The sequence below is a fragment of the Loxodonta africana genome, chromosome 2, assembly GCF_030014295.1.
Source record: "Loxodonta africana isolate mLoxAfr1 chromosome 2, mLoxAfr1.hap2, whole genome shotgun sequence".
NCBI classification, from domain to species: Eukaryota; Metazoa; Chordata; class Mammalia; order Proboscidea; family Elephantidae; genus Loxodonta; species Loxodonta africana.
This window is the reverse complement of record NC_087343.1, coordinates 74,922,059-75,066,237: the sequence shown is the minus strand read 5'-3', so window position 1 is coordinate 75,066,237 and position 144,179 is coordinate 74,922,059. Positions and strand designations below refer to the sequence as shown.

Here is a 144,179-nt window from a genome sequence, read left to right as displayed (position 1 = left end):
AGTAAGCAGACTATGGCTTATTTAAAAGGTAAAAACATCAAAAAGTTTAGTAAAGCAAAAAAAAGTTTTATTTGGCATATACTCAAAAAGGCAAAAGTGGGAAATAGACAAGCATGCTGCCAGAGCCATGTCTGTTCGATTCAGAGGGACGTTACAGGTTCATCAGTACATATTAACATTACAAACGGTAAAACCATTGAAGGCTTCACCTTTTCAAAGATTGACTAAAAACTATGATCCGACATTCTGAATTGCCTTTCTTAACAATTATTGGCACAGGTTTTCAGTAAGGAGGGTTCTCATTGGACCAACAAATCTTACTATTCACTAAATACTAATTAAAAAAAAAAGATAAGAGTGGAAAGTATGTGGTTCTTTTATACCGTGTTTTATGATTTGTTTATGTGAAAGGATCCCTAAAAGATTTTTTCCACAATTGTCCTCGTTATTGTCTTTATACCTCAGGGCCCAGTTGATGTGTCCCTGTGAGTCCAGCTCCAGCTAGTCACATTTTAGGACAGGGAATAATGGCTCTGATATTATCTCCAAATCAGGCACTGTCTGCTTACATTTGTGGATCCTGGAAACATTCCCTTGGGAAACAGAACCTAGTAAAAGACTGGATAAGGGTTAAGACTACTGTGGTTTGGGAAATGTGGTCTCACAGACCAGAGAAACTTGTATGTTACATACCATTCCTGTTGTCGATGTCTCTCCTTCACAAACAAACTTCTCCAAAGAGAAGGCAATTGTAGAGCCTAAGTGAAGAATGCAGGCTCTAGGATCAACCTCTCAGAGCAGGAATCCTGGCTCCGCTAGCTGTGTGTCCGAACAAATTCTTTAACCTCTTTGTTCCTCAGTTTCCTCACCTGTAAAATAGGTATGATAATGAGAGCACCCACCTCATAAATTTGTGAAATTTTAAAGATTTAATCAATGCAAAATGCTTAACATACGGTAAGCATTCAGCAAATTTTAGCTTCTATTGCCCGTCTGGAAACCCTGGTGGCATAGTGGTTAAGAGTTCAAAAGGTCTATAGTTCAAATCTACTAGGCGCTCCTTGGAAACCCTATAAGGCAGTTCTACTCTGTCCTATAGGTTTGCTATGAGTTGGAATCGACTCTACAGCAACAGGTTTGGTGTTTTGGTTTTGGTTTATTGTCCCTCTAGCATGCAAGTGGAAACCCTGGTGGTGTAGTGGTTAAGAGCTATGGCTGCTAACCAAAAGGTCGGCAGTTCGAATCCACCAGGTGCTCCTTGGGTACCACATGGGGCAGTTCTATAGTCGTATGGGGTCACTATGAATTGGAATCGACTCGACAGCAAAGTGTTTGGTTTTTTGGTTTAGCCTGCAAACTCCTTAAGAAAAGAAATCTAGCATTTCCAGTTCAGAGTCTGTCATGTTGCCAGGTGAAAACCCCAGGTTTTGCTCGGCATGACTTGTTACAGCCAATAAACAAGAGGCTGAGGTGGGAGATCAGAAAGACCCCTTTATTTCATTGTATAAGGAAAGAAGCAATCAAGGCCGCCGCCTCCATGAGTGTTCACAGGCAGCTTGGTGAGGTGGGCTTTTACAGAGAGTAGGCACTCAGAGCTTGGCGATGATTATGCATTTTCTTTAGACAAGGGTTTGATCCCTCAGGATGGAGGAAAGGATGAATTTTTCTTTATTAGGATGTTAAATCTCCATCCAGAAGAGGGTTGAGGCTATCTATGGCCTGTTCTGTGGTTATCCTGTCAAAGACAATTTCAGGAGAAAGGGCAGCTTATTTTGCTCAGTGTAGGAGGATAAGTCAGAGCAGGTGTCTCTTAGAAGGGTTGGGCTCTGAGGCTGCCTGCCTCAGTCACAGAAAACCCTTCCATAAATATTGCTAAATGAGCAAATGAAAGTGTCTTCACTATTTCCGCAGTCTCACCACCCAACTTATTTGCTTAATTGCACAAGTAGTACATACACACCCATTCCTTTCTAATTCAAACAATTCAGAAAATGCAAAGATCTCACTGGAGCCCTGCCAATCCCATTTCCCTAAAGAAGTTTGAGGAAAGTTAAGGACTGAGTTCCTTTCACTGGATAAACTGACCCTAGAGAAAAAAGCTCCTCCTCCCAGAGCAAGAATGTTGATCCCTCCACTCCTTTTTCTTTAGGCCAAGTTGTACTCCAACTCCTTCTCCCTCTTTACCCCAACCCAGTCTTCCCAGTCTCCCACAGCCCCCAAGGAAAACAGCTCTGCAGGCATATGTCCGGATCTGCCTGTCTCCCTCCTACTTAGGCCAGTAGCTTCTAAGAGTCTTTATTTTTCCTGGGGGTGGGTGTGGGGGTGTGTCCTACTGGAATGGCCCTCAGGGCATCAAATGCAGAAATTAGCACTCTAGGATATAATCTGCCACGAAAGCCGAGAAAACAACCAGAACTAGGACATAAAAAAAAAAAAAGTTTGGCAGTTCTTAAGAAACACATACATGCAGCTCTACTTATGGTCCCAGCATCCTTTCTATCACCAAGGCCATGTTTTCCAACTACCAATCGTTCTTTGTTTCCAACTTTTGCATTCCCATTATCAGTAATTATCAGTGCATCCTGATTGCATGTTCAATCAATTTCAGGCTGCAGAAGCTGGTAAAAATCTTCGATTTCTTCATCTTTGGCCCTAGTGGTTGGTGCATAAATTTGAATAATACTCATATTAACTGCTCTTCCTTGTAGATGTATGGATATTATCCTATCACTGACAGCATTGTACTTCAGGATAGATCTTGAAATGTTCTTTTTGATGATGAATGGAATGGCAATCCTCTTGAAGTTGTCATTCCCAGCATAGTAGACCATATGATTGTCCAATTCAAAATGGCCAATACCAGTCCTTTCAGCTCACTAACACCTAGGATATAGATGTTTATGTGTTCCATTTCATTTTTGACGATTTCCTATTTTCCTAGATTCGTACTTCACACATTCCACATTCCTATTATTAATGGATGTTTGTAGCTGTTCCTTCTCATTTTGAGTCGTGCCATATCAGCAAATGAAGGTCCCCAAAGCCTAACTCAACCCACATCATTAAAGTCAACTCTACTTTGAGGCGGCAGCTCTTTCCCAGTCATCTTTTGAGTGCCTTCCGACCTGAGGGGCTCATCTTCCAGCACTATATCAGACAGTGTTCTGCTGCTATTCATAAGGTTTTCACTGGCTAATGCTTTTCAGAAGTAGATTGCCGAGTCCTTCTTCCTAGTCTGTCTTAGTCTGGAAGCTCAGCTGAAACCTGTCCACCATGAGTGACCCTGCTGGCATCTGAATACTGATGGCATAGGTTCCAGCATCATAGCAACATGCAAGCTCCCACAGTACGACAAACTGACAACAAAAACCAGTGGCCCCATAAGTGGTACAACTGCAGATCAAAAACATTTCCCTATTCATTTACTGCTGTTAAAAAAAAATACATTTCAATTCCACTTGCATATGTAACATATATAGCAGCCACATTATCCAAACATTCCAAATGCACACTGGGCACAAACAAGGTTTGACATAGTTATAAGAAGGCCAGATGAACAACAGTATCCCTGATTTTATTCCAGGATATTATACTAGAAACATTGGCAACCAGAAGCAAACTTGCTTTGTTTCTGAAATCTCATCCCACTTCTGAGCTTGGTCATACGTACATTTCACTAGAAATGAACACTTCGAAATTATGTCTCTGGTTTGTACGGACACCTCTGAAGGGGAAACATGGCCGGTGACAGTGATGTTGCTGTTGTTAGGTGTCTTTGAGTCACTTCCAACTCACAGTGACTCTACATACAACAGAACAAAATACTGGCTGGTCCTGTGCCATCCTCAATGGTCTTTGCTATGTTTGAACCCATTGTTGCAGCCACTGCATCAATTCATCTCATTGAAGGTCTTCCTCTTTTTCAATGACCCTCACTTTACCAAACATGATGTCCTTCTCCAGGGACTGGTTAAATTACATGAGACAAAGTCTCACCATCCTGGCTTCCAAGGAGCACTCTGTCTGCACTTCTTCCAAGACAGACTTGTTTGTTTTTCTGACAGTCCAGGGTATATTCAATATTCTTCACCAACACCATAATAATAATAAAAATAATAATAGAATGCATCAATTCTTACTTGGTCTTCCTTATACATTGTCCAACTTTTGCATGCATGCAAGGTGATTGAAAATACCGTACTTGAGTCAGGTGCACCTTAGTCCTCAAAGTGACATCTTTGCTTTGAACACTTTAAAGAGGTCTTTTGCAGTAATTTGCTCAATGCAATACATTTGATTTCTTGATTGCCTCTTCCATTGGTGTTAATTGTGGATCCCTGTAAAACGAAATCCTTGACAACTTCAAACTTTTCTCTGTGTACCATAATGTTTCTTATTAGCCAGTTGTAAGAATTTTTGTTTTCTTTATGTTGAGGTGCAATCCATACTGAAGGCTGTAGTCTTTTATCTTCAACAGTAAGTGCTTCAAGTCCTCTTCACTTTCAGCAAGGAGGTTTGTGTTATTCACATAATGCAGGGTGTTAAAGAGTCTTCTTCCAGTCCTGAGACAGGTTTTCCTTCATGTAGTCCAGTTTCTCAGATTATTTGCTCAACACACAGACTGAATAAGTATGGTGAAAGAATACAACCCTGACACACACTTTTCCTGACTTTAAGCCACGCAATATTCCCTTATTCTGTTTGAACGACTGCATCTTGATCTCTGTACAGGTTACTCATGAGCACAATTAAATGTTCGGGAATTCTCATTCTTCACAATGTTATCCATAATTTGTTATGATCCACACAGTTGAATGCCGTTGCATAGTCAATAAAACACAGGTAAACATTTTTCTGGTATTCTCTGCTTTCAGTCAAGATCCATCTGACATCAGCAATGATGTTCCACGTGCTCTTCTGAATCCGGCTTGAATTTCTGGCAGCTCTCTGTTGATGTACTGCTGCAACTGCTTTTGAATAATCTTCAGCAAAATTTTATTTTGTGTGATATTGATATTTTTAGATAATTTCTACATTCTGTTGGATCATCATTCTTTGAAATATGCATAAATATGGATCTCTTCTGGTCAGTTGGCCAGGTAGTTGTCTTCCAAATTTCTTGGCATACATGAATGAACACCTCCAGTGCTGCATCCATTCACTGAAACAAGCATTAAAAAAAACAAAAAACCCATAACAAAGTTTATTAAGAAGATGTTCTGCGTCCCACTTTCGTGAGTGGCATCTGGGATCTTAAAAGCTAGTAAGCGGCCATCTAAGATACATCAATTAGTCCCAACCTACCTGGAGCAAAGGAGAATGAGGAACACCAAAGACACAAGAAAAATATGAGTCCAAGAGACAGAAAGGGCCTCACAAACCAGAGATTCCATCAGCCTGAGACCAGAAGAACTAGGTGGTGCCCAGCTACCACCAACAACCACCCTGAGAGGGAACACAGCAGAGAGTCCCTGATGGAGTGGGAGAAAAGTGGGATGTAGAACTCAAATCCTAGTAAAAAGACCGGACTTAATGGTCTGACTGAGACTGGAGGGACCCCAGAAGACATGGCACCCCAGATCTTCTGTTAGCTAAACTAACAGAACCAACTAAACTAAGACAACTCCCGAAGCCAACTCTTCAGACATAGACTGAACTATAAGATATTAAATGATACATGTGAAGAGTGTGCTTCTTAGCTCAAGTAGATACATGAAACTAAATGGGCAGCTCCTGTCCAAAGGCGAGATGAGAAGGCAGAAAGAGACAGGAGCTGGTGGAATGGACACGGGACATACAGGGTGGAAAGAAGGAGTGTACTATCACATTATAGGGAGAGCAACTAGGATCCCATAACAATGTGTGTAAATTTTTGTATAAGAAACTAACCTGAACTGTAAACTTTCATTTAAAGCACAACAAAAAAAAATTAAAAATTATAATTAAAAAAAAAGATTATAGCCTTGAAAACCTTATGGGGCAGTTCTACTCTGTCCTATTAGGTTGTTATGAGTTGGAATCGACTTGACGGCAATGGGTTTGGTTTCTTGTTTTTGGTTGTTCTTTTTGAGTGTTAAATAAATGATTGTGTACTTCTGAGTTTAAATTAAAATAAACATTGATTCTGACTCTTGATGACTCCAATGTGTCCGAGTAGAACTGTGCTCCATAGAGTTATGAATGGCTGGTTTTTTGGAAGTAGATAGCTGAGGCTTTCTTCTGAGGCATCTCTGGGTGGACTCAAACCTCCAGTCTTTCAGTTTGCAGCCAAGCTCATTAACCAGTTGCATCATCTAGGGACTCCTATCATTCCTTACCTTATTAGTAATTCTTTTGTACTATTTTAGAATATGTTTTACTGGTTTTATTTCTTAGGTCTTCGATGGCACTGGGTTTTTTTGATAACTATTTTATCCAATTTTGGTTATTCTTGGCCTGCTTTGTCTTGCCTCAGTGTTTTGTCCTGTTTGTTCGTTTATTCATTTTCATATTTTTCCTAGCTTTTACTTATTTTAACTATTATTTTTTCTTGTAACATGTTGTTTTATTTAATTTTTTCTGTTTTTTTAACTATTTATTATACCAAAATTGTTCTTGTTGTCAGTATTTAGGGGCTTACACTAAGATTTTTACTCAAGAATGTGAAAAGGAAGAAAATAGAATTGCCCTCTCAGGCCGTTGCCCCAAAAAGATTAAGAACCACTACATTAAGAAATAGAATGGTTCCAAGAGCAGAAAAATTTACTCATCAGGATACAGATTGAATTGGCACATTAAAAGTCCTAATGGGTGGGGTAGGACTGGTTCGGGAGAGGGGAGTGAGTCAGCCAGGGGAGCATAGAAAGAAGTGAGGCACAGAGGCAAATATTGATAATGCCCACCTTAACTGCCCAAGGCAGAAAGTATGTTGGAGACGCACAAAATTACAACTTAGGTGCACAATTATAATCTTAAAATTTTGCCTAAAACAAATCCCTCACCCCTTGAACAATGAGAAAAAATTAACTTTATTTAGTCCGATAAGACTTAACACTTTGATCCAATAATTAAAACAGCTCTTTGAGGTCATGCACAGAATTTAGAGAAATAAATACACAGTCTCTCTCATTTCTCAGTCCCTCTCACCTTCTCTCGGAGATGGTATTTAAGTGTCTAGGGGCAGGGGAACTATTAAAACCTCATGGCTGTGAAGCGAAGGGGCTCTTGGACACTATTATGGATTGAATTGTTTCCCCTCCAAAAAATATGTATTGGAATCCTAACCCCTATATCTGTGGATGCAATCCCATTTTAGAATAGGGTTTTCTTTGTTATGTTAATTGACCATATCAGTGTTGGGTGTGTCCTAAATCTAATCACTCCTTAATTATAAACAGCAGCATAGACACAGAGACAAGCAAGCCCAAAAAGGGTAAGACAGATGCCACGTGAAGATCTCCAAGGAACTGAGGAATGCTGGAAGAGACAAGGATCTTCCCCTAGAGTTGACAGAGCCTTCCCCCATAGAAATCCCGGTGGTATAGTGGTTAAGAGCTATGGCTGCTAACCAAAAAGATGGCACTTTGAATCCACCAGGTGCTCCTTAGAAACTCTGTGGGGCGGTTCTACTCTGTCTGAGTCAGACTTGACAGCAGTGGGTTTGGTTCCCCCCCACCCACCCCATAGATGATGCCCTGAATTCAAACTTTTGGCCTGACAAACTGTGAGAAAATAAATCTCTGTTCTTTAAACCACCAACGTGTGATAATCCTGTTATAGCAGCACTAGGAAGCTAAGACAGACCCCTAATATCTTCCAGTCCACTCTCGTCCTGTTTATGAGAAGAGGTCGCTCAACATCTGTTGGGGAATGGCAATCCAGTCTTATTTCTAAATTCTCTGCTGGCTTCTACTGCTGATATCTATGCAGACATGCTCAATATCTATTTGTCTAATGTTCAGGCAAAGCCTGGAACCCTATCCTATAAACTCTTACATTGTTGTGTGCCCTCGAGTTGGTTCTGACTCATAGTAGCCCCATGTGACACAGTAGAACTGCCCCATAGGGTTTTCTATGCTGTAATCCTCACAGAGGAGCCCTGATGGCACAATGAATAAGCGGTAGGCTGCTAAATAAAAAATTGTCCATTTGAGAACCCACAGGAGGAAGACCAGGCAGTCTGTTTCCATAAAAACTTAACTCCTAAGATATCCATTGAGGCAATTCTACTCTGTCCTATAGAGTGGCTGAGTCAGAATACACTCCATGGGAAAGGCTTTGGTTTCTTCCGCTGTAGAAGACCTCTTTAAAGTATTAAAACACAAAGATGTCACTGTAAAGACTAAGGTGCTCCTATGGTCTGACTGTGACTAGAGGAATCCCGGCGGTCATGGTCCCCAAACCTTCTGTTGGCACAGAACAGGAACCATCCCTGAAGACAACTCATCAGACATGAAAGGGACTGGACAGTGGGTAGGAGAGAGATGCTGATGAAGAGTGAGCTAATTATATCAGGTGGACACTTGAGATTGTGTTGGCATCTCCTGTCTGGAGGGGGGATGGGAGGATAGAGAGAGTTGGAAGCTGGCAAAATTGTCACGAAAGGAGAGAGTGGAAGGGCTGACTCATTAGGGGGAGAGCAAGTGGGAGTATGGAGTAAGATGTATATAAACTTATATGTGACAGACTGACTTGATTTGTAAACGTTCACTTGAAGCTTAAAAAAAAAAAAAAAGACTAAGGTGCTCCTGACCCAAGCCATGGTATTTTTCAATCACCTCATATGCAGGCAAAAGCTGGACAATGAATAGGGAAGACCAAAGAAGAATTGATGCCTTTGAATTATGGTGTTGGCAAAGAGTTCTGAATGTACCATGGTCTGCCAGATGAACAAATATGGCTTGGAAGAAATATAGCTAGAATGCTCCTTAGAAGCAAGGACAGTGAGGCTTCATCTCATATACTTTGGACATATTATCTGGAGGGACCAGCCCCTGGAGAAGAACATCATGCTTGGTAAAGTAGAGGGTCAGCAAAAAAGAGGAAGACCCTCAACAAGATGGGTTGACACTGTGGATGCAACAATGGGCTCGAATATAGCAACAATTGTGAGGATGGTGCAGGATAAGGAAGTGTTTCATTCTGTTGTACATGTTGCCGGAGTCTCTACACCTTTAATTGAAGGAGGTTCTTGCCTCTCACTGGTCAAGAATGAACAGGTAAGGCATGGAGAATTTTTCACATGAGCAAAGCTTTATTAAAGAGGCTTGCAAGTGGAGACAAGAAGGACCTAGGCAAGGCTTACCCCCGTCTCTCAGAACAAAGGATTTGCATGGGTTTTTAAAGGGTTTTGAGGGGTTGGGGGAGATTTATGTTTATTCCTAGGTATAGGCAGGGTTTTCTGGCAAGTGGCCCATCTGGGCTGGGATATGTTGACTAAGGTGCCCATGCACCAGCTTTCTAAGATGGCTTTAAGACGGCTCCTGTCCCGGAGGCTTCTGGGGTTCTTAGCAGGACTTATTACGGGTGTCACACCTGTGCAGTCCCTCCTGTGGTGCTGGTTTTACTCCTGTCTCAGGTACTTGCATCAGGCAGAAGTCACCAGTTGGATGTGGATGTCTGCACATGCTCCAGGGACCAGATTGGGTCGGTCCTTCTGAAAAACATCTTACAAGGGAGTAAATTGTTTGTTCTTTCCTTATCACACATTCCAGGATATGTGTTTTATGTCATTAGCCAAACACATAGTATTGTAAGTAAGTTGCCAGTTGCAGGTGTTGCAGGGCTCCTTCCCTAGGGGTTCAGTCCCTGTTTCTTCCCTATCTCACCTCACATAGGGTCACTATGAGTTGGAACCAACTCGATAATACCTAACAACAACAATCTTTATGGAAGCAGATCGCCAGGTCTTTCTTCTGAAGAGCCACTGTGTGGGTTCTAACAGCCAACCCATAGGTTAGCAGCTGAGAGCACTTAACCATTGTACCACCAGGGTGCCTATAAACTCTATAAACCTCCTAAACTCTACCTTCCCCTTGATGTCTGCTGAAGCAATGCATTAAATCCAAAGTCCAAGGTGTTCTGGTTACTACTGCTGCATAACAAATTACGTTAAAACTTAGTGGCTTAAAACAAGAACTTTTATTTTGCTCATGGATTCTGTGGGTCTAGAATTTGATCAGGCCCCAGCAAGGATGGCTTGTCTTTGCTCCATGGTATCCAGAGCCTCATAATGATAACATTTGACAGCTGGGGTGACTCAGTGGCTGAGGCTGGAATCATCTGGAGGTGTCTTCACATATATGTCTGGGGTAAGGTTGATGCTAGCTACAGGCTGGGACCTCAGCTGTGACTGTCAACCGAAGCACCTACATATAACCTATATGAACAAGGATTCCTTACAGAATGGTGGCTTCAGAGTAGCCCAGCTTCTTACATGGTGACTCAGGACTCCAGAAGCAAGTGTACCAGCAAACAAGGTGGAAACTGCTTCACCGTTATGACCTTACCTAGGTTATCGCACAGCATCTGTGGTACTCTATTGGATTCAAGTGGAAGGGACATAAAAACCCTACCTTTCAATGGGAGGAGTGTCAAAGTCACGTACAGAAGAGCTTGCGCTGCCATTTTTTGAGAAAATGATCTGCCTCACTGGGCAAGTGTAATCATATTTGTACATCTGGCTTGATCTGCCTAATCTAATCAATCCTATATGATTTTTTAAAAACAATAAATGGGTTTAATTTTCCTAGAACTGAAATCATTTATGGTTCTCAGAGCTAATTTTTTCCAAAGCTACAATCAACAATTTTTCACAGAGCCCAAGGGAGAGGGGCAAGGGCAAAAGAGACAAGACACAGAAGAGAGGCATAGAGAGAGGTAGCAGTTGGGAGAGGGCAGAGAGGGCACTGACAGGGTCAATATGAGTCAGAATTGACCTGAGAGCAATAGGTTTGGTTTTGGTCCTCTCCAAAATCAAAAACCAAACCCTTTGGTCCTCTCAGTAGGTTACAGATCAGATGTGGTGACAGCACTGAGGGGACCAGGTAGGGGTATGTGGATGGGAAATGACACAGTAAGGAACATCAAAGCTCCCACTAGAAAAAGAAAGCCATCAAGCCCCAAACAGAAGGGGAGCCTTCCAGTGTACCTCAGAAATGTGGGCAACAGTAGGGGGGATAGGAGCAGAGTGGGGGCACATGAAACAGTAGAGTTTTTTGTTTTGTTTTTCTTTGATTAAGAACATTTCTCTAAAAATATGCCTTTTCTTTTATGACTGGGTGATATATATAACTGTAGGCTGACCTTGAGTACTGTGGAGAGAGGGAAAAGGACAGCTGCTTGTCTTCCTAGGGTGGGGTGTCTTCCTGCTCCCAGAGATCTAAAGGGGGAAGATGCTTTTACCATTCCCACCAAAGCTGGGTGAAGTCAACCCTTCAGATTCAGGTTCTTGGCCCAAACAACTTGGAAGCCCCCAAATCTTCTGATGATAAACTACAACTCCCATAATTCCCAGGGTCAGCAAAAGGAAAAACGGGCATTGCTGAATGGAAGGAAGCCCCTCCCCCACAGACTGTCCCACTTTCCCCGAATCTAGGCAGCTGGGATAAACCAAAAACCCACTGCCATCGAGTTGATTCTGACTCATAGTGACCCTATAGGACAGAGTACAACTGCCCCTTTAGAGTTTCCAAGGAGCACCTGGTGGATTCGAACTGCCAACCTTTTGGTTAGCAGCCGTAGTACTTAACCACTACACCACCAGGGTTTCTGGCAGCTGGGATAATAGGTGTGAAATAAGGGTGACAGGATCTCAAGAAGATGTCAGTCTTCCTCCCCCAACTCCCTTCATAATTTGAGGATTGCCCTACCCAGCCCTCCGCTCCCAAACCCTTCCACCAAAAATAAAAGAGTTGCTGTCCTGTCCATTCCAACTCATGCCAACCTGATGCGCATCAGAGTAGAAATGTGTTCCATCAGGTTTTCAATAGCTGATTTTTCAGAAGCAGATCATCAGGGCTTTCTTCTGAGGTACCTCTGGGTGGACTTGAACCTTCAACCTTTCAGTTAGCAGCAGAGCAAGTTAACCATTTCCACCATCCAGGGACTCCCCTCAAAGCCCATCCTTCTGTTCATCTTCCATCCCTCCCTCTCCTACCCCCAACCCCAGCCCAGAGGCCCAGAATGCCTAGGAGAGGGATTAAAAAAAAAAAAAAAAAACATTGCCTTAGTGTCCTTTCCAACTCATAGCAACTCTATAGGACAGAGTAGAACTGCCCTACAGAGTTTCTAAGAAGTGGCTGTGGATTTGAACTGCCAACGTTTTGGTTAGCAGCTGAGCTCTTAACCACTGAGCCACCAGAGGGATAGGGGGTGTCAAAAGGTGTAAACCGCTGGTCCAGGTCCCAACAGAAAGCCCTAGGAAACAGCTCCAGGCAGGGAGGGATACAACGGCCTCATCCCAGGGAGCAGAGGACTCAGATCACAGATCCCTGACTCAGATCACAGGGGTGTGGGGATATGGAGGTGAAGGCCAGGAGGCCTACCTCATTCAGGTCAATCTCCAGCCGTCGCGGGGGAGAGAGAGTGGAAGAGAGGAGCAGAGTGGGGTGGTGAAGGGGTTCTAGTTTGCAGTCATGGCCAGTTTCCCCAGTAACCCCTACGCTGCACAATTATGGGGTGGAGCCTCTCTTGAAACATGGGTGGCTATAGGCTCTCAAGATCTTTGATGCTTGAGGCCTCAGCATCTTCCTTAGCAGCCTTTTTTTCCCTCTCTTCCTCTTCCTTTGCCTCCTCTTCCTAAGGAACCCTGGACTCCCCTGGAGAGGAGCTGTTCTGCGCCTTTACCGGGAGAGACCTCTCACTCACCAAGATGGCCGCCTCCTTCTCCTCAGGTCCTTAGCCTCCTTGGGATGTTTTGGGGAGCGCCTTTCCGTTCTTCTCCTTGATTTGTTCTTGGAGGACCAGCTTCCCGTTCCCATTACTACTACTCTCAACATTGCTCTTCTTTTCGCCATCACCGTCTGTGGCCTGGGCTCCAGCTCGGGCTCCTCTTCTCCGCTCTGTTTCTGGGAGGATTAGTAGCCAGAAGCCTTGACGGTTGGGTTGTTCTCTATCTCCCAGAGCCCTTGCTGAACTGTTCCCTCTTGTGCTTAACAAACTTCTGCTTGGACTCCTCCTAAGAGAAGAGGTCTTTGGGGCTAGGAATGCTATCTGGTCTTTTCTTTTTGAGTTAAAATTTTGTTCTACATTTTTCTCCAGCTCTGTCTGGGACCCTCTGTTGTGATCTCTGTCAGAGCAGTCAATGGTGGTAGCTGGGCACCATCTAGTTGTATTGGACTCAGTCTGGTGGAGACCGTGGTAGATGTGGTCCATTAGCCATTTGGACTAATCTTTCCCTTGTATCTTTAGTTTTCTTCATTATTCCTTGCTCCCAAAGGAGTGAGACCAGTGGAGTATCCTAGGTGTCCACTCACAGGCTTTTAAGACCCCAGTCACCACTCATAAAAGTAGAATGTAGAACATTTTCTTTATAAACTGTATTATGCCACTTGAGGTAGGTGTTCCCCGAGACCGTGGTCCCCACAGCCCTCAGCCCAGCAATTCGGTCCCTCAGGGAGTTTGGATGTGTCTATGGAGCTACCACGACCTTACCTTGTATAGGTTGTGCTGGCTTCCCTGGTAATGTGTACCGTGTTACCCTTCACCAAAGTTACCACTTAATCTATTGTCTATTAAGTATTTTTCCAACCCCACTGCTCCCTTCCCTCGTAACCATCAAAGATTGTTTCTTTTTGTATGTAAGCCTTTTCATGAGTTTTTACAGTAGTGGTCTCTACAATATTTGTCCCTTTGTGAATGACTCATCTCACTCAGCATAATGCCTTCCAGATTCCTCCATGTTATGAGCTGCTTCACAGATTCCTTGTTATTCTTTATTGATGCATAATACTCCGTTGTGTGTATGTGCCACAGTGTGTTTATCCATTCATCTGTTGATGGGCGTCTAGGTTATTTCCATCTTTTGACTTTTTTACTCTTATCACAGGTATTTACTCAAGAAAAATAAAAGTGAGGCAGACAGCTTCAGATCCCATCCCTTCTGAGAGACACCTGCTCTGGATTATCCTGCTAAACTGAGCAAAATAGGCTGTACATTCTTCTGAAATTGTCCTTAACAAGACAACCACAGAATGGGCCATAGATGGCCTCAACCTGCCTCTAGGTGGAGACTTAACATGCTAATGAAGGAAAATCACCTCTTCATCCCAGAGAATCAAACCCTTGTCTTGAGAAAATGCATAGTCATTCCCAAGCTCTGAGTGCCTGCATGAAGGTCAATCCTTAACATTCATGAAGAATTTTCATTTCCTTATCTGCTCTCTGTAAAAGCCCATCTCCCCAAGCTGCCTGCCAGCAGTCATGGAGGCAGCAGTCCTGATTGCTTCTTTCCTTGTACAAAGAAATAAAGGCTTCTTTCTGATCTCCTACCTCAGCCTCTTATTTAATGGCTGTAACAAGTCATGCCAAGCAAAACTGGGGTTTTCACCTGGCAACAATAGTGTATATTCATACAAAGATTTGTATAGAAATATTTATAAAGCTTTATTTGTAATAAACAAAAACTAAACAGCCAAATGTCCACCAGGAGGTGAATGGATTAACAAGCCATAGTAGTATATTCATACAGTGGCATACTGCTTAACTATAAAAAGAAATTACATATAAGCCAATCTCAAAAGATTGCTATGTCAGGTGTCTCCAAACCACCCTCAGGTTTGGTGATTCTCTGGAAGTACTCACAGAACTGAGAACAGCTCTTATGCCCACAGTTTTTACTTATTACAGTGAAAGGATACAGATTAAAATTGGCACAGGGATCTGTGAAAATGGCTAATTGATCTCAAGTTTCCTATTAAACAGATTGACACCCTAGTAAAGTGCTGCATGGTATTTATAAGTCTAGGTGCAATGCAGAACCATCCTAGGTCTGCTGTACAAAAACCAAACTCAAGTCTCCGTAGTGGAGATTCACAGCCTCTCACCCAGTTACCAGAATAAATCAGTTTATAGACCCAGAGCCCCTTGACTGAGGCAGTGTCTGCAGCCTTCTGAAGGAGGCTGAGATTGCAGCCTCCTGTGTGTCCTATAAATCTTCCCCCAAGCTTTCCCCAGAGGAATCTATGAACATTTCCCAGGGAAACTGTGCTGGGAAAGAGAAATGACCAGATTTGGCGGGGGGGCTGGTGGGGGGCAGGTATTAGATACTGGCTCTGGAAGGCTTCTTAGAGTGAAGGTTAATGGACTTTGGGTGATAGGCAGATTCTTGGCCTGAGTCCTTCTCGCTGGAACGTGTCCTGTAGTTATTTCCTCAGTTCCAAAATGCATGCAGAAGTAGGATATAGCAGAATACTCACACTGTTTCCTTGACCCATGTGATGAAAGGAGGGCCAAGTGGAAGCCTTGAAACTTTCCTCACCCTCTTCTCCACCAAGACAGTACATCAGTCCTGGTGATTCCTACTACATCCCCATTTAACTCATTAGTTTGGCCAGTTGAAAAAGCCAAATGGGTCTTGGACAGTGATTCCCATTGTTTTTTGTTGCACTTTGGAACCACCTGGAGATTAAAAAGTAATAATAATACTGGCTTCTACCCTCAGGCATTGTGATTCCTGTAGGTTAACAATGCCTGCTCTATTTAAAATGAAACCAAGAGAGATTTACGGGAAGGAAAAACAACTTGAATTAAGGAGGCACTGAGTCGCACAGTGAGAAATTCAGCACACTCCCAGGTGTTACAGGCAGCCAGGCAAGATTTATACCGTTAAACCAGGAACTAATAACATAATATTCTGATTGGCTTTTCAGTGATTTGTAAAAGTGAAAGGCAGGTTAACAAAAGTCGGGGCTTTACAGTGATTGGTTTAAAGAGTCTTTGTTGACTAGTTATTACTTGGTGGTTTGTGTGCTTTGTTGGTTAGTTACTGCATGGTGACTGTAAGGAGTTTCTTGATTGGTCTGATGCTGTTTGCATCAATGCTCCTTGAGAACAAACTGACGTTAGCATTAAGGCTCCTTGGGAACTAACTGATAACAGCCTTAATTTGATTACAAGGAAAAACATTCCCATAGATACAAAATGAAGTCTCTACAATATTAGCTATTGCTAAGGCAAAAACAAAGGTTCAAAATGGGGTCAGGCCCAAGCTTGAATTTAGCCTTTTCAGATGTGACAGACACCTCTGGTTTAAAAGCCCCTACACAAGTTTAATGGTATGGGATATGACTGGGGCATAGAGATTTTTTTTTTTTAATTGTGCTTTAGGCGAGAATTTACAAAGCAAATTAGTTTCTCATTAAATGATTAATACACAAATTGTTTCGTGACATTGGTTGCCAACCCTGCAATTTGTCTACCCTTCTCTACCCCCAGTTCCCTGTTTCCATTCGTCCAGTTTTCCTGACCCTTCCTGCCTTCTCGTCTTTGCTTTTGGGCTAGTGTGCCCATTTAGTCTCCCATACAGGATTGATCTACGAAGCATGTTCTTCATGTGTGCTTTTATTGGCCTTATAGACCTGCCTAATCTTTGGCTGAAGGGTGAACCTAGGGAGAGACTTTAGTACTGAGTTAAAAGAGTATCTGGGGCCATACTCTTGGGGTTTCTCTGGTATGTCAGACCAGCAAGTCTGATCTTTTTTGTGTGTTTGTCATTTGAATTTTGTTCTATACTTTTCTCCCATTCTGTCCAGGACCTGCTATTGTGATCCCTGTCAGAGCAGTCAGTGGTGGTAGCTGGGCACCATCTAGTTGCTCTGGGTTCAGTCTGGCAGAAGTCATAGAGATTTTTTTAAAGCTTCCCTGGTGAGTCAATTGTGCAGTAAAGTTTGGGAACCATGGGTCTTGGGGGATAACAGTAAGTTACCACAAACTTAAAAGACAGTGATGCCAATCACAGCTGCAGTTCTGGGGTTGTGTGTTTACTACATCAAATCAACACAGCTCTGGGCACCTGGAATAACATTGACCTGGAAAATGCTACTTTTTCATTCCCACCTGTAAGGAATATTAGAAGTGCTTGCATTTTCATATGGCTGGGAAAACTGACCTTTATTTTCTTGCCATACAGTTATGTCAGTGCTCCTACCTTACTTTATAATATGCTCTGGAGGGACCTTTTTTTTTTTTCTGACAAAACATTATAATCAACCAATATATGGGTGTCTTAGTTTCTTAGTGCAGCTGTGACAGAAATACCGCAAGTGGATGGTTGTGATGGTTACGGTTGTGTGTCAGCTTGGCTGGGCCATGATTCTCAGTGGTTTGGCAGTTATGTAACAATGTATTCATCTTCCATGATATGATCCGATATGATCAGCCAATCAGCTGTAAGGGAAGTTTCCTCGAGGGTGTGGCCTGCATCCAATATATATATGGACATTCTGGTAAAGCTTACTAGCTTGTTCCGGAACCTACATCTGGCTCATCATAACCTGACCTCCAGTTCTTGGGATTTGAGCCAGCAACCTCCTATATTGCCTGCCGATCTTGGGATTCATCAGCCTCTGCAGCCTGTGAGCCAGTGGCCTGCCATCTGACCTGCCAATCATGGATTCATCATTCCCTGCAGCTACATGAATCAGGACAAGCCTCCAGCCTGATGCCAGATCCATGGGCTTGGGACTTGCCAGACTGTACAATGATACGAGCCATTTTCTTGCTGTAAATCTCTTTCTCATATGTATATAAAACCAAAACCAAACCCATTGCCATCGAGTTGATTCTGACTCATAGTGAACCTATTGGACAGGGTAGAACTGCTCCATAGGGTTTCCAAGGAACAGGTGGTGGATTCAAACTGCCGACCTTTTGGTTTGCAGCTGAGCTCTTAACCCCTGAGCCACCAGGGCTCCATATATAAATATATTGGTCATTACTCACAAAGGTTGGCTAGGCTACAGTCGCTGCTGACTGCCCACTCTGCCAGCAGCTGAGACCAACACTGAGTCCCCGATATGGCACCATTCCTCAAGGTGATCAGTCAGCAACCTGGTGGCAGGTTGATTACACTGGACCACTTCCATCATGGAAAGGGCAGCATTTTGTTTTTACTGGAATAGGCACTTACTTTGGATACAATTTTCCTTCCCTGCATGCAATGCTTCTGCCAAAACTACCATCTATGGATGTGCAGAATGCCTTATTCACCATCATGGTATCCCACACAGCATCACTTCACATCAAGGGACTCACATCACAGCAAATGAAGTGTGACAGTGGACCAATGCTCATGGAATTCATTGGTTGGTCTCACCATGTTCCCCATCATCCCGAAGCAGCTGGCTTGATAGAAAGATGGAATGGCTTTCTAAAGACATAATTACATTCCCAGCTAGGTGGCAATACCTTGCAAGGTTGGGGCAACGTTATGCTCTAACCCAGTGTTCAATACTTGGTGCTGTTTCTTCCATAGCCAGTATTCATGGGTCCAGGAATCAAAGGGTAGAAATGGGAGATGCACCACTCATTATTATCCCTGGTGACTCACTAGCAAAATCTTTGCTTCCTATTCCCACAACCCTATGTTCTATGGGTCTAGAGGTCTTAGTTCCAAAGGGAGGAATGCTCCCATCTGGAGACACATTACTGATTACATAGAACTGAAAGCTAAGAATGCCACCTTGCCACTTTTGCCTCCTTATGCTTCCGGATCAACAAAGAAGGGAGTTATCATACTGACTGGTGTGACTGATCCTAATTACCAAGAGTAAATTGGATTGATATTACATAATGGAGGTATGTCTAGAATACAGGAGACCCCTTAGGGCATCTCTTAGTACTACCATGCCATTGTTTAAGTCAATGGAAAACTACAGCAGCCCAATTCCAACATGACTACTAACGGCCTAGGCCCTTCAGAAATAAAGGTTTGGGTCACATCACCAGGCAGAGAACCACAACCAGCTGAGGTGCTTGCTGAGGGCAAAGGGAATATAGAATGGGTGGTGGTTTTAAGTACCAGCTATGACTAAGTGACAACTTGCAGAAATTAGAACTGTAATTGTTATGAGTATTTCTTCCTTGTATATGCACATCAAACATTTTTGTTTTCTTCACTTATAAAATATAAGATGTAAATGGGCTAGTGCATTTATGGTTTAAGGAGATGTGTACAGATACCAAGTTGACAAGGGGTGGACTCTGATGGTTAAGGTTGTGTGTCAACTTGGGTGGGCCATGATTCTCTGTGGTTTGGCAGTTATGTAATGATGTATTCCATGATGAGATCAGCTATGAGAAGCCAATAATTTGAAAGGGAGTTCCCTTGGAGGAGTGGCCTGCCTCTAGTATATAAATGGATGTTTCCAGCAAGGTTTTTGCTCCAGATCCTGCATCCAGCTTGTCATCATCTGGCCTCTGGATCTTGGGACTTGAGCTAGCAGCTTACCTACCTATCCTGGGATTCGTCAGCCTCTGCAGCCTGTGAGCCAGGATCCTGCCATCTTACCCACCGACCTTGGGATTTGTTGTCTCCACAGTCTGTGAGCCAGTGGCCTACCATCTGACCTGCCAATCTTGGGTTTGTCAGTCCCTGCAGCTACGTGAGTCAGAAGAAACCTCCAGCCTGACACCTGACTCACCAACTTAAATAACCTAAAAATAACCACTTTTTAAGGCTTTTTGGACTATTTCACCTAATGTCCCTAAACACAACCAGACAAAACAAGGTAGCCCATATATGTAGCTTGTTGATTGTCTGACAAAAACTCAGAGTTTTTTCTATCTGAAGAAATGGCTAGACTACCAGTAATGATTCCACAGATACCTCTCTAAGCTTAATTTTTTGGTCAAGATTTCACCAATATCCAGCTTCATTAAGTCTTGGTTTATACTGGAGTACAGTTTCCCATTTGTCTGCTCTACAGAGAAAACAAAGTGGGACGAAAAAAGAGTAAAAGAAATTGAGTTCTTATATCTAAAAATTCATTATACAAAGAGTATACAAAAAAGTAAGCAGCTTGTCACATCTCCCAAATGGGCAAGAGTCTATTCTTTACTTATGCAAGATTTAAAAAAAAAAAAAACCTCCAGAGCAATCATATAATAGAAGAAACGAAACTACGAATAAAGATGAATTCTTCCAGTTATGCTACATTTTTACAGAAGGAAGAAAGTAGTCAGCCCTTTGTATTCACGGGTTCCACGTCCACAGGTTCAACCAACCACGAATTGAAAACACTCAGGAAAAGTTCCAGAAAGCAAAACTTAGTCAGCCACCAAGCACTACACTGAATCCACATGAAGTGACATGTAGTCATATCCTGCTATAGCCTCCTACCATTTCACAGATCCTCAGTCTCTCTCCAGCACTTGTTGAGCATTGTTCGCTTCATCTCATCTATTCACTACTTGTGTTTTGTGTACCCTAGGCATGAGTGAGCTGAAATAGACTGATATTGGCCATTTTATAAAGGACAATCATATGATCTACTAAGCCAGGAACAAGTTGAAGAGGAATGTCACTGCATTTATCGTCAAAGAGAACATTTCAAGGTCTATCCTGAAATACAACACTGTCAGTGATAGGATAATATCCATACACCTACAAGGAAGACCAGTTAATATGACTACTATTCGAATTTACACATCAGCCACTAAGGCCAAAGATGAAGAAATTGAAGATTTTTACCAACTTCTGCAGTATGAAATTGATCAAACATGCAATCTGGGTGCATTGATAATTACTGATGATTGGAATGCTAAAGTTGAAAAAAAGATCGGTAGTTGGAAAATATGGCCTTGGTGATATAAACTATGCTGGAGATTGCATGACAGGATTTTGCATGACCAATAACTTCCTCCTTGCAGATACCTTTTTTTGCCAACATAAACGGCAACTCCACACGTGGACCTCGCCAGATGGAATACACAAGAATTCAATTGACTGTATCTGTGGAAAGAGACAATGGAAAAGCTCAATATCATCAGTCAGAACAAGGCCACGGGCCCACTGCAGAACAGATCATCAATTGCTTATATGCAAGTTCAAGTTGAAGCTGAAGAAAATTAGAACAAGTCCACAAGAGTCAAAGTACAACCTTGAGTATATCCCACCTGAATTTAGACACTGTCTCAAGAATAGATTTGACGCGCTGAACATTAATGGCTGAAGACCAGACGAGTTGTGGAATGACATCAAGGACATCATACATGAAGAAAGCAGGGGACATTAAAAAGACAGGAGAGAAAAGACCAAATGGATGTGAGAAGAGACTCTGAAACTCTCAATGTCAAGTAGCTAAAGCTACTGGAAGAAATGATGAAGTAAAAGAGCTGAACAGATTTCAAAAGTCAGCTCAAGAAGACAAAGTAGTATAATGACATGTGCAAAGACCTGGAGTTAGAAACCCAAAAAGGGATGGACATACTCGGCATTTCTCAAGCTGAAAGAACTGAAGAAATAATTCAAGCCTTGAGTTGCAGTATCAAAGGATTCTACAGGGAAAATATTAAATGATACAGGATACATCAAAAACAGATGGAAGCAATACAAAGAGTCACTATACCAAAAAGAATTAGTCAACGTTCAACCATTTCAGGAGGTAGCATACGTTCAGGAACCGCTGGTACTGAAGGAAGAGGTCCAAGCTGCATTGAAGGCACTGGTGAAAAACAAGGCTCCAGGAATTGACAGAATGCTGATTGAGATGTTTCAACAAACAGATGCAGCACTGGAAACGCTCACTCAATGCCAAGAAATTTGGAAGACAGCAACCTGGCCAATCGACTGGAAGAGATCCATATTTGTGCCTATTCCAAAGACTAGAGATCTATCCAAATGCAGAATTTATCTAACAGTATCATCAATAGCACACACAAGTAAAATTTTGCTGAAGATCATTCAAAAGTAGCTGCAGCAGTACATCAACAGGGAACTGCCAGAAATTTAAACTGGATTCAGAAGAGGGCACGGAGCCAGGGATATCATTGTTGTCAGATAGATGCTGGCTGAAAGCAGAGAATACCAGAAAGATATTTTCCATTGACTGTGCAAAAGCATTCAACTGTGTGGATCATAACAAATTATGGATAATGTTGTGAAGAATGGGAATTCCAGAACACTTAATTGTACTCATGAGTAACCTGTACAGAGATCAAGAAGTAGCCGTTCAAACAGAACAAGGGGATAGTACACGGTTTAAAGTCAGGAAAGGTGTGCATCGGGTCCTATCACCGTATCTATTCAATCTGTATGCAGAGGAAACAATCCCAGAAGCTGAATTATATGAACAGAGCAACAGGATTGGAGGAAGGCTCATTAACAACCTATGATATGCAGATGGCACAATCTTGCTTGCTGAAAGTGAAGACATCGTGAAGCACTTACTAATGAAGATCAAAGACCACAGCCTTCAGTATGGATTACACTTCAACATAAAACAAACAAAAATCCCCACAAATAGACCAAAAAACATCATGATGATAAATGGAGAAAAGATTGAGATTGTCAAGGATTTTATTTTACTTGGATCCAAGATCAACACCCACGGAAGCAGCAGTCAAGGAATCAGACGATGCATTGCGTCAAGCAAATCTGCTGTGAAAGAGTTAAAAAGCAAAGATGTCAACTTGAAGACTTAAGTGCACCTGACCCAGGGTGTTTTTCAATCACCTCATATGCATGTGAAAGCTGGACAATGAATAAGACTGAAGAATTGACGCCTTTGACTTATGGTGTTGGTGAAGAATATTGAATACGCCATGGAGTGACAAAAGAACAAACAAATCTTGTCTTGGAAGAAGTACAGACAAAATGCTCCTTAGACGCAAGGATGGCAAGACTTCGTCTCACATACTTTGGACATGTTATCAGGAGGGATCAGTCCCTGAAGAAGGACATCATGCTTGGTAGAGGGTCAGCAAAAAAAGAATATCCTCAATGAGATGGATTGATACAGTAGCTGTAACAACAGCACAGCAACGATTTTGAGGATGGTGTAGGGATTGGGCAGTGTTTTGTTCTGTTGAACATAAAATTGCTACAGGTTGGAACTGACTCAAGGGCACCTAACAACGCCACCAAGGGATGACTGGCTACCTGTGTAAAGCGCTACAGCTTCAAGAACTTAAAGATCACAAGAGAATCAGCCGAGGCTGCATAAGCATTCCCAGAAGAGCTCAAGACACTCATAGACAGACTACCTTTCAGAGGAAGTCTTCAATTGTGATAAAAACAACTATTTACATAGCACTTACATTGTATTAGGTAGTATAACTAATCTGGAGATGATTTAAAGTATATGGGAGGATGTGCATGGGTTACTTGTAAATACTATGCCATTTTATATAAGACTTGAGCACTCGAAGATTCTGGTATCCTCAGGGCGTCCTCAAATCAATCCCTCCTGGACAGGAAGGGACAACTATGAACTGTAGTTGAAAGAGAATAACCAGTTTTGGTTAAATGTACATAAATATCTTTATTTAGTCTTTTGAAAAGTAAGAAAATGACTATAGAAATTGTATAAAATAACTTTTATTTACATAATTCATACATCGTAACTGCTTTCTTTGGAACAAGAAAACTTACAAATTACAGATATTGCTTTATTGTCAAGACTTCTTCAAGCAAAATACTATACGTGGGCACTCCTATTTGAAACAACATGGTGGCAAACAGTGTATATTAATATTCTTATCTGTGCCTCAATCATTTACCAACAATTAGGCTTTTAAACCATTATGTTGATCACTTGCTAAGACGTTAAATGTTCAGGAGTAAAAGTCAAGAAAAGATAAAGACCTTTAATCATATCTCTTTTAAGGTTTATAAGATACAAATTCTCTGCAACATCTTTATATGAATCAGACTTAACATAGGTGTGAAAAGTCTTTCCACCTTGTAAGATAAATACATTGATTAAGTTTCTCTTTTTGCAAGATTAGTTTTAAGGATATAACAGTAGGATAATTTAGCTGGCTGACTTGATTCTCTAACACAATGTCCAAAGATAAAATCATTCTTTATACAATAAGCAAGTGACAGGTATTAACAAAGTTAAAAAAATAAATATTACACAAGGGATAAAACAATAGTTTAATTGTGGCAATTTAATATTCGAACACTAATTAAGAGAAAGCAGCTTTTTTCAGAATGAGACTTTCTTTTTTAATTACAAAAACAGAGTATTAAAATAGCAATGTGAGTTACTACCATGATTTTTTGGAACTTGTTAATCACATGAAATAAATGCCTATAGAGAATTTCCACTCAAATTTATAGATCCTCTTTTGTGACCAAAAAATTAAACCGTAAATTTCACTAGAAGACAATGAATAAGAAATGCTCTAACAGCAATAATTTCAATAAATAAGCATTACTCTCGTAACTTGCTGAGCCATATCCTATTTTCCTAATGAGCCTGAAACCTGGCTACCTTTTTGTAATATACGAACATAATTATCTAGGCTTTAAAATTTTTCCAGATGAAATGCTAATCATTTCATAATAGAATCAACACAACTGAGGCACAACTTATGACTTCAAAGACAAATAACTCATAGGCTTCGCCAACATAAAGTAAGAAAATTGCTGTCTAATGCAGGTGCCAGCAAACTAGGGATCAATTCCAGGCAGGCCATTTGTTTCCGTATTGTCTATTGATGCTTTCGCACTACAATGGAAGGGATGAGTAGTTGCCACAAATACTATTTGGCACAGAAGCCAAAAATATTTCCCAGAAAAAGTTTCCAACTCCCAATAGAGTGTATTATGAACCCAGGAAGTTTTTCAAATGAAGAATGCTCTTTTAGAACTTTACTTTGAACCAATAAAGATGTGCTTAGGTAGATACGACAGTTACATACGTAAATCATCCAATCTTTAAATTAAAAATAACCCTTAAGTTCATATTGATGATAATCACCAACTTTATCAAGCCTTATCATTATTTTCTGTTTTTAACATCGCAATTAAGTTCTGTGCTTAAAGGCTTAAGAGTTCTTTGTGCAGAATTTAATGGGAAAAACAAGGAATTTAAAGTTTTTTAAAAAGAGGAATATATGTGTATAATGGACTGTATGTTGTATGGAATCTGCCTCAGACATGAAGTTAACGTTTTTTTCCCTTCATGTGAATCCTGAGATTATCCACAAAATAAGAACAACAAAAAATTCACAGTAGAAAGGCAATATACTAAACTATGAGAAAAATGTATTCAAAACATACACACTATCCACACACTTTGTTATATCACTTAAAATATCTTTAAAAATTAAACAGGGGAAGGAGACAAACAAATTTGTTAATGCCTTCTTTACCCACAATCTGAGAGATGAAAATAATTAAAACTGGATATCCTTTTAAATAAAAAATTTAAAAATAAATAAGCTCTTTGATGTTGCATCTTCATAAATAATAAGTTTAAATACTAGTTCTTCAATTAGGACAAATGTTACATCAATGTGAATTATAAAAATACATATTTTTCAGTCAAATAGTTGATAATAGAAAAGTTTTTAGCATTTACCATACTAAAGTGGAGTTTCACAATTTACTTTCATATACTTAGAGGCAACTGAAAAGGCCTTCATCATTAAAAAAAAAAAAACTTTACAAAAAGAAGTTCGATAAATGTTAAATACAATCAATCTCTACATATGTCGGTACTGTGATTTATACAAAGAGACATTTATCTACGACATTCTAAAATGTCCGTGTGTGCTCAGCACAGGAAGAGTCAAAATGTAAACAAGAGGTGTGATTTCTGTCTGAGAATGCAGTCTCAATTGCTTGGCATTTCCAAAATGTTGAATTAATCAGCAGTGTTTCCCACTGAGTATAAAAGCTTCAAAATCAAGCTTATTAAATATTCAAAATTAACCTAAATAAAAATAGACAGCGATGTTTCTTTCTAAATACTGCTTTGTTAATGTAATTTAATCTGGAAATCCCAGGCTCAAAAAAAAAAAAAAAGAAGAAGCCTGTTTTACTCTGTTTCATCCACTTCAATGAAGATATCACTAAAGAAATATTGAGAGATGGTGGTTGGCTCCTTTTCAGATGTCTGATTTTGGCCACTTTCACATTCTTCTTTCAGTAAGGGCTGATCACAAGGAACCTAAGAAGGGAATAAATATAAGTCTGCTGTATAACATTTATACATTGCTAGTGGTTTTTAGTGGTAGTCTAAATTTGTATAAATTGTTTGAAAAGCAACAGAGCAATAAATACTAAAAGCTTTAAAATGTTCATACTCACTGACCCAACAATTTCATTTCTATGCTGTTATCTTAAGAAAATAATCATAGACATAAGAGGTTTATGAAAAAGATAATCTGTAGCATTACTTACAATAAAATCAGAAGCAGCTAAATGTGAAAAAACAGATTAAATAAATTACAGTGTATTTATACGATCCATTACTTTACCCTAGTTTCCATGTTTTCAGTAATGTAGAAAAATACATTGTTATTAAGTATATATTTAAAACATTTTTATTAGTAGTATAATAGACAGACCCATGAAACAGAACAGCACTCAAAGGAAACGTCATAAATCAAAGAGACCTTATCAAAAATTAACATACTTAAAATCTGTAAGAAATTAAGACAGCGTAGTATTGACACAAGAAAAGACAGATTTATCAATATATGAGAAGACTAGCAATAGCCCTAACACACTTGGAAATACAGTATCTGATAAAAGGACATTTTGATAAAATATGAATTACTGAGTAATGATGCTGGACAACACTATAACCATTTGGGGGGGGAGGGGGCAGACCTATGCCTCACCAAAATAAATTCTAGATGGATCAAAAGATTTAAATGATGGGGAACCCAGGGTGGAAAAGGGGAAAAGTCCTGACACATTGCAGGGATTGCGACCAATGTCACACAAAAAATTTGTCTATAAATTTTTGAAAGAGAAACTAATTTGCACTGTAACCTTTCACCTAAAGCACAATTAAAAAAAAAAACTAAATGTAAAACAAAACAAAACAAACTACTATAGGAGACCACGAAAAAACACTTTTATAATCCTGGATTTGGGGTGGGGGTATCTGTTTAAATGACATGAAGGCTAGAAATCAATGAAGAAAAGATTAATAAATTCATCTACATAAAAATAAAAAATGTTTGCATGGCAAAAACAACCACATGCAAAATCAAAAGACAAATGACATATTTGGGAAAAAATATTTGCAACATATATCACAAAGGGCTTTTTTCCTTAATATAATAAGAGCGTCTACAAATCAATATGAAAAAGACCAATAACCTAATTAAAAAAAAAAATTCAAGTGGTATGAACAGATGGCTCACATAAAATAAAGCATAAATGGCTGAAACACATGAAGGGATGCTCAGCCTCACTCAGTAAGTATATGCTCATTAAACCTACAATAAATGTCAAAACTGAAAAAGTTTGATAACATTAATATGAGGAAAAAGGCCCACTCATATACTACTGATAAGAGTAGACACTGATACAATCTCTAGGGAAGAAAACTAGGTAGTATCTGTCAAAAGAACAATCATGCTTTTTTATCAGCAACTTTACTTCCAGGAATTTAACCTATAGGTAAGTGTGCAAAAGACTATTTATAAGTTAGTTATTACTACATTGTTGGAAATAGCTTTCAAATACAATTTAAATGCCTACCAGTGTGAGACTAGTATCACTCTACAGTATATCCAAACAATGGAATATACACTCATTAAAAATAATGAGGACATGCTTGGGCATTTATCCCTGAAAAATAGAAACTTTTCATACAAAAACCTGTGCATGAATGTAATCGCTAAAAACTGAAATCAACCCAGATGTCCATCAACAGACCGACAGTTAAACAAAGCTGTGAGACTCCACACTACAGGATACTATTCAGCACTAACAACGAACAAACTATTGATCCACGTAACAATTTGGGTGACTCTCCAGGGAATTGTGCTGAGTGAAAAAAGCCAGTCCCCAAAGATCACATACCATACGCTTCCATTTACACAACATTCTTGAAATGACAGGTTCAATGGAGAATAGGTTGCCAGAGGTTAAGGACTGGGTAGGGGCAGGAGAGAGGTAGGTATAAGAAGGAATACAAAGGATCTTTGTGGTGATGGAACTGGTCTCTGTCTTGACTGTATCAATATCCTGTTGTGATAGTGTACCATAGTTTTGTAAGATGTTACCATTGAGGGAAGCTGGGTACATGGGATCTCTCTGTGCTATGAAACCATAGTACAGGTGAAACTATAATTATCTCAAAATAAAAAGTTTAATTAAAAAAAAAAAAAAAAGACTGAGGAAGCTCTTTCAGTACTGTTTTCTCAAAGATCTCAAATACATATTGTTAGGTGAGAAAAGCAAAGTATAGAACAGTATGCTATTACCCGTGTAAAAAAAGAAGGAAGCTTACATTTGTGTATACATAAAATGGGAGCCCTGGTGGTACAGTGGTTAAGTGTCTGGCTGCTGACCAAAAGGCCAGAGGTTCGAATCCAACTGCCGCTCCTTGGAAACCCCATGGGGCAGCTCTACTCTGTCCTATTGAGTCGCTGTAAGTCAGAATCAACTCCACGGCAACGGGTTTGTTTTTCTGGCATACATACATAAAGTACCTCTGGAAAAGTAAACCAGAAGCTGGTAACACCACATGCCTGTGGAAAAGGGGAACTGGGAGGCTAAAGACAGAGGTAGGGAAAAAAAAAAATCCTTTTTTGGTAGACTGTGGATTTTGAAACATGTATATTACTTATTTAAAAAAAGAGCAATTGAATGTAAAAACTAATTTAGATCCTCACGTCATACAATTATGCTCCAAAGTAAATAACCGTGAACTAGAGTTAATTTTTAAAAATTGATTACTGAAAATTTTATAACCCTGAAGAAAAACTTCCTAATTATAAAAGCGATTAAGAAATTACAAAGAAAAAAAAGTCATGGATTTGACTACTTAAAAATTTAAGATGTATGTATATCCAAAATCCGCCAAAACTTAAAAAAGTAAATACCTTGGGAAAAATTACTTGCAGCAAAAAGTTAAAAAGGTACTTGGCTTTTTTACAAAAAGATCTCATACAAGTTGGTAAGAAAGCCACTAAGATTCTAAAAGCTATAAATCAGCAGAAGAGGAACAACAACAACAGAGAAAATAAAATTAAACCAATGAAATGACATTTCTACCCTTCCACAATTACATTAAATAAGGAAAAAAAATTTTTTTGAAGTGTTAATAATGCTGGCAAGGAAGTGATGAAGCTGGCACTGCTAAGTTGATGGTAATTATAACAACCCTTCTACAAAGCAATTTGGCAATAATCTTGGTCTCAGAAAATAATTCAAAATATTAAAAAAAAATTTAAAAGATGATCTTTACGTGAAAGTCCCCCTTTCTTTGAGGCTCATACTACCCAGTAGATGATAATTAGCCTATTGTTCGTTGGGGTCTTTGCTGTTGTTGTTAGCTGGCATTGAGTTGGCCCCTGCACATGGCGACCCCGTTATGGAACAAAATGCTGCCCAGTTCTGCACCATCCCCATGGCTGGCTGGGAATCAGACTGTTGTGATCCACAGGGTTTTTCATTGGTTGATTTTTGGAAGTAGCTTGCCAGGCCTTTCTTCCTAGTCCATCTTAGTCTGAAAGCTCTGTTGAAACCTGTTCAGCATCATAGTAACTCATAAGCCTCCAGTGACAGGTGGGTGGTGACTGGCTGTGCATGAGGTGCACTGGCTGGGCATCAAACCCAGGTCCCCATAGAAAGCGAGAATTCTGCTACAGAACAACCAATAAGTCACCCCAATATTCTTCCAAAATCTTGGGTACAGGTCCACAGATTTTTCCATCCCAGCACTAGCTATCAATCTGGACAGCAGTTAGAATGCATAGAGATGAAACATTCCAACGAATTCTAGTTTTATGCTTCTTTGAATTCTCGTAGGTGTCAGGACATTTCTCCTAAGGCAAACAAAATTCAGAGACTCCTTCCTTTTATTTCCACAGACCGGGAAGGTCTTCGTATTAAAAGAATGGCTATCAAATGTCCGTTTATGACTAGTTCAACAGCTCTGTACTAAACTAGCTGTAACTTCCTAATTCAACACCACTTCTTCTTCCAGTAAGGGAGGAGGGAGCTTGATGAGGAGGACATGGACAGGAGCTGTACTGCAATAATTCCTGACATATAAATGAAAATAACAATTACCATGTTTTTTTCCTTGTATCTGGCATCCAACCCATTTTCTAAAAACAATAAAATACAGTAGTTACCACATACCTGAGCGGCTAAACTGTCAGTATTCTCAGACTGTGTATTAACAAGAAGACTTGAAGATGGAAGTTGATCAGAGGACTCTTGGATTTTTTTCTGGCTTTCATTAGGTGGATTAGGTCTTTTCAAATTTTTTCTTGATACAGGTATAAGAGGTTTGAGGCGCTTCTTACTATGGACTTGAGTAGGTTCATCAGACTCCAAACTATTCTTTGAACAAATTAAAGACAAAAATCCCAGGGGTCTTCGGCCAGGTCTAGAAATGCAAATGTAAAGATACTCAGGAATATCCAGGAAGACACATTCTTAATACCAGCCTCTTTCCATTAATGCTAAAATGACACACTTTACTAACTACTGATACCACTACACAATGACATGTAGTTGTGACAAAGGTCAAAGCTCACTCCAGGGCAGTGCTTCTAAAATGTTACTTGTGCATACAAATCACCTGAGGACCTTATTAAAATGCAGATTCTGACAGAGCTGGTGAAGGGTGGGGCCTGAGTCCTGAATTTCTAACAAGTTCCCAACAGACAGTCAAGCAGCTGATCCTGGGAGCACACTTGAATAGCAAGGCTCTAAAGCAAGAGTTAGCAAACTACGGTCCCAGGTCAAATGCAGCTTCAGTCCAGTCCAGTGCCGTGGTCAAACGCAGCTTACCACCTGATTTCGTAAATGAGTTTGACTGGAACGCAGCTATGCTCACACGTTTACATATTGTCTATGGCTGCTTTTATTCTACAGCAGCAGAGTTAAGTAGTTGCCAGAAGGAGTAACCGCATATGGTCCACAAGGACTAAAATATTTACGATATGTCCTTTTACAAAAAACGCTTGCTGCCTCCTGTTCTAGAACAGTTTCTCGACCTATTTTAACCCAGACTCCCTATGACACTTCATTCTATTCTCAATACATCTCTAAGGCCAGAAAAGATGGTACCGAGCTTTACCTCTCTGTAGCTTATGTTACAAAAACAACAGGTGCTCAAGCTACAGATGCCTTAGAAGGAAATCACTGCTTTAGCCACTGTTTGTTTTTGTCACTAATACCAAAAAAACAGATAATGTTTTGAATGCTGCTGACAAGCCAATACTTACTGATAACCTCTAAGACTAGTTTCTACAGTATGAGGAAAATAGTGTGAAAGAAGTTGGGTTTGGTCTTAAATTCCAGACTTACAGGGAGAAAGCCATGGTTTTATCTCTACGGACAATCACAAAAGAGAAAAATGCACATGTTATTTGGGACTTCAATATAACAATTTCCATAGCAACCTCTGGTGTCAGCCCTATGTCTCCTACCATCTACTTATGCATTGATAGCTACTGTTTAACAACCACGGACAATCCAGAAGAGAAAGTATGCAATACATTCTAAAGATCTCCTACTTAAATAGCCAAAGTTTCAGCACTTTAACAAATTAGGTTCTTGTTATATGGAATATATATTTATCTGAAAAGTCTTCCAAGTGTCTGACATTACTGTATTTCCTTTGTTGAAACTCTTTCCTTTTACATTACCGACAGAGTAATACATTTATAAAACACTATTCTTAGTGTTGGACTTAAAGTTTATATACATATTACATCTGTTCTGTATAGCTTTTATTTACCCAGTGGGGGTGGAGGGAAAGGAACATTTATTAAAGATTTTCTCAGGATACCTGGATAGGGGGGTTTTCGAAGATGACGTTTTGCTATCCATTTGGTGAGATTTAGAAGCAGCACCAGTTCTTTCTTCCTTATCAGACACAACCATCCCATCCTGAGGTAACTGAGTTGTATTCCTTTCTTCATGTGAATCTACTATTTTATCAAGAGATATGGTTTCTGTGCTCTGCAAAGCGGGTTCAAGTTGCTCTTTCTGAGGTTCTGGAGTTGCATATGTGCTTCCTGAGGTAGGGAAAATATTGCGTCGCTTGGAAGACTCCCCTTCAAAAAAAGAAACAAATGGTAAGCACACTCTGAAATTAATTCAATCTAACTATAATATTTGAAGGAAAAAAGTCATCATGGTATTCTATTATAAACTTATCCTAATGAGAATAAGTTAAACTATGGTTTGTGAGTTAGCTGTGCTGTTAAGAGTATCGCAACTGCTTACTAGCTATGGTAACAGCTTCTGCATTCAGATACCAAATAGTCATATTAATATCATTTTGACCTAGAAAATCTTTCTCCATAAATATTTCTTGAACCACCAAAATGACAGGGTGATCACTTTCTAATAATTCAAGGTTTGTTAAAATGTGGAAGCTAAGCCAATCCAAAATTTAGGTGGTTACTCTCAAGTATCTGTGTTATTACAGAAAAATAAAACCCACAGATTCTCAAATACTCAGTTTAGCTAAAGAGTTCTCTTTCCCAAACTAAACAGTGAACAAAATCCAAGTAATTAGGACAAAATAACGTGAAATTTCTTGTTAAATAGAAGACTTTCCCTTACAAAAACCAAAACCCAACCCATTGCCATCAAATTGATTCTGACTCACAGTGATTCTATAGGACAGAGTAGAACTGCCCCATATGGTTTCCAAGGCTGTAAGTCTTTATGGAAGCAGTTTGCCACATCTTTCTGCCAAGAAGCAGCTGACGGGTTTAAACCCGCCAACTTTTCGGTTAGCAGCCAAGCGCTTAACCACTGCACCACCAATGCTTCTTCTAGTCCTTCTTCCACCTTAGGATAGCTGTTTCTAAGGTCTTGTTACCATAGAGAGCTTTCTAGCGCCATGAAGGCAGAATCAAGCTGATAAGTGTAACTGCTAAAAGAAACCCCATTACAGGAGGCATCTAATATATTCATTAATACTTCAGACTTCAGTGTGTTGTGATATTTTAAATACATCTATCATAGAATGGTGGAGATGGAAGGCAGAAACCTCAGGACATTTCTAGAGGCTGGAAACTGTCACCATAATATTTTCACAGTCAAAACTGGGATAATTGAGATTAAATCTATGACACTATTACTATTATAACTGTTTTAAAGAATCAGAACTATCATAGATTATCAAACTCTTCTACCCTGTAACTCTAATTCTGTAAGATGCCATCAGCAACTTTTATTGCCGAGTGCCACTACCACTGTCAAGCAATGGCTGAAGATGTGACTGATAAGCCTAAGGTATAGCAGGTTTGAAAGAAATGAGGAAAAATATGAGGAAAAAAATAAAAACAAAGAGATGTATAAGATATGAGAAAAACATTTTAATACTCCAAAGAGACAAAAATTCCTGTAAAAATAGAAGGCCCAAGATCTTTCAGCCTCCAGAAGTGGCTTAAGCCTAATAAGATCTCTTTTCAGCTTCTCTAGTAGTTATCTAGGAATCTCTGAGTGATATAAACGATTAACACAACAGTCTGCTAACTGAAGGGTTGGAGATTCGAACCCACCCAGAGGTACCCTGAAAGAAAGGCTTGGCAACCTACTTCTGGAAAAAAAAAATCATTGAAAACCCTATGGAGCACAGTTCTACTTTGATACACATCAAGTTACCATGAGTCAGAGTCAACTTGACAGCAATTTATAGGTTTTAGCATCAATCTGGAAACCCTGGTGGCATAGTGGTTAAATGCTATGGCTGCTAGCCAAAAGGTTGGCAGTTCAAATCCACCAGGCACTCCTTGGAAACCCTATGCGGCAGTTCTACTCTGTCCTATAGGGTCACTATGAGTTGGAACTGATTCGACAGCAGTGGGGTTTTAGTTTTTTTGTTATCAATCTAATTCTCACGGTAAAGCTAAAACCCAAAACCAATCCCACTGCCATCAAGTTGACTCTAACTCATGATGACCCCATGTGTTACAGAGTACAAGTGTTCCATAAGACTTTCTTGGCTATAATCTTTTATGGAAGCAGATCAGGATGCCCTTCTTCCATGGTGCTGCTGGGTGGGTTCAAACCGCCAACCTTTAGCTTAGCAGTCATACGCAAACCATCTGCACCACCTAGGGACCTCTCTGTGTAAAGCTAAGGACCTATAAAAACTTTATATGCAGCCTTCTAATTCCCAAAATGCAGCTGTTCAGCTTTTCAAGAAAATCTCTGTATTCATGATTTTCTATTAGTTACAGGATGAAAGGAGCTTCTTTTGGCTACTCCGCCTTCCCCCTCCCCCGCAAAAAACCTAGTTGCCATCTAGTCAACTCCAACTCATAGTGACACCATATGTGCCAGAGTAGAACTGTGTCCCACAGGGTTTTCAGCAGCACATTGCCAGGCCTTTCTTCTAAGGCACCTCTTGGTAGACTTGAACTCCAACCTTTCAGTTAGCAGCTGAGCACATTAGCCATCTGCACTACTCAGAGACTCCCTGGCTACCAAATGTAGCCAAAATCCAAGATCTCAACAGGGAAGAGAAACTGCTGATAACAAAGCTATGACTCCTAAAGAAAAGTAAGCAAGACTGCTTCAATTTCAAATTTGAACAAGGTACATCAAAGATCAGGGATACTCAGTAAAATGCAATCAGGTTAAAATTTATTTCACTCACCTGTTTCCTCAAAAACATTTACTAATTCCTCTGAACATACCTGTTTTAAGAAAATTTACAAAAATGTTAGAACCCATTTATTGATTAAAATTAATCTTCTTTCTTTTTTAAAGTAAAGGAACTACGTATCTCCCAGAAACCTCTAGGGTCAGGCAACATCTTATGGGAATTTTACCAAATATTTATGGAAAAGACATTGCCACTGTTTTTTAAACTGTTCTACAGCACAGTAGAACAGGAAAAGCTTTCAAGTGCCTTTTATAAATCCAGCATTAGATCAATACCAACTGCAAACCAGTCTCACTTATACCAGTGCCAAAATACCAAATTAATTATTACAAGTTTAATTTGGCAAAACATCAAAAGACTAATATACCATGATCAAGTAGAGTTTGTTCTAGAAATGCAAAGATGATGTTATACTATGAAATCTATTAATATAATTCAACAGCTCTGAGGAGATAAAAATGTACGATCATCTCTACTTCTGGGAAAGCCTTCTGGTAACATTCATTCTTGGGAAAAAAAACTCAGTAAGACTAAATAGATACACATTTTCCTAACATCATAATATATAACTATCACAATCCAAAAGCCAGTATCCTACTTAATAAACACTAAAAGCATTCCATTAAAGTCAGGAATAAGAAAAAGATGTCTACTATCAATATTATTTTTAACACTGCTTTTGAGTTATACTAGACAATATAATTAAATAAAGAAATCAAAGCTCTAAAAAGTAGAAGAATTAAAATCTTATTTGCAGATGATATGACTGTTCACCTAGGAAACCCAAGAGAATCAACTGAAAAATTACCACATACAATGAGATAACTCTATAAGGTATCTAGACAGAAAAGAACCTATTGATAACAGCAAAAAATATTACAATTCTTAAGGATAACTAATAAGAAATGTACAAGATCTACATGAAGAAGAAATTAAAATACCATGAATTACACAAGACAAATAGAAAGACATGCCATGTTTTTAGATACGAATATTCAACGTCATAATTATAGGGTCAATTTTCCCTAAGTTAATCAGCCAGGTAATTTGATCCTAATACAAGCAGCAATTGGATTCTTAAAAAATCTGAACAAGGAAATTCTAAAATTCATACACATTTTAGAACATACAAGCAACTATGAGAAATCTGAAAAAAGAAGAAAATTGCATTGGGTGATGGGTACTGAGCGCATCATAAAGCTCCAATAATTAAAACAATGTGATACTTGCCCCATAACAGGTAGGTAGAACAATGTAAAAGAAAAGAAAGTTCAGAAACACATTTATTATAGACTGAATTGTGTCCCACCAAAAATTATGTTGAAGTCCTAACCTGGGGTACCTGTGAATATGACCTTATTTGGAAATAGGGTCTGTTACGGATTGAATTGTGTTCCCCAAAAATGAACGTTGTAAATCATAATCCCTATACCTGTGAATGGAAACCCTGGTGGCACAGTGGTTAAAGTGCTATAGCTGCCAACCAAAAGGTCAGCAGTTTGAATCCACCCAGGCGCTCCTTAGAAACTCTATGGGACAGTTCTACGCTGTCCTAGACGGTCGCTATGAGTCAGAATCGACTCGAAGGCAGTGGGTTTGGTTTGTTTTATACCTGTGAATATAATCCCATTTGGGAATACGGTTTTCTTTTTTACGTTAATGACACCACGTCAGTGTAGAATGTATCTTAAGGCAATTATGTTTGAGATATAAAAGAGCAAACTAAGCACAGAAGCAGCTAGCTTGAATGGAAAAAGATAAATGCTACACAGAGATCGCCAAGGAACACCGAGGAGAGTGCTAGAGAAGCTGACAAGGATTTTCCCTCAGAGCAGAAAGAGAGCGTTCCCCTAGCTGGTGCCCTGATTTTAGACTTCTGGCCTCCTCAACTGTGAGAAAATAAATTTCTGTTCATTAAAGCCACCGATTTGTGGTATTTCTGTTATAGCAGCACTAGGAAACTAAGGCAGAATCTTTGCAGAAGCAATTACGGTAGTTAACAAGATGTCATATTGGAGTAGGGAGGGCCTTAATCCAATGACTGGTATCATCCTCAGAAGAGAAGACAAAGAGAGACCCAGGGGGAAGATGGCCATGTGAAGACAGAAGCAGACTGGAGTTACGCTGCCACAGCCAAGGAACATCTGAAACCACCAGGAGCTAGAAGAGGCCAGGAAGGGTCCCTCTCCTATAGCCATCAGAGAGAACATGGCCAACACCCTGATTTCAGACTTCTATTGTCCAGAACCGTGAGAGAATAAATTTCTGTTGTTTTAAGCCACCCAATCTGTGGTACCTTGTTACAGCAGCCCTACGAAACCAATACTTCACCCAAACACATATGGGATTTAATACTTTTAAAAAGTGGAATTTAAAATCAGTGGGGAAAAAATGGGGAAAATTAAGTTGGCTCTACTCTATAAATTCTAGACACAGCAACAACATGAGCTAGAAGAAATTTTTTTAAATCTCAAAGAAGGTCTTCCAACGTATAACATAATCCCTAGAAGTCAAACACGAAAGAATGATAAACTAACTACAGAAAAAGAAAACGTTTGTATGTCTATCTGAATGCAGCATATGTGCATTCTAGAATTAAAAATTATAAAATCAATTTTTTACAAGATTTCCTCTATTGTTAAAATGGTAAAACAAAGTTTAGAAAATAAAAATCACAAATAAGTCCAATGAACAGATACACTTGTTTAAATTGCTGAAACTTAGTGACTGGCACATGGGAGTACATTATACTATTCTGCCTACTTTTATGTATGTTTGAAAATTTTCACATTAAAAAATCAACCAAAAAAGTATGCATGAGAAAACCACAAAAAGTAGAGTCAAAAGACAAATGACTCGGAAAAAATATTTGAAGCTCACATCACAGGTGTATATACAATTGAGAGTTCATCCAAATCTATAAGAAAAAGGCTAACAACTCGGTTGAAAAATGGTTAAAGAATATAAAGAATCATTTCATAGAAAAGGAAACACAAATGACTCTTAAGTATATGAAAAGATGCTCAACCTCACTCATAATAAGAGAAATTAAAACTACTGTGGGATACCACTGTTCACCTACCAGATATATGAAGATATGTACTGCCTTCTGTATTTGCTATCATCCAAGGGATATTGGTCTTCAACTTTCCCTTTGAGAATATGGGTTCTAAATAGACTTTTCCATAATATAGTTACAAACTATGATGAATGCCAGAAACAAAAACAAAAAGTTGCCATAAAACCAACACCTCAGAGGTCAGGCTTCCCTGAGGCAGTGATGACTGAGCTAAAGAAGAAGTTTGTGTGTTTTTCATGGGAATGTTTTATACAGAAGAGAGAGCACCTGAAGATGACCAACAATATGGCCAGAGAGTGAGTCAGAAGCTAGCACAGATGAGAATGGAGTCAGAAAAGGGCCAATAATCATAAAATCATTAGGAAGCTTTATTTAAGTATCAGGGTGCTAATGGTGATTACTATTATCATTTTACACACCAGGAAACCATCCTTCAGATATGCGCAGTAACTTGTCTAAGGTCTCACTGCTATTAAGTGGCACAGCCAAACTCCAGATCTGTATGATGCTTTTGTCCTTATTTTTAGCCACTGTCATAGTGTTAAGAGTGGGTTCATGATTAATGTCCACCAATTTTCAACTAGAACTGGCTGAAAGTGACAATCCAAAACGGTTTTACCTCTATTATACATGCTGAAAAGTACTAGATTTATCATTACGTATCTTTAAGAGTCTAAAGGAGAAAACAGAAATAAATCTGCTGGAAGACGCTTAATGATGCTATCTTACCTCAGAGGTATATTCCTGACAATCATCTCTTGAAGTCAGTGAACTTATTTTGGCAGGAGGAACACAGTCACTTTCTTCAAGCCTGCAATGAGCTCTCTTCCTAGATATAAGATCCAAGTTAGCCAGAGGCTTTTCAGAATCATCTCTTCCAAAATTAGATAAACATGTGGCATCTTGACCAATTGAAGTTACTGGAAAGCTCATGCTGCATAGAAAATAAACACATATTAAATCAGTGAATTAGAGGTTACTTAATGAGGTTAAAGCCTGAGCCAGTCCAATGAAAACTGCCCAAAAAACTCCAACGCCAAAACCAAACGAAGCCCGTTGCCATCAAGTCAATTACAACTCATAGGGACCCTACAGGACAAAGTAGAATTGCCCCATAGGGTTTCCAAGGAGCAGCTGGTGGATTCCAGCATAACTAACGTACACATGCTCATGGCCACACAAATGCTAGTTTCTAGCTCCATTCATATACAAAGGCTTACAACTTAGTTTCCATAATGATGAATTAAATTTGAGGTACATAAGCAGTGTTTTCCTTATCTATAAAGTTAAATTTTTAATCCAAAATGTCCCTTCCAAATATAAAAGGCTTCAATTTTTAATGTTACTTGATGACAGATGTCTTAATCAATGACTGTTAAAACACAACTAAATACTTCTACAATTAAGAAAATAAGATTTTTAGAAATAATATAAAAATGTTACCTCTCTATATACTATTTTTGCAACTTCTTGTGAATGTATATTTATTTCAAATATTTTAAAGAGTTTAAAATAAACATATGAATGTTTATGAAGTAACTACATTTTATGACTCAGATCACAAATTTTTTTTTAAAGCTTTCAAAATACTTAAAATATCAAACAGGCATTATAGAAACAGGTATCATATAAAAGTATTATGTCATTTATATACTTAAATGGCATCCTTATCAGACACAATTAATCATCTTACATTTCTTCTCTAAGTTACCACAAATTACTAAATAAGATCTTGATGGCAATTATAAACAATGTCAGTTAATGGCTTGTTCAATCAATACATAAAGCACTTTTCTTCTGAGCAAAAAGAGTTTAGCTCATTAATTACCTCACGTCACTCCTTTCTTCTGTATTCCTTGATTTAACCAATATGGGTGCTGGCAGTAAAGGGTTTGGCATTAACTGTGCAGTGGTGTTAGTAAACTCTTCTACTGCATCGGCTGGGATTTCCACCAGAGTTAAGATGAATGTTTGCTCATCCTCTCCATCTTGCTGTACATTAGCAACCAGATTCACTATCAAAGTTTAAAAGTTAGTCATAAAAAACTGAGCCATGAAACAACAGAAAATTATTATTTCATTTCTAAAACAGTTTCATGACAACTTATCACTAAGGCTAAAATTTAAACACCCCACTCTCAAAAAGTTATTTCATAAAGGATAATGAGACATTATGGAGATGATTTATAATTCTGAATAACAAAACTTATATACAACACACTTCAAGTTATTTTTGTTTTTTAAAAGGCCACCATGTGTGTGGATATATATATATTTTTAATTGTGCTTTATGTTCAAGTTTCCAATTCAAGTTAGCTTCTCAAAGTCTTATACACACATTGTTATGTGACCCTAGTTGCTCTCCCTACAATGTGACAGCATCCTCCTCTCTGCCCTGTATTTCCCGTGTCCATTCAACCAACTCCTGTCCCCCTCTGCCTTCTCTCATCTCACCTCCAAACAGGCTGCCCCCATAGTCTCATGTGTCTACTGCATCCAAGAATTCACTCCTCACCAGTATCATTTTATGTCTTAAAGTTCAGTCTAATCTTTGTCTGAAGAGTTGGCTTCGGGCATGGTTTTAGTTTTGGGCTAACAGAAAGTCTGGGGACCATAACCTCTGGGGTTCCCCCAGTCTCAGTCAGATCACTAAGTCTGGTCTTTTTACTAGAATTTGAGGTCTGCATCCCACTTTTCTCCTTCTCCAACAGGGATTCTCTGTTGTGTTCCCTGTCAGGACAGTCGTTGGCGGTAGCTGAGCACAGAACATTTTCTTAATATACCTTGTTATGCCATTTGATCTAGATGTCCCCGGAAACAATGGTCCCCAGACCCCAACCCCTGCTACTCTGTTCCGCAAAGTGTTTGGTTGTATTGACGAAACTTGTTAGCTTTTAGTTTAGTCCAGCTGTGCTCATTTGCCCTGTACTGTGTGTTGTCCTTCCCTTCACCTAAAATAATTCTTGTCTACTATCTAATTAGTGAATATCACGCTCCCTCCCTAAGGCCACAGTATATTAAGAAAAAAAAAAACTTTTTTTACTGTTTATCTATAGTTATATACAGGGGTTAAAATTATACTATTAGGTTCTATGACATTTTACTAAAGCAGATTATCATACCTGGTAGGTCTTGAGGGCTGATTACATTCTCTTGCTGGATTTCTGGAATACTAGTTGGTGTACACTGCCAGGAAAAATTAAAAGGAAAAAGTAGGATTGACCAAATCTTAGTTTTAAAAAGTTTTCTTGATAATTTTTAACAGATATTAGTTTATAACCTATTTAACTACATGTAGTTTTTCAAGTGTTTTGGATCTTTTAGCTTTCCCAATACATTTTTTATTCACTGAAATACAGACACACACATTGGAATCTTGACTAAACTGTTAAAAATCTGTATTCTATGAAACGATTTTTGAAGTGTCAATACTGGGAGCTGCAAACCCCTCAACTTTCTCTCTACCCCTATATACCAACCACTGTGTTACTAGTAGGTAACATCTAAATGGAGGCAAAATGGTCTCCTTGCCTTTAGTATGGCTCCCTCCAGTCTGTTTCCACAAAAATCAAACACATCATCTTTCTAAAATGCAATTCTGATTGTCATTCTTTACTGCTTAAAATCTTAAAACTCATTTTGCATTAATAATCAATTCAAGCAAAGATCAAGAGGCGCTAAAATAAAATCACTGTATAAAAACTGCTAGGCCTCACGGCACGGATTACTTACTAATACAAAGTGGAAAAGATGCCTATTTACAATAGAGAAATCTGGCAGGCACTCCCCTAGCCAAAAGATCAATTAGCATTACTAGTAATGGGACAAACTGATATTATGTATCTCCTCTTGATATGATGCAAAAGGAAGGCCACATCAACATCATTGTAGTAAAATCTTGCCAAAAAATGTTTAATCTGAATCTAATAACTAGGAAGCAATAAAAATATCCAGACTGTGGACTGGCCTGGACTCTTCTAAAATGTCAAGTTCACAAAAGAGGAAAAAAGCCAGGAAAACTGCTTTACATTAAAGGAGTCTAAGGAGAAATGACAACTAAATGCAACGTGAAAGTGTTGATTGGATCCTGAATTAAAAAAAAAAAAAAAAAAGCTATAATGGATATGATTAGGACAACTAGGGAAATTTAAACAGGAACTGTATATTACATAATATTATTGAATCAATGTCAAATTTTATAAGTATAATGATAGTACTATCACTTCTCTGCAGAATGTCCTTGTTCTTATGTAATAAAAGCTGGAGTACTTACGTGTGAAGGGTCATACCTGCTACTTACTTTCAAATGGTTCAGTTTTTTAAAAAGTACCTATCTATCTATAGATCTAACTGTAGGGATGGAGAGCAAGAGAAAGAAAGTAAATGTGACAAAATTTTAAAAATGCATGAATTCAAGTGAAGGACATATATGAAGACTTTGCATTGCTGTTCCAACTTTTCTCTAAGTTTGAAATTATTTAAAAAAAAGTTGAGGGAGAAATTTCATAACTTTGGATGCAGTCCAAACTCCTTAGTAAGTAATAAAAATCCTTTTATGATCTGTCCCCAGGCTACCTTTCCAACTATATCTCTAACCACTCTTTATTTATATTCTACTCATAATTACTTACAATTCCCTGAACATGTTATACTGTTTCACACCTGATCTTTACATGACTGGCTAACTCATGCTTGCTCTTCAAGATTTGGGATTCTCTCAATCCTGTCTACTCACTGGAATCCCTGGGGAGCTGTAAAAATATTTCTAAGCTTGGGGCCTACTCCCAGAGGCTTGGAAGGCGTTGAGCACCACTCCCATAGTGTCTTGGGCAAACCTCTCTCACAGCACCTATCACACTGTGTTTGACCATTCATGTTGTCATCTGTCTCCTACAACATTGTGTTCCCAGTACCTCCCACAGTGTCAGACATGTAGTAACATCTCAATAAATGCTCGCCCTGTGGATGAACTCCTCAGATTCAGGAGCTAAAAGCAAAAGGTGAATTCTCTGTGTACAATTCCTTTTTCAAAGCTTTTATAACAAAGCTGGATATTAGCTGTTTTATCTCTATGCTCCAGAGACTAAAGACACACTTAAAATTCTATTGTAATATATTCTTGCAAAGGCAACGCTAAAAGGACAGAAAACAGATCAGTGATTGCCAGAGGCCAGGGGCGGAAAGAGGGAGTAACTCCAAATGGGCACCGGGGAATATTTTGGGGCGACAGAATTGTTCATAGATTGATTGTGGTGGTAGTGGTTACATAACTACATGTTTATCAAAACTTGTAGAACTGTGCAATAAAAAAGGTACATGTAAATTATATCTTACTTTTTTTTTAAATGGGGGAAACAGTCTTAGCCACCCCTTGTTATATTTTACACACTTTTACCTCTGGTTCATGAAGTGTAAGCACACTGTCTCCACTGGAATGCTTTCTCAGGGGCTCTTTAATAGGACTCTCGCCGAGACCCCTATCTGGACCAAGTGTATGAGGTCCTGTCTCTGAAGAAACTACTGGAGCAACTGACAATCTCTGTACCTCTTGAGATCCCTCTTCTTGAGCTTCACTTCTAAAAAAGAGTTTTAGTATGTATTTGAAATCAGGCATACAATCACAGAATAAACGATTTTTAAAAGCTAGGTGCTTCAAAGATCATCTAATTCAATGGTTTCTGAACTTACAAAATATATTTAACACAGCAGAAGCTCTTTTTCAATCAAATTCTTAAAGTTATAGTTACCGCTATAGTTAAAACCAAATATAAACAGGATCTCTAGGATCTCTTCCCTCTCTTACCTTCCAGTTATGTTTGCTTCTTGTGAAATACTGGTTCCTCCGATAACCTGTGCACATGCCAATTTGCTCTGCTCCTTACTCTCTGCTGTTATAACAGATTCAAACTTTTTGTTCTCCAATTCTGTTTCCTGGACAGAATTTTCCTCAGTTTCTTAAATAAAAAACACATTTAAACATCATGCTGAGTGAAATAAGTCAGTCACAGAGGGACAATTATAATATTCCACTTTTATGAAATACAGTATTCCCCTTGTATGAAAACAGAGTTGCTGTTGAAGCTGCTTATGTACAACCAAAAAACCCTATGGGATTTGGCTCCTTGGTTTGGAGGTTTAAGGATATGATTCCATGGGACATTCCAAGTAACTGGTCTAATAACACATTTAGTGCTTCTGTTCTACCTCCTAGTTTGATGAGCAGTGCTGGGGTCTTAAAAGCCTGCAAATGGCCATCCAAGACACAACAATTGGTTTCCATTCACCTGGGACAACAGAGGAAGAAGGACAGTCAGGAACAGGAGGAGAATATGGAATGTGTGGATAATTGCCTCCATGAAAAACTGCCTCCTTTGCCATGAGACCAGAAAAACTAGATGGCGCCCAGCTATCATTATTGAGCATTCTGATCAAAGATTACATAGAATAATCTTGATAAAAGGGAGAAAATGCAGAACAGAATTTCAAATTCTTATACACTCCAGACTTCCTGAAGCCATGAAGGTTGGATAAACTCCTGAAACTATTACCCTGAGATAATCTTTAAATCCTAAACCAAAAATATCCCCTGAAATCTTCTGAAAACCAAACAATTGTTTAGTTTAACTAGTAAAACACGTGAGCTTTGAGAATTATGCTCTTTTAAGAACTACCTATATGGGATCAAACTGATTAAAGCAACTTTAAAGATTAGATAGGAATCTTTTTTTTTTTTTTTTTTAAGGGGGTAGTTAATTTGTGTTAATGGGGGAGGAGCAACTTTAAAAAGGAGAGTGAGAATGGTTATACAACTTGAAGAATGTAATCAATGTCACTAAAAGGCACATGTAGAAACCGTTAGTTTGTTATCAGGAAGGCCCAGTCCCTGGAGAAGGAAAATTAGAGGGTCAGCAAAAAGGAGGAAGACCCTCAATAAGATGGAATGACACAGTAGCTGCAAGAATGGGCTCAAGCATAGCAACAATTATAAGGATGGCACAGAACCTGGCAATGTTTCGTTCTGTTGTATGTGGGGTTGCTATGAGTCAGAAATGACTCAACAGCACCTAACAACAACAAGAAACTGTTGAAAAGCACACACACACACACAATTAAAAACTATTTCACCTCCACTAGGATGGCTATTACTAGAAAAAGAGAAAATAACAAGTGCTGGTGAAGATGTGAAATTGGAAACCTCATCCATGGCTGGTAGGACTATAAAATGGTACAACAGCTCTGGAAAACATTTTCGCAGATCCTCAAAAAGTTAAACATAGAATTACTATATGACTCAGCGTCATGGATTATGTCCCCCCAAAAATGTGTGTATCAACTTGGTTAGGCCATGCTTCCCAGTATTGAGTGGTGGTCCTTCATTTTGTGATTGTAATTTTATGTTAAAAGGATTAGGGTGGGATTGCAAAATCACTCTTACTCACGTCACCTCCCTGATCCAAGGTAGAGGGAATTTCCCTGGGGTGTGGCCTGCATCACCTTTTATTCCTCAAGAGATAAAAGGAAAGGAAAGCAAGCAGAGTTGAGGACCTCGTACCACCAAGAAAGCAGCACCAGGAGCAGAGTGCATCCTTTGGACATGCGGTCCCTGCACCTGAGAAGCTCCTCGATCAGGAAAGATTGAGGACAAGGACCTTCCTCCAGAGTTGATAGAGAGAGGTGTTCCCTGGGGGCCGACACCATGAATTTGGACTTGTAACCTACTGGACTGTGAGAAAATAAGATTTTCTTTGTTAAAGCCATCCACTTGTGGTATTTCTGTTATCGCAGCACTAGATGACTAAGACACTCAGCAATCCCACTCCTAGGCATGTACTCAAAAGACTGGAAAGCAGGAACTCAAAACAGATACTTGTGTATCAATGTTCATTGCAGCACTATTCACAGTAACAGATGAATGGGTAAACAAAGTGTGGTATATACATACACTGGAATATTATTCAGCAAAAAGAGAAATAAAGTCCTGATACATGCTACAACTTGGATGAATCTGGAAAACATTACGCTGAGTGAAATAAGCCAGTCACAGAAGGACAAATATTATATGATTCCATTTATATGAAATATCTAGAATAGGCAAATGCATAGAGACCAAAGTTTACCAGTGGTTACCAGAGGCAGTTGGGAGAGTATAAAGGAGAGTTATTACTTAAGGGGCACTGAGTTTCTGTTAAGGGAAAGGAAAAAATTTGGAAATGTACAGTGGAGATAGTGGTAAAATGTGGTGAACGTAATTAATGTCATTGAATTGTACACATAAAAATGGTTAAAACAATAAATTTTTTCATATATATCTTATCAAAATAAAAGTTTTTTAAATATAAAAAGTAATAATGAATTAACAAACTGTATTTGCATGTTGTACCATAGACATTGTTAAAGTGAAATCCTAGAAATCAGGAACCCCAAAGAAAAGAGGATGACAACTATACAGATTTTCTGAGTAAATGTTCAATACAATCTAGACAGCATGCTACTTGCACTGCTTTTCCTGCCCATACTACCACCCTAAAGGGTTGTACCCCTGGCAAGGAAGGGGAGGTGTAAAAGGAAGTGAGAGTAGGAGTCAAAAATTATACATTAAAATATAATGAGGTCATTAGGAAAATGAAAGCACTCTATGTAATCATATGGAGTTTACACTATTGTTTTAAAAATAGAGAAATGCTAATGCATAAAGACTCTTACAACTCAACAATAAAAAGACAAAAACATAACTTTAAAACGAGCAAAGATTTGAAGAGCCATTTCTTCAAAGAAGATATAAAAATAAGCACATGAATCTCTAAAATTTATAGAAAACGTTAACACCTGAACAGCAAAAAGACAAACAAATCCAATTAAAAAATGGGCAAAGGACATGAACAGGTACTTCACCAAAGAAGACATTCAGGCAGCTAACAAACATGAAGAAATGCTTGTGACCATTAGACATCAGAGAGATGTAAATTAAAACTACAATGAGATATCATCTCACCCAAACAATAATGGCATTAATAAATAATAATAATAGATGTTGGAGAGATTGCGGGGAGATTGGAACTCATATACTGTGAGAGGAAATGTAAAATGGTACAACCACTATGGAAAATGGTATGGCGCTTTCTTAGAAAGCCAGAATACCATACCAACAGATGAATGGATACCATACCACCAGATGAATGGATGAATAAACTGTGGTACGCACACACAATGGAATACCATGCTACAATAAAGAATAATGACAAATCCATGAACCATCTCACTACATAGATGAATTTGGAAGACATTATGCTGATTGAAATAAGTCAATCACAAAAGGACAAATATCATATGAGACCCCAATTACAAAAAGATAAGAAAAGGTTTACAGAGAAAAAAAAATTCTTTGATGGCTACCAGGGTTGGGAGGGGGACAGAGAAAATTATGAGCTAGACAGAAGACATGTGTTAATACTGGTGAAGGGAAAGGCAATACACAATATAAGGCAAGTCAGCAGAACACAACCAAGGCAGAGGAAGACACTGAGAGGAATGCAGGAATAAAAGCCAACCATGGCAATTACTATAACACAGACAATCTTACAACAACAGTGTTAATAAACAGTGATTTACAAATGGATACACAAGTAGATAGGTACACTAAAGAGGTGTGGGAGGGTGTAAGGGAACACACCTACCTGTAGATACAGGTTTTGTTGTGGATATTTCTGCACACACAATTGAAAGTGCTGTATGTTTATTAATATATACAATAGGGGCACAGTCATAGACATAACCAAACACCTTACAGGATGAAGTTTCTAGGCTCGAACACAAAGGACCATAGACTTGGGGGACATTTATATCAATTGGCACAACATACTTCATAAAGATAATGTTCTGCATCCTATGGGGGAGTAGGATGAGTAGTGTCCAGGGTCTTAAAAGCTTGCAAGCAGCCACCTAAGATACAACTACTGGTCTCTTCCCATCCAGAGCAAAGAAGAGTGAAAAAAACCAAAGACTCAAGGGAGCAATTGGTTCAAAGGACTATTGGACCACATGAACTACAGCCTACACGACCCTGAGACCAAAACAACTAGATGGTGCCTGGCTACCACTACCAACAGCTCTGACTAGGATCACAACAGAGGGTCCCACACAGAGTGGGAGAAAAATGTAGAACAAAAAATCAAATTCACAAAAAAGACCAGACTTATTGGTCTGACAGAGATTGGAGGAATCCCCAAAACTATGGCCCTAAGACCTTCTGACCTGGAACTGAAACCATTCCCAGAGACCACCTTTCAGCCAAGCAATAGACAGGCCCACAAAAGAAACAGTAACACCTGAGAGGAACATGTTCCTTAGAACAATCAATTATGTGAAATCAGAAAGACAACATTTGCCCAAAAGCAAAGATGAGAAGGCAGGAAACCCAAAAACTAAAAACCAAACTCACTGCCATCGAGTTGATTCTGACTCGTAGCGACCCTGTAGGAAGGGGTAGAAAATCTGGACAAAAGAAGACGGGGAATCCAGGGCAGAAATGAGAATGCTGACATACTGAGGGGAATGCAACCAATGTCATGGAACACTTTATGTACAAACTATTGAATGGGAAACTAATTTGCTCTGTAAACTTTCATCTAAAGTGTAACAAAAAAGTAAAATAAAAAAAACGAGCATGTGGAAAGAAATTCAACATCATCAGCCAACAGGGAAATGCAAATCAAAACCACAATGAGACACCACTTCACACCAACTAGAATGGCTATAATAAAAATGACAAATAAGAACAAGTGGCAGATGATGAAAAACTGGAACCCTCATACACTGCTGATGATTATATAAAATGATGCAGTGACTTTGGAAAACAGTCCAGCAGTTACTCAAAAGGTAAAACACAGAATTACCACATGACCCAGCAATTCCACTCATGGGTATACTATACCCAAGAGAAATGAAAACTTAAGTTCACACAAAAATTGTACATGAACGTTCATAGCAGTATTATTCACAACAGTCAAAAAGTGGAAACAACTGAAATGTCTATCAACTGATGAATGGTTAAACAAAATGTGGTACATTCATACAACGGAATATTACTTGGCAATGAAAGGAAGTACTGCTACATGCTACAAAATGGACAAACCTTGAAAACATTACACTAAGTGAAAGAAGGTAATCACAAAAGGCCACATAGTATACAATTCCATTTATATAAAACATCTAAAATAGGCAAATCTATAGAGACAGAAAGTGCGTTAGTGTTTGCCTTGGACCGTTAATGGGTATAGGGTTTATTTTTGAGGTCACAAAAATGTCCTGAAGTTGACTGTGGTGATGACAGTTATACAACAAAATGAATACAAATATACTAAACACCACTGAATTGCACACTTTAAATGAGTGTATGCAAATTACAGCTCAATAAAGGTGTTATCTAAAAAGTGATGAACAGTATATATCATTTAGCATGCATATATTTTTCTTTCTGAAGGGTTTATGTATGTGCGTATATATGTGTATACACACACACACATATGTAGATGCTTGTATGTATACAAAACATTTCTAGAAGTATACAATAAAAAACTGGTAACAACAGTTTACCACTAGCAGTGGGACTAACAAGCTGGGAACAAGGAAAAGAGGGAGTTTTATTCATTTTATGTCATTTGGGGGCTGTCTTTTTTGTCACGTGCATTACATTTCTAAGAGATATTGGCTTCAGTATCTGTGTGTGCACACACAGGAAAAATATCTATGACGAGATAAAAAGATTAATCCAGCAAATACAGCAAAATGGTAATCATTACTGAAACGAGTTGGTAGATTTATGGGTATTTATACTTCATTCTACTTTTCTGTATGTTTGCACATTTTTTTTAATTAAAAGAAGTTTAATGACCGAATATTTCATTTGAGAAGCTAATGCAATTTCATGTGCCAAAGTAATCTTATAACTTTGTAAGGGAAACATAAAATTTACCCCTTTGAATTTCCACTTCTTCCCCTTTGGTTACAGACAAACTGGGGACTTCCTGACGAGCACTAAGTCTTTTGGTCCCTAAAATCCTTTTAAGATTTGGCTTAGGCTTGGGAAATCTATTTCTTATTCTCAAATTACTGGTCACTCTAGAAGCTGTATTCCTAGAAAAAGAGACATAGGAAGAAAGAGAAATTTAGCCATCATGTAAGAGTCTCTATATTAATACATTGACAAATTTACTGTGCCACACTGTCTGCAAGCGTTAATTTCTTAATGCTAAAATCACAAAGTAGTAACTTTACAAAAGGTCTTGAACAGGAAAGAGATTCTGGGCCCTGTTTGTAAAATACAGACTACCATTTACATAAAACTATTTCATTACCGCTTCAAAGACATACATATTGCTGTAATTTTAACTTGCAAATCATTAAAGTCAAACACAGTCAATCCTAACTGAAAGGGTGAGAAATGAAATTGTCTACTTTACATTTATTACAAGCATTACTCAAAGGTACTAACTAAATTGATGGTTGATAAAATTATTTTTTATGGGTTGAATACTATATTTTTTAGTAAAACTCAAAAGAAATAATAGTGTAATAAAAAGCAAATTCAACCTGGTTAGTGGAGCGTTTTCCTTTACTTTCTCCATTAAACCAATTTCTTCTCTAATACTTTGTTCCTCCAATACAATGCTGTCTTCTTCTAATGATGCAGGAGATATACTAATGACAGCTGAAGAAAGCTCCTGACTTTCATGAATAATGTTGTGTTTTATATTATCTGGGCTAGAAGGAATATGGCTGTTATCCTTTGAATAAATATCAGGAAGTACAACTATTCCTATTGCAGAAAAAAAAAATAGAAAATTAAAATTAACCCAATATAAATATATATAGAAATAAACTAATTTCTTCAACATTTAAAAAACCCACTGCCATCGAGTCAATTCCAACTCATACCAACCCTATAGGACAGAGCAGAACTGCCCGAGACAGTTTCCAAGGAGCACCTGGTCGATTCGAACTACTGACCTCTTGGTTAGCAGCCGTAGCACTTAACCACTACGCCACCAGGGTTTTCAACTTTTAGTAATTTAAAAATTCTATACTATTTTAGGGAAGAAAGGCCTGGCAAACTACTTCTGAAAATAGCCAACAAAAATCCTATGGATCACAATGGTCTGATCCCATTGTTCATGGGTTCACTATGAGTAAGGGGTCGACTCAACAGCAGCTAACATTATTTTTTAAATTTGCTCTTTTTGGCTGCAAATGTAAATTTAAAATTTCATGTTTTATGCCAGGAATTTGACCTGCTATAAGCTTAAAAATGCTTACAGACTGAAAATGTGTGGTATTACAAGTAAAAATGAGTTTATTACTTTCAATAACTACATAATCTCAGATGGATTTGTACATGGGACTGCCTTAATTTACAATTTTTTAACAATTGTATTTTATGTTCTAGAGGTTTGTAACAAGCTCCATACTCTATCATTGAGACAAGAGCCCTAGAGAGAACACAAATCATACTTTCCTGATAAATACACGATTATGGGGCTAAAAGTCTAAGACCTTTTAAAATGAATGGCAAACCACTCATCACCCGTCACAATATTTACCAAGAACACAATTAGCATAATTATCCATTTAATGTTCTTAAAGTAAGAGATATTTAGTAAAGCATATTAGCTAATCTATAAATTCTGCCTAATATAAAAATCTGGGTTGAATTATATCTTTTGGCTCTGTCAAAATTAGCAGTTTAAATTATTTCACTAAGTAACTAACTGTATTGCCACTTCATACCGCATTTGATTATCATGTAACTGTGAGGACCATCTAAAGCAGCAGCCTTTTGCTAAAGAAACCTGTGTAAAGTGATCAGTGATCAATAAGCTCAGTTAACCAATGATCTTTATGATGATAAAGCTAGAGGATTCACTAGATTAACTATTCCATGAATATAAATTATTCTTAATAAACTAAGTGCGATATTCAAAATGGCTGCCACTATACCTAAAAGGGTTCAGGAAGTTAGTAGATGGGTAAATGCACACATTATTACCCTTTCAGGAAAAACAAAGTGATGCCAATTTCAAATGTAAAGGGCAGGTATTCATTTGTCATTCGAATGTAGGTGTAATTTCTTAAAAGTTTCTTTTCTTGTTAGACTTATCTTTTATTCTTACCATCACCCTGTTCAGTACTGACTTCTGACTGCAACACTAGATCTCCCATTGTCAGTAAAGCTATAGCAGCTTCAGTGCTTCCATCGTTGGTACCTTGTGAGAAAATACACCAGCCTTACAACATAAGAATGAATCTGGAAATTTAAGTGTGCTTATTTATTTATTTACTTTTTTACTAAAAAAATATTTTTAATGCAGGTGTTTATCTTCCTGTAACAAATTTAAATATCCCCTATCCTTTACTGGGGTAATGTTTTGTTTAGGTTATATACTACAAATAAATAAATTTACTCACTGAAAATGCCTGCCCTTGCCCTCCCCCAATTAAACAGCTTAATGCCTTCAAAGAATATAGTATTATCTGTGCAAATCCAGAAAAATCCACCAGTAATGCTTCATTAAATGTTTAATTTTTGACTCACCTTCTAAAGTAACATTCCCAGAATCCAAATTTCCCCTAGAGATAATATATTCAACAGCTATATCTTTTTGTTCAACGACCTATAATTCTGACTCATTTACTAGCTACCGCTACTCCTGAATCACTGTGCTATTATTTACCAAGCAGTTTTAGTAGTTTCCTTGTTAACAGTTACCTATTTCATCTTGGGTATGTTCACCTGTGGTCATTTCCTAAAAGAGAAAAAAAGATATGTAACATCTACTTTTCCAAGTACATGTTCTATTTCTCAAATAGCACTACATTTCACAGGTCTTCCTATACTTTTAATTACAATACTGATAAATTTTTCCCCCTTAATTTATCATTCATAAAGTTCATAGACAAGCAGAAAAAATTTAAGTCAATTTTTTAAATTTTATTTCTTGTTCTTAAGAATATACGTAGCAAAACATAGACTAATTCAACCATTCCTACATGTACATTTCAGTGACACTGAACTGTGTAACCATTCTCACCCTTCTCTTCTGACTTATTCTTACCCATTAACAGGAACTCATTCCTGCTAAGGTTCCTATCTAATTTTTTGATTTGCTGTTGTCACTTTGATCCAATACAAATAGTTCTTAAAAGAGCATAATGCTCAAGGCAGATGTTTTTTTACTAGTTAAGCTAAACTACTGTTTGCTTTCAGAAGACTTCAGGGGATATTTCTGGTTTAAGATTTAAAGATTATCTCAGGGCGATCGTTTCAGGGATTCATCCAACTTTCATGGCGCCTGGAGTCCATGAGAATTTGAAATTCTGTTCTGCATTTCCCCTCTTTTTCATCAGGATTATTCTATGGAATCTTTGATCAAAATGTTCAATAATGGTAGTCGGGTACCATCCAGTTCTTCTGGTCCCATGGCAAAGGAGGCAGTTGTTCATGGAGGCAATTATCCACACATTCCATATCCTCCTCCTATTCCTGACTTCCTTCTTCTTCTGTTGTACCAGATGGATAGACGCCAATTGTTGTGCCTTGGATGGCCATTTGGAAGCTTTTAAGATCCTAGGCACTGCAGAAGCACTAAACACATTACTAGGCCAATTACTTGGGATGAAACTATGTCCCTAAACCTCCAAACCAAGAAGCCAAATACTACAAGGTTTTTGGTTTTACATAAGCAGCTTCAGCAGCTATTCCTTTTTGACTTTGTTGTAAATATGTCTATCACACAGCTTTTGCTGATTCAACTTTTTACAGGTATACAACTTATTGAGAGCAATTAAAATAATCAGCTGTGCAACCCTATCCTTAAGCACCACGATATTTCCATCACCATTAACTCCCTCCCCTTTTCCCTTCCCACCCCTGGAAATCACTAAATAAACTTTGGTTTCTATACATTTGCCTTTTCTTGTATTTTTATATAAGTGAGGTCATATAATATTTGTCCTTCTGTGAATGACTTATTTCACTCAGCATAATGTCTTCCAGCTCCATCAAATATTGTAGCGTGTATCGAGACTTCATTTCTCCTACTGGCTGAGTAGAATCCCATTGTATATATGTATCACATTTTGTTTATCCATTCATCTGCTGATGTGCATTTCGGTTGTTTCCAACTTTCGACTACTGTAAATAGTACTGCAATGAACTATGGTGTACAAGTTCTGTTTGATCTTCTGCTTTCAAGTCTTTTGGGTATATACCTAGGAGTGGAATTGCTGCATCATATGGCAGTTCTGTTTTCATTTTTTAAGAAAATGCCGTAATCTTTTCACAAGGGCTGTACCATTTTGCATTCCCACCAGCAATGTGTAAGAGTTCTAATTTCCTCACAGCCTCGCCAACATTTGCTACTTTCTGTTTTTTAATCTTAGCCACCCTAGTGGGAGTGAAATGGTATCTCACTGTGGCTTTGATTTGCATCTCCTGATAACTAATGATACTGAGCATCTTTTCCTGTGTTTGGTGGTCATTTGAATGTCCTCTTTGATGAAATACCCATTCAATTCCTTTGGTCATTTTATGATTGGGTTATTTCTTTTTTTATTGTTAAGTTGTCAAAGTCTTATATATATATTGCCTTATTGGATTCTTGTTGGATGTATGGTTTCCAAAGACATTCTCCCCATCAGTAGCTTGGCTTTGAATTTTCTTGGTAGTTTTTCAAGTTTTTTTCAGTAGTCTTTTTTGTTTTGATGAACAATAAGTTTTTAATTTTTATGAGGCCCCATTTATTTTGTCTTTTGCTGTTTGTACTTTTGTTATTATATTAGATAATCCACTGTTAAAAGCTAGGCCCAAGAGCACTGCCTCTGCATTTTCTTCTAAAAATTTTATGGTGTTAATTTGCACATTTAGGTCCTTAACCCACTCTGAATTTATTTTTTGTGTATGGTGTAAAAGCTAAATTATTTTGTCTTGTCTCTTGATCCTTATTTTGCCTTATCCTTGTATTGTACACAAATTTTAAATCTGATCATATTGTTATAGACATCTGCCATTCTTAAGTACTTTTTCACGTTCATAATCCTTCAACTCTAGTCATATTTGCTGTCGGTTTTACCCAAAGCAAACTAAGATCTGAGGAGTATCTTACACTTTTACAATGCTAGGTGGATGAAAACCTAAATGAATTTTAATAAATCAAAAAGTTATTAGGATTTACAAAATAATTCTATTATGAAAACATTCTGCATCCCACTTTGAAATGTGGCGCCTGGGGTCTTAAATGCTAACAAGCGGCCATCTAAGATGCATCAATTGGTCTCAACCCACCTGGAGCAAAGGAGAATGAAGAACACCAAGGTCACACGATAACTAAGAGCCCAAGAGACAGAAAGGGCCACATGAACCAGAGACCTACATCATCCTGAGACCAGAAGAACTAGTTGGTGCCCGGCCACAACCGATGGCTGCCCTGACAGGGAGCACAACAGAGAACCCCTGAGGGAGCAGGAGATCAGTGGGATGCAGACCCCAAATTCTCATAAAAAGACCATACTTAATGGTCTGACTGAGACTAGAGGAATCCCGGCGGCCATGGTCCCCAGACCTTCTGTTGGCACAGGAGAGGAACCATCCCCGAAGACAACTCATCAGACATGAAAGGGACTGGTCAGTGGGTGGAAGAGAGATGCTGATGAAGAGTGAGATAATTATATCAGGTGGACACTTGAGATTGTGTTGGTGTCTCTTGTCTGGAGGGGGGATGGGAGGATAGAGAGAGTTGGAAGCTGGCAAAATTGTCACGAAATGAGAGACTGAAAGGGCTGACTCATTGTGGGGAGAGCAAGTGGGAGTACGGAGTAAGATGTATGTAAACTTATATGTGACACACTGATTGGATTTGTAAACGTTCACTTGAAGCTTAATAAAAGTTAATAAAAAAAAAAAAGTTATTAGGATTTAGAGAGCCAACAGAGAGAGAAAGAACTCCCCTGGAGGTGAAGTCCTGAATTTGGACTTTTAGCCTACTTTACTGTGAGGAAATGAATTTTTCTTTGTTAAAGACAAAAAAAAAAAAAGTTATATAAACTCAACAAACAATAATCAGTTGAGATCCAGCAATGAACAATCTGAAAATTAGGAAAATAAATTCATTTATATTAGCAACTAAAAGGATAAGATATCAGAGGAGAGGGGCGGGGCCAAGACAATAGAACAGCCAGATGCTTCTGGCTATCCCTCTTATAACAAAGATCCAAAAAATCAAGTGAAACGATTTTATTTACGACAAGAGAGGAGCCCTGAACATCAAAGGCAAAGTTAGAAAACGGACTAAGTGGCAGGGGGACAGAGAGACAGTTCAGAAGTGGAGAGGAGTTACCAGACCTGAATCGCTGGGATCCCTCAGGCACCATTCCCGGGAGCGGTTGTAGTGGGCTGGTAGTAGCATTCGGCCACAGTTTCCTCAGGGAAAGCAGCCAGCCACACAGCCTACTCACACCTCCAGACCCAGAGGACGGAGCTGTCAGCAAAAGCTAAGTACTTGCGTATATTTTACCGCTCCCCCCACCCTCAAGCTGGCTTCAGTGCCTGTTGACTTCCCTGGGCGGGAGATAGGCCCATTTGAGAACCATGGGCCATGCTCCCGGACATGGATAAGGAATAAATTCACAGCACAGGGAAAGATAATCTGACAGCTCCACTAACCTGGGGAGCTCAGGATAGAAGTGGTTACTGTCCAGGCATAAACAGTCTGTGGATTTCGAATACCTTTCCCCTCTGCATGGACCTGTAGGGGCCTATTTCAGGAGAACAGGCCCTTGCTAACAGACTGCAACTGTTTAAGCTGTGTGGTGGAGAGGTAGGTGTTTGATATTTGACACCGCTTTGCCTATTAAACAGGGTCCTCACCTACCCACACCAGGGGCATAAGGACTGGTGGCACCACTCAGGTCATCCAGCCACCTGTGACAAGGGTACGAGGAAAACTGATACCTCCCAGTCCTTACAACCAAAAGCACTGGGTGCCCATGGTCCATCTGCAGAACCCACCCACCTGTATGCTCCAGGGAACTAGGACACACTTTCCTCAGAGACACTCAGGGGATGCTTCTCACCCCCTACCTTCTTCAGAGCATGACCCCCTGCTGCAACCAGATACTGGTAACTACACCAAACACCCCTGCCCCTCTAAGACTGTAGGACAGAGTCTGTACCACAAACTTGATGACCAGCTACCTGGACACCTGAGCTGAATCCACAAAAGAAAAGTGAATGGACTCACAAACTCATATACCTGATAACAGCTCTAGCTATCTGGTGATGGGGTGTTAGAGCTCCAAAAGAGAAAATAATCAAGATAGCTCACTCAACCAACCCATTTCGGCATATCAACACAAAACGTAGCAAGAAACTAACATACAGTAAGCAAATAAAAAATAAACTAATACAATAACCTATAGATGGCTTGGAGACAACAGTCAATATCAAACCACATAAAGAAGCTGACCATGATCGCTTCAACAAGCTCTCAAAACACAGAATCAAAGGATCTTCTGGATGAAGGTGCATTCCTGGAGTTACCAGATACAGAATTCAAAAGATTAATATACAGAACTCTTCAAGACATCAGGAAGGAGATCAGGCAATATGCAGAACAAGCCAAGGAACACACAGATAAAGCAGTTAAGAAATTAAAAGATTACTCAAGAACATAATGAAAAATTTAATAAGCTACAAGAATTCACAGAGAGACAGCAGTCAGAAATTCAGAACATTAACAATAAAATTATAGAATTAGACAACTTAGCAGAAAGTCAGAGGAGTAGAATTTAGCAAGTAGGAAGGAGAATTGGTGACTGCGAAGATAAAGCACTTGGCACAAAAACATCTGAAGAAAAATCAGATAAAAGAATCTTTAAAAAATGAAGAAACTTTAAGAATCATATGGCACTCTATCAAGAGAACAAACCTACAAGTGACTGGAGTACCAGAACAGGGAGGGATAACAGAAAATACAGAGGGAATTGTTGAAGATTTGTTGGCAGAAAACTTCCCTGTTATCATGAAAGATGAGAAGATATCAACCCAAGATGATGATCAAACGTCACATAAGGTAGATTTTAAAAGAAAGTCACCAAGACATATTATAATCAAACTTGCCAAAAACCAAAGATAAAGAAAGAATTTTAAGAGCACCTAAGGAGAAACAAAAAAAAAATCACCTACAAAGGAGAGCCAATAAGAATAAGATCGGACTACTCAGGTGAAACCATGCAGGCAAGAAGGCAATGGGATGACTTATATAAAGCACTGATGGAAAAAAACTGCCAGCCAAGAATTATTTATCCCGCAAAACTGTTTCTCAAATATGAAGGTGAAATTAGGACATTTCCAAGTAAACAGATGTTTAGGGAATACGTAAAAACCAAACCAAAACTATAGGAAATACTAAAGGGAGCTCTTTGGTTGGAAAATCAATAGTGTCAGGCATCAACCCAAGACTAGGACAATGGACAGAGCAATCAGATGTCAAAACAGACAGGGAAATCACAAAAATAAATTGAGATCAAAAAATGCTCAAAACAGGGAAATGGCAATGTCATTATGTAAAAGACGACAACATTAAAATAATAAAGACAGACTAAAAAACATAATAATAGATCTTTCATATGGACAGAAAGACAAGGCAACACAAAGAAATAAAAGTTAGGTTTAAACTTACAAAAATAGAGGTAAATATTAAGGTAACCACAAAGGAGGCTAACTCTCCTATTCATCAAAATAAAATACAAGAAAAAAATAGAGACTCAGCAAAAACAAAATCAACAACAACAAGGAAAAGACAATATTTAAACTACTCAGCACAAAAAATTAAGTGGGAAAAACAATCTGTCAACAACACACAAAAAAAGACATCAAAATGACAGCACTAAACTCATACCTATCCATAATCACGCTGAATGTAAATGGACTAAATGCACAGATAAAGAGAGACAGTGGCAGAAGGGATGAAAAAACAAGATCCGTCTATATGCTGCCTACAAGAGAAACACCTTAGATATAGAGACACAAACAAATTAAAAATGAAAGGATGGAAAAAAATATATCAAGCAAACAACAATCACAAAAGAGCAGGAGTGGCAATATTAACTTCTGACAAAATAGACTTTGAAGTTAAATCTACCACAAAGGATAAGGAAGAACACTATATAATGATTACAGGGACAATATACCAGGAGGATATAACCATGTGAAATATTTATGCACCCAATGACAGAGCTGCAAGATACACGAAACAAACTCTAACAGTAGGAGACTTCAACACACCACTTTCGGTGAAGGACAGGACATCCAGAAAGAAGATCAGTAAAGACAAGGAAGATCTAAATGCCACAATCAACCAACTCGACCTTATAAACATATACAGAACACTCCACCGAACCACAGCCAAGTATACTTTCTTTTCTAGTGCACACATAACATTCTTTAGAACAGACCACGTATTAGGTCATAAAGCAAGCCTTGGCAGAATCCAAAACATCGAAATATTACAAAGCATCTTCTCTTAACATAATGCAATAAAAGTTGAAATCAATAATAGAAAAAAAGCAGGAAAAAGAAATCAAACACATGGAAGCTGAACAATACCCTGCTCAAAAAACACTGGATTATAGAAGACATTAAGGATGAAATAAAGAAATTCATTGAATCCAATGAGAATGAAAACACTTCATATCAGAATCTTTGGGACACAGCAAAAGCGGTGCTCAGAGGCCAATTTATATCAATAAATGCACACATACAAAAAGAAGAAGGGCCAAAATCAAAGAATTATCCCTAAAACTTGAACAAACAGAAAGAAAGCAACAAAAGAAACCTTCAGGCACTAGAACAAAGGAAATAATAAAAATCAGAGCACAACTAAATGAAACAGAAAACATAAAAACAACTGAAAGAGTTAACAAGACCAAAAGCTGGTTCCTTGAAAAAAATTAACAAAATTGATAAACCACTGGCGAAACTGACAAAAGAAAAACAGGAGAGGAAGCAAATAACCCAAATGAGATGGGTGATATTACAAAAGACCCAACTGAAATTAAAAGAATCATATCAGATTACTATGAAAAATTGTACTCTAATTTGAAAACCTAGAAGAAACAGACGAATTCCTAGAAACACACTACCTACCTAAAATAACACAAACAGAGGTAGAACAAATAAATAGACCCATAACAAAAGAAAAGATTGAAAAGGTAATGCAAAAACTCTCAACAAAATAAAGCCCTGGTTCGGACAGCTTCACTGCAGAGTTCTACCAAACTTTCAGAGAATAGTTAACACCACTACTACTAAAGGTATTTCAGAGCATAGAAAAACACGAAATACTACCAAACTCATTCTATGAAGCCACCATATCCCTGATACCAAAACCAGGTAAAGACATCACAAAGAAAGAAAATTATAGACCTATATCCCTCATGAACGTAGACGCAAAAATCCTCAACAAAATTCTAGCCAATAGAGTTCAACAACATATCAAAAAAATAACTCACCATGACTAAATGGGATTCATACCAGGTATGCAGGGATGGTTCAACATTAGAAAAACAATTAATGCAATCCACCACATAAATAAAACAAAAGATAAGAATCACATGATTTTATCAATTGATGCAGAAAAGGTATTTGACAAAGTTCAACACTCATTCCTGATAAAAATTCTCAGCAAAATGGGAATAGAAGGAAAATTCCTCACCATAATAAAGGGCATTTATATAAAGCCAACAGCCAACATCACCCTAAATGGAGAGAGCCTGAAAACATTCCCATTGAGATCGGGGACCAGACAAGGATGGCCTTTATCACCACTCTTATTCAACGTTGTGCTGGAAGTCCTAGCCAGAGCAACTAGGCTAGATAAAGAAATAAAGAGCATCCAGATTGTCAAGGAAGAAGTAAAAGTATCTCTAGTTGCAGATGACATGATCTTATACACAGAAAACCCTAAGGAATCCTTCAGAAAACTACTGAAACTAATAGAAGAGTTCAGCAGAGTATCGGGATACAAGATAAACATACAAGTATCAGTTGGATTCCTCTACACCAACAAAAAGAACATCGAAGAGGATATCACCAAATCAATGCCATTTACAGTAGCCCCCAAGAAGATAAAATACTTAGGAATAAATCTTACCAGAGATGTGAAAGACTTATACAAAGAAAACTACAGTACACTTCTGCAAGAAACCAAAAGAGACTTCCATACATGGAAAAACATACCTTGCTCATGGATAGGAAGACTCAACCTTGTAAAAATATCTATTCTACTAAAAGCTACCTATAGGTACAATGCCATTACAATCCAAATTCCAATGACATTTTTTAATGAGCTGGAGAAACAAATTACCAACTTCATATAGAAGGGAAAGACGCCCCAGATAAATAAAGCACTACTGAAAAAGAAGAAGAAAGTGGGAGGTCCACTCTACCTGATTTTAGAACCTATTATACCACCACAGTAGTCAAAACAGCCTGGTACTAGTACAACAGACACACAGACCAATGGAACAGAATTGAGAATCCAGACATAAATCCATCCACATATGAACAGTTGATATTTGACAAAGGCCAAAAGTCAGTCAAATGGGGAAAAGACAGTCTTTTTAGCAAATGGTGCTGGCATAACTGGATATCCATCCACAAAAAAATGAAACAAGACCCATACCTTACACCATGCACAAAAACTAACTCAAAATGGACCAAAGACCTAAATAGAAAATCTAAAATGATGAAGATCATGGAAGAAAAAATAGGGACAACACTAGGAGCCCTGACACATGGCATGAACAGTATACAAAACATTACTAACAATGCAGAAGAGAAACCAGGTAACTGGGAGCTCCTAAAAAATCAAACACCTATGCTCATCCAAAGACTTCACCAAAAGAGTAAAAAGACTCCCTAGAGAATGGGAGAAAGTTTTTAGCTATGACATTTCTGATCAGCACCTGATCTCTAAAATCTACATGATACTCCAAAAACTCAACTACAAAAAGATAAATAACCCAATTAAAAAATGGGCAAAGGATATGAACAGGAATGTCACTAAAGACGACACTGAGGTAGCTAATAGATACATGAGGAAATGCTCACAATCATTAGCCATTAGAGAAATGTAAATCAAAATTATAATAGATTCCATCTCACTCCAACAAGGTTGGCATTAATCTAAAAAACACAAAATAATAAATGTTGGAGAGGTTTTGGAGAGACCGGAACACTTATACAGTGCTGGTGGGAATGTAAAATGGTACAACCACTTGGAAATCTATCGGTGCTTCCTTAAAAAACTAGAAATAGAACTACCATAGGATCCAGCAATCCTACTCCTCGGAATATATCCTAGAAAAATAAGAACCCTTGCACGAACAGATATTTGCACACTCATGTTCACTGCAGCACTGTTTACAATAGCAAAAAGATGGAAGCAACCAAGGTGCCCATCAACAGATGAATGGATAAATTACAGTATAGTCACATAATGGAATACTATGCATAAAGAGCAATGATGAACCCGTCAAACATTTCATAACATGAAGGAATCTGGAAGGCATTATGCTGAACGAAATTAGTCAGCTGGAAAAGGACAAATATTGTATAAGACCACCATTTTAAGAACTCGAGAAATAGTTTAAACACAGAAGAAAATATTCTTTGATGGTTACGAGGGAGGTGAGGGAGGGAGGAGTTTTCACTATTTAGATAGTAGATAAGAACTACTTTAGGTGAAGGGAAAGACAACACACAATACAGGAGAGGTCAGCACAAAAGGATTAAACCAAAAGCAAAGAAGGTTCCTGAATAAACTGAATGCTTCGAAGGCCAGCGTAGCAGGGGCGGAGGGTATGAGGACCATGGTTTCAGGCGACATCTATGTCAACTGGCATAGTAAAATCTATTAAGAAAACATTCTGCATGCCACTTTGGAGAGTGGTGTCTGGGGTTTTAAACGCTACCCAGCAGCCATCTAAGATGCATCAATTGGTTTCAACCCACCTGGAGCAAAGGAGAATGAAGAACACCAACGACACAAGGTAATTATGAACCCAAGAGGCAGAAATGGCCACATAAAGCCGAGACTACATTAGCCTGAGACCAGAAGAACTAGATGGTGCCTGGCAACAACCGGTGACTGTCCTGACAGGGAACACAACAAAGAACCCCTGAGGGAGCAGGAAAGCACTGGGATGCAGACCCCAAATTCTCGTAAAAAGACCAGACTTAATGGTCTGGCTGAGACTAGAAAGACCCCGGAGGCCATTCCCAAAGCTAACTCTTCAGACAGGGATTGGACGGGACTATGGGACAGACAATGATACTGGTGAAGAATGAGCTTTTTGGATCAAGTACACACGAGACTATGTTGGCATCTCCTGTCTGAATGGGAGATGAGAGGGTAGAGGGGGTCAGCAGCTGGCCGAACGGACACAAAAAGCAAGAGTGGAAAAAAAAAGAAAATTACAGACCTATATCCCTCATGAACATAGATGCAAAAATCCTCAACAAAATTCTAGCCAATAGAATTCAACAACATATCAAAAATTAATCCACCACGACCAAGTGGGATTTATACCAGGTATGCAGGGCTGGTTTAATATTAGAAAAACCATTAATGTAATCCACCATATAAATAAAACAAAAGACAAAAACCACGTGATCTTATCAATTGATGCAGAAAAGGCATTTGACAAAGTCCAACACCCATTTAAGATAAAAGCTCTCACCAAAATAGGAATTGAAGGAAAATTCCTCAACATAATAAAGGGCATCTATACAAAGCCAACAGCCAACATCACTCTAAATGGAGAGAGCATAAAAGCATTTCCCTTGAGAACGGGAACCAGACAAGGATGCCCTTTATCACTGCCCTTATTCAACATTGTGCTAGAGGTCCTAGCCAGAGCAATTAGGCTAGACAAAGAAATAAAGGGCATCTGGATTGGCAAGGAGGAAGTAAAATTACCTCTAGTTGCAGATGACATGATCTTATACACAGAAAACCCTAAGGAATCCTCCAGAAAACTACTGAAACTAATAGAAGAGTTTGGCAGAGTCTCAGGTTATAAGATAAACATACAAAAATCACTTGGATTCCTCTACATCAACAAAAAGAACACTGAAGAAATAACCAAATCAATACCATTCACAGTAGCCCCCAAGAAGATTAAACACTTAGGAATAAATCTTACCAAAGATGTAAAAGACCTATACAAAGAAAACTACAAAGTACTACTACAAGAAATTAACAAGGACCTACTTAAGTGGAAAAACACACCTTGCTCATGGATAGGAAGGCTTAACATAGTAAAAATGTCTATTCTACCAAAAGCCATCTAGACATACAATGCACTTCCCGATCCAAATTCCAATGTCATTTTTTAAGGTGATGGAGAAACAAATCACCAACTTCATATGGAAGGGAAAGAAGCCTCGGATAAGCAAAAAAAAAAAAAAAAGCATTACTGAAAAAGAAGAAGAAAGTGGGAGGCCTCACTCTACCTGATTTCACAACCTATTATACAGCCACAGTAGTCAAAACAGCCTGGTACTGGTACAACAACAGACACATAGACCAATGGAACAGAATTGAGAACCCAGATATAAATCCATCCACAAATGAAAAAAAAAATGAGCAGCTGATATTTGACAAAGGCCAAGTGTCAGTTAATTGGGGAAAAGATAGTCTTTTTAACAAATGCTGCTGGCATAACTGGATATCCACTTGCAAAAAAATGAAACAGGACCCATACCTCACACCATGCACAAAAACTAACTCCAAGTGGATCAAAGACCTAAACATAAAGACTAAAACGATAAAGATCATGGAAGAAAAAATAGGGACAACCTTAGGAGCCCTAATACAAAGCATAAACAGAATACAAAACATTACCAAAAATGACGAAGAGAAACCAGATAACTGGGAGCTCCTAAAAATCAAACACCTATGCTCATCTAAAGACTTCACCAAAAGAGTAAAAAGACCACCTACAGACTGGGAAAGAATTCTCAGCTATGACATGTCCGACCAGCACCTGATCTCTAAAATCTGTATGATTCTGTCAAAACTCAACCACAAAAAGACATACAACCCAATCAAGAAGTGGGCAAAGGATATGAACACGCACTTCACTAAAGAAGATATTCAGGCAGCTAACAGATACATGAGAAAATGCTCTCGATCATTAGCCATTAGAGAAATGCAAATTAAAACTACGATGAGATTCCATCTCACCCCAACAAGGCTGGTATTAATCCAAAAAACACAAAATAATAAATGTTGGAGAGGCTGCGGAGAGATTGGAACTCTTATACACTGCTGGTGGGAATGTCAAATGGTACAACCACTTTGGAAATCTATCTGTAGTTTTCTTAAAAAGTTAGAAATAGAACTACCATACAACCCAGAAATCCCACTCCTCGGAATATACCCTAGAGAAATAAGAGCCTTCACACAAACAGATATATGCACACCCATGTTTACTGCAGCTCTGTTTACAATAGCAAAAAGCTGGAAGCATCCAAGGTGTCCATCAACGGATGAATGGTTAAATAAATTGTGGTATATTCACACAATGGAATACTACACATCGATAAAGAACAGTGACGAATCTGTGAAACATTTCATAACATGGAGGAACCTGGAAGGCATTATGCTGAGCGAAATTTGTCAGAGGCAAAAGGACAAATATTGTATAAGACCACTATTATAAGATCTTGAGAAATAGTATAAACTGAGAAGAACACATACTTTTGTGGTTACGAGGGGAGGAGGGAGCGAGGGTGGGAGAGGGTTTTTTTACTGATTAGTTAGTAGATAAGAACTGCTTTAGGTGAAGGGAAGGACAATACTCAATACATGGAAGGTCAGCTCTACTGGACTGGAGCAAAAGCAAAGAAGTTTCCAGGATAAAATGAATGCTTCAAAGGTCAGCGGAGCAAGGGCGGGGGTTTGGGAACCATGCTTTAAGGGGACTTCTAAGTCAACTGGCAAAATAATTCTATTATGAAAACATTCTGCATCCCACTTTGAAATGTGGCATCTGGGGTCTTAAACGCTAACAAGCGGCCATCTAAGATGCATCAATTGGTCTCAACCCACCTGGAGCAAAGGACAATGAAGAACACCAAGGTCACACGATAACTAAGAGCCCAAGAGACAGAAAGGGCCACATGAACCAGAGACCTACATCATCCTGAGACCAGAAGAACTAGTTGGTGCCCGGCCACAACCGATGACTGCCCTGACAGGGAGCACAACAGAGAACCCCTGAGGCAGCAGGAGATAAGTGGGATGCAGACCCCAAATTCTCACAAAAAGACCATACTTAATGGTCTGACTGAGACTATAGGAATCCTGGCGGTCATGGTCCCCAAACCTTCTGTTGGCCCAGGACAGGAACCATTCCTGAGGACAACTCATCAGACATGAAAGGGACTGGACAGTGGGTAGGAGAGAGATGCTGATGAAGAGTGAGCTATTTGTATCAGATGGACACTTGAGACTGCGTTGGCATCTCCTGTCTGAAGGGGGGATGGGAGGATAGAGAGAGTTGGAAGCTGGCAAAATGGTCACGAAAGGAGAGACTGAAAGGGCTGACTCATTAGGGGGAGAGCAAGTGGGAGTACGGAGTAAGGTGTATATAAACTTATATGTGACAGTTTGACTTCATTTGTAAACGTTCACTTGAAGCTCAATAAAAGTTAATAAAAAAAGTGAGAGCGGACAGAAGGAATGTGCTGTCTCATTAGGGGGAGAGCAATTAGGTATATATAGCAATGTGTTTGTAAATTTTTGTATGAGAGTCTGACTTGATTTGTAAACTTTCACTTAAAGCACAACTAAAAAAAGAAGAATAAAATATCTAGGAATAAATTTAACCAGGAGGTCAAAGACTTGTACACTGAAAATTACAAAAAGCTGCTAAAAGAAATTAAGGATGACCTAAATAAATGGAAAGACACCCATGTTCGAAGATTGGAAGACTTCATATTGTTAAAATACCAATACTACCCAAAGCAATCTATGGATTCAACAAAATCACTAAGTTCCAGTACCTCTTTTTTTTGCAGAAATGGAAAAGCTGATCCTCCAATTCATATGGAATTACAAGAGATCTAGAACAGCCAAAACAATCCCAAAAAAAAGAAGGATAAAGGAGGATTCACATGTCTCAATTTCAAAACTTACTACAAAACAACAGTAATCAAGATAGTGTGATCCCAGCACAATGACAGACATACAGATCAATGAGATAGAACTGAGAGTCCAGAAATAAACCTATAGTCAACAGTCAATTGATTTCGACAAGGTTACCAAGACCTTTCAATACAGAAAGACCACTATCAACAAATGGATAAATGAATAACCACATGCAAGAGAATGAAGTTAAACCCTTAACTCATACCATATATAAAATGTAACTCTAGAGGGATCAAGATATAAATTATTAAGAGCTAAAACTGTAAAACTCCTGGAAGAACGCAGGAGTAAATCTTTTGGAGCTTAGATTTGGCAAAGGATTCTTAGATATGACCCTAAAAGCACAAGCAACAAAAGAAAAAAATAGGTAAACTGGACTGTATCAAAATTAAATTCTTTTTGCCTCAAAGGATACCATATCAATAAAGTAAAAGGGCAACCCACAGAGTGGGAGACAACATTTGAAAATCATATATCTGATAAGGGGGTAGTAATCAGATACATAAAGAGTTCAGAAATAAAGAGGCAACCTAATTTAAAATGGGCAAAGAATATGAATAGACATTTCTCCAAAGAAGATACATGGCCAGTAAACACATGAAAAGATGCTCAGCACTATTAATTATAAGGGAAATGCAAATCAAAATCATAGCGATACCACTTCATACCCATTAGGATGGCTAGAATCAAAAAGTCAGATCAACAAGCATTAGTGAGGATGTGGAGAAATCAGAATTTTCATATACTACTGGTGGAAATGTAAAATGTTGCCGTCACTTTGGAGAATAGTCTGACAGTTCCTCACATGGTTAGACACAGAGTGACCATACGATCCAGCAATTCCATTCCTAGGTATAGACCTAGGAGAAATGAAAACATTATATTCACACAGAAACTTATACATGAATGTTCATAGCAGCATTATCCGTAATAGCCAAAAAGTGGAAACAACCCAAATGTCCATCAATGGATAAGTGGATAAACAAAATGTGGTATACTCACTATGTAATACTGGTATTGTTAGGTGCCATTAAGTTGGCTCCAACTCATAGTGACCTTATGTATGACAGAATAGAACGGTATCACTCGGTCATAAAAAGGAATGAAGTACTAATATATGCTACAACACAGATGAACCTTGAAAACATGCTAAGTTAAAGAAGACAGTCACAAAACACCACGTACTATATGATTCCATTCATATCAAAGTCCAGAATAGGGAAATTTACAGAGATAGAAAGTACGTTAGTAGCTGCTCACTGCTGGGAGTAAGGGATGGGGATATAGGGGGTAATAACTAAAGGGTATAGGGTTTATTTCTAAGGCGATGAAAATGTTCTAAAATTGATTGTGGTAATGATTGCACATATCCATGAATATACTAAAAACAACTGAATCCTACACTTTAAATGGATAAAGTGTATGGTGTATAGTATCTGAAGTACATTTCAACAAAGCTGTTTTAAAAAAGTTAATTTATGTGGTGAATTACATTAATTGATTTTCTAATATACAACCATCCTTGCATACCTGGTATGAATCCTACCTGGCCGTGGTGTATTATTGTTTTGATATAATGCCGAATTCTCTTGACTAGAATTTTGTTTAGAATTTTTGCATCTATATTCGAGAGATACTGGTCTGTAATTTTCTTTTTTTGTGGTGTTCTTTTTCTTTTTTTTTGCCTGGTTTTGGTATCAGTGTTATGTTGACTTCATAGAACAAGTTCAGAAATATCCCTTCCTTTCCTATGTTCTGAAACCGTTTGAGTAGTACTGCTGTAAACTCTTTTCTGAATGTTCGGTAAATTCTCCAGTGAAGCCATCTCGGCTAGGGCTTTTGGGAGGGGAGGGTTTTTTTTTTTTTTTATTACCTATTCAATCTTTTCTCGTTAAGGGTCTTTTCAGATTTTCAACATCAGTTTGTGTTAGTTTGGGTAGGCAGTGTGGAACAAATCAAAAAAACAGAAAATAACAAATGTTGGAGGCCATACGGACATTGGAACTCTTACACACTGCTGATAGGAACACAAAATGGTACAGCCATTTTGGAAAATGATACGCTGCTTCCTTAGAAACCTAGAAATAGAAATACCATATGATCCAGCAATCCTACTCTAGAAATATATCCTAGAGAAATAAGAGTCGTCACACTAATAGACATATGCACATCCACGTTCATTGCAGCATTGTTCACACTAGCAAAAAGATGGAAACAGCCTATATGGCCATCAACAGATGAATGGATAAACTGGTACATACACACAATGGAATACTGCACAATGATAAAGAACAATGATGAATCCGTGAAGCACCTCACAACGTGGATGAATCTGCAGGGCATTATGCTGAGTGAAATAAATCGGGACAAATATTGTATGAGACCATTACTATAAAAACTCATGGAAAGGTTTATACGCAAAAAGAAACAATCTCTGATGGTTATGAGGGAGGGAAGGGGTGGGGATAGAAAAACACTAGACGATAGATAAGTGGTAACTTTGGTGAAGGGTAAGATAGTACACAATACTAGGGACGCCAGCACAACTTATACAAGGCAAGGTCATGGAAGCTCTGTAGATGCATCCAAGCTCTCTGAGGGACCAAACTACTGGACTGACGGCCGTGGGGACCATGGCGTCAGGGAACATCTAGCTCAACTGGCATAACATAGTTTAGAAAAAAATTTTAAAAGTCATAAACTATAAATTACTCCAAGTCTTCACTTTCGAAAACAAGACAAATACCAAATAGGGAAGAGCATGAAACAAAATACATTTTAAATAATTTACACTTACTGTAGTGTTTCTGTGAGTTGGAATGGACTCGACAGCAATGGGTTTGGTTCTGGTTATACATTTAATGCAACAGAATTTAACATAAGCCTATATTAAGAACTATTAAAAAAAAAAAAAAAAACCCAGTGCCATCGCAAGCCAAATACAAAAACTATGGATTATTCACTAGTTTCTACTATCCATACTTATAGCTCCCTACATGAGAGAAATTACTTAAAAACTGTTTGTAAATGTAAAACTATCAAAATAAACCCTCAGACTTTCGAATGTAAACAACAAAAGGCAAAACGTATTAAAACGGATGCTTACAAGTGGTAATGCATTCAAACCTTCTTCTTGTTTCATCTCCTGGGTACTAACATCTGAGTTTGAGAGCTGATGTTCAACAGTAGCTATGCATGTGGTATCCGGAACATTCACTGTTATTTCAAGCTGTCAAAATGAGAAGTTTTATTATTTCGTTTTGGTGTACCATAAACAGCAAAACTAAAACCTCATTTCCCACATGAAAACGTAAAACAAAATGTTAAACTGAAGAAATAATCTACATTAAGAAATTAAAAGATAGTAATTCTTAAACCGATTGACAGTAACTTGGCAAAGGTAAAACATTTAAGATTTTTGAAGATTCTGTAATTATTAAAACCAATAAGCAAAATTTTCCAAGGCATTTTTTTTTTTAATTGCCCTGACAGTCGGAATTTGTTTCAAAAAAGGTTTTTTTTTTTTTGCATTTAAAAATAACGGTAATATCCTTAAACGTATCTTTATGCACATGTATACATTTTAATTTTTCATTGTGCTTTAGGTGAAAGTTTACAGAGCAAATTAGTTTCCCGTTCGATAAAGTGGTCCATGACACTGGCTCCATTTCCCTCAATGTGTCAGCACTCTCCCCATTTCCACCCTGGATCTCTCTTTCCTTTTCTACCCCTTCCTGCCTTCTCATCTTTGCTTTTGGGCAAATGTTGTCCTTTTAATCTAATATAATTGATTGTTCTAAGGAACATATCCCTCTTGGGTATTACTGTTTATTTTATAGGCCTGCCCATTGTTTGGCTGAAAGGCGGTCTCCAGGAATGGCTTTAGTTCCAGGTCAGAAGGGGGTTTTAGAGTCATAGTCTCAGCAGTTCCTTCCACCTCTGTCAGACCAGTAAGTCTGGTCCTTTTTGTGAATTTGATTTTTTGTTCTACATTTTTCTACTGCTCTGAGCAGGATCCTTTGTTATTATTCAGTCAGAGGGGCTGGTAGCCGTAGGTCAAATTTTCTTAGTGCTTGCATTCCACTAGGCCCCAAACAAGTCACATCTGCTTACAGATTATTTAGACAAAGACCTATTCAAGTTGTACTAACAACAAAGAGAAAAAAATGAACTATTAAAAGAAAAAGGAGAAAAACCAAGTAAGATTAGTGTCAAGGATTTGGAACAAAACCTATACCTCTTCCATTGTTTCCTCAATCTGTGTGGCAACAGGTTCAGGAGATCTGAGACCAAGGGGTACAAAGACTGGAGCTTTGTTTACTTCTTCTGGTGCAAGATGATAGCTTTCTTCTTCATAGTCAGATGCAAAATCTTCATCATCATCTTCTTCTTCCTGGGAAGCCCGAAGAGTCACCAGCACAGCCTTCGAGGCTCTAGGTTCCTTCTTAGAGCTCTTAGCCCGATTTCGTTTTGATCCACGACCTTTGGTGACATTTGGTTTGTTCTTTTGACGTATTCTCCTCTCAGTATGATTTATCTCACATTCAGAGGCAGAAGAGATAGCCATTCTTCGATCCAGTGCAATTTTGGAGTAATATGATTCTTTTGACAGTTGTGGACAGCTGGATGGGTTTAATCAAAACAACAATATGCTCATTATACGCACAAGGATAATTTTTATAGAAAACCAAATTTTTAAGCGTGAAATCCCAGTCAGGTCATTAAAATGAAACTCCTACCACCCATTTTTTCAAAAAATTATGTTCTAAAGGGAAAAATTTTCTGTTACTACTACTTAATTTCTCATTCAAAGTTACTTCTTAGTTATCTACCTAAAATTTTTTCATAGTAAGTTTTTAATTGTGGGCAGTTTTTCTCTTGCTATATAAGTGAAAATGAAATACAAGGCTGGACACAATTAGAAGACAAAAGGATAAAGGACACTGAGTCAATATACACAGAATATGGGATCAAAAAGTGATACTGGTTTATCCTACTGGGTAAATTGATCAGGTTAAACTAAAAGAGGGTCTTCACGGAACCTTGGTGGGAGAGTAAGCATGTAACTCACAAACTCGACCCAAGCATGCTGAGTGAAATAAGTTAGATACAAAAGGACAAATGTTGCATGAATCCACTACTGTGAAATACCAGAACTGACAAATGCATAGAGATAAAAAGTAGATTAGTGGTTACCAGACACAGGGGGAAGAGGGGAATGGAGAATAAATACTTAATGGGTACAAAGTTTCTGTTTGAGAAGATAAAAAAGTTTAGAAATAGACAGTGGTGATGGTTGCACAATGATGTGAATGTAATTAATGCCACTAAAGTACACATTTAAAAATGGTTATAATGGCAAATACACACATATATATATATATCCATAATAAAAAAAACAGAAAAAAAACGGGGGCAGAGGGACAGAAAAATCTAACAGAGCAATGTTGTTTTTTTAGAACTTTGGTTCCTTTCCACTGTCCTTGAAAACGATGGAAGAAGGAGGGTGCCTTTTATGTGTGCTTGTGACCCTATGTGAATCAGCACCCTAATTACTTAGGTAATACACACCATTCTTCGGTGAGGCTTCTACTAATGTCTAGTATACCCAATACTCAGAAATTTTAACCTAGGAAAGAGGAATCTTCCTAAGTAGATCTAAAAAAAAAAAAGTAAACTTTAGTAAAAGTAGGAATCAAAAGTGGGACAGAAACAGACCTGTCAATAAAAAACTATCTCCAAGTCTGTTAGCAAGTCACCTTTTTGCTATTATCAGTTAAGGTTAAGACATCCAAGGAGGAATAAATGATTTTTACCTTCTATTCTAAAAGCACTTATTATGTAAAATAAGACAAGGACAAATGTTGTACAATGCCACTTGTTACATAAAACTTTACCTTGTTGATTTATTAAGATACTGCTCTTCGATAACTGAAGACACAGAATTATTCCCTAGAGTTTCCTTTCCAACATTTCCTGATGGTCCAGGTTCTTCAGATTCAGCATCTTTTTTGGCTAAAACAGCCTCTGTGGGACCTGTACAATCTTTTCTTGCTGAAACCTCCAGAGATGCCAGAAGCTCAGTCTTTTTCTTAAATTTAAAAAGAAACAGCTCATATTACCATGGAAACAATCTGTTAATTTGGTTGGGTAGTTTGATCTAAAGCTCTAAGCTTACACAGATACAACTTAGTTTCTAAATTTTTATAGTACAGTCAATTTTCATGAAAAGTTACACAAACAAAAGGCAAAGCTGTACATTTTTAATTCTCTCCTTCATAATCCTGACAAAATAGAGCTCAGTGACAATTTTTTTTTTCAAACTTACTTTTAGAAGGAGCTGGATGTCAGACTCTTCTTGCTGCAGTAAATTATCTTCTAGCTTTCTTGCCTCGCTCTGATCTGCCATGCCTTTTTCTGTTCCTGATTTCTTTCTCTGACTATGGGCCCTTCTCAAATTTGGCTTAGCCCTTTGGAAGTGCCTTCTCCCCAGCTGGGCTGGACTAGGAGCATAAGTCTTATGTTCCTCCCTGGAACAAAATAAAAATCATGTTGAACAAAAACCAAAATTCCTTGTTAAATCAAACATTTTTGGACATAAAACTATTCCATGTTCAAAGGACTAAAAAACTGGCTACAAAACCACACATGTAAAATGAAAACACACACGCTGACATAAAATGAAGAACATAAAACCTTTGTTTCCATTTTCTGTATAGCACGGAATAGTTTCACAATATTATTAATCTATTTTTACTTTCATTAATTGATTCTGATGCCTAAAGTTTCTCCGAAAATTAAGTACTTTTACTTGAAGTAAGGAAGACTGAAGAAGAATTGATGCCTTTGAATTATGGTATTGGCAAAGAATACTGAATATACTGTGGACTGCAAGAAGAACAAACAAATCTGTCTTCAAAGAAGTACAGCCACAATGCTCCCTAGAAGTGAGGATGATGAGACTTCATCTCACATACTTTGGACATACTATCAGGAAGGACCAGTCCCTGGAGAAGGACACCATGTTTGGTAAGGTAGAGGGTCAGCAAAAGAGGAAGACCTTCAATGAGATAGACTGACACAGTGGTTGTAACAATGGGCTCAAACATACAATTGTGAGGATGGCGCAGGAAAGGGCAGTGTTTCATTCTGCTGTACACAGGGTCACTATGAGCTGGGACCAACTCGTCAGCACCTTAACAACAACAGTTGAAGGTGAATTTCATAATGACACTTTAAACAATGCCTTCAACCGGGCTCTGAAGCATGAACAAATATACTATGGTCATAACAACCTTGGTCCTTCTGGCTCAACAGTAGGTTTGAGGACTAGAGTCTATTCTCCCACAACATGTCTGTCAACTCACAGAAAAGGGTTTATCAACAGGCAATGTCATAAGGGTCCCAATATAGCCCACTGGTACCTGCCATGTCAGAGAAAGTCAGGGTTTCAAAAGTCAATACAGTAGCAATAGCTCCCAACCCAAGTAGCAGATATAAGGTTTCACGGGAAATATTTTACTAACTAGCAAGGATTTGAATGATAGGAAATCACTTGAAAGTTTAAAATCTAATATAAACCCGAATGTTTATAAAGAATAGCTGGGTATACAGGTGTCTACCATGAGCTCTCTGAAAGACCTGTATTGAAGGCTAATTTTACATAACACTCTCAATAAATTACCTAGAAGAGAAAGTAGACAGTTATTTTCCAAATGTGCCAACCTTATGAAGCTCTTCTGGCAATAAAACACCAAAGATGTTCACAGGAAGATCTAAGAAGGCTAATACATGCCAGTGGAGGTTAATGTACTTAGTAAAAAAAAAAATGTAACAAGTATACGCTATTTACAATAAAATATGATTCTGCAAAAAGATTGAGAATAAAATATATACGTGAGCAAAATGTGTCACTGAGGTCAAAATGGCCAATAAAATGACAGAAGAATAAGCTAATTTTAAAACTACAAAAAAATAGTTACTCTAAAGAAAGTTACCAGTCATGGTACATCTAACAGCTGGAATAAACTTCATGAACTAGAAAATATTAAAAAGTAAGAAAGGGGTGTGAGTTTCCATACAGGAAGTTTAAAAGTTGGATCTCTCTCATCAAGAAATACAAAGATTAAGTATAAAACAACTTAAAACATGAAAAGTTTATTTCATAACAAATAAAAGATGTTGCTGCTGTTGTTAGGTGCCGTTGTGCCAGTTCCGACCCATAGTGACCTTATGTACAACAGAACAAAACACTGCCTGGTCCTGCACCATCTTCACAATTGTTATGTTTGAGCCCATTGTTGTAGCCACTGTGTCAATTCATCTCATTGAGGGTCTTCCTCTTTTTCCCTGACCCTCTACCAAGCATGATGTATTTCTTCAGGGATTGGTCCCTCCTGATAAAATTGCGAAAGTAGGACAGATGAAGTCTCGTCATCCTCCCGTCTAAGGAGCACTCTTGGCTGTACTTCTTCCAAGACAGATGTTTGTTATTCTGGTACTCCACAGTATACTCAATATTCTTCACCAACACCATAATTCAAAGGCATCAGTACTTCTTTAGTCTTCCTTATTCCTTGTCTAGCTTTCATATGCATATGAGGCGACTGAAAATACACGGCTTGGGTCAGACAAACCTTAATCCTCAAAGTGACATCTTTGTTTTTTAACATCTGAAAGAAGTCTTTTAAAGCAGATTTGCCCACTGCAACACATCTTTTGATTTTCTGACTACTGCTTACATGGGCATTGATTGTGGATCCAAGTAAAAATGAAATCCTTGACAATGTCAGTCTTTTCTCCATTTATTAAGATGTTCTTTATTGATCCAGTTGTGAGCATTTTTGTTTTATGTTCAGGGGAAATACATACTGAAGGCTGTAGTCTTGATTTTCATCAGTAAGTGCTTCACATCCTAATCTTAGCTTTCAGTAAGCAAGGTCTTGTCACCTACGTATCTCAGGTTGTTAAGGAGTCTTCCACCAATCCTGATGCCATATTCTTGTTCATACAGTCCAGCTTCTCAGATGATTTGTTCAGCATACAGACTGAGTAAGTATGGTGGAAGGATGCAACCCTGATGCACACCTTTCTTGATTTAAAACCATGCAGTATTCCCTTGCTCTGTTCGAACAACTGCCTCTTGGTCTACGTACAGGTTCCACATAAGCACAATTAAGTGTTCTGGAATTCCCATTCTTTCCAATGGTATCCAAAATTTGTTACGATCCAACTGGGTGTTGTCTAACCCACAGAGTCATAAGTTGGACGTGCACAGCAGCACTCCATCATTAAATGGAAGTGGTATATACAAGATCAAGCCCAAGCAGGACTTGAAGGCACAAGTTGCATGAGGAAGTGGCCCAAATGCCCATGGTATCCACTCCCCTCACATTACCTTCCATCTCCCAATAGGCACCTATGGCCTCACGGGGAGTTCCTTATGACCAAATGACTGAAGAGAAAACTCATGCCTGATTTACAGATGGTTATGCACGATATGCAGGCACCACTCGATATGCAGCAGCACTACAGCCCCTTTCTGGGACCTCCTTGAAGGACAGTGGTGAAAGGAAATCCTCCCAATAGGCAGAACTTCGATAACTGCACTTGGTTGTTCATTTTGCTTGGAAGGAGAAATGGCCAGATGTGCAACTGTATACTGATTCATGGGCTGTGGCCAATGGTCTGGCTATGATGGTCAGGGAGACAAGGATTTATGGGGAAGAGGTATGTGAACAGGTGTCTCTGAATGGGTCAAAGAAGTGAAGATATTTGTGTCTCATATGAATGCTCACCAAAAGGTGACCTCGACAGAGGATGGTTTTAACAATCAAGTGGATAGGATGACGTGTTCTGTGGGAACCACTAATCCTCTTTCCCCAGTTACTCCCGTCATTGCCCAATGGGCTCATGAACAAAGTGGCCATGGTGGCAGAGATGGAGATTATCCACGGGTCCAGGAACATGGACTTCCACTCACAAGGCTGACCTGGCTACAGCCACTACTGTGCATCCAATCTGCCAGTGGCAGAGACCAACACTGAGTCCCCGATATGGCACCATCCCTCCAGATGACCAGCCAGCAACTTGGTAGCAAGTCGACTACCTTGGACCACTTCCATCATAGAAAGAGCAGCATTTCATCCTTACTGGAATAGACACTTAATCTGGATATGGATTTGCCTTCCCTGCATGCCATGCTTCTGCCAAAACTACCATTCGTGGACTTACAGAATGCCTTATCCACCACCACGGTATCCCACATACCATTGCCTCTGATCAAGAGACTCATCCCACAGCAAACAAAGTGGAGCAGTGGGCCAATGCTCACGGAATTCACTGTTCTTACCACGTTTCCCACCATCCTGAAGCAGCTGGCTTGACGGAATGATGGAATGGTCTCTTAAAGACACAATTATGGCACAAGCTAGGTGGCAATACCTTGCAGGGCCAGGGCAATGTTCTCCAGGAGGCTGTATATGCTCTAAACCAGCATCCAATATATGGTGCTGTTTCTCCCATAGCACGGATTCATGGGTCCAGGAATCAACGAGTAGAAATAGGAGATGCACCAGTCACTATTACCCCTAGTGATCCACCTGCAAGATTTCTGCTTCCTGTCCCCATGACCTTATGCTCTGCAGGCCTAGAGGTCTTAGTTCCAAAGGGAGGAATGCTCCAACCTGGAGACACATCACTGATTCCATTAAACCAGAAGCTAAGAATACCACCTGGCCACTTTGGGCTCCTTATGCCTCTGGATCAACAGGAAAAGAAGGGAGTTACCATAATGGCTGGTGGGACTGATCCAGACTACCAAGAGGAAATCGGATTGATATTACATAATGGAGATAAAGAAGAGTATTTCTGGAATGCATGAGATCCCTTAGGGTGTCTCTTAGTACTACCATGTCCTGTGATTTTTAAAAGTCAACGCAATTCCAACATGACTACTAATGATGGCTCCGACCCTCCAGGAATGAAGGTTTGGGTTACCCCATCAGGCAAAGAACGATGACCAGCTGAGGTGCCTGCTGAGGGCAAAGGGTGGTGGAAGAAGGTAGTTCTAAATACCAGTTACGGCCATGTGACCAGTTGCAGAAATAAGGACTGTAATTGTTACAAGTATTTCTGCTTTGTATGTGTGCATCAGGTATTTTTGTTTTCTTATTAAAAAAAAAAAAAACTTTTTTTTTTTTTAAATAAAATATAAGATGTAAATGGGGCTAGTGCATTTTTTGTTTACGTGTGTTAGCTATGTTAGGCTCAAGTATAAGTGTACCTGTGTTTATTCAGGGATTATGTATGGTTTGGGGAGATGTGTACAGATGCCAAGTTGACAAGGGGTGGACTGTGATGGTTAAGATTGTGTGTCAACTTGGCTGGGCCACGATTCTTGGTGTTTTGGCAGTTGTATAATGTCGCAATCATTTCCCTGTTGAAACGTGATATGTGATCACCCCCATGATGGAATATGCTGAGTGGTACTGGCCGGGGTGGGGCTTGTGGTGGCTCACCGCTCCCTCAGCCTTCATCTCTCTGCCTTCCACCACATCCTTCCTTCCTGCTCCCCTTGCAAAAGTCATTGGCTTGTTTTAGGTCCAGGAGTTGTCTTTTGTCTGACCTCTGGTTCTTGGGACTTGAGCTAGCAGCTTATTTGTCCATTTTTGGATTCGCTGATTTTCATGGCCTGTGAGCAAGAGTCCTGCTCCCTCACCTGCCTATCTTGGGTTCACCAGCCCCTGCAACTAAGTGACTCAGGAGAAACCTTGCAGTCTTGCCAGCTGACCTTGGCAATTCCTTGACCGTCACAACCTGTGAATGGGATCCCAGCTCTCCAAACTGCTCATCTTGGGTTCACCAGCTTCTGCGGCTCTGTGAATTGGGAAAGGACTCTATCCTGATCCAAGGACTTGGGAATGTCCCAACGCCTACAATTGCGTGAGCTGTTTCCTTAATGTAAATCTCTATGTTTATATGCATTACTGGTTTTGCTTCTCTAGAGAACCCAGCCTAAGACAGATCCACATAGTCGAATGCCTTTGCAGTCAGTAAAACACAGGTAAACATCTTTCTGGTATTCTCTGCTTTGAGCCAAGATCCATCAGACATCAGTAGTGATATCCCTCATTCCATGTTCTCCTCTGAATCCGGCTTGAATTCCTGGCAGTTCCCTGTCAATGTACTGCTATAACCATTTTTTAATTATCTTTAGCAAAATTTTACTTGCATGTGACATTAATGACATTGTTCAATAATTTCTGCATTCTGTCGGATCACCTTTCTTTGGAATGGCACAAATATGGATTTCTTCCATTCGGTTGGCCAGGTAGCAGTCTTCCAAATTTCTTGGTATAGACAAGCAAGCACCTCCAGCACTGCATCTGTTTGTTCAAACAACTCAATTGGTATTTCGTCAATTCTTTGAGCCTTGTTTTTTGCCAAAGCCTTCAGTGCAGCTTGAATTTCTTCCTTCAAAAGCATTGGTTCTTAATCATATGCTACCTCCTGAAATGGCTGAATGTCGACCAATTCTTTTAGGTACAGTGACTCTGTGTATTCCTACCATCTTCTTTTGATGCTTCTTGTGTCACTCAATATTTTGTTCATACTAAAAATCAAACCAAACCTATTGCTGTTGAGTTGATTGACTCTTAGCAACCCTACAGCCTATAAAAACAGCCTACAGAATCCTTTAAATTGCTTAAAAATTGAAACTCAAAGCTTGAATTTTTTTCTACAATTCTTTCAGCTTGAGAAATGCCAAGCATGTTGATCCCTTTTGGCTTAAATAAAGATAGCACTGCCTATACAGGTATGCATCGCTTAATGTCTACAATACGTTCCGTGAAATAGGGTGATTTGTGATTTGAATGTTGTATGAACATCTGGGTTCGTGGGAACACCTGGGTTCGTGGGGCCTGGGGTTCCTTGGTGCACTGCCCAGGGGCTGCTGTGCTTCACGCAGCCCAGGCAGTTCCCGCTGCAGATGCCTGAGGTGAGTACTCAGCGGGTCCCACCCAGAGTATGACCCGCAGCCCCATGAAGGTCAGCCTCACAAAGGTCACTGTGGGAAGGCTCCAGGCTCAGGCAGCAGAGGAGTGGTGTCCGTGACCCGGTACCCCTGCCAGGGCCAGACCACAGGCGTATAAGTGGTCAGACGTTGACAAACAGACATTATATAGCTCATGACTGTGTAACTGCAGCAATTTGCTAGTCCGAAAGTCATAAATCCTGAAAACTTAAGTTTAAAAACTAAACTGCTAATGTTACATTAAGTAACTTACTTAAATCTTCCAGGTTAATTTAGTCAATTATAAATGAGAGCATTTGGAGAGGCTGAATTTGAAGATCACTAGTCTTTAAAGTCTCAGACTAAAAATCAAAATCCTTATGATGGCCCTATATAATCTACCCTTCTCCATCCCCAACCTTTATTATTTGACATCTACCTTTCCTCTCTTTTGCTGTTTCAGCCACACTGGCCTCTGCTGTTCTTGAAACATGCCAGGCATGTGCTTACTTTAATGCTTTTGAACTGCTGTTCCCTCTTCCGCTGGACATTTCTTTGACTTGCTTCCTCCCTCTTTCAGGTCTTTTCTCCAATAGTACCTTTTCAAGGAAGCACTCTCTGACCAATGCTAATTAAAAATTAAGTCCCTATTCATCATACTCCTCACCCAACACACACCTGCTTTATATTTCTCCTCTATAGTATTATTGTCTGGTATACTATTAATTTAACTTATTTATTTTGTATATCATCTGTTCCAATTAGAACATAACCTCCGCTAAGGCAGATTTTTTCTTTTGTTTACTCTTATGTTGTCAGCACCTCGAACAGTGCCTGGCACATAGAAGACACTAAAATATTTGTTTAATGCATGAATATATAAGATTCTTTTCAGTGGAGAAATTGTATAATTCTGTAAGACCAAGAGGCATGAAATTATACATGGAAAGGAAATCCATAAATAGTTATTAGAAGCCAGAAATGTAAACAGGCTCATCTTTAATGTTCGGGGATTAGTATCTCAGAGTTTCCTGGAATAATTATCAGAGATAAAACTACTAGACTGGACTAATCACCAGCTAACTCCAATACAGCATTTGTAATACAAAAGGATTCGTAATATATTTTGGTGGAAAACACTGAGTACTTCACTTAAATATCCCATTTAAAGAAATGAAGAAGTGGCTTAGTACGGGAATTTGAAATTAATGTAAAAACTCGTCTAAGTCATAAAATAAAAACAATATGAAAAGGCTTTTTAAGACAAAAAAAGATAAAAGAAATCCATACTAAAATACAAAACTTCACATTAGAAACTCTGCCTAAACAGAACAGTTTAAAGCCATCCAAAATCAATAGCACCACTTGTTCAGACAGGTGACACAATATGCCCATATCCCGTATGTATGATTTCTTTATATAATTAGAGAGGGCACAAAGGCTACAACATTTCTTCTGAGTTCCCTCCAAAAAATAACGTAATTCTATTTAATTAAAGGAAGGTGGAATATTCAAAGTAAGAGTGCTGAAGACATGCTGGAGTACAATAAATACGTCACAAAAACACACCCCAGTTACACAGATAGTGTAGTGAACTACATGGATCATGAATTTTATCCAAGAAGGGTGTTTTTATTTTTCTTATATAGACTAAAAAGGAAGAAACTAATATATTCTGCTTTAACAGCAACAATAATAAAGCAGATGGCAAGTAACAAATGAAAGCTATGCTGAAATTTCTTTACCACACTAGTATGTCTCATTTAAAAGGTAATGTTCTTACCATTCGGCTCAGGGCATACCATATCATACCATACCAGGTGCCTTCAAGTCAACTCCGACTCATGGCAACTCACGTGTCAGAGGAGAACTGTGTTCTAGGGGGTTTTCAATGGCTGATATTTCCAAAGTACATTGCCCGTTCTTTCTTTCGACGAGCCCCTGTGCGGACTCAAGCTACCAACTTCTTGGTTAGGAGCCGCATACTAACTGCACCACCTAGGGACTCCAGCTTGGGGCATAATTACCTCTAAGTATAGTATAAGTAGCACTTCCTATTTATGAACTTCAGTCAGCAGGTTATACATTTCCAAAGAAGATGAAAAAAACTTAAGACCCTTTGTCCATTATTAACGGTTAGTTTTAAAATAAAAAATGAGGATTTTTTTAGACTTTTCAAAGAAATTACAAATTAAGAGGACATTAGCCATGCAATTCTTACAGCATATCAAGAAGCTGATTTAAAATATCCTAATTTTGTAATTACTATTTTATCTTTTATAACAATTTCCAGGGTGTGATATAAAATCAGTTATGTAAAAATCCAACCTTTATCTTTGAAAAGTTTTATGCTGTTCTGATTAAAAGTAAACTCACCTTATCTTTTCATCTAAAACATTAATTTTGTTAACATGAAGGTTTTCTACAAGAACCACATGACTCTGATCTTCATTGATTCTGCACTCGGACACTTTGGAAGATACAACTTCAATTTCAGTTCCAATTTGAGAATTTGGCTGAAGATGACAAAATATATTAGTTTTTTTTTTTTTTTTTTTTAACTGCAAAACATACCTCCTAAAATATTTCAATCATGAGGAAAGGTATTTAGTAAGATTCTAAGCCGGTGGAATCAGAGGCCATTGTGGCTGAAACTGCAAAAGACAGGAAAGGTGGATGCCAGGGTTTGTGATGTTCATGTTGTGCTGCCGAAACAAAACTGCCTAGCTCATAGAGAAAGTTTCAAGACTTATTATAGTAATATGTTTACTAACACTTTAAAAACTAAAACAGTCACCTGTTGTGAAACGAACAAAAAAATGGGTTTTTAAAAAGAGTTTTTTTATGTTGTTCAAATATGGATTACAATCAATTGAAGTATTTCCCTTGGTAACAGAGAAAAGAACAGAAAAACAAGAAGCAGCTAAAATGGACATTTTTAGGCATTAAAATAAAGATTTCTTTCTAACATGAAAAGGTTCATCAACAAGAGAATGGGTCAAACTGTAGTTCAAAACAGGGGAATATTATCCAGCAATTAAAAGTGATGTACCTCTACATTTCTTGACACAGAAAGCAACTTAACATATTAAAGTGAAAGACAATAAGTACCAAAATAGCATGTGTAAAATGATTTTATTGTTTAAATTTATATAAGTATCTGTATTTTTTTTTTATACACTAATCTGGTAAGATGCGTCAAAAGGTTTTCAGTAGTTATCTGAGGGTGGTTGAGACCTGGGGTAGTTGTTATTATTTAATATTATTATTTTTTAATTGAACGTTTTCACAATAATAGGTTCATTAGTTAAGAAAATAATAAATCTATTTTCACATTAATTACGTAACAATAACTCACCACAGCAGGGGATTTTTTAGTTTCATCTTTTTGTAACACTGGTCTTTCTTCCTTAATTATGTCTTTAGCTTCACTTTTTTCTACTATTTGCCTCTGTTCAATCTTTCTTATGTTTGGTTTGGGTCTCTGAAGTCGGCGCCTTATTGGTTGAGAAGTTTGGATACCACTTTCTTTCATTTCTTGTTGCAAAGTGTTTGTGTTGTAAGTCCTAGAAAATGGGACAGAGAAAAAGAGAGGGCACTCAATTGTAAAGAGTTGAACTAACGTAATAAATATGAAGTGTCAATCTCCTCTAATAATCTCTCTTTAAAAATAATGTTGGCCCATTAAAAGAAAACTAAATTATTTTGATTATAAATATTTTATAAAGGAAATAGTTAACAATCACAATTCTCAAAAAGTAATGGTTATATACTCACATACATACATTTCTAAATGCATTTCTTGGGTAAGATGTTAATCAGCTAACAAGGAATATATGCAGGCAAGCATTAAGAGCTGTTGAACTCAAATATGATATTCTACCTTAGGCACTCTTCCAAAGCAAAAAAAATAAACCAACTATCCTTTATTTAGGAAAAAAAAAAGTCCGCAGGTGGTGCAATCAGTTTCTGCTCAACAGCTAACCTAAAAGTTGGCAGTTCGAACTCACCCAGTGGAACTGTGAAACAAAAAGGCTAGCAATCTGCTTCCATTAAGATTATAGCCAAGAAAACCCTATGGAGTATTTCTACTCTGTAACACACGGGGTCACCATGAGTCAGGATCAACCTGACAGTAACTAACAACAACAACGAATCCTTTATATTCATTTTGAAAATACATTAAAAATCTTAATTAAAGCTAAGAAATATTTTAAAGAACAGTCTTTCTTAGATATTAAAAGAAACATCAACACTTCACCAAAGAAGACAACCAGGCAGCCAACAGACACATGAGGAAATGCTCACAATCATTAGCCATTAAAGAAATGCAAATCATAACTACAATGAAGTACCATCTCACCCTGACAATGCACTAAAAAAAAAAAAACCCACAAAATAACAAGCGTTGGAGAGGTTGTGGGGAGACTGGAACTCTGATGCACTGCTGATGGGAAAGTAAAATGGTACAACCACTTTGGAAAACGATATAGTGCTTCCTTAAAAAGCTAGAAAAAGAAACACCTTATGATCCAGCAATCCCACTCCTAGGAATATACCCAAGAGAAATAGGAGCCATCACACAAATAGACATATGCACACTCATGTTCACTGCAGCACTATTCACAATGGCAAAAAGATGGAAACAATCTAAATGCCCATCAACAGATGAATGGGTAAATGAATTATGAAACATATACACAATGGAATACTATGCAATTATAAAGAACAAGGATGAATCCACGAAGCATCTTACAACATGGATGAATCTGGAGGGCACTACGCTGAGTGAAATAAGTCAATCACAAAAGGACAAATATTGCATAAGGCCACTCTTACAAAAACTCAAGAAAAGGATTAAACACAGAAAAAAGCATTCTTTGATGGTTATGAGGGTGGAGAAGAAGGAGGAAGGAAAATCACTAACTAGATAGTAGACAAGGGTCAACTTCGGTGAAAGGAAGGACAACGCACAATACAGGGGAAGTCAGCACAACTAAACCAAAGCAAAAGCAAGGCAGTTTCCTAGACACATCCAGACACTTTGAGGGACAGAGTAGCTGGGGCTGAGGACCATAGTTTCCGGGACATCTAGGTCAACTGGAATAACGTAGTATATAAAGAAAATGTTCTACATCCCACTTTAGTGAGTAGCATCTGGAATCTTAAAAGCTTGTGAATGGCCATTTAAGACACACCTATTGGTCCCACCCCACTCGGAACAACAGAGAACGAAGGAAACCAAAGACAAGGAAAATACTAGCCTAAGGACTAAAGGACCAATTAAACCAGAGACTCTACCAGCCTGAGACCAGAGGAACTAGACGTTGGCCAGTTACCACCCGTGACCGCCCTGACAGGGGACACAACAGAGTCCAGGACAGAGCAGGAGAAAAATGTAGAACAGAAAGCTCAAATTCACATAAAAAAGATCAGACTAATCATCTGAGACGGGAGGAACCCCCAAAATTATGGCTACCAATGCTTTGTTAACCCAGGAATGAAACCATTCCCGAAGCCCACTCTTCAGACAATGATTAGGCAGGCCTATAAAACAAAAAATAATACTCGTGAGGAAAGTGCTTCTTACTTCAATCAGACGTATGAGACCAAATGGGCAGCTCCTGTCCAAAAGCAGGATGAGAAGGTGGGAAGGGACAGGAACTGGTCAACGGACACAGGGAACCCAGGGTGGAAAGGCAGAATGTGCTGTCACATTGTGGGGATTGCAACCAATGTCACAAAACACTATGCGTATAAATTTCTGAATGAGAAATTAACTTGAGCTGTAAAGTTTCACCTAAAGCACACACACATCAAAAACAAACATCAGTGTTTATTACCCTGTAGAAGCAACCAAGTCGTCTTCCTGAGCTTGTGTGGACTGAGGCTCCTCTTCTGGTTCACAAGAATGTGAATGTGAAAGGCTCTTTTCAGTCTGTACACGTGGTAATATCACAGCCTTTTCCTCCTTATGACCTGATTCATCTTTTTCTCTCAATGTCATTAGGGAAGCCACATTCTAGAAGACATATAAAAAAAAATTTTTTTTAAGTTCATCCAGGGTTGGTAAAGGTATAGGGAAATACAGACTTTCACATACTATTAGCAGAGGAATAAATTTTCAAAATCTTTGTAGAGTGCAATCAGACAATACGTATCCAAATTTTAAACTCCCCAGCAATTCCACTTCTAGAAAGTTATCCTACAAAAATACTCAATTTTCTAAAAATGTATATAAAAGGACATATATTATAGCATCATAATAACCAAAAAAAGAAACAAAATATCAGAAACAAGAAAAATAGTCAGTAGAAGATTAAATAAATTATAAAATCCTTACAATGCAACAGTACATAGCCATTTAAAATGTTAAATTTCTACATACTGTTCCAGAAAGGGGCCCTGGTGGCACAGTGGTTAAGCACTACTGAAAGGTAGGCAGTCAAACCCACCAACCGCTCCATGGGAGAAAGATGTGGCTGTCTGCTTCCCTAAAGATTTATAGCCAAGGAAACCCTATAAGTAACTTCTTACTGTCTCACAGGGTCACTACGAGTCAGAATCAACTCGACGGCAGTGAGTTTGGTTTTCTGCTTCCAGAAAGAGGCCCACAACATTGTATCAAGTGGAAAAACCAGAAGGCAAGGCTTGATGCTATTTTTTGCAAAACAATAAAAATACATGCACATTTTATTATTTATACGGTTAACTTGGGAGAGAGGGATGCAACATAAAGGACTCTCAGTTTTTAGACTATGTATCTTTTTAATTTAAAAGCTTTATAACCAGAAAAAAGAATTACAAATGTTGATAACAGCGAAGAACTAAGCTATTTTAGGATGTCAAATAAGAATTTTAATTCAAAAAACATATGTTTAGAAAACTCAATTTATGAGTATTAACAGTTCACTTCAAAGCTTTTGATGCGATCTTAATCTGTTATGGGTCAAGTCAATGAAGTATACAAAATATCACCTTTAATACATATTGAGCTTTTAATTTTCATTTCATCTTCACAACACAGTAACACAGTAATTATTATTCCTATTTTTCCTACAAAGAAATGATTACATCATGCAGTTATGGTCACATAGTGAGTAAAGGCCCAGGCCTCCTAAATGCCTTCCCATGACACACTTGCCCATCATCAGACTTCTGAGATTCTTACACAAACTACAGAAACAATGATGACATTACACACAGGAACAGTATCACACACAGTAAAAATAATATGAAGAAACACTTGTGAAATTTTAATTCTGTGTCTTTCACTTTAGTAACCCTCAACAGCTACTGTCAAAGTTAATTCCAACTCATGGTGACCCCATGCGTGTCAGAGGAGAACTGTGCTCCACAGGGTTTTCAATGACTAATTTTCCAGAAGTAGACTGCCAGGCTTTTCTTTCAAAGCACCTCTGGCTGGACTACAACCGCCAACCTTTCAGTTACCAGGTGAGAACATTAACCATTTGCACAACCCAGAGGCTCCTTAGTAACACCAATGACAAACACAAACAAACAAAAACTCCGTCTTCAATATCACTCACATCTTGAGAAGGGCAGTTATTAGTCTGTTCAGTGTTCTGTTGTACTACGACAGTCTCCATTTTATCCATTTCTAATTTCTTCCCAGGTACGTATTTTTCTGCTTCTGTAGTCTCTCTCTTTAAAGCTGCTCTTGCTAGGTTTGGTTTTGGTTTTTTGAATCGACTTCTCACAAAAGGTACTATTTTAACTTCAGATGGCTTCTGTTCTTGAGGAAGAGATTTGCTTTTGGGACAAGGATTATCAAGCTTTAGAATGAACTGAAAAGGCAGTGGACCAGAGTCTTAAGACAAGCTTACAGACTGGCAATAACATTATCAATTCTTAACAGAAAAACAAATTGGACTATTTGGTGGATGCTGAAAAATAGGAAGGCATAACCCAGGTATGAGCCTAGGAATACCATCTTTGCACAAAAAAATACAGGTTTGTCAAACCTGCGTTGACTTAGGAGTATGTGTTACATATGATTCTGTGTGTGCTGGGAATTTTCACAATTAACCATCAGAATGATCGTTTTTCCTAGCCTTCCCAAAACTATAATTTGCAAATATAACTTTCTATGCTTTCTTTAAAAATGCACACTTACGTACTTATACCTTAAATTAGTATTGGAACGCTGCTCCGGAACATCTGGAAATTGCATCCCTTGGTCCTCTATCTTACCAAGGTCAGAAGTCTGCAAAGAAGCCTCTGAATGACTTAACTGACTTGACGCTTCCTCTTCAGAATTTCTTTTCTCTTCTACAGACGTACGCACCACTGACTGCATGTCACTGCTAATGCTCTGGAGGAACAGTCATGTAAATCAGCACACTTACAAGATTTCTTAAGCATTTCTGACGTTTCAAAGAAAAGCCGAAACACTTTTCTTAAAAAATCTACAACTTTGTTTCTGATTTTTAAATAAAATTTAATTTACAAATGTTAATACATAGAGTTCAGGAAACTTCTTTTCATATTACATATTATCATTTTTCCAAAGCACAGATAATGGTATCTATGCCAAAAAAAAAAAATCCCCCAAAATGCTAAAATGTTAAAAATAGAATAAATGTCAAGTAACTGGAAACACTTAATAAAAGAAACTTTTTTAAAATGGAATAAAGGGGAGGAGATAGGAAATAAAAACGGATACAAATATGGTCAGAAGTAATTTCAAAGTATGTTCATACCAGGGTTACCACAAATTCAGTCCAATTTCCTATGCCCCTTTTATCTAAAGGAGCAATTTCAAATTGACATTAAGAACAGTAACTTCTAAGTTTCTTCAGGATCCTAAATATACATATTTAGGGCTAGAAAAGGGCTTCAGACTTTTTGAGATTTTAAAAACATTATTCAGCTTAAGGGCAATAATCATGAAATTAAATTTTCTCTGAAAAAAGTATTCAAAATTAACTTTTAAAGGACAGAAAAATACATACTTGTACATCTGGTAAAGGCATACAGCTGCAGTCACCACTGCTATTCTGTATTAAATTTATCTCGGTTTGTCTTGAGGTATCAGTCTCCTCTGGCTCATTTTTCCTTGGAGCAGTATCTACTTTTCCAGTATTTCTCAAATTGGCTACCGTTTCCTCAATAGCACTGATCTCTCCTGATCCTCTTTCCCGCAAGGAAATTTCTCTTCCAGTGTCTTTCAAATCTGCCTCCATTTCCTCAATAACAGTCATCTTTCCTGATACCTTGTCCATGACGAAAATGTTTCCTTTTCCAGTTTCTTTCAAATCAATCTCCCTTTCTCTTATGGTACTGACCATTTTTACTACCTTTTCCCTTGGGGAAATATCTCTTCCAGTTTCTTCCAAATCTACCTCCACTTCACTTATAGTTTTGACCTCCTCTGGGGCTTTTTCTGATGGGGGTATTTCTCTTCTTCCAGTTTCTTCAAAATCTGCCTCTCTTTCCTCTGAGGCAGCAATCATTTCTGGGATGCTCTGCCTTGGGAAAATCTCTCTTCCCGTTTCTTCCAAATCTGTCTCCATCTCACCTATAGTCTTGGCCTCCTCTGGGGCCTTTTCCTGTGGGGTTATTTCTCTCCTTCCACTTTTTTCAAAATCTGCCTCTCTTTCCTCAAAGGCAGTAATCATTTCTGGAATGCTCTGCCTTGGGGAAATCTCTCTTCCAGTTTCTTCCAAATCTGTCTCCATCTCACCTACAGTCTTGACCTCCTCTGGGGCCTTTTTCCATGGGGATATTTCTCTTCTTCCAGTTTCTTTAAAATCTGCCTCTCTTTTCTCAGAGGTAGCAATCATTAATGGTATCTTTCTCCTTGGGGAAATCTCTCTCTCAGTTTTTTTCAAATCTTTCTCCACTTCAACTACAGTCTTGACCTTCTCTGGGGCCCTTTCCCATGGGGATATTTCTCTTTCTCCAGTTTCTTCAAAATCTGCCTCTCTTTCCTCAGAATCAACTATCATTTCTGGTATCTTCTCCCTTAGGGAAACCTCTCCTTCAGTTTTTTTCCAATCTTTCTCCACCTCCTCTGGGACCTTTTTCCATGAGGATATTTCTCTTCTAGTTTCTTCAAAATCCGCTTCTCTTTCCTCAGAAGGAACACTCACTTCTGGTATCTTCTTCCTTGGGGAAACCTCTCTTTCAATTTTTTTCAAATCTTTCTCCACTTCACCTACAGACTTAACCTCCTCTGGCACCTTTTCCCATGGGGAGATTTCTCCGCTTCCAGCTTCTTCAAAATCTGCCTCTCCTTCCTCAGAGGAAGCAATCGTTTCAGAAGGAACAATGACTTCTGGTATCTTCTTCCTAGGGGAAACGTCTTTTTCAGTTTTTTTCAAACCTTTCTCCCCTTCACCTACAGTCTTGACCTCCTCTGGGGCCTTTTTCCATGGGGATAGTTCTCTTTCTCCAGTTTCTTCAAAATCTGCCTCTCTTTCCTCAGGAGCAGCAATCATTTCTGGTATCTTTTTTCTTGGAGAAACTTCTCTTTCAGTTTTTTTCAAACCTTTCTCCACTTTACCTACAGTCTTAACCTCCTCTGGGATCTCTTCCTGTGGGGATATTTCTCTTTCTCCAGTTTCTTCAAAATCTGCCTCTGTTTCCTCAGAAGCAGCAATCATTTCTGGTATCTTTTTCCTTGGGAAAACCTCTCTTTCAGTTTTTTTCAAGCCTTTCTCCACTTCACCTACAGTATTGACCTCCTCTGGGGCTTCTTCCTGTGGTGATATTTCTCTTTTTCCAGTTTCATCAAAATCTGCCTCTCCTTCCGCAGAGGAAGCAATCATTTCTGGTATCTTCTTCCTAGGGGAAACGTCTTTTTCAGTTTTTTTCAAACCTTTCTCCACTTCACCTACGGTCTTGACCTCCTCTGGGGCCTTCTCCCATGGGGATATTTGTCTTTTTCCAGTTTCTTCAAAATCTGCCTCTCTTTCTTCAGAAGCAGCAATCGTTTCTGTTATCTTTTTCCTTGGGGAAACCTCTCTTTCAGTTTTTTTCAAACCTTTCTCCACTTCACTCACAGTCTTGACCTCCTCTGGGGCCTTTTCCCATGGAGGTATTTCTCTTTCTCCAGTTTCTTCAAAATCTGTCTCTATTTCTTCAAGGACATCAATCACGTCTGATATGCACTCCCCTGGGGAAATTTCTTTTCCAGTCTCTCTCAAACCTGTCTCCATTTCCATAGTGGTGTCGATCATTTCTGATATCTTCTCTCTGAGAGGGACGTGTCTTCCAGTTTCTTTTAAATTTGTCAACATTTCCTTAGTAGTACTGGCCTCTACTGGTACCTTCTCCCTTGGTAAGGTTTCTGGTCTTGCCATTTCTCCCAAATCTGATTGCATTTCCCCAGAGGCAAGAACCTTCTCTGGTACCTCTTCCCTTGAGAAAATTTCTCTTCTTCCAGTCCCGCTTCCTATATTTGGTTTCTGAAATCGAGTCCTTATAATTGGGGCTTGTTTGCATATATTTGCTTCATTATCCTCTTGAATGCTACAAAAACAAAGAAACAAACACACACAATCAAGCTTTAAACCAGACTGCCAGTTGAAGAGATGATAGGTGGCAGACAGCAAAAACTGTCAAAAAAAAAATTAGGGAAGACCCAGGAGTCTGTGGGTAATATTTTAACAATGAGGGGGGTAAAAAATCCATCTTTTGAAATTACCGTAAATTTTAAAAACAATTAAATATAATGCTTTATGGGCAGGTATATATAAATAGAGAGAACAACTAATAAAGTCACTCGGAGGAGCAGTCAATTAGCCTTGAATCATCCCTTTCTAAATGTCATCCTTGCCATCCTATTCAAATGCTGGCTAGGACAGACTACCCAGTACTCTACATCGGAGCTTGTTCAAGGTGTGTCTGCTGTTTCTATCTCATAAGCACTTTGCTCTTCATAAAAAGCAGAAGCACTCTCACTAGATACAGCTCCTTTGTTTTGCTTTGTGTTTTGTTTACCATAATGAATGGTAAAATCACTAAAAATACATAAACAAATGAAAAGGCTCTAAGTAATAAGTTAAGAAAGGTCATCACTCTCCAGCAAAAGCTAGATCAAATGACACACTTGATTTATTTAGCAATGTTAAGCTAAGCAAGTGTAGAACTACACGTTCACAGCATTAAAAAAAAACCTTTACTAGAAATTATGTTACTGCTTGTTTGAAACTCTCTAGTCCCTAACCTATTCTTCCTCATTGAAACAGCTTTTACATAATGTAACTTTTTTGATAATACAGGGAAGCTCCTTAGGAACAAACTTCTCAAGTTATATTTGTTTAAAAAACCAACATGTTCATATACATCACTAACTTTATTAACTGACATCATTCAATGCAAAATTCATACCACAAAGGAAATTTAATTTAGTCCTAGTTGGACTTCAGGAGCCCTGGTAGCACAGTGAAGTGCTCCGCTGCTAACCAAAAGGTCAATGGTTCAAACCCACCAGCTGCTCTGAAGGAGAAACATGTAGCAGTCTGCTTCTGTAAAGATTTACAGCCTTGAAAACCCTATGGAGCAGTTCTACTCTGTCCTATGGGGTCGCTAAGATTTGAAATCGCCTTCAACGGCAGCGGGTTTGGTTTTAGTTAGACGGATTCCAGTCTATTCTCTGATTTATGATACTTTTCATCTTCACCCAAAAACATCTAGCTTTTAGTGAGGTTTCTATGCTAGTAACCTTGGTTTGGGTATCAAGAGGAAATATAAACTATTATGGCCTTTATAAAGTCACATGCTGAACACTGGCATATTCTTTAAACATATAGATGCTTTAAGCAAAGCCTTTATTAATAATTTCATCATGTCAACATCAGTTCAGATTTTAAGAAACAAATACGATGTTATTAGATTGTTTTTAAGTAACAAAAGGACTTTAATAAGCTTAACCTTTATGGATAAATAAGAAACAAATGTCACACCTCTTAGAGTTCATGAAAAACCAATCAGCAAATATTTCTAAGCACCTATTATATGCCAGGCAGGCACTTGCTAAAAACTGGGAATGCAATGGTAACAAGATACATCTTCTCATAGAGTTCGTATCAGGTACACAATTAAACGAAGGGCAGTATCTGAGATTGGAGATCAGATACGTAGTTGAACTAGATTACTTCTCAAAACATACAGGAGATCCAGAAATTCCCTAATCAGATCACAGACTTTAAGGAGAAAAGCAAAGAACGAAAGAGGAACAAAATTGGAGAAGGTAAAAAGACTGGGCACAAAACTATAAATCTTTTTCAAGGTCCACAAATGCCATTTTTCTAAACCACAGAGTTTAAGAATTTACAAAATATTTATACACCTCCATAAAATAAATGACAACCGTGCACAACGCAAACCTCAAAACATTTATAGGACGTAGGCAGGATGCAACCTTAGCGTAGAAAACTAAGTTTCAAAAGAATATTCACTAATTTATCACATAAAGAAGAATTTTAAATTTATTCTTCATTTCAGAGTCTTTTCCTTATTACCTCTTTCTCTAACACAGGATCTTGACCAAACCAAAGTATGTGGGGTACGGCTGTGGCAGGCAGAGGTGGGAAAGAACTGCCTCGTAGATATAAATAGGAGTTCGATTTGGTACAACATAGAATCTTAAAACTGTTATTAAGGACCTTAGAGATTCGAAGATCAGAAAGGCCACATGGTAAAACAGAAGGAGCACTGCCCTGGGAGAAAAAAGTTGTTGAGATCAGATTAGATATCAGTTATAATCAATATCCACTTGGGTTCTAAAACCAGAGGCCATTTGGGAAATTTTTCTACTGGGCCACATGAACTATTAAAATGAGTCTGGTTTAAACTGAAAAATGTAAATAAAAAATCCAAACTGCCAGGTATCTGTAACCAGTATCTATATCGAAGTAATACAGTTTGTACAGGGCTTCTACCCAGAGATTCTACGACACAGCAGTAAAACAGAATTTTACTTAATTACTTATTTGGTGGTGGGGGAGGACGGTGATAGGGAAGGAAGTAAGAAACAAAAGAATAGGGAAGGAAACAAGAAATAAAGGAATTTTTCTATCTTCTAATAAAGATCCTTAAAGTAATTCAGGAAACCTGGCTTTCACTCTTCTCAGGTTAGATTCCATTTAAATAGATTAATATAGCTATAAAAAAGTAGAGTGTAGGCCAGACTATGGATGTAAAAGAGTAGTAAAATATTAGTAATTGCTGAAACCGGCTAGGAGGGACACGAGAATCCATTCTTCTGTTCTCTCTGCTTTTACGTACATTCAAAACTCCCAAATGGAAATTAAAAAAAAAAAAAAAAAGGTACACTAATAATTCCAACAATCTAGTTTAGTGCTCTCCAAAGGAGAAATAACAAATACAGGGAGCTTTGGCTATGAGGAGTATAGGTTTCTACATATGGGTTTTACAAAAAATTTATGTAAATTTTAAATAAACGCAATATGTGAGCATCCTAATTCCAAAAAAACAAATATTAAGAAAATAACTAAAGTTTTCATATTTGGACAGAGACATCTAATTTAATATGCACATTAAAGGATCATGCTATCCATGTTAACTCAGTCTTAATTTATGATGAGTAGCTCTTTTCAAACTACCCATAACTTAAGAAATCCACATGAAGGCTACGGCATAAACTGCCTTGAAAAATGAAGTTATACTTTATACATTATGTAACGATATATACAAAATAAATCCATCTAATTCTCTTTTGGCTAAAAAATTGATTAACAATTTCTAAAATTTTATATGAAACTTCAAAATTACATAATCAACAAGATAATGTTTACCTCCGGCATTCTTTAAGACCCTTGGGCTCATCTGCTTGCACATTTTGAAAAGTATCTTTTTTCTCAGGCTGTGATGCAATGTCTCCACAATCGAAATTTTTACATGGCTGATCTTCTGTTTGTTCATGAGCCTTAATAACAACGTTTTTAAAGTTTTAGGTTTCATAACAACACATACATTTATAAAGACTTAGTTGAAAATTTTGTTCAATGAGTAGAATGAAAATGGTTAAGATTTCAAAATGATGAAATGAAATTCAAGGGAAGCTTTCTATCATTTTTTTCTTTAGGTATCTTAGAAAATATCTTAAGCCGTGCCTTTCACCTCATCTCAAAGCCCCATTCTGTTCCCCTAATCAGAAAGCAAGTATTTATTTCCTTCAGTCTTATCTATCAGAATTACCCCATGGGATCTATCTTTCTGATTATTGTGATCACATTATAGACCTTGGGAATTACAACAGAAGAAATTCGAATCTCAAATTATGCCACCTTTTACCCTTATCATGAAGTCTAGTTAACAGGTAAATAATCTAAAATTCATGACCTTTGTCTTTGGAATTCTAACTTTTTTTTTTTAAACATTCTATTAATTTAGGCAATGTTAAAATTCACATTTCTAGGTATATTTTCAAAAGGGAAGAGTAAATCCAAATACTCACTAGATAATACGGGAAAGCAAGTCCAAATACAAGGTAAGGTGAAGATAAGACTACATACTATGGAAATACTCAAAATTCAGACAGCTGAGTGTTGAATGGCTTTACAATTAGCAACACTGTTTTGCTATGAGATTTTGGCCATAAACATAATAAACAATGCACACACATAAATCATGCAGTGTTGCTGTTTTAAAAAGGGGGTGAAAAGAGGCTTATACTGAGGCTATAAATGTTTAACAACAACAAAAAAGCAGGGGGAATCAAAGTACTTACAGCTCTATCGATACAGGATTCATTTTCATTCTTTTCTTCACTGGCCCCAATTTCTTCCTGTGATGCTGGAATTTCTTTTCTTTCGGCAACTTTACCTACATTTGGCTTTGGCCTTTGTAATCGGCCCCTCGTTAGTCGTGCAGGTCTAGAAGCCTTTGGTTGATTATCTTCCTGAAGACAAACTTTTTCACTCAAACTGGAACAATTACAAATGAATAAAAATCAATGTTTATTCTGAATTCACATACTCTTGTTTTTTAATATTTTTTCTCCCAAATACGAATAAACTAGCCTTTTAGAATATAAGGTAATTCACATCTACAAAGATAGTCATAAAACTACACCTTACTTTTTGGAACAGACATGATCCTGGAAACCTGACTATAAAAAGCATTTTTTTTAATCGAATTTTCATTACAAAATTAGAAAAAACCACAGCTGATAAGCACGTGATGCTCCCCCTCACTCAGGGCACTAATGTGTCAGGTACAACTTCAGAGCATGAGTCAAGATCTGGTACGGTCCAGAACCCACTGATTCGGATTCGTATTAGAGCAAGACCTGTTCTAGATCTCAATGCCAAGTTAAACATTTCCTTTTGAAACCCCTTGCTTTACAGAAATTATCCAGATTTTGTTAAATTCCTGTTAATGGGTTGAGAGAAATACAATGTTAATTCAGTGGAACCACAAAACCAGACAAACCAAACCCCTTGCCATCAAGCCGATTCTGACTCATAATGATCCTACAGGACAGAGTAGAGCTGCTCCATAGGGTTCCCAAGGAGTGGCTGGCGGATTCGAGCTGCTAACCTTTTGGTTTGCAGATGAGCTCTTAACCACTACACCATAACATGATTTATTTCTGTAATTTCAAACACAGAGATTTTTTTTTAATGTTTCAAAAACACCAATAGTTGAAATGGACTATGGTAACACTTGCTAACAATAAAATCCAGATATTATCAAGTAGAAAGTAAGTTACTACAAAATATATTTTTAGATGAAAAAAAGAAAACTTGTTACTACAATCATTCCTAAAAGTTAATGGTTTTATTCTACTTCTTGGAATACTTACTCAGATACAGCCTCAGCTTCAACGCTCTCTTTCTCTGAATTCTCCTTTCCCAAACTGTCAAATGTATTCATTTGATCCTTTTCCACATGATTCTATGAATTCAATTTTTTTACAGTTAATCCACTTATTACAAAGAAATGTTCAAACTTTGTAATAATCAAATAAGTGTAAATTAAAGTAACAGTATCCTTTTTTTTTGTACTTCAAATTAGAAGAGATTTAAAAAAATCCTAAATGCAGATGTGAATGTTAAAACAAATAATCTCATCCATTAATAATGGAAGTAAAATTGGCATATCCTTTCTAGAAGGCTTTTTGCCAATATGAATCAAGAGCCTTAACAATGTTCATACTCTTTGACCCAGTAAATACTAAGACCTATTTTGGGAAAATAATTACGAAGAAACATTCAACAATTTATGTACTAGTACGTTCACTGGAACATTAAATACAAAAGTAAACAATGAAATCAGATAAAATACTCAGTAACAAATGGTTAAATAAATTAGGTTACACCTATATGATAACACAAAGTCTCTAAAAATCGTATTTTCAAAAATGACACAGAAAAACGTTAATGAAATATTAAGTACCAAACTAGGGTACAAAACTGAATTACTACTACTCAATTCTGTAAAAGAAATTTAGAAAGATATATGCTAAAAGGTTGCCAGTATCTGGATATTAAAATTACAAGCACTTTTTGCTTTAATTTTTACATGAACCTGTATTTTCCAGGTTTTCCACAATTAAAAAAAAAAACAAGATTATAATAATATAATGCAAAAAGTATGATTAAAAAAAAAGGTAGTTCACATAAAAGGAAGAAAAGTACACATTTTTAAAAGTGTTTTGGCATAAATAAAAAAACATATAACAACTTAAAGACAGCGAGGGTATAAGGAAGCAGGAACATTAAAATAACACTTGTAGCAATATAAACAGATTAAATCTTTTTGACTGTCAATTTCACAATGTATAACCAAAGCCATAAAAATATTTAAAATACTCTTTGACCCATTAAACCTACCACCTCTGAAAATTTATCCTTTGCCTGTTTTCCAAAGAAAGCCCTGGTTATAAAATTGTTAATTTTTACTTACAATATATATTTTTAATGGAAACAGCCTAAAAGTCCAACATTAGAGGAATGATTGGGTAAATTAACAATACTTTAACACAATACAGCCACTAAAAATATAAGACCCACGAAAGTGTAAGTGAAAAATGTCAGAGAATAATTTTTTAAATGCTATGATTAAAAACTACAGAAATCTTTAAATAGAGGGAGAGATAAAGGAGACCACGGAGAAGCATGAGTGCCTGTGTTTACATGAAAGAGGTATGGAAATAATTTTATGTATTGCTGCTTTGAGGTGCTGTCCAGTCAGCAACCCTATGTACAACAGAGTGAAATGTTGCTCAGTCATGCAACAACCTCACAACCGTTGTTATGCCTGAGCCCACTGTTGCAGACACTGTGTCAATTTATCTCATTGAAGGTCTTTCTCTTTTTTGCTGTCCTTCTCCAGGGTCTGACTGGTCCTGCCTGATAACGTGTCCAAAGTACATGAGATGAAGTCTCGCCATCCTTGCTTCTAAGGAGCATTCTGGCTGTACTTCTTTCTAGACAGATTTATTCGTTCTTCCAGCAGTATACAGTATATTCAATATTCTTCACCAACACCATAATTCAAAGGCATCCATTCTTCTTTGTCTTCCTTATTCATTGTCCAACTTTTGCATGCATATGAGGCGATTAAAAAAACCATGGCTTGGGTCAGGTGAAGCTTAGTCCACAATGTAGAAGATTTGCCCAAAGCAACAGGTCATTTGATTTCTTGACTGCTCCTTCTATGGCTGTTGATTGTGGATCCAAGTAAAATGAAATCCATGACAACTTCAATCTCTTCTCCGTTTTATCATGATGTTGCTTATTGCTCCAGTTGTGAAGATTTTTGTTTTATGCTGAGGTGTAATCCATACCAAAGGCTGTAGTCGCTGATCTTCATCAATAAGTGCTCCAAGTCCTCTTCACTTTCAGCAAGCAAAGTTGTGTCATCTGCATGACACAGATTGTTAATGAGTCTTCCTCCAATCCTGATGTCACGCTCTTCTTCATATAGTCCAGCTTCTCAGATTACATGTTCAGCATACAGAGTAAGTATGGTGAAAGGATACAACCTTGATGCACATCTTCCCTGAACTTAATCCAAGCAGTACCCACCCCCTTGCTCTGTTCTAATGACTACCTCTTGGTCTATGTACAGGTTCCGCATGAGCATAATTAAGGCGTTCTGGAATTCCCATTCTTCTCAATGTTATCCATGATTTGTTATGATTCACACAGTCGAATGCCTTTGCATAGTCAATTAAACACGGGTAAACATCTTTCTGGTATTCTCAGCTTTCAGCCAAGGTCCATCTAACATCAGCAATGATATTTCTCGTTCCATATCCTCTTCTGAATATGACTTGAATTTCTGTCAGTTCACTGTCAATGTACTGCTGCAACCGCTTTTGAATGATCTTCAGTAATATTTTACTTTTATGTGATGTTACTGATATTGTTCGAAAATTTCCACATTCTGTCAGATCACCTTTCTTTGGAATAGGCCAGGTACCTGTCCGTTGGCCAGGTAGCTGTCTTCTAAATTTCTTGATGAGTGAGTGCTTCCGGCATTGCATTCATTTTTTGGAAACACCTCAACTGATATTCTGTCAATTCCTGGGCCTTGTTTTTCACCAATGCCTTCAGTGCAGCCTGGACTTTCTTCCTTCAATACCATCGGTTCTTGAACCACACGCTACCTCCTGAAATGGCTGAACATCAACCAATTCTTCTGGTATAGTGCCTCTGTATATTCCTTCCATCTTTTTTTTTTTTTGGTGCTCCCTGCATTGTTCAACGTTTGGCCCATATAATCTTTCAGTACAACAATTTGAGGCTTGAATTTTTTCTTCAGTTCTTTCACCTTGAGAAATGCTGAGTGTGTTCTTCCCTCTGCGTCTTCTAACTCCAAGTCTTTGCACATTTCATTACAATACTTATCTTCTTGAGCCGCCATTATGTACCAAAAAAAAAAAAAACCATTGCCATTGAGTCGATTCTGACTCATAGCAACCCTGTAAGATAGAGTAGAATTGCCCCATAGGGTTTCCAAGGATCGGCTGGTGGATTCGAACTGCTGATCTTTTGGTTAGAAGCCAAGCTATTTATGTATAGCTGGTTTAAAAAATATTTTCAATAAAAATTTTATATAAGTAAACAAAAGACAGATTTATCACTACTGAAGACGTTTGAAATAGGACGTCCTAGCTTCTAAGAAAATGGATAAATGGGAAACTAATATGATAAGAATAAATCTAATATAAAGGTGCAAGTTCTTGTGTCTTTGTTTTAATAGTGGTTTTTTTTTTTTTTTTTTTTTTTACTATTTAGGAAAATTTTTTATAATTTTGTTCTCCATGAAATCTTTTACTCCATACCTTTTCAACTGAAGTTTCTGGATGTGAACTCTTATTCTTTGAGTCTGTTTTACCTTGTGAACTAACTGGTTTCTTCCCAACTGCTCTTGATAAATTGGGTTTAGGTCTCTGGAGTCGTCCTCTCACCGTCGGTTTAACATTTCCTGTTTGATCAGTTTCCCTAAAAAAATTAACATTTTCATGCAGTCATGTTCAATTGAAATTCTAAAAAATTCTAAAATAACCTACCCAAAGCCAGAAAAGAACTCCTTTAAAAACTTACTTCCAATAGCAGTAGCAAAAATGAAGAGCAACGAGGGGTAACTAGCCTGCTCTACAAGATACCAAAAATAATCTACACGACTGGCAAAATCTATTAAGAAAACATTCTGCATCCTGCTTTGGAGAGTGGCATCTGGGGTCTTTAACGCTAGCAAGCAGCCATCTACGATGCATCAATTGGTCTTAACCTACCTGGAGCAAAGAAGAATGAAGAACACCAAAGACACAAGGTAATTATGAGCCCAAGAGACAGAATGGGCCACATAAACCAGAGACTACATCAGGCTGAGACCAGAAAAACTAGATGGTGCCTGGCTACAACCGATAACTGCCCTGACATGGAACACAATAGAGAACCCCTGAAGGAGCAGAACAACCGTGGGATGCAGATCCCAAATTCTTGTAAAAAGACTAGACTTAATGGTCTGACGGAGTCTAGAAGGACCCCAGGGGTCATGGTCCCCAGACCTTCTGTTAGCCCAAGACAGGAACCATTCCCAAACCCAACTCTTCAGACAGGGATTGGACCGGACTCTGGGATAGAAAATGATACTGGTGAAGAGTGAGCTTCCTGGATCAAGTAGACACATGAGACTACGTGGGCAGCTCCTGTCAGGAGAGGAGAGGGCAGAAGGGGTCAGAAGCTGGCCAAATGGACACAAAAAGAGAGTGGGGAAGGAGTGTGCTGTCTCATTAGAGGGAAAGCAATTAGGAGTATACGGCAAGGTGTATATTAGTTTTTGTATGAGAGACTGACTTGGTTTGTAAACTTTGACTTAAAGCACAATAAAAAATTTTTAAAAAAATCTTCATAGCATCAGTAATTAAAACAGTGTGGATATGAATAGAGATAAATGGAACAGAATAGGAAATCCAGAAAATGATCTTTAAAAAAAAAAATACAATTTAGTATATGATAAAATAGCATCTCAAAACACTGAGGATAAGATGAAATACAAAATAAAATATTAAATAAGGAAATATTAAATGAAATTCTTTTAAAATGATGGAAAAACTGTTAACACCTAGAAATAAAACTGGCTCCATTCCTTACAATGTACTCATTATACATTTATACAAATGGACCAAAGGTTTAAATGATACCACAGGGAAGGCATGGATAAATTATCTTGTAATTTTAAAGTGAATTAAGCCTTTCTAAAATATGGTGAAAAGTTCAAGAATCCTAAAAGAAAAAACTGAGGAAGTTGACAAATTAAAAATAAAAAAATTATACATGGCCAAAACACCAAAAGCTAAGTCAAAAGTCAAACTACAAACCAGGAAAGCATGTTTGCAACTTGTAAGAAAAGTGGAACTTCCTTAATATATTAAGGGTTCAAAACAGTATGACCAAAAACCCTATTAAAAATTGGGCACAAATGTGGACAACTCTAAAAAAAAATGAAATGCAAATGGGTTTTAAATGTAAAGACACAGCATAATTGAACTGTACATGGGAAGACTGCTGAAATGGCAAATCTTTTGTTACCTATATATTTACCATAATAAAAGAAATATATTTTAAAAAATGCGAAGAGATGCTCAAATTCATGCCCAGTAAGAAAAGTACAAATTAAAACTAGAGTGAGATTGAAACCAAGAGAAAACACATGAATGAGCACATGTACACAAGCTTGACAAAATGTTAAGAATCAGATGTTCATTATACTATTCTTTCCAGTTTTCTTTAGGTTAGAAATTTTTCAAAACAAGAAACTGAGGGGGGAAAAAAAAAGAATGACATACCCCAGCCAAAAAAGGGAGTTGGGTAGCTGTCTCGATTGAACTGTATTCCCCCAAAATAAATGTCAACTTGGCTAGGCCATGATTCCCAATATTGTGTGGTTGTCCTCCAGGTTTGTGATTTGTTTTCCTATGTGTTGTAAATCCTAACCTCTGCCTGTGGCTAACGAGACAAGATTAGGTTATCTTAAGGAAGATTAAGGTGAGATGTAACACCCTTGCTCACGTTACATCCCTGATCTAAGGGGAGTTTCCCTGGGGTGTGGCCTGCGTCATCTCTTATTTTATATGAGATAAAAGGAGAGAGAGAAGGCAGCAGAGAGATAGGGGCTTAATGCACCAAGAGAGAAGCACCTGGAGTGGAGCCTGTCCTTTGGACACAGAGTCCCCGCACTGAGAAACTCCTAGACCCAGGGGAAGATCGATGACAAGGACCCTCCCCCAGAGCCGACAGAGACAGAAAGCCCTTCCTTGGAGCTGCCACCCTCAATTCGGACTTCTAGCCTCCTAGACTGTGAGAGAATAAACTTCTGTTTGTTAAAGGCATCCATTTGTGGCATTTCTGCTACAGCAGCATTAGATAACTAAGACAGTGGGTATAGTACACTGAAACCCCATTTTTTAAACTACTGGACCAGCAAAACTCCAGAAGTTTAACATCACTATTTATTGGCAAGGCTAAAGGGAGATAAGTATACTCCTAAAAAGAGTATATTAAAATTATACCTGTATATATATATGTGTGTATATATACATATACACAAACACACACACACATATATACATGCACATACATACATATCTCCTTTGAGTAAGCAATTTCAGTTTTAAAAACTTATCCTACAAATATACTTGCATACAGGCGAAAGGATATAGGTACGAGATTAATAGTTTAAGCATTGTTTGTAAAAACAACCCAATTATCAATAGGGCACCGACTGTATAAACTTTGATACATTCATACAACTGAATACTATGCAGCTATAAAAAGAACAAGGAAGGTCTTTATGAAAACACAGAAGAAAAACTGGTATGCATAGTATGCTACCATTAGATTTTTAAAAAGAGCCAAAAAAAATAGATAAAGAATACAGATTTATATTAACTTGAATATACATTTTTTAAAACCTGTGAAAGAGGACATGTAACACTAGTTACTTATTAGAGTGAATGGGGACAGGGTTGAAACGAGACTTTTCAGTCCGTACCTTTCTACACTTTTTGATGTTTGAACCACATAAATATATTTCCTATTCTAGAAAATAATCTAAATTTTTATTTTATACAAAAAAAAAATTTGATTCCAGATGTGAATCAAATGTGCTTTAATAAAAATAAGAATTCATAAGCTGAATAGCTTCCCTTTTGAGGTGAGGAGTTACAAGGGAGAAGAAAAGGAAGGCTACAATCTTTAGACATCTTTTCAAAAGGAGATTCCTGCAGTGCTCTTCTTTTTAGAGAAGATAGTAATTTAGCCAGTATCTGCATACTGAAAGACATAGTCACTCTCTTAAAGTCATCAATAACAAAATCTACTATTTCGATACCAGGCTCAAAAATAGCTCCGATCACATAAAAGTAAAATTTCATTGCAAATATTTAGGCTTGAGAACCTTGATGTCTCATTCTTAACGCCTCAAAGTATAATTACATATTAAACAGTCTACTGTCCCCTTCTAAAGGAAGAAACATTATCCTTTAAAAACCTTATCAAAATTTTAGAAATCTAGCCACAACAAAAATGTAGAAATAAATCCTACCATATAAAATACTTACAGTGACTTATTTTTAAGATCAACATTTCTTTCCCCTGTACAACTACTCTCAGTATCGTTCACCTCAGACAATGCTTTAGTTCCAACTTCTGAAGAAGGCAAATGTGAAGTGACTGATTCTGAAGACTCAGTTGATACTAACACGGCATCTTGTTGATTACTAAGGAAATGAAAACATATCAGGGAAAAAGATTCCTTAGTAATACATTTTTATATTATTTATTTTAAAAGTTTTTTTTTAAATACACAAATCCAAGACTCTGGAAGATGATCCTACATATTTGGAATAATCAAAACTGATTATTTTGGTTTTTCTATGATCCTTCTTGCATCATATTATAAAGAACTGTACCTTCAGAGTAAGCAGCAGCCAAAAATGAATAGAGAAAAGGCTTGGAAAAGTGTTCACGAATTCGCAAAATCACCAACTGCTAGTTACATGAAATGTACATGTAAAATCACAGTAATAGAAATAATCTTGTATTAAAATTGTATACAGGCAGTACTTGCTTTGCATGGTACCGAGTTAACTAGAAGTTGTGCAAGGGAGGACACAGCTGCTACACACTCAAGTTGCAGTTAATACTATACTATGTAAAGCAAGGACTACTTGTATTGTGAAATATTTCAACTAACAATAATCTAATTAACAAAAAAAAAGTTTCGACACATATGCACATTTTTGCCATACTATTTTTTTAAATTGTACTCTATGTGAAGATTTTACAGTACAAACTAGCTTCCCATTAAACAGTTAGTACACATATTGTTTTACAACATTGGTTAACAACCCCATGACATATCAAGAGTCTCCCTTCTCAACCTTGGGTTCTCTATTACCAGCTTTCCTGTTCCCTCCTGCCTTCTAGTCCCTGCCCCTGGGCTGTTGTGCCCTTTTAGTCTCCTTTTGTTTTCTGACCTGTCTAATCTTTGGCTGAAGGGTGAACCTCCGGAGTGACTTCATTACTGAGCTAAAAGGGTGTCGGGGAGCCATATTCTCGGGGCTTCTCCAGTCCCTGTCAGGCCAGTAAGTCTGGTCTTTTTTTGTGGGTTAGAATTTTGATCTACATTTTTCTCTAGCTCTGTCTGGGACCCTCTACTATGAACCGTCTCAGAATAGTCAGTGGTGGTAGCCAGGCACCATCCAATTATACTGAACTCAGACCAGTGGAGGCCATGGTAGGCGTGGTTCATTAGTCCTTTGGGCTTATCTTTCCCTTGTGTATTTAGTTTTCTCCATTCTCCCATGCTCCCAAAGGCGTGAGACCAGTGAATATCTTAGATGGCCACTCATAGGCTTTTAAAACCCCAGATGCTGCTTACCAAAGTAGAATGTAAAACATTTTCTTCATCAACTATGTTGTGCCAACTGAGCAACATGGTCCCCGAGACCATGGCCCCCACAGCCCTAAGCCCAGTAATTAGGTCCTGCAGGAAGCTTCAATGTGTCTGTAGAGCTTCCATGACCTTGCCTTGTACAAGTTGTGCGGGCTTCCCTAGGACTGTATACTGTCTTACCCTTCACCAAAGGTACCACTTATCTATTGTCTACTTAATGTTTTCCCACTCCCATCCCTCCCTTCCCTCGTAACCATCAAAGATTGTTTATTTTTGTGTATAAATCTTCTCATGTGTTTTTATAGTATTTGTATAGTATTTGTCCCTTTTGTGATTGACTTACTTCACTCAGCATAACGCCCTCCAGATTCATCCATGTTGTAAGATGCTTCACAGATTCATCATCGTTCTTTACCACTGCGTAGTACTCCATTGTGTGTATGTACCACAGTTTGTTTATCCATTCATCTGTTAATGGGCATCTACGTTGTTTCCACCTTTTTGCTATTGTGAACAATGCTGCAATGAACATGGGTGTGCATATGTCTATTCGTGTGATGGCACTTATTTCTCTAGGATATATTCCTAGGAGTGGGATTGCTGGATCATATGGTATTGCTACTTCTAGCTTTTTAAGGAAGCGCCATATTGTTTTCCAAAGTCATTGTACCATTTTGCATTCCCACCAGCAGTGCATAAGAGTTCCAATCTTGCCACAGCCTCTCCAACATTTGTTATTTTCTGTTTATTTGATTTGTACCAGTAATGCCAGGGTGAGACGGTATCTCATTGTGGTTTTGATTTGCATTTCTCTAATGGCTAGTGATCAGGAGCATTTCTTCATGTGTCTGTTATCCACCTGAATGTCTTCTTGGTTACTCTTTATTTTTTGCTCATTTTTTAAAAAAACTGAGTATTTGTCTTTTCCCAACGAATCAGTAAGAGTTCTTTACATACATAGTTTATTGGCTAGACTTTACACATAAAACCTCCCAATCAGTAGCCTTTCATTTTCTTCATGAAGTCTTTGCTAACAGAGTAATTTAATTTTACTGCAGTCAAATTTATTAATCTTATCTTTCAAAGTTTGCTTTTTGTCTCTTAAGAAATCCTTGCCTACTTGACATCATAAAAACATTTTCCTACTATTCTTTTAAAGTTTTAAAGATTTGCTTTACACAAGTAGTCTTTAATCCATCAGGTATTTAGGATATAGGGTGAAACAGAGATCTAATATTATCTTTTTAATATTTTAGCACTATCTGAGTAGTTAAGTCTATTGTGGCCCACTGATTTCTAATGCTACTTCTGCCATATCTCAGATTTCTAAAGGTCTCCTCCTAGACTCTACATTCAGTTCTACTGAGTCAATTTGGCTATCACTGTACTAGTGCCACACTACTTTAATTACTCTAGTTTTAGAAGTCTTAATAAATTTCTTCTTCCAAGTTGTTGCGTTTCAAAACTATCTTTACAACTCATGACCTTCTGCTCTTATATAACAATTTTAGAATCAGCTCACTATTTTTCAAAACCAACTGAGATTTTAGCAGTCACTTCAGGGTTGTTCTTCCACAAAATTAAGAAAAAGTCATGAGTATGGTTTCATATGTAGCTTGTGAAATTGTTCCTCTGAAGTCACACTTCATCACACTTTTCAAAAATAGACCATGACATAAAAAAGATAAGACTCACTAATAGCAATAATTACTCCTCTTCCACATATAATGATTTATTAGGTAATGGCTCTATATAGAGAAATGCTATTTTTGTGTGTGGTATACCATAATCTGGCTTTCATTTAAACATCTGTTCCTAATTTTATTTAATCAGTTCTAATATTCCCATTACATGCCACGAAGTCTAATAAAGGCAACACCCTTCTGTTAAACCATTATACTGAGAAACGGCAATGTCATCTCACACATCTGGTACACTAAAAGTAGCCACAACAACAAACCTGAAATTCAGCTCAACTCCTAACTAGACTGATTCTATCTCTCACCCTGACAGACCAGCAGCAGAGGTGTGCCCATTTCCAGGGACAACTACTGTTTATCTCAGTTTCTACTGTTATACATATGCTATCTGGCATTCGATCGAGAATTACAAGACACACACACAGAGACAAAAGACAAAGCAATCAACACAACCAGATTCAGAAATAACCCAGATGTTGAAATTAAGAGACATGCAATTTAAAATAATTATGATTAATATATTAAAAGCTTAGAGAGAACGGCCATCTAAGATACATCTATCGTCCCATCCCACGGAGCAAAAGAGAATGAAGAAAACCAAAGACACAAGGAAAATATTAGGCCAAAGGACTAATGGACCACATGAACCACAGCCTCCACCAGACTGAGTCCAGAATAACTAGATGGTGTCTGGCTACCACCCCTGACCACTATGACAGTGATTATGATAGAGGATTCTAGACAGGAAAGAGAAAAAATTTAGAATAAAATTCAAATGCACACACACACACACACACACACAATAACGACCATATTTACTGGTCTGACAGAGACTGGAGGAACCCCTGAGACTATGGTTCCTGGACACCCTCTAGCTGAGAACCGAAGCTATTCCTGAAGTTTACCTTTCAGTCAAAGATTACACAAGCCTATAAAACAAACAATAACACATGTGAGGAAACGTTCTTTTCAGATCAAGTACACAAGACCAAATGGGCAACACCATCCCAAAAGCAAAGATGAAAAGGCAAGAAGGGACAGGAAAACTGGACAAATAGAAACAGAGGAGAAGCCAGGGTGGAAAGGGGAAGAGTGCTGACACATTACAGGGATTACAACCCACGTCATGAAACAATCTGTGTAGAAACTTTTGAACAAAAACTAATTTGCTCTGTAAACTTTTACCTAAAGCACAATAAAATAAAAAAGCTTAGATAGAAAAACAGGATTAAAAAAAGCAGAAAAAAAAAAACCTAAAAAGTTCACACACCAGGACAGTCTGATTCAAACTGCTGAGAACAAAGAAAATCTTAGGGGCAATCAGAGGAACAAGATGACGTAAGAATTACAGCAAACTTATTGGGAGAAACTATGTGAGTCAAAGATCAACTGTACAAAAAACACTTTCAAAGTGTTAAAAGAAAAACAACCATCAACCCAGAATCCTTTATATAGCAAAAATATTTCTAAAAAATGAAAGAGCATTTTCACCACTGCTACTCAATATTATTATTATTCAATACTGTAATGAAAGTCCTAGCCAGAGCAATCAGGCAAGAAAAAGAAATAAAAGGAATCCAAATCAGGAAAGAAGAAGTAAAACTACCCCTTTTTGCTGATGACATGATCCTATATATATTCAGAAAACCCCAGTGATTCTACAAGAAAGCTACTAGAGCTAAAAAATGTAGCAAAGTGGCAGGATACAAGGTCAATACACAGAAATCAGTTGAGTTTCATCAGCAATGAGTATTCTGAAAAGGAAATTAAGTAAACAACTTTATTTAAAATAGTATTTAAAAGAATAAAATACCTAGGAATAAATTTAACCAAGGAAGTGAAAAACTTGTACACTGAAAAGTATAAATCATGACTGAAAGAAATTAAAGAAGTACTAAGTAAATGGATGGATATTCCATGTTCATGGATTAGAAGACTTAATATTGCTCATATTAATACAATGCAAAGCCATCTGTAGATTTAACACAATTCCTTTCAAAATTCCAACAGCCTTCTTTGCAGAAATGGAAAAACAAATCTTTAAATCTATATGAAACTGCAAAGAGCCCCAAACAGCAAAAGCTATCTAGAAAAAGAATAACAAAGTAGGAGGACTTGTACTTCCTAGTCTCAAAACACACTATAAAGCTACAGTATTCAAAACAGTTTGGTAACGGTATAATGTTAGCTATATAGACCACCAAACCAAATAAACCAAACTCACTGCCACCAAGTTGATTCCAACCCACAGTGACCTTATAGGACAGAGCAGAATTGCCCTGTAAGGTTTTCAAGGAGCAGGTGGTAGATTTGAACTGCTGACCTTTTGGTTAGCAGCCAAGCTCTTAACCACTGCACAGCCAGGGGACTCTGATGTATAGACCAGTGGAACAGAATTTAGAGTCCTGAAATAAACCCATACATCTCTGATCTACTGATTTTTCAACAAGGATGTATAGTACATTCACTGGGTAAAGAATACTCTCTTCAACAAGTGGTGCAAGGACAACTAGATTTCCACAAGCAAAAGAATGAAACTAGACCCATACCTCATGCTACATACAAAAATTAACTGAAAATCGATCAAGGACCTAAATGTGAGAATGTAAACTATAAAACTCTCAGAAGAAGCCATAGCAGTAATGCTTCAGGATCTAGTGTTTTAACAATGGATTCGTAGATAAGACACAGAAAGCATAAACAACAAAAGACAAAATAGATAAATCCCACCTCATCAAAATTTTTAAAAACTGTTCATCAAAGAACATTATCAACAAAGTGAAGAGACAATATATAGACTAGAAGAAAATTTTGGGGAACCATATATCTGAGAAAAAAAATTTTTTTTTAGAAGGGTTTAACAATCAGAATATTTTTATAAAAATTCCTATAATCCAACAAAAGATAAATGGCCCAATCAAAAAGTGGGCAAAGGACCTGAATAGACATTTCACCAAAGAAGAAACAGAAATGGCCAACAAGTACATGAAAAGATACTCAACGTAAGTCATTAAAAAAAAAGTGCAAATCAAAACTACCATGAAATATCACTCCATTCCAACTACCATGGCTATGATCAAAAACATGGAAAATAACAGATATTGGCGAGGATATGGAGAAATTGGAACCCTCATCCATTACTGGTGAAACTGTAAGATGACACAGCCACTATGGAAAGCAGTTTGGTGGCTCCTCAAAAAAATAAAAATAAATAATTGCCGTATGATCCGGTAGTTACACTCCTACTAGGTATAGGCAGTCCCCGAGTTACAAACGAGATCCATTCCCGACTGTGCCTTTAAGCCAAATTTGTAATTCAGTGACCCTATGGGACACAGTAGAACTGCCCCATAGGTTTTCCAAAGAGCAGCTGGTGGATTCAAACTGCTGACCTTTTGGTGAGCAGCTGAGCTCTTAGCCACTGTGTCACCAGGGCACCTGTAATTCAGTAATAAGTGCACACAGTTCTTATTTAGCCTTTAGTGCAAGAAAAGGCTCCAAGCCTTTTCAATGATTTAAAGCTGCATGTGCAGCAAGTGATGGCGACTATAATGAAGAATTTGCTGCAAGCAGGGGTTGTTTCAATTGTTTCAAAGTGAGGGCAAATATACGTAACATTGAAGGGCAAGTACTAGTCGTCTGTAAGTCCGATGTAACCTGAGGACTGCCTCTATACTCAAAAGTACTGAAAGCAAGAACACAAACAGGCACTGGTACACAAATGTTCACTGTAGCACTAGTCACAATAATCAAAAGGAGGAAACAACCTGAATTCCATCAACAGACGAATGGATAATCAAAATGTGGTACATACATACAATGGAATACTACTCAGCCATAAAAATAAATGAAGTCCTGATATACTACAACATGGATGAACCCTGGAAACACTATGCTGAGTGAAATAAGTCAGTCAAAGACAAATGCTGTGTGATCCCACTTACATGAAATAGCTAGAATATGCAAATATAGAGACCAAAGTTTCTTAATGGTTACCAAGGGCAGACAGGAGAGGGAAAGAGGGAGTAATTGCTTAGGGGCACTAAGCTTCTGTTCAGGGTGATGGAAAAATTTGGAAATGGATAGTGGTGATGGCTGCACAACATGATGAACATACTTAATTTCACTGAATTGTACATGTAAAAAATGCTGAGACAGCCAATGTCTGGGTATTTACATATTTATACAAATATGTATTATATAAATGTATATGTACTTATATAAATGCATATATATGTATATATTTACCACAGAGCAATGAAACATCAAAACAATGAAATGACCAGAGATTAAGAATACTACACAATGATAAATGGGGTCATTTTACCAAGAAGACAAGACAATCCTAGATGTGTATGTACCTAACAACAAAGCTTCAAAATGCATGAAGCAAAAATGAATAGAACTAGAAAGACAAATAAGCAAACCCACAATACAGCTGGAGACTTCAATACGCCTCGGTAAAGTCAGTAAAGACATAGAAAATACCTTGATGCAACAATGGGATCAGTTCTTTTCTCAACTTTTTCACTGGAGGATATGTCCACAATGTCATCATCTGTGTTCTGTAAGCAGGAAAGCTGCTGTTCCCTATCGCATTCACCTTCATTTACCTCTGGTCTTAAAGACTCGCATTTATCTACGAATACAAAATGCATGTTACTCTAAAAAACAACAGCAAAAACATCTCTTCAATTATTTTTTAAAGCAGAAAAGGATTTACAAATAGTGTTTTTCCTACAAGGCATTAATTCATTCATCATTCAAGGTCTTATATGCAAGACATACATCTTATCTTTAGAGCATAATGAAAATTTAATAAACTTACAACTGTGTTCTAAGACCCAACCCAAAATTCCCCAGGCAGTTTTAACATCTTCCTTTTATCTTGCTTAAAATTTAAATGATTAAGTTGACTTGTTTTATGTCTAGTCAGGCAATGAAAAATGGACTTGGCTACTCTCCTGCTCCTTCAGAAGTATCATAATTAATATCACAGTAACAGCTATCATTTACTGAGTATTCACCTAGTGGTAGGAACTCTGCTAAGTCTCTCTAATGCATCATCTCATTTAATCCTGAAAACACTTCTATTAAAAGGTATTATTATCCTCATCATAGAGAAGAGATCTTAAGTGACTTGCCCAAGGTGAGACATTTGTGAGTGACATAACTGGATTTAAAGCAAGGCCTGTTTGATTCCAGCATTCCATTTTGTAATTGTTATGCTATTCTGCTTAATGTAACGTAATGTAAGGTAATGTAATGTCTCCAATACTAAGCTGCAAATGTTGTGATGCCTATAAATCACACTATGCTAACTAGGTCGACTCATTTATTAAAATCATATTGGTGAAGATGAACTACATAAAATCTGAACTCATTATAAGGTTGTTTTGGTCCGCTACTATCTTTTTCTCTTGTTTACCTGACTGTGCTTTAATATATATATGAACTCTTAAGAAATCAAGCCCTCACTAAATTTTTAGCCCTCATTTTCTAACAACTCACCAGTATCAATATGTCTATATTGTAAGGGAATAAAACACAAGAAAAATGGGAGGAATACTTATTCCAATAGCTCTTTTATAGAAAGTAAACACTTCATTGTGAGTTCACAGAGGTCCTTCACAGAGGTAAAATATGTCTGCTCTATTAAAACATAACCAACATACATTTAACTATATACATGTGACTACTAATCATTGTTAATGGAAGTACACAGAAGGTAATACACATCTTAGAGACAAACTTTAGAGAAAAATCTCTCCTCTCCAGTTCACTAAAATTTTATTTTTTACGATGAGCTTATCTTTTAAAAATAACAAGGTAATTTAACATAGTACACCATGAATACAGAACCAATTAATAAGCATTGGTTGCTACTATCTAAAAAGTATTTAAGTTATACAGTATATTATTGTACATATCTTCTCAAGTAAGATATCAGCTGCTTAAATGTATATGAAACTTACTTTTGTGTTTTTCTCCTTTAGAAGGGCCTGCCTGAACGGTGGCATTTCCCAAATGGTTTTTTACTTCTTGTTCTTCAGCATCATCTTGATTCCTCCTTCTCCTTTTCTTTTGATTTAGGTCTGATTCTAACGCAATCTGTCCTGAATCCTGTTCTGATAAAGTCAGAGGTGACTGTTCTTCTTCAGCTGTCTGAGTATCCTTTAGCAGTCCTTCTGTGTCTGAAATTTTAGTACTCACAGACCCATCTAGACCATCATTCACTCCTTCACTGACAATTTTTTTCACTGAAAACAAGAGAAATTGTTATGAATTTGTAAACAACCTACGGAAACATCCTTAAAATTGGAGAATATAAGTATTCAAGGATGTTTTCTGAAGTATTATTTGGGTGAGAAAAAAAAATCGAAGACAATCTAAAAGGCCCAATAGGAAATGCCTACATCAGTTATAGAGCCCTGGTGGCACAGTAGTTAAAGTGATCAGCTGCTAACCAAAAGGCTGGTGGTCCAAATGCGCCAGGCTCTATGGGAGAAAGATGTGGCTGTCTGCTTCCATAAAGATTTACAGCCTTGGAAACCCTACAGAACAGTTCTACCCTGTCCTATAGGGTCGGTATTAGTTGGAATCAACTCAACTGCAGTGGATGGGTTTAAATCAGTTATAATACATTTATGCTATAACAATCCACGCAGCCAATAACAACGAGGTAGGTTTATATGCAGTCACATAAAAGATTTTCAAAACATATTGCTGCATAAAATAATCAAGTTGCAGAACTATATAGTATGATCTCATTTTTATTAAACAAAAATAACTACATATACTCTAAGACACACATGCACACCTGTAGGCAGACATCTTCTCTAAAAATATCTAATTTTACCATTTAATGAGGAAAGACGAGTTTCTTCAATAAATGGTGCTGGGATAACTAGATCTCCACATGCAAAAGAATGAAGTTGGACCCATACCTCACACCATATATAAAAACCAACTCAAAATTGGTCAATGACTTAAATATGAGAATTAAAAACCATAAAACACTTCAAAAAAAAAGTAGGGATAAAACTTTAAGACCTTGATTTTGACAAGGGCTTCTTAGATATGACACCAAAACCATAAGCAACAAAAAACAAATAAATTGGATTTGATCAAAATGAAAAGTTTTTGTGCAAAAGACTTTATCAACAAAATGAGGAAACACTCTACAGAATGAAATGGGAGAAAATAAATATCTGATCATCATATATCTGGTAATACCCAAACTATAAAGAATTTCTATAACTTAAAAACAAGACGACAAACAATCCAATCAAAAAGTACGCAAAGGACTTGAAAAGATATTCCACCAAAAAAGATAAATATATGTACATATCTCCAATAAGATCTTCAGTAACACAGTCATTAGAGAAATGCAAATCAAAACCACAATGAGATACTACCTCACATTCACTGGGATGGCTGTTGCCAGAAAAATAGAAAAGATGTGGCAAAACTGGGACCCTTGTGCACTGCTGGTAAGAATGTAAAATGATGCAGTATTGTGAAAACAGTTTGGCAGTTGCTCAAATATGACCCAGCAATTCTATTCTTAGGTATATACCCCTGAAAGCAGGGACATGAACAGATACGTATATACCAATGTTCAATGTAGCATTATTCACAATAGTTGAAAGATGGAAAGAACACAAGATGGCTGGATAAACAAAATGTGATACACACATACGATGGAATATTACTCAGTCCTAAGGAGAAATGAAGTCCTAATACATGGTAAGACATGGATGAACCTTGAAAACATATGCTGAGTGAAATACATCAAACACAAAGGACAAATACTATAGGATCCCATTTACATGAATTATTTACAACAGGCAAATGCATAGTGACACGAGTTTATTAGGGTTACCAGGTGCTGGGGAGAGAAGGAATGGGAGATAATGCTTAAGGAGTACTGAGCTTCTGTTTGGGTTGATGTAAAACTTTTGGAAATGGATAGTGGTGATGGTGGCACAATATGGTGAATCTAATTAATGTCACTGAATTTTACACTTGGAAATGATTGAAGTGACAAATTTTTTGTTAAGTATATTTTACCAAACACACCAAAACAAAACGAAACTAAACAAAAAAACTAATCTTAAAAGATAACAAAATTCAATGTCATTTACTTTTAAAAAAAAAAAAGAAAGTCAAAACCCCGAGAGTATGGCCCCCAGATACCCTTTTAACTCAATACTGAGGTTACTCCTGAGGTCCGCCCTTCAGCCAAAGATTAGACAGGCCCATAAAACAAACAATAATACATGTAGCTCAACCATGTATACAAGACTAAAGGGGCACAACAGCCTAGGGACAAGGACGAGAAAGCAGGAGGGAACAAAAAAGCTGCAAGAATGGAAATGGGGAACACAAGGTCAAGAAAGGGAGAGCGTTGACATGTCGTGAGGCTGGCAACCAATGTCACAAAACAATGTGTGTATTAATTGCTTAATGAGAAACTAATTTGCTCTGTAAACCTTCATCTAAAGCACGATAATAAATAAGCCAAAACAAGATTCTAAAATTAAGAAAATAAGACCTGATTTATTCTCTATCAGAACAATAACTAGGAATTTTAAAATTCTGAGACTTGTAATAATATATTTGAAGAATTCTTACATTAAATAAGATATAGTATGAGTTACTTGTGCTATCACCTGTAATGGAATAAATCACAAGAATTAATATATCTATCCTCACCTCCTAGGGCTATAGAAGACAAGTAAAATAAAATTAACTGAAGAATGAAGTAACTTTACATTTATCAATACTCCAGGAAAAAAGAATTCTAGCTTGGCTCTGTGTAGAAAAGAGTTAACACAGCAAGCTTGACTACTATCAGTTGAAAGTCCTGCTTATATGGTTGGGCAGTATTTGAGAACTCGGTTTGGGAGGGTTCCCACCTCACTAAATAATAATAGCTAACTGTGCCTAGTTTGTACAAACCATATGGTTTACACCGAACACCTGCTTTCCTTCTAGAAGTCTGAAATTTTAGTACGTGCCAAGGCAAAGGCTGTATATGTGAACCTGTTGCTGACAAGTCAATGCTGACTCAAAGCAACTCTACAGGACAGGGTAGAACAGCCCCATAATGTTTCCAAGAAGTGGCTGGTCAGTTTGAACTGCCAATCTTTTGGTTAGCAGCTAAGCTCTTAAACGAACAGTCCCCAATAAATACCTTGCGCACTAAAGCTCTAACGAGCTTTGCCGCAGACAACATTTCACACATGCTGTCGGACCTTGTTACTAGGAGAATCAATTGTATCCTGTTTGACTCTACTGGGAGACGACCCTTGGAAGCTTGTGTCTGGCTTCCCCTGGAGTTCACTGGATGCATCTTTTCCCTTTGCTGATTTTGCTCTGTATCCTTTTGCTGTAATCAATCTTCATTGTAAGTAGTACCACTATATGCTAAGTCTTATAAACCCTCCTAGTGTATCAACGAAGTTGGGAATGGTCTTGGGGATCCAAAACACAGACTCTCGTAGCTCTACGTTTAAGTCCTGCTGCCACTGTTAACACTGTGTGACCCTAGGAAAAAGTGACTAAGAATATCTGTGGCTGTTTCTTTGTGATTAAAACAATAGAAAAGGGGATAGGATGTGGACTAACACATACGGTTCCCTGTAGTTCCAAAATTTTGTGATTATAGCTAAACATTGTTCTCAGAGTTAAGAGTTCAAATAGTTGAAAAACATAAGACTAAAAACAGAAATAGCTACATATAAACAATTTTCTACATGCTGACATTAACCTTTAGAAATAAGCTGTGCTCTAACAATACAATCTAGTACAACCCCAAAGTATTACAGCTCCATTTTTTCAAATATTAAGATTTTATACCAGATTTTTTTACAGAGGAAAATGATAACTAATCAAACATGAAAAGTGAAACTCCAAAATTCTGATGCTTTTTTGTTAGCCGTAACTATGCTCTAGTGCTAGAAAGATGTCAAATAGTCTAGTCATGCAAAATATAAAATTTAAAAAGAAGCTGCTGTTGTGGCCCAGATAACTAGATTGAAGAAAAATCAATTCCCTTCAATGAACTCTTAAAGATTTGAAGGATAATATCGTAAGTATACTACTGCTAAGTAAAACAGCACAACTTCTTTTAAAATAAATACCTTTTACTTTTTTCCGTGGTTTGGAAGGTTTCTTCTCCTTTGGATTTTGATTTTTAACTGATTTTTGTTTTCTTTTCTCTTCTTCGGCAAGAACTTTCTGAAGCAAATGAGCAAAAAAATCGAAGTCAAAAGGGCGCTTTTCCTCTGTTTAAAAAAAAAAGGAAAAGAACTTTCAAATTTTGATTTTTTAAAGCACCGTAAGATCAAAAGCAAATGAGTGTGTCTATCATAGGAAAATACGTAACTCCATTCACTGTAGTACAGTTGTACGATAGAATACCACTCAACAATAAACAGGAACAAACCACTACTAAAACATACAACATGGATGAATCTCAAGAACATGCTGAGTGAAAGAAGACAAACACACGAAGAGTATATACTGTATGATTCCATGAATAAGACATTCTAGAACGGGCTGAATTAACGTATGGGAAGTCAAACGATAATAGTGGTTGCTCTGGAACAGGAGAACAGCAGCAGATATTAACCAGAAAGGGAAATGAGGGACCTTTCTAGAGCATAGAAAACATCCTATATCTTGTTTTGGGTGGTAGTTACATGAGTGTACTCACTGCCAATACTCATCAAACTATACATTGAACTGTATGTAAATTATAAAGCAACTTAAATAAATGGTCTATGGTAACTAAGAGGTCTTCAAAAAGCCTACCCAGCATCATATGTCCTCTCTTTATCAACCATCTTACTATTTACTCTTTCAAAAGTCAGCAAAGGTGAAAAGGAATGAATCCTGATCAGGATGATGCCCACTAAATACCCACCAACAGCACCATAACCAGAAAGAGCAATCAGTGAACAAACCAGGGATGCATTCACTACAGGAGTCAAATGCTTACCTAAGCTCTAAGGCTAAAAATGTAGTGAAAGTAAACAGTGCTCTGTACACAGAAGGCCACGACTGGTTTGGTCACACGATGGCCTCAGAAAAACAGGTATACATCAAAACAGAAATAAGTTAGTCTTAGGATACCACGCCCAAACCCGGAATTCCTAAAGGCCCTGTTTATGTGGACCAGTTTTTTGCTGTTCTGACTCTCTACAATACAGTTCACACTAAAATAATCCATAAGGAATTTCCACATGGTTCTCAGGAGAATTCAAAATGTAAGTTTCCGATAAAGTGTTTTTTTTTTTGTTTTAATTCTCTATTACAAACCACAGAAATCACTGAGTTTTAAATATATCTATTAAAATGGCTTTAAGAAAAGATTCGTACCCCCAATAGACTGCTTGCAGATTTATGGACTCTTTCATGATTATTATGTGTTAAACATAACAAAGTTTCAGAACCACTTCTCCCAAATGGAGAGAGTCAAAGATCACGATGTTCCAGGTCTTCCAGAAACTATTCCTGGAAGTGGTTTCCCTGAGGATCCAATACAACACTGGGTATTATAAGTCCCACTCATCGACCTTAATGTCCATTCATAAAATAAGTGTACATATCACACAACCTAAGTTCTCTCTATACTTAGGTTATTTTCTAAGATTAACACTATGGCAAATGGATATTGAATACATTTATTAATCATGGAACTTTGGTAATTATAACCAACCAAAACCCATTGCCATCAAGTCGATTCCAACTCACAGGACAGAGTGGGACTGCCCCGTAGGGTTTCCAAGGCTGCAATTTTTACCAAAGCAGACTGCCACATCTTTCTCCCACAGAGCAGCTAGTGACTTTGAGCTGCCAACCTTTCAGTTAGCAGCCAAACACTTAACCACTGCGCCACTAGCGCTCCTTTTGATAATTATAGGTCCATTCCAAAGAACATAGAAACTACTTTAAACAGTACATTTAATTTTAGTCATTTTCTTTATAGATCAGTTGAGGCTTTCTCTGAACTTAGAGGAAAAAATGTTATGAGAATATTAGCTAGAAACTGAAAGTTATATATCATTCCTCAAATCAGGTCTAGATTCAACTGCTACCTCTTCAAAAAGACCTTCCCTGACTACCCAATCTAAATATCCACCCGTTTCTTTCTTCTTCTTAGAAATGAATCACTGTCTGAAATTATCATCTTATCAACTGTATTTCTTCCACCAAATTAAGACTTAAGACTCTAAAAAGCAGGATTCTCATCTGACCTGCTCTGCCACCTATGCCAGGTGGGCAGTGCTGTTTTTGAATGACTGACTGACTATTGGAAGGAACCACCTATAATACTCTACCTTCCAGAAACAATGAACTCTTTCTTCCATACAGTTCCCTCTGAAGAAAGTGCACTGAGAAGTCATACCTCCAGTCCTTCTTTAACCTCTTAAGCCTCTGAACTCTATTTACCTGCTTTTTGTCATTTTAGCTAGTCTCTTGCCTTGAATCTGTGGCAACGGCTGGACTTCTATTGCTAAGGAGAAAAGTTTCTAATCTTCCTATGCCAATACAGGGACAAAAGGAATCTAAAACACACAGGAGCCAAATACAAAAGACTGATCATTTTTTAGAATCTCCAATGGTTCTCTGTAAAAGAAGCCTTAATACTTACGAAATGCTTTGTCTATTCTCCATCCATTTGTTTTCTCTTCACGTTTAAATTTATTCTGTTTAAAAGAAAAAAAAAAGCTATGTAATTTTCTCTCATTAAATAAATGAAATTATTTAGAAATATCAAGCATTAAAATGATGCTCTTATACGATTTAAGTAGTTTAAACCTTCAGCTTTTACAAAGCAGAGATCAAAGATCTAAGCTTCCAGATCCCCCTTATGACCAACAGCATGAATCTGCAATGGAAGCTGGGTTTACAGGCGACAGAAAAAAATAAAGTCAACTAGCACAGAGAAAATTAAATCCAGAATCTATAAAGCTAAGCAGTGTTAACTTTTTAAAAACTAATATATTCATATGAAATTTACATTATTGTTCTTACATGTTTTCAATGGCATGGAGTTGAGACTCTAGAGAAACACTAAGCAGAATTTTGAAGCAGGTAAAGTTTGAAAGCAGGAACATTCTTATATTTTAAGGCACATTTCCTCATACTTGCTTTACCACCAAAGATTCCTATTCTCAGTTCCACTCCAGATTACCTCCATTAGGATGTAGGTGATTAAGGTTTAGGGCTTAATCCATCCTAAGGTAATTAGGAAGTCTGAGAGCATAAACCAGTGTCTGAAAATTTGTAATCCTGCGTACACATACTGGGAGAGGGAAAAATCAGTCAATATCTGTCTTCTACAGATCAAGGGTCTACAAGCTTTTATTAAAAACACACACCAAAAAAAACCCAGATTTTTTATTGCACACAAAATTACTGGTGAGAAAAATCACATAAAAGAAACGAAATTCTTCACGGCCCCCTTCTTCTCTCCAAAAGTAACAAACCACTAACCTGACTTTTAAAGCAATCACTTTTTTGCCTTTCTTTATTGTTTTACCATTCACCTGTATATCTTAGACTCTACAGTTTAGCCCTGCTCGTATTTTTAAACTTGATGTGATTTTAACAGCTTTTAACCTATCGATAACCCACCTCTCTTCCTTTTTCTTTATTATTCTTTATAAAACTTGTTAACTATGTAATACAAAAGTTTTTCAAGGACGATCATCTTTCTTCTTGAAAAGGTTATAGTATATTTTAAACATCTTAAAAGTTAACAAAAATTACCACCACAAGAATCAACAGGCTATATGATCACTAAATTAAATGTCCTGAGAGAAATGCCAATAGGTTTCAGGTATTATTCTATTCTTAAACACTGCTATATCATATTTTACCTAATTGGGAAAATAATTCAGAAGTACCGACAATTTTCTTGGAACATGTGCTGATATTAGTCACTGACATCAATCATTAACAATAAGTCATTAATTTTCAGGCTAGAACCCCAGCTGAGAAAGATCACTCTAGGGTATGGTCCTTATCACTAAGTGGTGGCCTTTCTAGTATCTCTGGTGAATGCCTGAGAGTTAAGGAGATCCTTCCATTCAGCTGTGCTAGAACGTTATCTCCCAGCGTTACATGATTTCTAGTATCTTCTTTCTGATCTCATTCCTATAGTAGTTGCTCTCTGCTAGGCCTTGTGCTCTGGGCATCTGCAAACCAGACTTAGGTCAAGGACCCACGGAGAATTTCCATCAGGCTTGTGAGGTCTCCTTGACACAGATCCCTTTTCTCAAGAACCATGCCCCTAAAGATTCTCCACCCCTTCAGCTCAGTAGGAGCTGTACTCTGCTTGGCTTTTAACTCCCTCTCATTAATTAGGCAACGACCCAAGGCAGAGAATGAAAGAGATTTCAGCAGAGAAATGGAAACTATGAAAAATAACCAACTAGAAATTAAAGAAATGAAAAGATACCGTATTTTATGCAAATACTGCATGTTAAACATTTTTTGCCAACCGTGCCCCCCTGAGGTATTTTCATAAGCATGCTATGCTAATTTTTTACAGCAATATGTAAAAAAAAAAAAATTAGCATAGAGTGCGTAAGAAAATACCTGGGGGGTAGGGTGCAGTTGGCAAAACCATATAATGCACGTTATCTGCATAAAACATAGTACAGCACATTCATTGAATGTGCTTAATAGCAGACTGAAGATAGCAAAAAACGTGGTGAGTGAACCTGAAGACATAGCAACTGAAACTGTTCAAACTCAAATAAACAGATCAGACAAAAAATGGACAGAACTTCAGCAACACAGCACAGCTAAATGAAAAGAACGAAGCAAAAAATACACTAAAAGAAATGATGGTTAAAAATACAGTGAAAACATCAACCCACAGATCCAAAAAGCCAACAAACCCAAAGCAGTATAAAAACAAAGAAAATCACACCTAGGCATATCATACTGCTGAACACCGAAGTTAAAGAAAAAAATCTTGAAAACAGGCAGAGAAAAACAATTCATCACATACAGGGGAAGATTAAACAAAAAGTAAGCAAAAAAAAGTAAATGCTAAAGATTAAAAAACAATGAAGTAGAAAACATAATTGAAAAACTAATATAGCCAAAGTTGATTCTTTTAAAAGATTTTCAAAAGCTGACAAACTCTTAGCAAGACATAAAGAAAAAAATAAATGAATAAAAGAAAAGAGAAAACACAAACTGTCAATCAAAGAGTATTCCCCGCTTTTCAAAAGTTTGGTTTATGCCACTTTGCTTTTACAAAATATCTACATTAGTACCTGTTTTCACTAACTGAAAGAAATCCAGAGAGGATTTTCACTTTTATGAAAAATGGCAAAAAGCAGAAATAGTGTTCAGCAGCGAGCAGTTAAAGTGGCAGCATGCACCCCGAGCAGGTGGCCTAGCCCCCACCTTGGGCCTCAGGGCCTTCCCCAATTCCCTGAGGGTGGGAAGAGGTGTCGCTGTGGGTCACCAACCAACCCTCCCAGCCTGGTGGCCCCCTCCTTTCCTCCAGCACACCTCTTCTCCATCATGCTTCTTTTGTCCACTCTCCTCTCTCCAGGCTCCCAGCAGAACGTGATAGTCTCTAGCCTCCCAGAGAGCCTGGGCAGGTAAGCCAGGGGCTGGTCTCTACTCCTTTTCCCTAGGAGGTAGAGCCCTGCAGCAGGAGTACACTGCAGCTGCCAATCATTCCTCCCCCTCCCCAGTGTGTGCCATCAGCCATCTGGCCAGCCAGCCTCTCTCCGAGGGCCTCTATCCCAGGTACCCTATCCCAGGTACCGGTGAGGGTGGGGAGGTGGGAGTGGATCCCCTCTTTCTTGGCTTCTTCCGAGGCACCTTGCCGCTCCTCCACCTAGGCCTGGCCATCCCTGGGCTACAGGGGGGACAGCTCCCAGCCCCTTTGGTAAGGTCAAGATGGTGGACACTCTACGACACAGGAGCTGGAGAGGATAGCGAACTGGGGGTTGTGGCCTTAACCCAGGAAAGGGGCAGCCTCAGGACCTGTGTCCCAGTTAGGGGATATCTCTGTCCTGGGCAAGCTCCGTCCCCTAAAACTACACTCAGCATCTCAGCATTAAGCTGCTATAACTTTGAACTGTGTCTGTGAGCATCTGTGCTTTATTTCAATTTACTTATCATATCATTCCTCCTTTCACTATATGTTAGTGTTACCTTAGGTTTTATGTGTTACTTGGTATGAACTGGAAGGCTAATTTTGGGGTCTGGGAACACTCAAATTTTTTCCCAGAGAAAGTAACGATAATTCAACCACTCTGACTGGGATCACAATAGCAGGTCCTGGATAGAGTGGGAGAAAAATGTAGAACAAAATTCAAATACATTAAAAAAAAAAAAAACAGATTTATTGGTCTGAAAGAGACTGGTGGAATCCCTGAGACTACAGCCCTTAGACACCCTTCAAACCTGGAACTGAACCAACTCCTGAAGACCACCTTTCAGTCAAACAATAGACAGCTCTATAAACTGAAAAACAGCACCCGCAAGGAATATGCTCCTCAGAACAATAAACCATACTAGACCAAAAGGACAGCATTTGCCCAAAAACAAAGTTCAGAAGGCAGGAAGGGGCAAGAAAGATGGGCGAATGGGAATGGGAACCCAGGGAGGAAGTGGGTAGAGTGCTGCCATATGGAAGGAATTGCAACTAATGTCATGAAACAAAATGTGTATAAACTGTTGACTGGGAAACTAATTTGTTCCGTAAACTTCACCCAAACCAAACTGCAATGAACGGCTAAAAAAAAAAGATTACAGCCAAGATAACCCTATAGGACAGTTCTACTCTGTCATATTAGATCGTTATGAATCCAAATCAACTTAAAGGCACACCATCACAACAAAAAGACTCTCAGGGGGCTGTGACATATCTGAACCTGCCCCCCCCCCAAATTAATGGTAATTGCTACTCTGCTTTACACCATTTCGGTTTACTAAAGGGTTCGTAGGCACGCTCTACTTTCAGATACCAGAGAAAACCTATGTCACATTAAAAAGATAAGGTAATAGTATGAAAACTTCATGTCAATAAATTCAACAACTTGGCATCAAAACTGATGTAAGACACAGAAAATCTGAATAGCCCTATGTCTATTAAAGAAACTGAATTTATAGTAAAAAAAAAAAAAAAAAAAACAAAAAACTTTCCTCCAAAGAAAACTATAGGCCCATATGGTTTCACTGGTGAATTCTATCAAACATTATAGTACTAACTGTAAACAAAGCCTTTCAGAAAACACAAGAAGAGGGAGCACTACTCATTTTCTATAACTAGTATAATGCTGATATCAGACAAGAACATTAAAAGAAAATTATAAACCAATTATCTCTCATAAACAAAGATGCAAAAATCCTCATGAAAATATTAACAAACAAAATCTAACAACACATAAAAAGAATAGTACATTATGACCAAATTGTGGTTTATCCCAGAACTACAAGGTTGGTTCAACATTTGAAAAGCAATGTAATTTACTAAGCTTAAATACTATTAATTTTAACTTTCCTACACTTTGCCAAAGACTTAACCACACTAAACTTTTAGGGGAAGGTTCTAAATGATTTTTGAGAGAAATACTACAGTGACAAATTTATCACTGACTCCCCTCATATCATTCTTTCTCCAATCTTAGACAATTAATAATTTGCAGACTTCAACTGAACTGAACTTCAACTTAGCATTCTGTTCTGTATCAAAGATCAACGCAGAGACTATAAACAGTTCATCTCTTACAGAAATGCAATGAGTAAGACTATTTCATTACACTGTACAGTGCCCCTTATATAATATCCCCAGACGATCCAGGCCTAGTCTAATTCTAGAAACCTAAACATCTTTCACATGATAACACCGTGATAAAAAATAATATTTTGAAGTACATCACAAAGTAGCACTCGTTTGTTATTATGAACCACTGTAAGTAGCTTGAATTTTTTATATAGTAGTTTTTACGGGGGTTGGTTTATAAATACAGGTTATACGTAAGTCAGATGTTTGTAACCCAGGGACTGCTTGTACATAACTCTTCTTTTATCCTAGCTTCAGTGTCTTTGTTGGTACTCCTTCAAATCCATTTTAGAAGTGGGTACGGTATAAATAAAATACTGAAGTATATTGTACCCATATTAAAAATGAGAAATACTTCTTTTCAAGCAATAAACAGACATAAATGTAAACAAAAAACATAATAGGGAAAAAGGACAGACTGAGATTAAAAGCAAAGATAAGAAAATAATAGTAATACCAGTACTCTGGGCTCTTACCAGTCAACAAATGTGGTCAGTTTACTATACCTTAATTTCTATCCTTGCTCTGTGAGGAAAAAGTTGTCCAATCATAGAAAAGTCAGTTCCCACCATGCTGATGGCTAAAAAGAACATATCTGTTTCTGTAAAAGTAGAAGTTTTAGAAGGACTGAAAATTAATCTTCTCAATTCTTTCAGAGAAAAAAAATTCTGACATAAGTATATACTCTGAGTTAAAAATAAATTCAACAGTACTTGACAGTTTTTCATTAAAATCCAGTAAATCTTTAGTCATAGATTTCCATTTTATCGTAAAGAACTTCATGGAATATCTAAAAACATTTTCTTTAAATTTTTTAAGGAAAAAAGCATTAAGTATTAGAAATTTGCATGCATACACCAAAGCAGTTAGAATTAAAAAAAAAAAAAAGACATCCTGCCTATGTGGTCTCATTCAAGGTGTCCTAAAGAAAACTGTCAGTTATAGTCAGTATACTACCACGCTATGTTATCAACCAGGAAGTGCTAAGTAGTATGTGAAATAAAATAGCTAGGAAGATACACAAGTTACTTCCAGAGAACAGGACTGGGAAGAAAGAGAAGAGAGGTACAGAATCTTTCCTTTCGTTCTATATGCTTCTGCATGTTTGAAATCTTCCCCAAAACAAACTATTATTTCTATAATAAAAAGTAAACAACAAGCAATAGCATGCAAAAGGTAATGCATATTTTTTAATGGTACAATTTTTACCTGTAAAAACTTTATTACACAATACTGTCTGCGGTAGAACATTGTATTATGAGCATTTGAAATCTTGTTTCATTACAGTGAGGTTTGTTGTACAGGAATTTAACATAGACGAACAGTACAAAGAAAATGATCATAAAGCTAATTCTTAAAAAGGTTTCTAAGATAAAGTCAGGGATACAGTCCCACGTCAAGGAAGCAGGGACGAGAGGTAAAGTATTCTCCCTGAAAACTTCTGAAGAGAAAATAATACAGTAATTTGCATTTCATTTATTTACAAGCCACAAAAAAAACGAAAAAAAAAAACCACTGCCAGCAAGTCAATTCCAACTTATTTCAGGACCAGAAAAAATAATTCACATCATTTGAAATACAAAAGTTACACAATTTAAAATGAAAATTAGTTACCTTTATTTGACCATGGCTTAGAGTAATAGTTCTTCCTAAAGCTGGAGTATGTAGTCGTAGAGCCACGTTCAAATATGGGGTCATTTTCCTCAACAACACAGGGGCCTTTTGTCCTTAAAACTTCTACAGTTAAACTGAAAGAAACACATTTTCAAATGGATCCACAATTAAAATAAATAAGGAAAAAAATAGGAATTGAGATCTGAATAGTTCCATTTTGAAATTTACCATGGCAGTCATATCAAAAGTATGTATATTTTCCCAAACATTTGCTAATTTTCACCGAATGTGTGATTCCCAGGGGGTAAAAATAAAAGGTACCTTGTTTTCAAAATTCCTAACAGTAATATACAATTTACAAAATGCCTCTGGACCATCTAAAAAAATAATTTTACTGACTTCTGCAAGCCTCCCATATTCAACATGTATCGTCATGCTAAGCCCAGCAGGGGATACTGAAAAATACAAACATTTTATACTCGTGTTTTACCTTTCACCAGTCAAAGCACTTAAATACACTTTTAACTATTTAATGATTCATAAAATCATCATCATAAATTAATGGAAAACAGCCTGCAAAAAACTATCATCAACAGTGTTAAATTTATGTTTATCACAGAATTTAATGTTATAAAATTATTTCTCACTGTCAAAATATTTTCCATCCCTCTTTTATATTTACTTACTTATTTATCCTTTTAAAAAAAAAAAAATATATATATATATATACACACACACACTTTGGAAAGAAACCTAAATGCCACAATGCCAAATAATGTTTTAACTGAGAAATTAAACCAGAAGGTGAATTAAACATTACCATAGCAAAAACCTGACCCAAGCCATGTTGTTTTCAATCATCTCATATGCATGTGAAAGCTGAACAATCAATTAGGAAGACCAAAAAAAGAACTGACGCCTTTGAATTGCAGTGTTGGTGAAGAATATTGAATATACCATGGGGCCAAAAGAACAAACAAATACGTCTTAGAAGAAGTACAGCCTGAATGCTCCTTAGAAACAAGGGTGGCGAGGCTACATCTCACATACTTTGAATATATTATCAGGTGGGATCAGTCCTTGGAGAACGACACCATGCTTTGTAAAGCAGAGGGTCAGCAAACAACAGGAAGACCCTCAACGAAACGGACTGACACAGTGGCTACAACAATGGGCTCAAGCATAACAATGACTGTGAGGATGGCGCAGGATCAGGCAGTGTTTCGTTCTGTTGTACACAGGGTCACTATGAGTCAGAACTGACTCGAAAGCACCTAACAACATAGCAAAAATCATAAGATATGTTTCCTTATATATGTGTTAGGTCTCACCACACACCAGGATACACATTAGTTAATAACATGAAAATCTGAAAACCGACTTCAAGACTAGAAACCTAGCCTCAGTGGAGGATAGCATGTGATTAGTTGTGTAGCTCAACCCAATTACCAGTAAGTTAGGAAAACAATGGTGTTAGGTTAACGGATGGTAAGTCAGTAATACCATCTTCTCATACAAAACACAGCAGTACACAAATTGCTAAAAATTATAAACCCATTTAATCTACCTTTCCATTTACATCATCCATTATGCAAATATAAACATTAGGTTCTAAGTGACAATAACAGATATAGAAACTTGATCTCTCTCAAAACAAAGCAGATTTGTTCTCATGAAACCATAATTTATCTCTCTTTTTTTTTTTTAAGTTACCTTTCCTCATCCAAAATAATAGAACCGTCTTCTGCCACTTTTACTCGAGGAACCAGCAATGGCCCATCATCAGTCTCTTCTTCCATTTCTTCATTTTCTTCAGCATCAGGAGTACTCTTACTTTCTTGCCTACCGAAAGTAGTAACAACAGGTTAATTCATATAGCCTTGAGAAGTGTTTCCTCGACAGTATGAACTTCTAAAATAAATTATAACAAATTCAACTTTAGCTATTTCCAACTTTCCCTAATAATTAACTGAAAATACTATGGTTGTTTAATACATGAGATTTCCTCAAATTTTATTCTAGTAGTATTCAATAAGAAGCATTTGCTCTCTTTGAAAATAAGAGAAATGAATGCTTATCTTTTCCATCTCAAATGAACAGTAAATTAATCCGCCCAGTTATTATGGAATTAACAATAATAATGCCTTGGAGTTATACAGCATTACTTCATAGATTACTGTATTTACTCTTCAGAACAACCCTTTAGGATTAGTATCTTCATAACCATTTGAGGCTTACAAAAAATAAATAAGTTTTGCTTTAATTTACACAATGGTAAGGGCAGAGCCAAAAGTCAAACATAAGTTTCCTGATAATGATTCCTGATCCCATGCACTTTCCATTCTACTACACTGTCTCCTTAAGGTTTTATTACAGCAAATAAAACATATAAACCTATAAAACATAACCATTTTTAAAGCTTCAGAGTATAACTTTAAAACAACGTTGATCCTAGGCAAAACACCAATCACGCAATCAACCCTTGAAGTGACAAGCAGAAAACTCCCAATGTTACTGGAGTAATTTTCCACAATCTCCAACCTTGAATTACAAGGTTACAGTAACTTCCTAATAGGCCTCCTGGGGGGTTTCCTGAGAGTAAACTAACATTCAACAGTGCAAGGTAGAAAGTAACATGGAACTTGTAGAACAAACATCACATCAAGTGATATCAAAACCATACCTATTGCAGGACAATGTATATATGCATTTATAAGAGAGAAAGAGAAGGAAGGAAGGAAAGAAGGAAAAAAAACAAGGAGGAAAAGAGAGGTGAGAGATGGGAGAAAAGGAAAGGAAAAAGATACACATTTGCTTGGACTTGAGTAAACTAGAATGGGAATGATATATTAAAAATCCGTAACATTTGCTGCTTCCACGGAGGAGAAACTAGATGGCAGAAGACCAGAGTTGGGAGGCTTTTCTCAATATGCTCTTTTGTTACTTTTGAATTTTATACCATGTAAATATATTATGATTCTAAAATAAAAAACTCTTAATTCTAAAAGCTTTAATTTAAAATCATAACACTAGCCATTCTTGTACGTAATACACAAATAGTGCAGGGTTTTCATATTGATTTAAATCAGGCGGTTACTTTTATTCTTGCCAATGATTCTAGTTTCTAAAAACCTATCAAATGTAATTTTACAATAACAGAAAGAACCATTTGATTTCTTTTTCTTTTTTTTTTTAATGTACCCATCAGAGAATAATATTTTTTTAAAAGTATGAGATGCTTACTCTCTCGTCTGGACTGGCGTCAATGATTTTTCTGTTTTCTTTTCTTGTTCCAGTGAGGAACTATTAAACACAAACAACAGAATACTTTTAAATAAATCATTAATTCATATCTTGTCAATTCTATCAGTAGACAAGGAAATTATTTTCACCTTCATGTTGTTCTTATTTTTATTTCCGTTTTAAGATATAACACTTCTATTAATGATCACGTGGTCCAATGATCAATTTTTCAGTCAAAACTTTTGTTGTCAAGTACAAATAGCTTGTAAGCGAAGGGAGTCTCCCATGCCTGAGGAACAAAGCAACCTAGGTGGCTTGTCTCCAACTCCCAGATGTCAAACAACTCAAAACCTAGGTTTCTGGCCCTTTCTTCAACTGGGCCAAAGACCTAGTGAATCTGAAAAAGGCATATACTGAAAAATATGCCACAACTCCTATCTCCATTTGTTAAACCATCAACAACACAACAATGAGAAGACTGACCTTCCACCCACTAAATTAACTTTGATTAAAAAAAAATTAAACTTTGATTAAAGAAGCTTTATTCTTGGGGGAACTGTTAAACAAAACGCCACTATATTTAATTAAGAAATGGAGCATAAAAATTAGACCACCCCTTTGGATCATGTAATTGTCGTTGTTAGGTGCCATCGAGTTGGTTCTGGCTCATAGTGACCCTATGTACAACAGAACGAAACACCGCCCGGTCCTGAGCCATCCTTACAACCATTGTTATGCTTGAGCTCATTGTTGCAGCCACTGTGTCAATCCACCTCGTTGAGGGTCTTCCTCTTTTCTGCTGACCCTGTAGTACTCTGCCAAGCATGACATCCTTCTCCAGGGACTGATTCCTCCTGACAGCACATCCAAAGTATGTAAGACACAGTCTCGCCATCCTTGCCTCTAAGGAGCATTCTGGCTGTACTTCTTCTAAGACAGATTTGTTTGTTCTTTTGACAGTCCATGGTATACTCAATATTCTTCACCAACACCACAATTCAAAGGCGTCAATTCTTCTTCAGTTTTCCTTATTCATTGTACACTTTCACATGCATATGATGAGACTAAAAATACCATGGCTTGGGTCAGGTGCACCTTAGTCTTCAGGGTGACATCTTTGCTCTTCAACACTTTTAATGGTCATTTGCAGCAGATTTACCCAATGCAATGCGTCTTTTGATTTCTTGACTACTGCTTCCATGGCTGTTGATTGTGGATCCAAGTAAAATGAAATCCTTGACAACTTCAATCTTTTCTCCATTTATTATGATGTTGCTCATTGGTCCAGTTGTGAGGATTTTTGCTTTATGCTGAGGTGCAATCCATACTGAAGGCTGTGGTCTTCGATCTTCATTAGTAAATGCTTCAAGTCCTCTTCACTTTCAGCAAGCAAGGTTGTGTCATCTGCGTAACACAGGTTGTTAATGAGTCTTCCTCCAATCCTGATGTCCCATTCTTCTTCATATAGTCTAGCTTCTTATATTATTTGCTCAGCATACAAATAGATATGGTGAAAGAATACAACCCTGACTTAACTCAATTAAGGAAGAATTGCATGGCTGGTCCTATTATATCCTGGCAACCAATATAACAAAGAAAACTTATTTTTACTCTCAGAGGTAAAGGGCATCATTTACCACACCAAGAAAGCAGCTACAGGCAGTTCCTGGATTACGAATGAGTTCTAAGTCTGTCGTTAAGTCAAATTTGTACGCAAGTCTGAACAGTTAGGCATAGTTTGTAGCTAACGTCAAACATTTGTCTTAAGGTATAGTATCTAGTGTACCTTTTTATGAATACAAAACATAAAAGAAACACTTCCAGATACACTAAAACATCTGTAACATAATAATATAGTAATAATAACATTTTGATGCACATCACAAAGTACTGTATTTTTACACAAATAATGCGTACCTTCTAAAGAGTCGGAAACGACTCGATGGCACTAGTTTTTTTTTTTTCTATGTTTGTTTGCCAACCGTGCCCAGCCTTGTGAGGTATTTTCGTAAGCACGCTCCGGTAATTTTTTTTACAGCAACACATTAAAAAAAATTGGCATAGTTGCACTTATGAGAACACCTTGTGTGGGGAGGGCAAGGTTGACAAACACAGAAAGTGCGCGTTGTTTGTGTAAAAATACCAAAGTGCCTGTTTATGATTATGGATCATTGTATGTACCTCAAATTTTTAATATAATAGGCTTTATGGGGCTTGGTTTGTAACTACAGGTTGTACGTAAGTCGGACATTTGTAACCCGGGGGGCTGCCTGTAATTGAAACATCACTAATTTTTCCTATAAATTTGATCTAAAAGAACAAAAATGCTGTAACTTTTTGTCAACATGCTTTTGGGAAACTGAAACTAAACAAATGATATTTAAATCGCTTCATACCCAAAGTAAAAAAGAAATTATACTTACGTCATTGGATTGTTATTTGGCAGGTAATATATGAAGTCTCTCATAGTCATTTTTGAACGATCTGGTGGCTGCTGACTTTCATTAATAGCATATTTGTTCTTCCACTGCTTCTATATGCATAAGCACACACAGGTTCACTATTGTTTCATAAATATAGAATTTCAGATACACCATATTCAAGTGTATAACCTACTGATATATTCAATCCAAGTGCTTCAATAATATCTCTATTCCAATTATGTCATATTATAGAAAAAATTATAAACTGAATATTAAAAGTTATAGCACATTAAGGAATTTTAAAAACTAGGGAAATTTGGGATTAGTTTAGATAAAAGTTGAATGTATAAAATCATGCTACTGATGCATTCTGAGTACAATAGTTTACGGAAAATTTATAAATACATAGCTTCTGCTTATCCTACATTAAATTGGAATTGTGTATTTTATGGAATTCATGAAGCAAAAATGTTTAATTTTTAATTTTTCAAAATCAATCTAGTTAAGTAGATTCTATAAAACAAAACACTTTTACAGGCTTAGATTTGAACATAAAACCAAAACCCATAGTCGGTTCCAACTCATACCAACCCTATAGGACAGAATAGAACTGCCCCATAGGGTTTCCAGGGGTGGCTGGTAGATTCGAACTGCCAGCCTTTTGCTTAGCAGCCAAGCTCTTAACCATTGCACCACCAGGGCTCCAAACATACCTAGATTCAAATTCCATATCCTTCACTATGTTTGACACAAAGCAAATAACCACTCTGAGCTTATTTCCTCGTGTATAAAATAGTGAGATCTACTTCACAGTTTAGAGAATTGGATAGCAATATAAAGAATGAAGCAAAGTTGCTTCCCCTTAAAAAAACAGTATTCTGTAACTAATAATAAGAGCTGTCATTTGTTGGGCACTTACTATTTGCTGGGCCCTGGTCTAAATTTATTCTTCACAACCACCCAATGAGGTAGATACCATTACAAGTTTTTTATGGATAAGAAAACAGAGAAAAGTTAATTAAATTGCCCAAGGTCACCTAGCTACTAAGGGATGAGGCTAAGATTGAAACCTTAAGTATCTAATTCCAGAGCCTAAATGCTTCACAACTGATTTACTGTTTTTCCAGAAAAAGAATGAATTTTCCCAGCAATCTTCAAGATAAAAAAAAGGACAAAACCAACAGCCAACATTATTCTAAACAGAAAGAGATTGAAAGCAGACAAGGATGTACTCCCTCACCACGCTTACTCAATATTGTACTAGAAGTCCTGTCTAGAGCAATAAGGTGAAAAAGGGAAAATAAAACGCATACGAATTGGTAAGAAAGAAGTAAAATTAATCCTACTTGCAGGTGATACGATCCTATACATAGGAAATCCCAGAGACTCAGCAAGCAACTAACGGGAACTAACAGAAGAATTCAGCAAGGGGCAGAGTGCGAAAACTGATGTACAAGAATCAGTTGGATTCCTCTACACCAACAAAAAGAACTCTGAAAAAGAAATCAGGAAAACAATACCATTTACAAGAGCCCTCAAAAAGATAAAATAAAATACTTAGGAATAAATATAGCTAGAGATATATAAAACTTATACAAAGAATTGAAGAAAAAATTCAAGCCTTGAGTTGCAATACCGAAGGATTCTATGGGCAAAATACTGAACAATGCAAGAAGTATCAAAAGAAGATGAAAGGAATACACAAAATTACTGTACCAAAAAGAGTTGGTCAATGTTCAAACACTTCGGGAGGTAGCATATAATCAAGAACTGATGGTACTGAAGAAGTCCAAGCTGCACTGAAGGCACTGGCAAAAAAACAAGGCTCCAGGAATTGCTGGAATACCACCTGAAATGTTTCAACAAACAGATGTAGCACTAGAGGTCCTCACTCATCTATGCCAACAAATTTGGAAGACAGCTACCTGGCCAGTCAAATGGAGGAGGATCCATATTTGTGACCATTCTAAAGAAAGATGTTCCACCATAATGTGAAAATTATTGAACAATATCATTAATAGCACATATAGGTAAAATTTTGAACATAATTAAAAAATAGCTGCAGCAGTGCATCCACAGGGAACTGCCAGAAATTCAAGCCAGATTCAGAACAGGATGTGGAATGAGGTAAGTCAGTTTTTGACATGAGATGGATCTTGGCTGAAAAAAGAGAATCTCAGAAAAATGTTTACCTGTGTTTTATTGACTATGCAAAGGCATCCGACTATGTGGATCATAACAAATGACAGTTAACACAGAGAAAAAGGAGAATTCCAGAACACTTAATTGTGCGGAACCTGTACATAGATCAAGAGGCAGTCATTCAAACCAGGAAAGGTGTATGTCAGGGTTGTATCATTTCACCATACTTCTCAATCTGTATGCTGAGCAAATAATCCAAGTAAATGGACTATGTGAAGAAGAACACGCATCGGGATTGGAGGAAAACTGAGAACCCGCAATATGCAGATAACACAATCTTGCTTACTGAAAGTGAAGAGAACTTGAAGCATTTACTGATGAACATCAAAGCCTACAGCTTTCAGCATGGATTACACCTCAACATAAAGAAGATGAAAATCCCCACAAGTGGACCAATAAGAAACATCATGATAAACTGAGAAAATACTGAAGTTGTCAAACATTTCATTTTACGTGGATCCACAATCAATGCCCATGCAAGCAGCAGTCAAGAAATTAAATGATGTATTGCACTGGGCAAATCTGCTTTAAAAGACCTCTTTAAAGTATAAAAGGCAAAGATGTCACTTTAAGGGTTAAGGTATGTCTGACCCAAGCCATGGTATTTTCTATCACCTCATATGCATGTGAAATCTGGATAATGAATAAGAAGACTGAAGAGAAATTGATGCCTCTGAATTATGGTGTTGGTGAAGAATATTGAACGTACATACCATGGACTGCCAGAAAAATGAACACATACGTCTCAGAAGAAGTACAGCCAGAATGTTCCTTAGAAGGGTGGAGAGACTTCATCTCACGTACTTTGGACATGTTATCAGGAGGTACTAGCCCCTGGAGACAAGCATCATGCTTGATAAAGTAGAGGGTCAGTAAAAGCCAAGACCCTCGACATGATGGATTGACACAGTGGCTGCAACAATGGGCTCAAGCACAGCAATGATTATAAGGATGGCACAGGACCGGTTAGTGTTTCACTCTGTTGTACGTGGGGTCACCGTGAGTTGGAACTGACTCAACAGCACCGAACAACAAGGATAGCTGATCTTTGACAAAGCATCAAAGCTCATTAAATAGGGAAGAGAAAGACTGTTTAACAAATGGTGCTGGCAAAATTCGATATCCATTTGCAGAAAAATAAAACAAGATCCATTCCTCACACCATACATAAAAACTAACTCAAAATGGATCAAAGACTTAAATGTAAAACCAAAAGCTATAAAAATCATGGAAGAAAAAACAGGCACAAAGCTAGGTGCCCTAATGTATGGTATAAATAAAATACCAGACATAACTAAAAATTAACAACCAGCAGAAGATAAACTAGGTAACTGGGACTTCCTAAAAATTATACCCATCAAAAGACTCCACCAAAAGAGTAAAGAGAACTCACCAACTGGGAAAAAAAATTTTGGCTATGACATATCCAACAAGGGTCTAATCTCTAAAATTTATAAACAATTTCAACTCCTCAACAACAAAAAGACAAACAACCCAATGAAAAAATGGGCAAAGGACATGATCAGACACTTCACCAACGAACACATTCAGTCAGCTAAAAAACACATAAACAGATTCTCGAGATAATTGGCCATTAAAGGGATGCAAATCAAAACTACAATGTGATATCACCTCACCCCAACAGTAATGGCACTGATCAAAAAAACAGAAAACAACAAATGCTAGTGAAGTTGTGGGGAGACTGGAGCTCTTAAACACTGCTGGTAGGAATGTAAAATGGTACAACCACTACGGAAAATGATATGGCACTTCCTTAAAAAGCTAGAAACAGAAATACCATACAGTCCAGCAATTCTGCTTCTAGGTATACATCCTAGAGAAATAGGAGCCATGACAACAACAGACACATGCACATTCATGTTCACTGCAGCATTACTCACAATAGCAAAAAGATGGAAACAACCTAAGTGCCCAGCAACGGATGAATAAACAGTGGTACATACACAGAATGTACTACTACACAAGGATTAAGAATGATGACTCTGCAAAACATCTCACATGGGTGAATCTGGAGGACATCAAAATGAGTGAAATTAAGTCGATCACAAAACAACAAGTATTGTATGAGACCACTACTATAAATAGTCAGGAAAAGCTTTACACACAGAAAGAAACATTTTTTTGATGGTTATAAACGAAGCAGCAGAAGGGAGGGAAGATCACTAACTGCAGAGAAGACACATGTTAACTTTGGTAAAGGGGAAGGCAGTACAAAATGTGGGGGAAGTCAGTACAACATGACCAAGGCAAGGGGACACAGAGGTCCGCAAGAAAAAAAGGCAATGCCAGTAAATGCTACAACATATACAATCCTGAAACAACATTAATAACAAACAGTAATTTATGAGTGGATACACAGGTCAATATGTACACTGAAGAAGTGTGGGAGGGCATATGGGGTATACCTGCATGCAAATATAGGTTTGGCTGTGCATATTTTTACACACATATTCATATGTACTGCATGTATACTCATATATATATAATAGAGCACACAGATTGCAATCTTGGAAATATCCTAGACCTAACCAAACACTTCATGGGACTGAGTTACTGGGCTTGAAGACTAAGGACCATAGTCTCAGGGGGCATGTAGGTCAACTGACATAACATAGCTCATAAAGACAACATTCTACATCCTACTTTCCTGAGTAGCACCTGGAGTTTTAGGGCCCTGGTGGCACAGTGGTTAAGAGCTTCGCTGCTAACCTAAAGGTCAGCAGTTCAAATTCACCAGCTGCTCCTTGGAAACCACAGGGGGCAGTCCTACTGTCCTATAGGGCTGCTGTAAGTCGGAATTGACTCTACAGCAATAGGTTTGGTATTTTTTTTTTTTTTTTTTTTGGTCTGTGGTCAAAAAAGCTTTCAAGCAGCTATTTAAAATACAACTATTGGTCTCTTTCCATTCAGAGCAAAGGAGAGTGAAGAAAATCAAAGACTCAAGAAAACAATTAGCCCAAAGGACTAATGGACCACAGGAACCACAGCTTCCAGATGGTGCCTGGCTATCACTACAGACTGCTCTGACCAGAATCACTACAGAAGGTCCTGGTTAGAGTGGGGGAAAAAAGTAGAACAAAATCCAAATTCACAAAAAAGACCAGATTTATCAGTGTAACAGAGACTGAAGGAAGCCCCAAGACTGTGTCCCTTAGACACCGTTTTAACTTGGAAATGAAGTCATTCCACCCAAATAACAGACAAGCCTATAAAATAAACAACAACATTCAAGAGGGAAGTGCTCCTTAGAGCAATCATCCACATAAGGCCAAAAGAGCAACATCTGCCCAAAAGCAACAAGGACAAAGCAGGAAAACCAGACAAATGGAAATGGGGAAGTAAGGGTGGTAACAGGGAGAGTGCTAACACATTGTAGGTATTGCAACCAATGTCACAGAACAATCTGTGTATAAACTACTGAATGGGAAACAAATTTTCTCTGTAAACCTTCACTTAAAGCACAATAAAAACAGAACATGGACTCTACTACATGCACACTCAAATTTTCCCCGTTTATAATGTTCCATACCGCCAATTTAGAAAATATTACCAATTCAAATAAATATACCTTAAGTCACTTGGACATCCTCACATGAAAAATCATATTCAAAGTTTACTTCATAAATATACTATGTATATTTGCGTATAAAGCTTATATTTGTGTCCTTCACCAAAAACAATGAAATAAATTAATGAATAAAATGTGTAAAAAATAATACTGGTGGAAAAAATAGTTTATTGATAAGCTCATAATGCTTCCGAATCATTCTGACAAAAGTATTATAATGGATGGTATCTGGTTTTGTTCCCCCATCAAACTCTACAGATGCAAATTTTCCCTCTGAATGGTATGTTACTAATATAAAAACAGAAGTCTAGCAGGCAACAGTTAAAATTCTGAGTTTTCTCCTTTACCTTCTCTTTTCTCAATTCTTCTTTTAACATTTCTCTCAGTTTCTGGGCTTTATATATTCGGTATCTGTCGGAGCATGGCTGTTTCTCTTTTGTTGGAATAGGGCTTGGTTGTAAAGTTTCTTGATTAACAGTACATAAGGGATGAGATTCTGAAGGAACACTGACACTAGGTTTATCCAGACTAGAAGTACTTGATACTCGCTTTCTTCTCTGTGAAGCAGTAGGGGAAGATTTGCTGGATTCTTCAACGTCATTCTCACCATCAATCTTTTCACCAGTGCTAAAATTAAAAAAAAAAAAAAAGGCATCATGAATCTTATATATTCTAGTTTTAAAACCTTGTCTGGTGAAAATTAAAAAATAGGAAAGTCTTACTTATTCAAAAATCAATGACTTGAGATTGAAATTAATTGTGACAGAATTTGCAAAAAAAAAATTTTTAACAAATATGTACATTCTAATGAAATTGCAAATTTTATTCAAATTTCAAGTCCCTAAGCACATTCATGGAAACCCCAGTGGTATAGTGGTTAAGTGCTATGGCTGCTAAGCAAAAGGTCTGCAGGTTGAATCCACCAGGCGCTCCATGGAAACTCTATGGGGCAATTCAACTCTGTCCTATAGGGTTGCTATGAGTCGGAATCTACTCGACAGCAATGGGCGTTTTTGTTTTTTTTAAGCACATTTGAGCACACGATTTTATGCTTGCTTCCCTTAAAAACAAAAAAAATTAAGCTATAGAACAAAGCTTAATTAGTCTTATTTGAATTACTAGGTAACAGAGAAGTTTTTTAAAGTAAAGTTTATAATTCATCCTGACATCCCCCAAACTGGTCAAAATTACCAGCATCAACCAGAGATCAAACAAAATATACAAAACTTCAAACCTCAGAAACATTTGTATTGTAATATTTGAAAATACACATACATCTACATTAACCAAACCAAATTCTGTTTCAGGCAGAAATCATTTATCTTTTGTCAGGCATGATTCTACTTACACAGACACTAGAATAAGCTCTTCACTCAAAAAAACATTACTCAATTGCTCCAAATTACATATTAGATATGGTTCAGACTGAATATAGGATTGGAAGAATGTGCTGAAAGCAAATTAAGTCAATAAAAGAGGTTTAAGAATTAAAAGCAGAGATTCTACTTTTTTCACATGTTAAAATTAACCTTAAATAAAAATGGCAAATGCCTAAACATAGAATAACCTTTTCCAGGCACTCTTCTCCAATTTAGATTTTTATCTCAGCCCTTATAAAACGCGATACGTGGAATGCGTATCAATTTTTATAACTAGCAAAGCCCCCCCCAAAAAAAGAAAACACTTGATCAAAAACAAAGTATACTCCCTAAAAGTCAACTTTAAGAAACAACTAAATATCCTCAAGTTTAAGTGTCTCAAGGCTAGTCTCTGGATAATCTACTAAATTACCAATTATCATGTATTCATTAGGAGCCCTGGTGACACAATGGTTAAAAGCTTGGCTGCTAAGCAAAAGGTCAGCAGTGTGAATCCACCAGCCACTCCCTGGAAACCCTCTGGGGCAGTTCTACTCTGTCCTATAGGGTCGATATGCATCACAATTGATTCGACAGCAAGAGGCTTGGTTTGGTTTTTTGGTTTCATTTATAATTAACAGTATCTCTGCAAACTTTATTAACCTAACAGCGACTATCTGTGTGAGGAGCCATGGTGGTCCAGTGGTTAAGTGCTACCTGCAAAGCAAAAGGTCGGTGGTTCGAACCCACCAGCTGCTCCGCTGGAAAAAGATGTGGCAGTCTGTGGCAGGTTGCTTCAGTAAAGATCACAGCCTTGGAAACCCTATGGGGCAGCTCTACTCTGTCCTATGGGGTTGCTACAACTTGAAATAAACTCTACAGCAATGGGTTTTGCATTTGCACTCCGTTTTGGGGAAAAACATTCGTAACAGATTTATGTAAGAAATTTAGAAATTATTTAAGTATCACCAAGCTATCAACAAAATAACACCCTATATTCAGCACCAGTTCAGGCCAAAAGATGAAGATGAGCTAAAAAGAAAGGAATAAATTTTTCACCTTCCTGTCACAGTATAAAGAAGCACTGGTGGCACAGTGGTTAAAGCACTGGACTGCTAACCGAAAAGGTCGGCGGTTCAAAACCACCAAAGGCACCTCAGAAGAAAGATGTGGCAGTCTGCTTCCACAGATTTACAGCCTTGGTCACTATGAGTCAGAACAAACTCAATGCAGTGGGTTTTTCTGAGTCACAGCATAAGCAGAATTTGTGCTAACCCACTGTCACTTAACACTTTATTATTTCTCATATACATAGCATAGAAGCAGAGACCATACTAGCCTGATACGTCCTAACTTTACTTTGCTCCACCGTTTTCTTTTTTAACTAGTAACTTTTTTGAGTAACTACTCTGCCATGTTCTGTGCAAGATAGTTTATATGCGTTCTCTCTCTTCTCCACAATAACCCTCCAAGGTTGGTAATATTATCCCAATTTTACAGACGAATAAATCCTGCCTGGGAGAAGCCCATTACATTGTTGTAGTAAGCTGAAGAGTCCTAAACCCAAATGCGGTACATGACGCTAAAGCCATGCTTTTCCGTTCCGAAAACATGGTCACCATATTTAAAGGGGCACACACTCAAAGTACTAACACCAAAGCGAGTACCCAGACCTACTTTCCACTGACATAAACCAGCAGAGCCAAAGCAACACTGGTTTTCTCTTTTTCAAAATAAATACTTTAAAAATTAAAGATTAAAACCACTTTCCTCGCAAAGTACTCCAGAAGAATGAAAACTACCATAATCTGAATTCTCCAATGAACACCAGTACCACGTGTGTAGATATTCTTTAAGGCTATTATACTTGGATTCCCCGTCATCACTGTAAGACACGGCAGCCCCCCAGGGAATCGCAAGACCATGACAAAATCCATATGCACACACCCTCAGGACCGAGAAACAAACTGCAGCTTGGAGTGGTTTCATCGCCCCTAAACCGAAAGGTTTACGGCAAGTAAAGCTTACTCCTAAACTTAATTTGTTCAAATTCCAGGTGGCAAAGCTTACTCCTGTAGTAAAGTTAATTTGTTCAAATTTCAGGTGACAAGGCCGGGGAGGTGAGGGAGACAAAAACGCTCCTCTCTGCAAGCTCTTACCTGCCCCTGGGAGCCTTTTCTTGGGGTTCTGCTCCCCCAGTATCCACCAGGGGCACATCTCTGGGCTCCGCTGGCTTCGGAGCAGAGGCCGCAGCCGGCTCCGGAGGCCTGGGAGACTCCTTTCCACGCTGGAGGTTGGGAGCGGTGGACCCCCTGGCGCCTATACCAGGCCTGACGTTCGGCTTCACGCTAAGGCGTGCCCTGCGGAACATGGCGGAGCCAGGGGGCCCGGGGAGGCGGCCCCACGGCCGCTGAGCCCCGAGCCCCAGCCGCTGCTCGGAAAAGGGGTTAGGAACTGCGCCTTCTCACGAAGCTACACCACCAACCCGGCAGACAGCTACGGCAGCTTCACGCCCCCGCTGCCTCCTCCCTCCTCCCGCCGCCGCCTCTTCTTCATGACCCTGTTACAGTAACAGCTAAGTTTCCTTCTCTGCCCAGCTCTCAGCCCGAAGACGGCGCCGGAACTCGTTGCATCATCAGCCAGCGCCGCAATCCTACCGGAATGAAGTCAGACGCACGACGCCGAGAGCCATGGTAACTGCCAAGCTATGCATTAAAAAAAAAGCCATCTAGTCCATTCAGATTCGTAGCGACCCAACGGGACACAGGGTCCCCAAGGCTGTAACCTTTAGGAAGCACACTGCCCCATCTTTCTCCTAGGCAGTGGTCATGGGTTTGAAGCAAAAGCAGGTGAGCGCTTTAAACACTACCCCACCAAGTCTCCAAACTATGCATAGAGTATGGTTACCTGCGAACCAGTCGTTGAGGAGTAGAGCCTTGCACTCTTTTATCTGTAGGCTTCCTTTTCTTTTTTTTAAATTTTTATTGTGTTTTAAGTGCAAGTTTATAAACCAAGTCAGTCTCATACAAAAACTTACATACACCGTGCTATATACTCCTAGTTGCTCTCCCTCTAAGGAGACAGCACATTCCTTCCCTCCACTCTCTATTTTCATGTCCGTTAGGCCAGCTTCTGACCCCCTCTGCTCTCTCATCTCCTCTCCGGAAGAAGCTGCCTGCACAGTCTCATGTGTCTACTTGATCCAAGAAGCTCACTCTTCACCAGTATCATTTTCTATCCCATAGTCCTGTCCAATCCCTGTCTGAAGAGCTGGCTTTGGGAATGGTTCCTGTCTTGGGCTAACAGAAGGTCTGGGGACCATGACCTCTGGGGTCCTTCTAGTCTCAGTCAGACCATTAAGTCTGGTCTTTTTACATGTAGTCTTCCTTTTCTTGTTTCTAGCTGCCTTTAGAGTGGGCTCGTGACTCATAGCCACCCTATGCACAACTGAATGAACAGCTGCATGGTCCTGTGCCATTCCTATTACCCATTCTGATCCATAGTTTTCATTGGCTGATTTGCAGAAGTAGATCTTCAGGTCTTTCTTCCTACTCAATCTTAGTCTGGAAGCTCCGCAAAAGCATGTCCAGCATCACAGCAAACACCCAAACCTCCACTGACAGGCAAGTGGTTGGCGCAAATAAGATGCATTGGCCTGGAATAGAACCAGGTCTCTGGCATGTTGATGTTTTTAGATGCTTTTGAATCGGTTCTGACTAAGAGTAAACCTATGTACGCCAGTGGCATAGTGGTTAAGTGCTACGGCTGCTAGCCAAAAGGCTGGCAGTTCAAATCCACCAGGCACTCCCTGGAAATGCTAAGGGGCAGTTCTACTCCATCCTATAGGGTCACTATGAATCAGAATCAACTCGACAGCAACGTTTTTTTTTTTTGGTATTTAACAGCAGAATGAAACACTGCCTAATCCTGCGCTATCCTCACAATTGTTGTTGTTTGAACCCATTATTGCAGCCACTGTATCAATACACCTTATTAAGGGCATTAAGGGTACCCCTCCTTTTTGCTGACTCTCTACCTTACCAAGCATCATGTCCTTCTCCAAGGACTGATCCCTCCTGATAACATGTCCCGAGTACATCAGACAAAATCTCACTATCCTCGCTTCTAAGAAGCATTAGGGCTGTACTTCTTTCAAGACAGATTTGTTCATTTTCTGGCAGTCCATGGTATATTAAATCTTCTCCACCAACAGCATAACTCAAAGGCATCAATTCCTCTTTAGTCTTCCTTATTCATTGTCCAGCTTTTGCATGCATATGAGATGACTGAAAATACCATAGCTTGGGTCACGTGCACCTTAGTCCTCAAAGTGACATCTTTGCTTGAAAGCAGTCTTTTGAAGAAGATTTGCCAGTGCAATTTGTCACTTGATTTCTTGACTGCTGCTTTCATGGGCTTTGATTGTGGCTGCAAGTAAAACAAAATCCTTGACACATTCAATATTTTCTCCATTTATCATGATGTTGCTCATTGGTCCAGTTGTCAGGATTTTCGTTTTCTTTATGTTGAGATGTAATCCATACTGAAGGCTGTAATGTCTGATCTTCATCATTAAGGTTGTGTGTCAATATGGCACGAATTTCAGTAGTTTGGCAGTTATGGTATAGTTTGCTAGTTTTATGATGATGTGATCACTGCCATGATGAGATTTGATATGTGATCACATCCATG

General features: G+C 37.8%; 1 protein-coding gene and 1 pseudogene across 3 annotated transcripts; both read right to left on the bottom strand.

The window, feature by feature from the left end:
• Window positions 1-12,541: 12,541 nt before the first annotated feature.
• On the bottom strand, window positions 12,542-18,304 carry LOC111749998 (hepatoma-derived growth factor-like; annotated as a pseudogene).
• A 5,712-nt stretch (window positions 18,305-24,016) lies between these two features.
• On the bottom strand, window positions 24,017-142,065 carry BDP1 (B double prime 1, subunit of RNA polymerase III transcription initiation factor IIIB). Of its 3 annotated transcripts, none has more exons than XM_064272962.1 (39): window positions 141,647-142,065; window positions 138,477-138,756; window positions 132,339-132,445; window positions 129,916-129,975; window positions 128,386-128,514; window positions 126,673-126,806; window positions 125,565-125,659; window positions 119,890-119,944; window positions 117,374-117,517; window positions 113,201-113,485; window positions 111,714-111,864; window positions 104,189-104,347; window positions 100,406-100,565; window positions 96,917-97,008; window positions 95,840-96,035; window positions 94,905-95,035; window positions 89,094-91,614; window positions 88,266-88,453; window positions 87,669-87,891; window positions 85,962-86,140; window positions 83,477-83,684; window positions 82,495-82,634; window positions 73,432-73,633; window positions 73,001-73,194; window positions 71,341-71,725; window positions 70,210-70,332; window positions 52,598-52,634; window positions 52,002-52,094; window positions 50,425-50,650; window positions 49,808-49,968; window positions 43,640-43,790; window positions 43,232-43,412; window positions 40,959-41,022; window positions 39,665-39,851; window positions 38,566-38,770; window positions 34,749-34,788; window positions 31,920-32,187; window positions 30,260-30,509; window positions 24,017-26,099 (listed from the first exon to the last, which is right to left on the bottom strand). In XM_064272962.1, the coding sequence occupies exons 1-39, from the start codon at window positions 141,856-141,858 to the stop codon at window positions 25,968-25,970; spliced, it is 8,748 nt and encodes a 2,915-aa protein (XP_064129032.1). In that variant the 5' UTR covers window positions 141,859-142,065; the 3' UTR covers window positions 24,017-25,967. The 3 variants fall into 3 exon arrangements, with proteins under 3 accessions (XP_064129032.1, XP_064129031.1, XP_064129033.1); XM_064272961.1 differs by having other exon boundaries at window positions 132,339-132,448; window positions 141,647-142,064; XM_064272963.1 differs by lacking the exon at window positions 52,002-52,094 and having other exon boundaries at window positions 132,339-132,448; window positions 141,647-142,064.
• Between the last annotated feature and the right edge of the window lie 2,114 nt (window positions 142,066-144,179).

Excerpts from the sequence above, each read along its gene's own strand:
- BDP1 (XM_064272961.1), bottom strand. The coding sequence starts at position 141,858 with ATGTTCCGCAGGGCACGCCTTAGCGTGAAGCCGAACGTCAGGCCTGGT. Across the intron at positions 128,515-129,915 it reads ACGCCAGTCCAGACGAGAGA|GCAAGAAAGTAAGAGTACTC; the intron begins GTAAGCATCTCA and ends TACTTTCGGTAG. Across the intron at positions 86,141-87,668 it reads ATAACTGCCCTTCTCAAGAT|AATGTGGCTTCCCTAATGAC; the intron begins GTGAGTGATATT and ends TATGTCTTCTAG.